Source organism: Ranitomeya imitator, chromosome 8 (genome assembly GCF_032444005.1).
Source record: "Ranitomeya imitator isolate aRanImi1 chromosome 8, aRanImi1.pri, whole genome shotgun sequence".
NCBI lineage: Eukaryota > Metazoa > Chordata > Amphibia > Anura > Dendrobatidae > Ranitomeya > Ranitomeya imitator.
Window position 1 is genome coordinate 102036399 of NC_091289.1, and position 144179 is coordinate 102180577.

General features: G+C 45.7%; 1 protein-coding gene and 1 long non-coding RNA gene across 4 annotated transcripts; both read left to right on the plus strand.

The window, feature by feature from the left end:
- Positions 1–27812: 27812 nt before the first annotated feature.
- On the plus strand, positions 27813–101652 carry PLPP6 (phospholipid phosphatase 6). 2 transcript variants are annotated; one of them, XM_069737223.1, is made up of 4 exons: positions 37413–37666; positions 47946–48018; positions 73312–73777; positions 100200–101652. In XM_069737223.1, the coding sequence occupies exons 3-4, from the start codon at positions 73336–73338 to the stop codon at positions 100559–100561; spliced, it is 804 nt and encodes a 267-aa protein (XP_069593324.1). In that variant the 5' UTR covers positions 37413–37666; positions 47946–48018; positions 73312–73335; the 3' UTR covers positions 100562–101652. The 2 variants fall into 2 exon arrangements, with proteins under 2 accessions (XP_069593323.1, XP_069593324.1); XM_069737222.1 differs by lacking the exons at positions 37413–37666; positions 47946–48018 and adding an exon at positions 27813–27894.
- Positions 101653–125674: 24022 nt separating this feature from the next.
- On the plus strand, positions 125675–135216 carry LOC138647887 (uncharacterized). 2 transcript variants are annotated; one of them, XR_011315062.1, is made up of 3 exons: positions 125675–125879; positions 126009–128685; positions 131867–135216. It is a non-coding gene; the product is annotated as an uncharacterized lncRNA (long non-coding RNA). The 2 variants fall into 2 exon arrangements; XR_011315063.1 differs by having other exon boundaries at positions 133783–135216.
- Positions 135217–144179: the final 8963 nt, after the last annotated feature.

Genomic DNA, 144179 nt, shown 5'->3' on the forward strand with positions numbered 1-144179 from the left:
ACATTCTGATATCATAACTAATATACACCTGACAGGAGCCCGTACATTCTGATATCATCACTAATATATACCTGACAGGGGCCCATACATTCTATATCTACAGTAATATATACCTGACAGGTGCCCGTACATTTTGATATCATCACTAATATATACCTGACAGGGGCCGATACATTCTGATATCACTAATATACACCTGACAGGGGCCCGTACATTCTGATATCATCACTAATATATACCTGACAGGAGCCCATACATTCTATATTATTATATACCTGACAGGTGCCTGTACATTCTGATATCATCACTAATATATACCTAACAGAGACCCATACATTCTGATATCATCACTAATATACACCTGACAGGAGCCCATACATTCTATTTTATTATATACCTGACAGGGGCCCGTACATTCTGATATCATCACTAATATACACCTGACAGAGACCCATACATTCTGATATCATCACTAATATATACCTGACAGGAGCCCATACATTCTATATTAATATATACCTGACAGGTGCCTGTACATTCTGATATCATCACTAATATATACCTAACAGAGACCCATACATTCTGATATCATCACTAATATATACCTGACAGGAGCCCATACATTCTATATTAATATATACCTGACCAGAGCCCGTACATTCTGATATCATCACTAATATACACCTGACAGGGGCCCATACATTCTGGTATCATCACTAATATATACCTGAGAGGTGCCCGTACATTCTGATATCATCACTAATATATATACCTGACAGGGGCCCATACATTCTGATATCATCACTAATACATAACTGACAGGGGCCCGTACATTCTGATATCATCACTAATATATATACCTGACAGGGGCCCATACATTCTGATATCATCACTAATATATACCTGACAGGTGCCCGTACATTCTGATATCATCACTAATATACACCTGACAGGGGCCCGTACATTCTGATATCATAACTAATATATACCTGACAGGGGCCCGTACATTCTGATATCATCACTAATATATACCTGACAGGAGCTCGTACATTCTGATATCATCACTAATATATACCTGACAGGAGCCCGTACATTCTGATATCATCACTAATATACACCTGACAGGAGACCGTACATTCTGATATTATCACTAATATATAACAACAGAACTAGGCAACATGTCAACAGGGAAATTAAAGCACTAAATAGCGCTGAAAGGCCCCACAACAAAAAAAGCAAACTAACTCCATATAGTCCATAGAAAAACAGGAGTAGAATCGGAGCGAAAGAATAATGCAAAATATAATTTATTAATTAACAGCAATAGTGCATAGATATATATCAAACAGTACAAAAGGATGATTAAAAAAATGGGAAAGTGAGTCACCCCCGGTGAACACCCTGCCACAGATAAATGTCACATAGACAGATAGTATACAGGCAATAGCTAAAATGTGTTAACCACGTCGCTCCTGTGGGTAACTAGTATACCCCCCACAGGATAAACTGCTAGCGACAAGGCAGCGCTTACCAAGTAGAATACAAATGTAGGCAGGCAGGGTGCACTGGGCCGGGAGCAGAGAGTTACCCACAGGAGCGACGTGGTTAACACATTTTAGCTATTGCCTGTATACTATCTGTCTATGTGACATTTATCTGTGGCAGGGTGTTCACCGGGGGTGACTCACTTTCCCATTTTTTTAATCATCCTTTTGTACTGTTTGATATATATCTATGCACTATTGCTGTTAATTAATAAATTATATTTTGCATTATTCTTTCGCTCCGATTCTACTCCTGTTTTTCTATCACTAATATATACCTGACCGGAGCCCGTACTGTTGTGAATTCTGTGGCCAAGCTCCCTCCTGTGGTCGAGAGTGGTACTGCGGCTTCTGAGTTTCCTTCCTCAGGTGATGAGGTTAAGTCGTTAGGTGCTGCTCTATTTAACTCCACCTGGTGCTTTGATCCTGGCCTCCAGTCAATGTTCTAGTATTGGTCTTGCTTCCTCCTGGATCGTTCCTGTGGCCTGTCTATCCTGCATAAGCTAAGTTTTGCTTGTGTTATTTTTGTTTGCTATTTTTTCTGTCCAGCTTGCTATATTGTTTTTTCTTGCTTGCTGGAAGCTCTGAGACGCAGAGGGAGCACCTCCGTACCGATAGTCGGTACGGAGGGTCTTTTTGCCCCTCTGCGTGGTTGTTTGTAGGTTTTTGTGTTGACCGCAAAGCTATCTTTCCTATCCTCGGTCTATTCAGTAAGTCGGGCCTCACGTTGCTAAATCTATTTCATCTCTGTGTTTGTATTTTCATCTTACTCACAATCATTATATGTGGGGGGCTGCCTTTTCCTTTGGGGAATTTCACTGAGGCAAGGTAGGCTTATTTTTCTATCTTCAGGGCTAGTTAGTTTCTCAGGCTGTGCCGAGTTGCATAGGGAGCGTTAGGCGCAATCCACGGCTACCTCTAGTGTGGTGTGTTAGGATTAGGGATTGCGGTCAGCAGAGTTCCCACGTCTCAGAGCTCGTCCTTGTTTTTGGTAATTGTCAGGTCACTTTGTGTGCTCTGAACTTCAATGTCCATTGTGGTTCTGAATTACCTGTTCATAACACCGTACATTCTGATATCATCACTAATATATACCTGACAGGGGCCCGTACATTCTGATATCATCACTAATATATACCTGACAGGAGCCCATACATTCTGATATCATCACTAATATATACCTGACAGGAGCCCATACATTCTGATATCATCACTAATATATACCTGACAGGAGCCCATACATTCTGATATCATCACTAATATACAGCTGACAGGGGCCCATACATTCTGATATCATCACTAATATATATACCTGACAGGGGCCCGTACATTCTGATATCATCACTAATATATACCTGACAGGGGCCCGTACATTCTGATATCATCACTAATATATACCTGACAGGAGCCCGTACATTCTGATATCATCACTAATATATACCTGACAGGGGCCCATACATTCTGATATCATCACTAATATATACCTGACAGGGGCCCGTACATTCTGATATCATCACTAATATATACCTGACAGGTGCCCGTACATTCTGATATTATCACTAATATATACCTGACAGGGGACCATACATTCTGATATCATCACTAATATACAGCTGACAGGGGCCCGTACATTCTGATATCATCACTAATATATATACCTGACAGGGGCCCGTACATTCTGATATCATCACTAATATATATACCTGACAGGGGCCCGTACATTCTGATATCATCACTAATATATATACCTGACAGGTGCCTGTACATTCTGATATCATCACTAATATACAGCTGACAGGGGCCCATACATTCTGATATCATCACTAATATATATACCTGACAGGGGCCCGTACATTCTGATATCATCACTAATATATACCTGACAGGGGCCCGTACATTCTGATATCATCACTAATATATACCTGACAGGAGCCCGTACATTCTGATATCATCACTAATATATACCTGACAGGTGCCCGTACATTCTGATATCATCACTAATATATACCTGACAGGGGCCCATACATTCTGATATCATCACTAATATATACCTGACAGGAGCCCTGTTGTGAATTCTGTGGCTGAATTCACTCCTGTGATCACAAGTGGTACTGCAGCTTCTGAGCTCCTCCTTCAGGTGTTCTGGTGAGCTCGTTAACTGCTTCATTACTTAACTCCGCCTGATGCTGCTATCCTTGCTCCTTGTCAATGTTTCAGTGTTGGATCTGAGCTTCTCCTGATTGTTCCTGTGACCTGCTGCTCTGTATAGCTAAGTGCTTTTTGCTTTTTTGTTGCTTTTTTTCTGTCCAGCTTGTCTTTTGTTTTGCTGGAAGCTCTGAGACGCAAAGGGTGTACCGCCGTGCCGTTAGTTCGGCACGGTGGTTTTTTTTTGCCCCCTTTGCGTGGTTTTGCTTTAGGGTTTTTTGTAGACTGCAAAGTTCGCTTTACTGTCCTCGCTCTGTCCTAGAATATCGGGCCCCACTTTGCTGAATCTATTTCATCCCTACGTTTTGTCTTTTCATCTTACTCACAGTCATTATATGTGGGGGGCTGCCTTTTCCTTTGGGGAATTTCTCTGGGGCAAGTCAGGCCTATTTTTCTATCTTCAGGCTAGCTAGTTTCTTAGGCTGTGCCGAGTTGCCTAGGTAGTTGTTAGGCGCAATCCACAGCCGCTTTTAGTTGTGTTTAGGATAGGATCAGGTGTGCAGTCTACAGAGTTTCCACGTCTCAGAGCTCGTTCTTGTATTTTTGGGTATTTGTCAGATCACTGTGTGCGCTCTGATCGCTAAGCACACTGTGTTTCTGGATTGCCTTCATAACACCTGTCATTAGCAAACATAACAGAGCCCATACATTCTGATATCATCACTAATATATACCTGACAGGGGCCCGTACATTCTGATATCATCACTAATATATACCTGACAGGTGTCCGTACATTCTGATATTATCACTAATATATAGCTGACCGGAGCCCGTACATTCTGATATCATCACTAATATATACCTGACAGGGGCCCGTACATTCTGATATCATCACTAATATATACCTGACAGGAGCCCATACATTCTGATATCATCACTAATATATACCTGACAGGAGCCCATACATTCTGATATCATCACTAATATACACCTGACAGGTGCCCGTACATTCTGATATCATCACTAATATACACCTGACAGGAGCCCATACATTCTGATATCATCACTAATATATACCTGACAGGGGCCCATACATTCTGATATCATCACTAATATACACCTGACAGGAGCCCATACATTCTGATATCATCACTAATATATACCTGACAGGAGCCCATACATTCTGATATCATCACTAATATATACCTGACAGGTGCCTGTACATTCTGATATCATCACTAATATACACCTGACAGGGTCCCATACATTCTGATATCATCACAAATATATACCTGACCGGAGCCCATACATTCTGATATCATCACTAATATATACCTGACAGGGGCCCATACATTCTGATATCATCACTAATATATACACCTGACCGGAGCCCGTACATTCTGATATCATCACTAATATATACCTGAGAGGGGCCCATACATTCTGATATCATCACTAATATACACCTGACCGGAGCCCGTACATTCTGATATTATCACTAATATATACCTGACCGGAGCCCATACATTCTGATATCATCACTAATATATACCTGACAGGGGCCCATACATTCTGATATCATCACTAATATACACCTGACAGGAGCCCATACATTCTGATATCATCACTAATATACACCTGACAGGAGCCCATACATTCTGATATCATCACTAATATATACCTGACAGAGGCCAATACATTCTGATATCATCACTAATATATATCTGACCGAAGCCCATACATTCTGATATCATCACTAATATACACCTGACAGGGGCCCGTACATTCTGATATCATCACTAATATATACCTGACAGGTGCCCGTACATTCTGATATCATCAGTAATATATACCTGACAGGGGCCCATACATTCTGATATCACTAATAAATACCTGACAGGAGCCCGTACATTCTGATATCACTAATAAATACCTGACAGGAGCCTGTACATTCTGATATCATCACTGATATATACCTGACCGGAGCCCATGCATTCTGATATCATCACTAATATATACCTGACAGGGGCCCATACATTCTATATCTACAGTAATATATACCTGACAGGAGCCCATACATTCTGATATCATCACTAATATATACCTGACAGGGGCCCATACATTCTATATCTACAGTAATATATACCTGACAGGAGCCCGTACATTCTGATATCATCACTAATATATACCTGACAGGGGCCCATACATTCTATATCTACAGTAATATATACCTGACAGGAGCCTGTACATTCTGATATCATCACTAATATATACCTGACAGGGGCCCGTACATTCTGATATCACTAATAAATACCTGCCCGGAGCCCGTACATTCTGATATCATCACTAATATATACCTGACAGGAGCCCATACATTCTGATATCATCACTAATATATACCTGACAGGAGCCCATACATTCTGATATCATCACTAATATATACCTGACAGGATCCCATACATTCTGATATCATCACTAATATATACCTGACAGGTGCCCGTACATTCTGATATCATCACTAATATACACCTGACAGGAGCCCATACATTCTGATATCATCACTAATATACACCTGACAGGAGCCCATACATTCTGATATCATCACTAATATATACCTGACAGGGGCCCATACATTCTGATATCATCACTAATATATACCTGACAGGGGCCCATACATTCTGATATCATCACTAATATATACCTGACAGGAGCCCATACATTCTGATATCATCACTAATATATACCTGACAGGGGTCCATACATTCTATATCTACAGTAATATATACCTGACAGGAGCCCGTACATTCTGATATCATCACTAATATATACCTGACAGGGGCCCATACATTCTATATCTTCAGTAATATATACCTGACAGGAGCCTGTACATTCTGATATCATCACTAATATATACCTGACAGGGGCCCGTACATTCTGATATCACTAATAAATACCTGCCCGGAGCCCGTACATTCTGATATCATCACTAATATATACCTGACAGGTGCCCATACTGTTATGAACTGGTGATTCAGAACCACAACAGACCTGGTGGTTAAGAGCACACAAAGTGACCTGATAGTTACTAATAACATAGGACGAGCTCTGAGACGTGGGAACTCTGCTGACCGCAATCCCTAATCCTATCACACCACACTAGAGGTAGCCATGGAGCGCTCCTGACCAGACCTAGGCGCCTCGGGCACAGCCTGAGAAACTAGCTAGCCCTGAAGATAGACAAATAAGCCTACCTTGCCTCAGAGAAATTCCCCAAAGGAAAAGGCAGCCCCCCACATATAATGACTGTGAGTAAAGATGTGTTAGGTGTCGAGTTCCCGCTTCTGCACAAGGGGAATCTCGAGCCATCTCCGCTGCGGTCTCCCATTCTTATCCAGCCGCAGTGGAGTCTGCTCAGCAGAGACGTCTGTCCCAGCGTCTTGCTCAGTCTCACTCTGTACAAAGAGTTACTGCTGCTTTTCCTGCTTCTGCCATTGAAGTCATTGTTGGGCAGCAGCAAGCAGATGCTTTTGGGGCTAAGTCCTGCTTTTCTCTTTCTGAGCATGCCCAGGGCAAGATCTCCCATTGGAGATCGAGGGTCACATGCTCAGGTACTGCAGCACATCCCATTGGTCCTCCAGGAAGGTCCTGAAAGGGCAAAACTTTGGTAGCAGCTTCCCATTGGTCCTTTATTGGAAGGTCCTGAACGTGCTGCAACTATATAAGCTGCGCATGACCGCACGGCCATGCGCTAGTGTACATTTGTAAATATGTGTGTGTGTTGTGAGTGAAAGTCGCTCTTTAAATAACCCTCCCTATTGGATGACTGTTCGCGGAAGGTGTATGTTTGCAATCTAGCGCCCGACTTAGCCATCAGCACGTAAACACACAATACAGCGTCTTATTGCTGTGACCGCCAGTGCGGCGCCTTGTGCTTTCACAGCGCTTTCCTGACCCAAGCCTGGGTGGTTAGTGGCGTTCGCCAGTGTGGCACTGCATGCACTCTCGTGCTTCTATTGCTGTCACTCTGACACCTCAGTAGCGGTGTCGAGCGCATGATGTCTATGTACTCAAATCCTGTGTCTTGTGATTGAGTTCTGAGACTCGTTGCTTGCGCTCTTGGTGCGGTACCACGGCCCTGTGACGTAACAGGGTTCGCTTCCTTCACACAGGGTGAGGTTAGCCCATGTGTGTATTCACTTTGTACCGCCATATAGTCCGTCATTACTTGGCAGCAGGTTCCATCTCTGCACGGTGGACCCCGGGCTGCGAACGCACCATACTCTATCTGTCTTATTATTTGGTGCGTTCCGCTAGCCCTAACAAGATGAAAATACAAACACAGAGATGAAATAGATTTTAGCAAAGTGAGGCCCGACTTACTGAATAGACCGAGGATAGGAAAGATAGCTTTGCGGTCAGCACAAAAACCTACAAACAACCACACAGAGGGCGCAAAAAGACCCTCCGCACCGACTAACGGTACGGAGGTGCTTCCTCTGCGTCCCAGAGCTTCCAGCAAGCAAGACAAACCAATATAGCAAACTGGACAGAAAAAATAGCAAACAAAAGTAACACAAGCAGAACTTAGCTTATGCAGGGCAGACAAGCCACAAGAACGATCCAGGAGAGAGCAAGACCAATACTGGAACATTGACTGGAGGCCAGGAACAAAGAACTAGGTGGAGTTAAATAGAGCAGCACCTAACGACTTAACCTCGTCACCTGAGGAAGGAAATTCAGAAGCCGCAGCCCCACTCACATCCACCAAAGGAAGCTCATGGACAGAACCAGCCGAAGTACCACTCATGACCACAGGAGGGAGCTTGACCACAGAATTCACAACAGTACCCCCCCCTTGAGGAGGGGTCACCGAACCCTCACCAGAGCCCCCAGGCCGACCAGGATGAGCCAAATGAAAGGCACGAACCAGATCGGCAGCATGAACATCAGAGGCAAAGACCCAGGAATTATCTTCCTGACCATAACCCTTCCACTTAACCAGGTACTGGAGTTTCCGTCTCGAAATACGAGAATTTAAAATCTTCTCCACTATATACTTCAACTCCCCCTCAACCAAGACCGGAGCAGGAGGATCAACGGATGGAACCACAGGTGCCACGTATCTCCGCAACAATGACCTATGGAATACATTATGGATGGAAAAAGAAGCTGGAAGGGTCAAACGAAAAGACACAGGATTAAGAACCTCAGAAATCCTATACGGACCAATGAAACAAGGCTTAAACTTAGGAGAGGAAACTTTCATAGGAATATAACGAGACGACAACCAAACCAAATCCCCAACACGAAGTCGGGGACCCACACAGCGCCTGCGGTTAGCGAAACGTTGAGCCTTCTCCTGGGACAATGTCAAATTGTCCACTACATGAGTCCAAATCTGCTGCAACCTATCCACCACAGTATCCACACCAGGACAGTCCGAAAACTCAACCTGCCCTGAAGAGAAACGAGGGTGGAAACCAGAATTGCAGAAAAACGGCGAAACCAAAGTAGCCGAGCTGGCCCGATTATTAAGGGCGAACTCAGCCAAAGGCAAAAAGGACACCCAATCATCCTGATCAGCAGAAACAAAACATCTCAGATATGTTTCCAAGGTCTGATTGGTTCGTTCAGTTTGGCCATTTGTCTGAGGATGGAAAGCCGAGGAAAAAGACAAATCAATGCCCATCCTAGCACAAAAGGCTCGCCAAAACCTCGAAACAAACTGGGAACCTCTGTCAGAAACGATGTTCTCCGGAATGCCATGTAAACGAACCACATGCTGGAAAAACAATGGCACCAAATCAGAGGAGGAGGGCAATTTAGACACGGGTACCAAATGGACCATCTTAGAGAAGCGATCACAAACCACCCAAATGACCGACATCTTTTGAGAGATGGGGAGATCCGAAATAAAATCCATAGAGATATGTGTCCAGGGCCTCTTCGGGACCGGCAAGGGCAAAAGCAACCCACTGGCACGAGAACAGCAGGGCTTCGCCCGAGCACAAATCCCACAGGACTGCACAAATGAACGCACATCCCGCGACAGAGACGGCCACCAAAAGGATCTAGCCACCAAATCTCTGGTACCAAAGATTCCAGGATGACCAGCCAACACCGAACAATGAACCTCAGAAATAACTCTACTCGTCCATTTATCAGAGACAAACAGTTTCTCCGTTGGGCAACGGTCCGCTCTATTAGCCTGAAATTTTTGCAGCACCCGCCGCAAATCAGGGGAGATGGCAGAAAAAATTACCCCCTCTTTGAGAATACCCGCCGGCTCAGGCAAACCCGGAGAGTCGGGCACAAAACTCCTAGACAGGGCATCCACCTTCACATTTTTAGAGCCCGGAAGGTACGAAACCACAAAGTCAAAACGGGAGAAAAACAGCGACCAACGAGCCTGTCTAGGATTCAACCGTTTGGCAGACTCGAGATAAGTCAAGTTCTTGTGATCAATCAAGACCACCACGCGATGCTTAGCTCCTTCAAGCCAATAACGCCACTCCTTGAATGCCCACTTCATGGCCAGCAACTCTCGATTGCCAACATCATAATTACGCTCAGCAGGCGAAAACTTCCTGGAAAAGAAGGCACATGGTTTCATCACCGAGCCATCAGAACTTCTTTGCGACAAAACAGCCCCTGCTCCAATTTCAGAAGCATCCACCTCGACCTGGAACGGGAGCGAAACATCTGGCTGGCACAACACAGGGGCAGAAGAAAAACGACGCTTCAACTCCTGAAAAGCTTCCACAGCAGCAGAAGACCAATTGACCACATCAGCACCCTTCTTGGTTAAATCAGTCAATGGTTTAGCAATACTAGAAAAATTATTGATGAAGCGACGATAAAAATTAGCAAAGCCCAGGAACTTTTGCAGACTCTTCAGAGATGTCGGCTGAGTCCAATCATAAATGGCCTGAACTTTAACAGGGTCCATCTCGATAGTAGAAGGGGAAAAAATGAAACCCAAAAATGAAACCTTCTGTCTCCAAAGAGACACTTTGACCCCTTCACAAACAAAGAATTCGCACGCAGGACCTGGAACACCATTCTAACCTGCTTAACGTGTGACTCCCAATCATCCGAGAAGACCAAAATATCATCCAAGTATATAATCAGGAATTTATCCAGGTACTCTCGGAAGATGTCATGCATAAAGGACTGAAATACTGATGGAGCATTGGAAAGCCCGAATGGCATAACCAGGTACTCAAAATGGCCCTCGGGCGTATTAAATGCTGTTTTCCATTCATCGCCCTGTTTAATACGCACAAGATTATACGCACCACGAAGATCTATCTTGGTGAACCAACTAGCCCCCTTAATCCGAGCAAACAAATCAGACAGCAGCGGCAAGGGGTACTGAAATTTGACTGTGATTTTATTTAGAAGGCGGTAATCAATACAAGGTTTCAACGAACCATCCTTCTTGGCCACAAAAAAAAACCCTGCCCCCAATGGCGACGACGACGGCCGAATATGACCCTTCTCCAAGGATTCCTTTACGTAACTCCGCATAGCGGCGTGCTCAGGTACAGACAAATTAAACAGTCGACCTTTAGGAAACTTACTACCAGGAATCAAATCGATAGCACAATCACAATCCCTATGCGGAGGTAGGGCATTGGACTTGGGCTCATCAAATACATCCCGGTAATCTGACAAGAACTCTGGGACCTCAGAAGGGGTGGATGATGAAATAGACAGAAATGGAACATCACCATGTACCCCCTGACAACCCCAGCTGGACACAGACATAGATTTCCAATTCAATACTGGGTTATGGACTTGTAGCCATGGCAACCCCAACACGACCACATCATGCAGATTCTGCAACACCAAAAAGCGAATATCCTCCTGATGCGCAGGAGCCATGCACATGGTCAGTTGGGTCCAATACTGAGGCTTATTCTTGGCCAAAGGCGTAGCATCAATTCCTCTCAATGGAATAGGATGCTGCAAGGGCTCCAAGAAAAACCCACAGAGCCTAGCAAACTCCAAGTCCATCAAATTCAGGGCAGCGCCTGAATCCACAAATGCCACTGTTGTGAATTCTGTGGTCAAGCTCCCTCCTGTGGTCATGAGTGGTACTCCGCTGGTTCTGTCCATGAGCTTCCTTTGGTCGATGTGAGTGGGGCTGCGGCTTCTGAGTTTCCTTCCTCAGGTGACGAGGTTAAGTCGTTAGGTGCTGCTCTATTTAACTCCACCTAGTTCTTTATTCCTGGTCTCCAGTACTGTTATGAACTGGTGATTCAGAACCACAACAGACCTGGTGGTTAAGAGCACACAAAGTGACCTGATAGTTACTAATAACATAGGACGAGCTCTGAGACAAGGGAACTCTGCTGACCGCAATCCCTAATCCTATCACACCACACTAGAGGTAGCCGTGGAGCGCTCCTGACCAGACCTAGGCGCCTCGGGCACAGCCTGAGAAACTAGCTAGCCCTGAAGATAGAAAAATAAGCCTACCTTGCCTCAGGGAAATTCCACAAAGGAAAAGGCAGCCCCCCACATATAATGACTGTGAGTAAAGATGAAAATACAAACACAGAGATGAAATAGATTTTAGCAAAGTGAGGCCCGACTTACTGAATAGACCGAGGATAGGAAAGATAGCTTTGCGGTCAGCACAAAAACCTACAAACAACCACACAGAGGGCGCAAAAAGACCCTCCGCACCGACTAACGGTACGGAGGTGCTTCCTCTGCGTCCCAGAGCTTCCAGCAAGCAAGACAAACCAATATAGCAAACTGGACAGAAAAAATAGCAAACAAAAGTAACACAAGCAGAACTTAGCTTATGCAGGGCAGACAAGCCACAAGAACGATCCAGGAGAGAGCAAGACCAATACTGGAACATTGACTGGAGGCCAGGAACAAAGAACTAGGTGGAGTTAAATAGAGCAGCACCTAACGACTTAACCTCGTCACCTGAGGAAGGAAATTCAGAAGCCGCAGCCCCACTCACATCCACCAAAGGAAGCTCATGGACAGAACCAGCCGAAGTACCACTCATGACCACAGGAGGGAGCTTGACCACAGAATTCACAACAGTACCCCCCCCTTGAGGAGGGGTCACCGAACCCTCACCAGAGCCCCCAGGCCGACCAGGATGAGCCAAATGAAAGGCACGAACCAGATCGGCAGCATGAACATCAGAGGCAAAGACCCAGGAATTATCTTCCTGACCATAACCCTTCCACTTAACCAGGTACTGGAGTTTCCGTCTCGAAATACGAGAATTTAAAATCTTCTCCACTATATACTTCAACTCCCCCTCAACCAAGACCGGAGCAGGAGGATCAACGGATGGAACCACAGGTGCCACGTATCTCCGCAACAATGACCTATGGAATACATTATGGATGGAAAAAGAAGCTGGAAGGGTCAAACGAAAAGACACAGGATTAAGAACCTCAGAAATCCTATACGGACCAATGAAACAAGGCTTAAACTTAGGAGAGGAAACTTTCATAGGAATATAACGAGACGACAACCAAACCAAATCCCCAACACGAAGTCGGGGACCCACACAGCGCCTGCGGTTAGCGAAACGTTGAGCCTTCTCCTGGGACAATGTCAAATTGTCCACTACATGAGTCCAAATCTGCTGCAACCTATCCACCACAGTATCCACACCAGGACAGTCCGAAAACTCAACCTGCCCTGAAGAGAAACGAGGGTGGAAACCAGAATTGCAGAAAAACGGCGAAACCAAAGTAGCCGAGCTGGCCCGATTATTAAGGGCGAACTCAGCCAAAGGCAAAAAGGACACCCAATCATCCTGATCAGCAGAAACAAAACATCTCAGATATGTTTCCAAGGTCTGATTGGTTCGTTCAGTTTGGCCATTTGTCTGAGGATGGAAAGCCGAGGAAAAAGACAAATCAATGCCCATCCTAGCACAAAAGGCTCGCCAAAACCTCGAAACAAACTGGGAACCTCTGTCAGAAACGATGTTCTCCGGAATGCCATGTAAACGAACCACATGCTGGAAAAACAATGGCACCAAATCAGAGGAGGAGGGCAATTTAGACACGGGTACCAAATGGACCATCTTAGAGAAGCGATCACAAACCACCCAAATGACCGACATCTTTTGAGAGATGGGGAGATCCGAAATAAAATCCATAGAGATATGTGTCCAGGGCCTCTTCGGGACCGGCAAGGGCAAAAGCAACCCACTGGCACGAGAACAGCAGGGCTTCGCCCGAGCACAAATCCCACAGGACTGCACAAATGAACGCACATCCCGCGACAGAGACGGCCACCAAAAGGATCTAGCCACCAAATCTCTGGTACCAAAGATTCCAGGATGACCAGCCAACACCGAACAATGAACCTCAGAAATAACTCTACTCGTCCATTTATCAGAGACAAACAGTTTCTCCGTTGGGCAACGGTCCGCTCTATTAGCCTGAAATTTTTGCAGCACCCGCCGCAAATCAGGGGAGATGGCAGAAAAAATTACCCCCTCTTTGAGAATACCCGCCGGCTCAGGCAAACCCGGAGAGTCGGGCACAAAACTCCTAGACAGGGCATCCACCTTCACATTTTTAGAGCCCGGAAGGTACGAAACCACAAAGTCAAAACGGGAGAAAAACAGCGACCAACGAGCCTGTCTAGGATTCAACCGTTTGGCAGACTCGAGATAAGTCAAGTTCTTGTGATCAATCAAGACCACCACGCGATGCTTAGCTCCTTCAAGCCAATAACGCCACTCCTTGAATGCCCACTTCATGGCCAGCAACTCTCGATTGCCAACATCATAATTACGCTCAGCAGGCGAAAACTTCCTGGAAAAGAAGGCACATGGTTTCATCACCGAGCCATCAGAACTTCTTTGCGACAAAACAGCCCCTGCTCCAATTTCAGAAGCATCCACCTCGACCTGGAACGGGAGCGAAACATCTGGCTGGCACAACACAGGGGCAGAAGAAAAACGACGCTTCAACTCCTGAAAAGCTTCCACAGCAGCAGAAGACCAATTGACCACATCAGCACCCTTCTTGGTTAAATCAGTCAATGGTTTAGCAATACTAGAAAAATTATTGATGAAGCGACGATAAAAATTAGCAAAGCCCAGGAACTTTTGCAGACTCTTCAGAGATGTCGGCTGAGTCCAATCATAAATGGCCTGAACTTTAACAGGGTCCATCTCGATAGTAGAAGGGGAAAAAATGAAACCCAAAAATGAAACCTTCTGTCTCCAAAGAGACACTTTGACCCCTTCACAAACAAAGAATTCGCACGCAGGACCTGGAACACCATTCTAACCTGCTTAACGTGTGACTCCCAATCATCCGAGAAGACCAAAATATCATCCAAGTATATAATCAGGAATTTATCCAGGTACTCTCGGAAGATGTCATGCATAAAGGACTGAAATACTGATGGAGCATTGGAAAGCCCGAATGGCATAACCAGGTACTCAAAATGGCCCTCGGGCGTATTAAATGCTGTTTTCCATTCATCGCCCTGTTTAATACGCACAAGATTATACGCACCACGAAGATCTATCTTGGTGAACCAACTAGCCCCCTTAATCCGAGCAAACAAATCAGACAGCAGCGGCAAGGGGTACTGAAATTTGACTGTGATTTTATTTAGAAGGCGGTAATCAATACAAGGTTTCAACGAACCATCCTTCTTGGCCACAAAAAAAAACCCTGCCCCCAATGGCGACGACGACGGCCGAATATGACCCTTCTCCAAGGATTCCTTTACGTAACTCCGCATAGCGGCGTGCTCAGGTACAGACAAATTAAACAGTCGACCTTTAGGAAACTTACTACCAGGAATCAAATCGATAGCACAATCACAATCCCTATGCGGAGGTAGGGCATTGGACTTGGGCTCATCAAATACATCCCGGTAATCTGACAAGAACTCTGGGACCTCAGAAGGGGTGGATGATGAAATAGACAGAAATGGAACATCACCATGTACCCCCTGACAACCCCAGCTGGACACAGACATAGATTTCCAATTCAATACTGGGTTATGGACTTGTAGCCATGGCAACCCCAACACGACCACATCATGCAGATTCTGCAACACCAAAAAGCGAATATCCTCCTGATGCGCAGGAGCCATGCACATGGTCAGTTGGGTCCAATACTGAGGCTTATTCTTGGCCAAAGGCGTAGCATCAATTCCTCTCAATGGAATAGGATGCTGCAAGGGCTCCAAGAAAAACCCACAGAGCCTAGCAAACTCCAAGTCCATCAAATTCAGGGCAGCGCCTGAATCCACAAATGCCACTGTTGTGAATTCTGTGGTCAAGCTCCCTCCTGTGGTCATGAGTGGTACTCCGCTGGTTCTGTCCATGAGCTTCCTTTGGTCGATGTGAGTGGGGCTGCGGCTTCTGAGTTTCCTTCCTCAGGTGACGAGGTTAAGTCGTTAGGTGCTGCTCTATTTAACTCCACCTAGTTCTTTATTCCTGGTCTCCAGTACTGTTATGAACTGGTGATTCAGAACCACAACAGACCTGGTGGTTAAGAGCACACAAAGTGACCTGATAGTTACTAATAACATAGGACGAGCTCTGAGACAAGGGAACTCTGCTGACCGCAATCCCTAATCCTATCACACCACACTAGAGGTAGCCGTGGAGCGCTCCTGACCAGACCTAGGCGCCTCGGGCACAGCCTGAGAAACTAGCTAGCCCTGAAGATAGAAAAATAAGCCTACCTTGCCTCAGGGAAATTCCACAAAGGAAAAGGCAGCCCCCCACATATAATGACTGTGAGTAAAGATGAAAATACAAACACAGAGATGAAATAGATTTTAGCAAAGTGAGGCCCGACTTACTGAATAGACCGAGGATAGGAAAGATAGCTTTGCGGTCAGCACAAAAACCTACAAAAAACCACGCAGAGGGCGCAAAAAGACCCTCCGCACCGACTAACGGTACGGAGGTGCTTCCTCTGCGTCCCAGAGCTTCCAGCAAGCAAGACAAACCAATATAGCAAGCTGGACAGAAAAAATAGCAAACAAAAGTAACACAAGCAGAACTTAGCTTATGCAGGGCAGACAGGCCACAAGAACGATCCAGGAGAGAGCAAGACCAATACTGGAACATTGACTGGAGGCTAGGAACAAAGAACTAGGTGGAGTTAAATAGAGCAGCACCTAACGACTTAACCTCGTCACCTGAGGAAGGAAACTCAGAAGCCGCAGCCCCACTCACATCCACCAAAGGAAGCTCATGGACAGAACCAGCCGAAGTACCACTCATGACCACAGGAGGGAGCTTGACCACAGAATTCACAACACCATACATTCTGATATCATCACTAATATATACCTGACAGGGGCCCGTACATTCTGATATCATCACTAATATATACATGACAGGAGCCCATACATTCTGATATCATCACTAATATATATACCTGACAGGGGCCCATACATTCTGATATCATCACTAATATATACCTGACAGGGGCCCATACATTCTGATATCATCACTAATATACACCTGACAGGAGCCCGTACATTCTGATAACATCACTAATATATACCTGACAGGAGCCCATACATTCTGATATCATCACTAATATATACCTGACAGGAGCCCATACATTCTGATATCAGCACTAATATACACCTGACAGGTGCCCATACATTCTGATATCATCACTAATATATACCTGACAGGAGCCCATACATTCTGATATCATCACTAATATATACCTGACAGGGGCCCGTACATTCTGATATCATCACTAATATATACCTGGCAGGTGCCTGTACATTCTGATATCATCACTAATATATACCTGACAGGGGCCCGTACATTCTGATATCATCACTAATATATACCTGACAGGAGCCCGTACATTCTGATATCATCACTAATATATACCTGACAGGAGCCCATACATTCTGATATCAGCACTAATATATACCTGACAGGAGCCCATACATTCTGATATCATCACTAATATATACCTGACAGGGGCCCGTACATTCTGATATCATCACTAATATATACCTGACAGGTGCCTGTACATTCTGATATCATCACTAATATATACCTGACAGGGGCCCATACATTCTGATATCATCACTAATATATACCTGACAGGAGCCCGTACAGTATCTACAATATTATATACCTGACAGGAGCCCGTACAGTCTATATCTACAATACTATATACCTGACAGGAGCCCGTACAGTCTATATCTACAATATTATATACCTGACAGGAGCCCGTACAGTCTATATCTACAATACTATATACCTGACAGGAGCCCTTACAGTCTGTATCTACAATATTATATACCTGACAGGAACCCGTACAGTCTGTATCTACAATAATATATACCTGACAGGAGCCCGTACAGTCTGTATCTACAATAATATATACCTGACAGGAGCTCGTACAGTCTATATCTACAATACTATATACCTGACAGGAGCCCGTACAGTCTATATCTACAATAATATATACCTGACAGGAACCCGTACAGTCTGTATCTACAATAATATATACCTGACAGGAGCCCGTACAGTCTGTATCTACAATAATATATACCTGACAGGAGCCCGTACAGTCTGTATCTACAATATTATATACCTGACAGGAGCCCGTACAGTCTGTATCTACAATAATATATACCTGACAGGAGCCCGTACAGTCTGTATCTACAATACTATATACCTGACAGGAGCCCGTACAGTCTATATCTACAATACTATACACCTGACAGGAGCCCGTACAGTCTATATCTACAATAATATATACCTGACAGGAGCCCGAACAGTCTATATCTACCATACTATATACCTGACAGGAGCCCGTACAGTCTATATCTACAATAATCTATACCTGACAGGAGCCCATACAGTCTATATCTACAATAATCTATACCTGACAGGAGCCCGTACAGTCTATATCTACAATAATATATACCTGACAGGAGCCCGTACAGTCTACATCTACAATACTATAGACCTGACAGGAGCCCGTACAGTCTATACCTACAATATTATATACCTGACAGGAGCCCGTACAGTCTATATCTACCATACTATATACCTGACAGGAGCCCGTACAGTCTAGCGTCTTCACCAGTGAGCTGACTAGACTGTATGGGCTGCAGTCAGGACCTGGAAGGAGTCCATACAGTCTAGTGTCTTCAGTAGTGAGCTGGCTACATTGTATGGGCTGCAGTCAGGACCTGGAAGGAGCCCATACAGTTTAGCATCTTCAGTAGTGAGCCGGCTACACTGTATGGGTGCAGTCAGGACCAGGAAGGAGCTCATACACTCTAGCATCTTCAGTAGTGAGCCGGCTACATTGTATGGGCTGCAGTCAGGACCTGGAAGGAGCCCATACAGTCTAGTGTCTTCAGTACTGAGCCGGCTACATTGTATGGGCTGCAGTCAGGACCTGGAAGGAGCCCATACAGTCTAGTGTCTTCAGTAGTGAGACGGCTACATTGTATGGGTGCAGTCAGGACCAGGAAGGAGCCCATACAGTCTAGTGTCTTCAGTACTGAGCCAGCTACATTGTATGGGCTGCAGTCAGGACCAGGAAGGAGCCCATACAGTCTTCAGTACTGAGCCGGCTACATTGTATGGGTGCAGTCAGGACCAGGAAGGAGCCCATACAGTCTAGAATCTTCAGTACTGAGCCTGCTACACTGTATGGGTGCAGTCAGGACCAAGAAGGAGGCCATACACTCTAGCATCTTCAGTACTGAGCTGGCTACATTGTTTGGGCTGCAGTCAGGACCAGGAAGGAGCCCATACAGTCTAGCATCTTCAGTACTGAGCTGGCTACATTGTATGGGCTGCAGTCAGGACCAGGAAGGAGCCCATACAGTCTAGTGTCTTCAGTAGTGAGCCGGCTACATTGTATGGGTGCAGTCAGGACCTGGAAGGAGCCCATACAGTCTAGTGTATTCAGTAGTGAGCCGGCTACACTGTATGGGCTGCAGTCAGGACCAGGAAGGAGCCCATACAGTTTAGCATCTTCAGTAGTGAGCCGGCTACACTGTATGGGTGCAGTCAGGACCAGGAAGGAGCCCATACAGTCTAGTGTCTTCAGTAGTGAGCCGGCTACACTGTATGGGCTGCAGTCAGGACCAGGAAGGAGCCCATACAGTCTAGCATCTTCAGTACTGAGCCGGCTACATTGTATGGGCTGCAGTCAGGACCTGGAAACAGCCCATACAGTCTACGGTCTTCAGTAGTGAGCCGGCTACACTGTATGGGTGCAGTCAGGACCTGGAAGGAGCCCATACAGTTTAGCATCTTCAGTAGTGAGCCGGCTACACTGTATGGGTGCAGTCAGGACCAGGAAGGAGCCCATACACTCTAGCATCTTCAGTAGTGAGTCGTCTACACTGTATGGGCTGCAGTCAGAACCAGGAAGGAGCCCATACACTCTAGCATCTTCAGTAGTGAGCCGGCTACATTGTATGGGTGCAGTCAGGACCAGGAAGGAGCCCATACAGTCTAGTGTCTTCAGTAGTGAGCCGGCTACACTGTATGGGCTGCAGTCAGGACCAGGAAGGAGCCCATACAGTTTAGCATCTTCAGTAGTGAGCCGGCTACACTGTATGGGTGCAGTCAGGACCAGGAAGGAGCCCATACAGTTTAGCATCTTCAGTAGTGAGCCGGCTACACTGTATGGGTGCAGTCAGGACCAGGAAGGAGCCCATACACTCTAGCATCTTCAGTAGTGAGCCGGCTACACTGTATGGGCTGCAGTCAGAACCAGGAAGGAGCCCATACAGTTTAGCATCTTCAGTAGTGAGCCGGCTACACTGTATGGGCTGCAGTCAGAACCAGGAAGGAGCCCATACAGTTTACCATCTTCAGTAGTGAGCCGGCTACACTGTATGGGCTGCAGTCAGGACCTGGAAGGAGCCCATACAGTCTAGTGTCTTCAGTAGTGAGCCGGCTACACTGTATGGGCTGCAGTCAGGACCAGGAAGGAGCCCATACAGTTTAGCATCTTCAGTAGTGAGCCGGCTACACTGTATGGGCTGCAGTCAGAACCAGGAAGGAGCCCATACAGTTTAGCATCTTCAGTAGTGAGCCGGCTACACTGTATGGGCTGCAGTCAGAACCAGGAAGGAGCCCATACATTCTAGCATCTTCAGTAGTGAGCCGGCTACACTGTATGGGCTGCAGTCAGAACCAGGAAGGAGCCCATACAGTCTAGTGTCTTCAGTAGTGAGCAGGCTACATTTTATGGGCTGCAGTCAGGACCTGGAAGGAGCCCATACAGTCTAGTGTCTTCAGTAGTGAGCAGGCTACACTGTATGGGTTGCAGTCAGGACCAGGAAGGAGCCCATACAGTTTAGCATCTTCAGTAGTGAGCCGGCTACACTGTATGGGCTGCAGTCAGAACCAGGAAGGAGCCCATACAGTTTAGCATCTTCAGTAGTGAGCCGGCTACATTGTATGGGCTGCAGTCAGGACCTGGAAGGAGCCCATACAGTCTAGTGTCTTCAGTAGTGAGCCGGCTACATTGTATGGGCTGCAGTCAGAACCAGGAAGGAGCCCATACAGTTTAGCATCTTCAGTAGTGAGCCGGCTACATTGTATTGGCTGCAGTCAGGACCTGGAAGGAGCCCATACAGTTTAGCATCTTCAGTAGTGAGCCGGCTACATTGTATGGGCTGCAGTCAGAACCAGGAAGGAGCCCATACAGTTTAGCATCTTCAGTAGTGAGCCGGCTACATTGTATGGGCTGCAGTCAGGACCTGGAAGGAGCCCATACACTCTAGCATCTTCAGTAGTGAGCCGGCTACACTGTATGGGCTGCAGTCAGAACCAGGAAGGAGCCCATACAGTTTAGCATCTTCAGTAGTGAGCCGGCTACATTGTATGGGCTGCAGTCAGGACCTGGAAGGAGCCCATACAGTCTAGAATCTTCAGTACTGAGCTGGCTACATTGTATGGGCTGCAGTCAGGACCTGGAAGGAGCCCATACAGTCTAGTGTCTTCAGTAGTGAGCCGGCTACATTGTATGGGTGCAGTCAGGACCAGGAAGGAGCCCATACAGTCTAGCATCTTCAGTAGTGAGCCGGCTACATTGTATGGGCTGCAGTCAGAACCAGGAAGGAGCCCATACAGTTTAGCATCTTCAGTAGTGAGCCGGCTACATTGTATGGGCTGCAGTCAGGACCTGGAAGGAGCCCATACAGTCTAGAATCTTCAGTACTGAGCTGGCTACATTGTATGGGCTGCAGTCAGGACCTGGAAGGAGCCCATACAGTCTAGTGTCTTCAGTAGTGAGCCGGCTACATTGTATGGGTGCAGTCAGGACCAGGAAGGAGCCCATACAGTCTAGCATCTTCAGTAGTGAGCCGGCTACATTGTATGGGCTGCAGTCAGAACCAGGAAGGAGCCCATACAGTCTAGCATCTTCAGTAGTGAGCCGGCTACATTGTATGGGTGCAGTCAGGACCTGGAAGGAGCCCATACAGTCTAGTGTCTTCAGTAGTGAGCCGGCTACATTGTATGGGTGCAGTCAGGACCAGGAAGGAGCCCATACAGTCTAGTGTCTTCAGTAGTGAGCCGGCTACACTGTATGGGTGCAGTCAGGACCAGGAAGGAGCCCATACAGTCTACCATCTTCAGTACTGAGCTGGCTACATTGTATGGGTGCAGTCAGGACCAGGAAGGAGCCCATACACTCTACCATCTTCAGTACTGAGCTGGCTACATTGTATGGGTGCAGTCAGGACCAGGAAGGAGCCCATACAGTCTAGCATCTTCAGTACTGAGCCGGCTACATTGTATGGGTGCAGTCAGGACCAGGAAGGAGCCCATACAGTCTAGCATCTTCAGTAGTGAGCCGGCTACATTGTATGGGCTGCAGTCAGGACCAGGAAGGAGCCCATACAGTCTAGTGTCTTCAGTAGTGAGCCGGCTACATTGTATGGGTGCAGTCAGGACCAGGAAGGAGCCCATACAGTTTAGCATCTTCAGTAGTGAGCCCGCTACATTGTATGGGTGCAGTCAGGACCAGGAAGGAGCCCATACAGTCTAGCATCTTCAGTAGTGAGCCGGCTACATTGTATGGGCTGCAGTCAGGACCAGGAAGGAGCCCATACAGTCTAGTGTCTTCAGTAGTGAGCCGGCTACATTGTATGGGTGCAGTCAGAACCAGGAAGGAGCCATACAGTTTAGTGTCTTCAGTAGTGAGCCGGCTAGACTGTATGGGTGCAGTCAGGACCAGGAAGGAGCCCATACAGTCTAGCATCTTCAGTAGTGAACCGGCTACATTGTATGGGTGCAGTCAGGACCAGGAAGGAGCCCATACAGTCTTCAGTAGTGAGCCGGCTACATTGTATGGGTGCAGTCAGGACCAGGAAGGAGCCCATACAGTTTAGCATCTTCAGTAGTGAGCCGGCTACATTGTATGGGCTGCAGTCAGGACCAGGAAGGAGCCCATACAGTCTAGTGTCTTCAGTAGTGAGCCGGCTACATTGTATGGGTGCACTCAGGACCAGGAAGGAGCCCATACAGTCTAGCATCTTCAGTACTGAGCCGGCTACACTGTATGGGCTGCAGTCAGAACCAGGAAGGAGCCCATACAGTCTAGTGTCTTCAGTAGTGAGCCGGCTACATTGTATGGGTGCAGTCAGGACCAGGAAGGAGCCCATACAGTCTAGCATCTTCAATAGTGAGCCGGCTACACTGTATGGGCTGCAGTCAGAACCAGGAAGGAGCCCATACAGTCTAGAATCTTCAGTACTGAGCCGGCTACACTGTATGGGCTGCAGTCAGGACCAGGAAGGAGCCCATACACTCTAGCATCTTCAGTAGTGAGCCGGCTACACTGTATGGGCTGCAGTCAGAACCAGGAAGGAGCCCATACAGTCTACCATCTTCAGTAGTGAGCCGGCTACATTGTATGGGCTGCAGTCAGAACCAGGAAGGAGCCCATACAGTCTAGTGTCTTCAGTAGTGAGCCGGCTACATTGTATGGGTGCAGTCAGGACCTGGAAGGAGCCCATACAGTCTACCATCTTCAGTAGTGAGCCTGCTACATTGTATGGGTGCAGTCAGGACCTGGAAGGAGCCCATACAGTCTACCATCTTCAGTAGTGAGCCGGCTACACTGTATGGCTGCAGTCAGGACCAGGAAGGAGCCCATACAGTCTAGTGTCTTCAGTAGTGAGCCGGCTACACTGTATGGCTGCAGTCAGAACCAGGAAGGAGCCCATACAGTCTACCATCTTCAGTACTGAGCCGGCTACATTGTATGGGTGCAGTCATGACCTGGAAGGAGCCCATACAGTCTACCATCTTCAGTACTGAGCCGGCTACATTGTATGGGTGCAGTCATGACCTGGAAGGAGCCCATACAGTCTACCATCTTCAGTACTGAGCCGGCTACACTGTATGGGCTGCAGTCAGGACCAGGAAGGAGCCCATACAGTCTAGTGTCTTCAGTAGTGAGCTGGCTACATTGTATGGGCTGCAGTCAGAACCAGGAAGGAGCCCATACAGTCTACCATCTTCAGTAGTGAGCCGGCTACACTGTATGGCTGCAGTCAGGACCAGGAAGGAGCCCATACAGTCTAGTGTCTTCAGTAGTGAGCCGGCTACACTGTATGGCTGCAGTCAGAACCAGGAAGGAGCCCATACAGTCTAGTGTCTTCAGTAGTGAGCCGGGTACATTGTATGGCTGCAGTCAGAACCAGGAAGGAGCCCATACAGTTTAGCATCTTCAGTACTGAGCCGGCTACATTGTATGGGCTGCAGTCAGAACCAGGAAGGAGCCCATACAGTCTACCATCTTCAGTAGTGAGCCGGCTACACTGTATGGCTGCAGTCAGAACCAGGAAGGAGCCCATACAGTCTAGTGTCTTCAGTACTGAGCCGGCTACACTGTATGGGTGCAGTCAGGACCAGGAAGGAGCCCATACAGTCTACCAGCTTCAGTAGTGAGCCGGCTACACTGTATAGGTGCAGTCAGGACCAGGAAGGAGCCCATACAGTCTACCATCTTCAGTAGTGAGCCGGCTACACTGTATGGGTGCAGTCAGAACCAGGAAGGAGCCCATACAGTTTAGCATCTTCAGTACTGAGCCGGCTACATTGTATGGGCTGCAGTCAGAACCAGGAAGGAGCCCATACAGTCTAGCATCTTCAGTACTGAGCCAGCTACATTGTATGGGCTGCAGTCAGAACCAGGAAGGAGCCCATACAGTCTACCATCTTCAGTAGTGAGCCGGCTACACTGTATGGCTGCAGTCAGAACCAGGAAGGAGCCCATACAGTCTACCATCTTCAGTAGTGAGCTGGCTACATTGTATGGGCTGCAGTCAGGACCAGGAAGGAGCCCATACAGTCTACCATCTTCAGTAGTGAGCTGGCTACACTGTATGGCTGCAGTCAGGACCAGGAAGGAGCCCATACAGTCTAGCATCTTCAGTAGTGAGCTGGCTACATTGTATGGGCTGCAGTCAGGACCATGAAGGAGCCCATACAGTCTACCATCTTCAGTACTGAGCCGGCTACACTGTATGGGTGCAGTCAGGACCAGGAAGGCGCCCATACTCTCTAGCATTTTCAGTAGTGAGCCGGCTACACTGTATGGGCTGCAGTCAGAACCAGGAAGGAGCCCATACAGTCTACCATCTTCAGTAGTGAGCCGGCTACATTGTATGGCTGCAGTCAGGACCAGGAAGGAGCCCATACAGTCTACCATCTTCAGTAGTGAGCCGGCTACATTGTATGGGTGCAGTCAGAACCAGGAAGGAGCCCATACAGTCTACCATCTTCAGTAGTGAGCCGGCTACATTGTATGGGCTGCAGTCAGAACCAGGAAGGAGCCCATACAGTCTACCATCTTCAGTAGTGAGCCGGCTACACTGTATGGGTGCAGTCAGGACCTGGAAGGAGCCCATACAGTCTACCATCTTCAGTACTGAGCCGGCTACATTGTATGGGCTGCAGTCAGAACCAGGAAGGAGCCCATACAGTCTACCATCTTCAGTAGTGAGTCGTCTACATTGTATGGGCTGCAGTCAGGACCTGGAAGGAGCCCATACAGTCTAGTGTCTTCAGTAGTGAGCCTGCTACATTGTATGGGCTGCAGTCAGGACCAGGAAGGAGCCCATACAGTCTAGTGTCTTCAGTAGTGAGCCGGCTACACTGTATGGGCTGCAGTCAGAACCAGGAAGGAGCCCATACAGTCTACCATCTTCAGTAGTGAGTCGTCTACATTGTATGGGCTGCAGTCAGGACCTGGAAGGAGCCCATACAGTCTAGTGTCTTCAGTAGTGAGCCTGCTACATTGTATGGGCTGCAGTCAGGACCAGGAAGGAGCCCATACAGTCTAGTGTCTTCAGTAGTGAGCCGGCTACACTGTATGGGCTGCAGTCAGAACCAGGAAGGAGCCCATACAGTCTACCATCTTCAGTAGTGAGCCGGCTACATTGTATGGGTGCAGTCAGAACCAGGAAGGAGCCCATACAGTCTACCATCTTCAGTAGTGAGCCGGCTACATTGTATGGGCTGCAGTCAGAACCAGGAAGGAGCCCATACAGTCTACCATCTTCAGTAGTGAGCCGGCTACACTGTATGGGTGCAGTCAGGACCTGGAAGGAGCCCATACAGTCTACCATCTTCAGTACTGAGCCGGCTACATTGTATGGGCTGCAGTCAGAACCAGGAAGGAGCCCATACAGTCTACCATCTTCAGTAGTGAGTCGTCTACATTGTATGGGCTGCAGTCAGGACCTGGAAGGAGCCCATACAGTCTAGCTTCTTCAGTAGTGAGCCTGCTACATTGTATGGGCTGCAGTCAGGACCTGGAAGGAGCCCATACAGTCTAGTGTCTTCAGTAGTGAGCCTGCTACATTGTATGGGCTGCAGTCAGGACCTGGAAGGAGCCCATACAGTCTACCATCTTCAGTAGTGAGCCGGCTACATTGTATGGGCTGCAGTCAGAACCAGGAAGGAGCCCATACAGTCTACCATCTTCAGTACTGAGCCGGCTACATTGTATGGGCTGCAGTCAGAACCAGGAAGGAGCCCATACAGTTTAGCATCTTCAGTAGTGAGCCGGCTACACTGTATGGGCTGCAGTCAGAACCAGGAAGGAGCCCATACAGTCTAGCTTCTTCAGTAGTGAGCCGGCTACACTGTATGGGTGCAGTCAGGACCTGGAAGGAGCCCATACAGTCTACCATCTTCAGTAGTGAGCCGGCTACATTGTATGGGCTGCAGTCAGAACCAGGAAGGAGCCCATACAGTCTAGCTTCTTCAGTAGTGAGCCGGCTACATTGTATGGGCTGCAGTCAGAACCTGGAAGGAGCCCATACAGTCTAGCTTCTTCAGTAGTGAGCCGGCTACACTGTATGGCTGCAGTCAGAACCAGGAAGGAGCCCATACAGTCTAGCTTCTTCAGTAGTGAGCCGGCTACATTGTATGGCTGCAGTCAGGACCAGGAAGGAGCCCGTACAGTCTAGCATCTTCAGTAGTGAGCCGGCTACACTGTATGGGCTGCAGTCAGAACCAGGAAGGAGCCCATACAGTCTAGCTTCTTCAGTAGTGAGCCGGCTACACTGTATGGGCTGCAGTCAGAACCAGGAAGGAGCCCATACAGTCTAGCTTCTTCAGTAGTGAGCCGGCTACATTGTATGGGCTGCAGTCAGAACCAGGAAGGAGCCCATACAGTCTACCATCTTCAGTAGTGAGCCTGCTACACTGTATGGGCTGCAGTCAGAACCAGGAAGGAGCCCATACACTCTAGCATCTTCAGTACTGAGCCGGCTACATTGTATGGGCTGCAGTCAGGACCAGGAAGGAGCCCATACAGTTTAGCATCTTCAGTAGTGAGCCGGCTACATTGTATGGGCTGCAGTCAGGACCAGGAAGGAGCCCATACAGTCTAGAATCTTCAGTACTGAGCTGGCTACATTGTATGCCTGCAGTCAGGACCAGGAAGGAGCCCATACAGTCTAGCTTCTTCAGTAGTGAGCCGGCTACACTGTATGCCTGCAGTCAGGACCAGGAAGGAGCCCATACACTCTAGGCATAACCCAGAAAATCACCATCACCTACTCCACTGGCCGGAAGTGACGACATGCGCTGGAGACGTGGCGTAGGTGACGTCAGACGTGTTTACCAGACGTGCATGCAGATGAGTTGGTTGCCGGAAGCCGTGTGTGGACTGCGGCACAGGTGCTGGTGCGTCCCCAGAGGTCAGTGTGGTCCCCTCCGCGGCCCCGGCAGCTTGTCCTCATGTGCGACGTGTTTATGAGCTGAGCCGCCATTGTGCTCTTAGCTGTATGTGAGGCGCCGTCCGTACTCTTCGGTACTGTGCGGTCACTCACCTGAGTGCGCCGGCGCCTATAGGACAGGTATCACTTTTACAGGGTGATAGCTGCTGGGACCTCCCTGCAGAGACCCATCACTGGCGCTGAGATTCTGAGTGTCCTGTGTTTGTCCACAGCTCAAAGGCGCATAAGAGAGGTGTCCACTAAGGGTCTGTGCCCACGATCTGGAGCTGCTGCTGGTTTGATACTGTGTACTTACTCCGCATCCAACCCGCAGTGTCACAGCATAGTGGATGGGATATCTAGAAAAACAATGCTCACTCTGCATCCACAGACGCCCGCTGCTCACACACGGAGACGGACATGCGGCTGGTCTTTCCAGACTGCAGCATGTCGTAGAGAAATTTCACCTGTAGACTATATTGGACTCAGTGAATCTGCACGGTCCAATGAATACGTGCGGATTTACTATAGACAACAGCACTTTGGACTCACCGAACATACACTGCATCCAATGCGCTACTAGTTCCAGATTGTGGGCACCCGGCCTTATAGTATGGGTGAGCTGTCCTCCATATAAGAAGTGGAGGGGTGTCTGGCATATAGTATGAGGGAGCTGTCCTCTATATAAGAAGTGGAGTGATGTCTGGCATATAGTATGAGGGAGCTGTCCTCTATATAAGACGTGGAGGGATGTCTGGCATATAGTATGGGTGAGCTGTCCTCCATATAAGACGTGGAGGGATGTCCGGCATATAGTATGGGTGAGCTGTCCTCCATATAAGAAGTGGAGGGGTGTCTGGCATATAGTATGGTTGAGCTGTCCTCTATATAAGAAGTGGAGTGATGTCTGGCATATAGTATGAGGGAGCTGTCCTCTATATAAGACGTGGAGGGATGTCTGGCATATAGTATGGGTGAGCTGTCCTCCATATAAGACGTGGAGGGGTGTCTGGCATATAGTATGAGGGAGCTGTCCTCTATATAAGACGTGGAGGGATGTCTGGCATATAGTATGAGGGAGCTGTCCTCTATATAAGACGTGGAGGGATGTCTGGCATATAGTATGGGTGAGCTGTCCTCCATATAAGACGTGGAGGGATGTCTGGCATATAGTATGAGGGAGCTGTCCTCTATATAAGACGTGGAGGGATGTCTGGCATATAGTATGGTTGAGCTGTCCTCCATATAAGACGTGGAGGGATGTCTGGCATATAGTATGAGGGAGCTGTCCTCTATATAAGAAGTGGAGTGATGTCTGGCATATAGTATGAGGGAGCTGTCCTCTATATAAGACGTGGAGGGATGTCTGGCATATAGTATGGGTGAGCTGTCCTCCATATAAGACGTGGAGGGGTGTCTGGCATATAGTATGAGGGAGCTGTCCTCTATATAAGACGTGGAGGGATGTCTGGCATATAGTATGAGGGAGCTGTCCTCTATATAAGACGTGGAGGGATGTCTGGCATATAGTATGGGTGAGCTGTCCTCCATATAAGACGTGGAGGGATGTCTGGCATATAGTATGAGGGAGCTGTCCTCTATATAAGACGTGGAGGGATGTCTGGCATATAGTATGGTTGAGCTGTCCTCCATATAAGACGTGGAGGGATGTCTGGCATATAGTATGAGGGAGCTGTCCTCTATATAAGACGTGGAAGGATGTCTGGCATATAGTATGGGTGAGCTGTCCTCCATATAAGAAGTGGAGGGATGTCTGGCATATAGTATGGGTGAGCTGTCCTCCATATAAGAAGTGGAGGGGTGTCTGGCATATAGTATGAGGGAGCTGTCCTCTATATAAGACGTGGAGGGATGTCTGGCATATAGTATGGGTGAGCTGTCCTCCATATAAGAAGTGGAGGGATGTCTGGCATATAGTATGAGGGAGCTGTCCTCTATATAAGACGTGGAGGGATGTCTGGCATATAGTATGGGTGAGCTGTCCTCCATATAAGAAGTGGAGGGATGTCTGGCATATAGTATGGGTGAGCTGTCCTCCATATAAGAAGTGGAGGGATGTCTGGCATATAGTATGAGGGAGCTGTCCTCTATATAAGACGTGGAGGGATGTCTGGCATATAGTATGGGTGAGCTGTCCTCCATATAAGACGTGGAGGGATGTCTGGCATATAGTATGAGGGAGCTGTCCTCTATATAAGACGTGGAGGGATGTCTGGCATATAGTATGGTTGAGCTGTCCTCCATATAAGACGTGGAGGGATGTCTGGCATATAGTATGAGGGAGCTGTCCTCTATATAAGACGTGGAGGGATGTCTGGCATATAGTATGGGTGAGCTGTCCTCCATATAAGAAGTGGAGGGATGTCTGGCATATAGTATGGGTGAGCTGTCCTCCATATAAGAAGTGGAGGGGTGTCTGGCATATAGTATGAGGGAGCTGTCCTCTATATAAGACGTGGAGGGATGTCTGGCATATAGTATGGGTGAGCTGTCCTCCATATAAGAAGTGGAGGGATGTCTGGCATATAGTATGAGGGAGCTGTCCTCTATATAAGACGTGGAGGGATGTCTGGCATATAGTATGGGTGAGCTGTCCTCCATATAAGAAGTGGAGGGATGTCTGGCATATAGTATGGGTGAGCTGTCCTCCATATAAGAAGTGGAGGGGTGTCTGGCATATAGTATGAGGGAGCTGTCCTCTATATAAGAAGTGGAGTGATGTCTGGCATATAGTATGGGTGAGCTGTCCTCCATATAAGACGTGGAGGGATGTCTGGCATATAGTATGGTTGAGCTGTCCTCCATATAAGAAGTGGAGTGATGTCTGGCATATAGTATGGGTGAGCTGTCCTCCATATAAGACGTGGAGGGATGTCTGGCATATAGTATGGGTGAGCTGTCCTCCATATAAGAAGTGGAGGGGTGTCTGGCATATAGTATGGGTGAGCTGTCCTCCATATAAGACGTGGAGGGATGTCTGGCATATAGTATGGGTGAGCTGTCCTCCATATAAGACGTGGAGGGATGTCTGGCATATAGTATGGTTGAGCTGTCCTCCATATAAGACGTGGAGGGATGTCAGGCATATAGTATGGGTGAGCTGTCCTTCCATATAAGACGTGGAGGGATGTCTGGCATATAGTATGGTTGAGCTGTCCTCCATATAAGACGTGGAGGGATGTCTGGCATATAGTATGAGGGAGCTGTCCTCTATATAAGAAGTGGAGTGATGTCTGGCATATAGTATGGGTGAGCTGTCCTCCATATAAGACGTGGAGGGATGTCTGGCATATAGTATGGTTGAGCTGTCCTCCATATAAGAAGTGGAGTGATGTCTGGCATATAGTATGAGGGAGCTGTCCTCTATATAAGAAGTGGAGTGATGTCTGGCATATAGTATGGGTGAGCTGTCCTCCATATAAGACGTGGAGGGATGTCTGGCATATAGTATGGTTGAGCTGTCCTCCATATAAGAAGTGGAGTGATGTCTGGCATATAGTATGGGTGAGCTGTCCTCCATATAAGACGTGGAGGGATGTCTGGCATATAGTATGGTTGAGCTGTCCTCCATATAAGACGTGGAGGGATGTCTGGCATATAGTATGGGTGAGCTGTCCTCCATATAAGACGTGGAGGGATGTCTGGCATATAGTATGGGTGAGCTGTCCTCCATATAAGACGTGAAGTGATGTCCGGCATATAGTATGGGTGAGCTGTCCTCCATATAACCTGTGGAGGGATGTCTGGCATATAGTATGGGTGAGCTGTCCTCTATATAACCTGTGGAGGGATGTCTGGCATATAGTATGGGTGAGCTGTCCTCCATATAAGACGTGGAGGGATGTCCGGCATATAGTATGGGTGAGCTCTCCTCCATATAAGACGTTGAGGGGTGAGCTGTCCTTCCTATAAGACGTGGAGGGATGTCCGGCATATAGTATGAGGGAGCTGTCCTCCATATAAGACGTGGAGGGATGTCCGGCATATAGTATGAGGGAGCTGTCCTCCATATAAGACGTTGAGGAGTGTCTGGCATATAGCATGGGTGAGCTGTCCTTCCTATAAGACGTTGAGGGGTGTCTGCCATATAGTATGGGTGAGCTGTCCTCCATATAAGACATGGAGGGATGTCCGGCATATAGTATGGGTGAGCTGTCCTCCATATAAGACGTGGAGGGGTGTCTGGCATATAGTATGGGTGAGCTGTCCTCCATATAAGACGTGGAGGGATGTCCGGCATATAGTATGGGTGAGCTGTCCTCCATATAAGACGTGGAGGGATGTCCGGCATATAGTATGGGTGAGCTGTCCTCCATATAAGACGTGGAGGGATGTCCGGCATATAGTATGAGGGAGCTGTCCTCCATATAAGACGTTGAGGGGTGTCTGGCATATAGCATGGATGAGCTGTCCTTCCTATAAGACGTGGAGGGATGTCCGGCATATAGTATGAGGGAGCTGTCCTCCATATAAGACGTGGAGGGATGTCTGGCATATAGTATGGTTGAGCTGTCCTCCATATAAGACGTGGAGGGATGTCTGGCATATAATATGGGAGAGCTGTCCTCCATATAAGACGTGGAGGGATGTCTGGCATATAGTATGGGTGAGCTGTCCTCCATATAAGACGTGGAGGGATGTCTGGCATATAGTATGGGTGAGCTGTCCTCCATATAAGACGTGGAGGGATGTCTGGAATATAGTATGGGTGAGCTGTCCTCCATTTAAGACGTTGAGGGGTGTCTGGCATATAGCATGGATGAGCTGTCCTTCCTATAAGACGTGGAGGGATGTCCGGCATATAGTATGAGGGAGCTGTCCTCCATATAAGACGTGGAGGGATGTCTGGCATATAGTATGGGTGAGCTGTCCTCCATATAAGACGTGGAGGGATGTCTGGCATATAGTATGGGTGAGCTGTCCTCCATATAAGACGTGGAGGGATCTCAGGCATATAGTATGGGTGAGCTGTCCTCCATATAAGACGTGGAGGGATCTCAGGCATATAGTATGGGTGAGCTGTCCTCCATATAAGACGTGGAGGGATCTCAGGCATATAGTATGGGTGAGCTGTCCTCCATATAAGACGTGGAGGGATCTCAGGCATATAGTATGGGTGAGCTGTCCTCCATATAAGACGTGGAGGGATGTCCGGCATATAGTATGAGGGAGCTGTCCTCTATATAAGACGTGGAGGGATGTCTGGCATATAGTATGGGTGAGCTGTCCTCCATATAAGACGTGGAGGGATGTCTGGCATATAGTATGGTTGAGCTGTCCTCCATATAAGAGGTGGAGGGATCTCAGGCATATAGTATGGGTGAGCTGTCCTTCCATATAAGACGTGGAAGGATGTCCGGCATATAGTATGGGTGAGCTGTCCTCCATATAAGACGTGGAGGGATGTCTGGCATATAGTATGGGTGAGCTGTCCTCCATATAAGACGTGGAGGGATGTCTGGAATATAGTATGGGTGAGCTGTCCTCCATATAAGACGTTGAGGGGTGTCTGGCATATAGCATGGATCAGCTGTCCTTCCTATAAGACGTGGAGGGATGTCCGGCATATAGTATGAGGGAGCTGTCCTCCATATAAGACGTGGAGGGATGTCTGGCATATAGTATGGGTGAGCTGTCCTCCATATAAGACGTGGAGGGATGTCTGGCATATAGTATGGGTGAGCTGTCCTCCATATAAGACGTGGAGGGATCTCAGGCATATAGTATGGGTGAGCTGTCCTCCATATAAGACGTGGAGGGATCTCAGGCATATAGTATGGGTGAGCTGTCCTCCATATAAGACGTGGAGGGATGTCTGGCATATAGTATGGGTGAGCTGTCCTCCATATAAGACGTGGAGGGATGTCTGGCATATAGTATGGGTGAGCTGTCCTCCATATAAGACGTGGAGGGATCTCAGGCATATAGTATGGGTGAGCTGTCCTCCATATAAGACGTGGAGGGATCTCAGGCATATAGTATGGGTGAGCTGTCCTCCATATAAGACGTGGAGGGATCTCAGGCATATAGTATGGGTGAGCTGTCCTCCATATAAGACGTGGAGGGATCTCAGGCATATAGTATGGGTGAGCTGTCCTCCATATAAGACGTGGAGGGATGTCCGGCATATAGTATGAGGGAGCTGTCCTCTATATAAGACGTGGAGGGATGTCTGGCATATAGTATGGGTGAGCTGTCCTCCATATAAGACGTGGAGGGATGTCCGGCATATAGTATGAGGGAGCTGTCCTCTATATAAGACGTGGAGGGATGTCTGGCATATAGTATGGGTGAGCTGTCCTTCCATATAAGACGTGGAAGGATGTCCGGCATATAGTATGGGTGAGCTGTCCTCCATATAAGACGTGGAGGGATGTCTGGCATATAGTATGGGTGAGCTGTCCTCCATATAAGACGTGGAGGGATGTCTGGAATATAGTATGGGTGAGCTGTCCTCCATATAAGACGTTGAGGGGTGTCTGGCATATAGCATGGATCAGCTGTCCTTCCTATAAGACGTGGAGGGATGTCCGGCATATAGTATGAGGGAGCTGTCCTCCATATAAGACGTGGAGGGATGTCTGGCATATAGTATGGGTGAGCTGTCCTCCATATAAGACGTGGAGGGATGTCTGGCATATAGTATGGGTGAGCTGTCCTCCATATAAGACGTGGAGGGATCTCAGGCATATAGTATGGGTGAGCTGTCCTCCATATAAGACGTGGAGGGATCTCAGGCATATAGTATGGGTGAGCTGTCCTCCATATAAGACGTGGAGGGATCTCAGGCATATAGTATGGGTGAGCTGTCCTCCATATAAGACGTGGAGGGATCTCAGGCATATAGTATGGGTGAGCTGTCCTCCATATAAGACGTGGAGGGATGTCCGGCATATAGTATGAGGGAGCTGTCCTCTATATAAGACGTGGAGGGATGTCTGGCATATAGTATGGGTGAGCTGTCCTCCATATAAGACGTGGAGGGATGTCTGGCATATAGTATGGTTGAGCTGTCCTTCCTATAAGACGTGGAGGGATCTCAGGCATATAGTATGGGTGAGCTGTCCTTCCATATAAGACGTGGAAGGATGTCCGGCATATAGTATGGGTGAGCTGTCCTCCATATAAGACGTGGAGGGATCTCAGGCATATAGTATGGGTGAGCTGTCCTTCCATATAAGACGTGGAAGGATGTCCGGCATATAGTATGGGTGAGCTGTCCTTCCATATAAGACGTGGAGGGATGTCCGGCATATAGTATGTGTCAGGGAAATATCAATTATTTCCTATTATTCTAGGTACACATACAGAACTTTCTGCTGCTCCTACCCACCATTAACCCCTTAGTGACCGAGCCAATTTTTGCAATTCTGACCACTGTCACTTTATGAGGTTATAACTCTGGAACGCTTCAATGGATCCAGCTGATTCTGAGATTGTTTTTTCGTGACATATTGTACTTCATGATAGTGGTAACATTTCTTCGATATTACTTGCGATTATTTATGAAAAAAATGGAAATATGGCAAATTTTTAAAATTTTGCAATTTTCAAACTTTGTATTTTTATGCCCTTAAATCAGAGAGATATGTCACCAAAAATGGTTAATAAATAACATTTCCCACATGTCTACTTTACATCAGCACAATTTTGGAACCAAAATTTTTTTTTGTTAGGGAGTTATAAGGGTTAAAAGTTGACCAGCAATTTCTCATTTTTACAACACCATTTTTTTTTTAGGGACCACATCACATTTGAAGTCATTTTGAGGGGTCTATATGATAGAAAATAACGAAGTGTGACACCATTCTAAAAACTACACCCCTCAAGGTTCTCAAAACCACATTCAAGAAGTTTATTAACCCTTTACGTGCTTCACAGGAACTGAAACAATGTGGAAGGAAAAAATGAACATTTAACTTTTTTTTGCAAACATCTTAATTCAGAACCATTTTTTTTATTTTCACATGTGTAAAAACAGAAATGTAACCATAAATTTTGTTATTCAATTTCTCCTGAATACGCCAATACCCCATATGTGAGGGTAAACCACTGTTTGGGCGCACCGCATAGCTTGGAAGTGAAGGAGCGCCGTTTTACTTTTTCAATGTAGAATTGTCTGGAATTGAGATCGGACGCCATGTTGCGTTTGCAGAGCCCCTGGTGTGCCTAAACAGTGGAAACCCCCCACAAGTGACACCATTTTGGAAACTAGACCCCTTAAGGAACTTATCTAGATGTGTGGTGAGCACTTTGAACCCCCATGTGCTTCACAGAAGTTTATAACGTAGAGCCGTGAAAATAAAAAATCGCATTTTTTCTACAAAAATGATCTTTTTGCCCCCAAATTTTTATTTTCACAAGGGTAACAGGAGAAATTAGATCACAAAAGTTGTTGTGCAATTTCTCCTGAGTACGTTGATACCCAATATGTGGGGGTAAACCACTGTTTGGGCGCACCGCAGAGCTTGGAAGAGAAGGAGTGCCGTTTTACTTTTTCAATGTAAAATTGGCTGGAATTGAGATTTGACGCCATGTCGCGTTTGGAGAGCCCCTGATGTGCCTAAACAGTGGAAACCCCCCACAAGTGACACAATTTTGGAAACTAGACCCCTTAAGGAACTTATCTAGATGTGTGGTGAGCACTTTGAACCCCCATGTGCTTCACAGACGTTCATAACGTAGAGCCGTGAAAATAAAAAAATCGCATTTTTATTCGGTCGTCCATGACAGCACTACAGAGAGAGGGGATCCGCCCTTCAGGAACAGGAAACCTACAGATACATAAGGGCGGCACCTCTCCCCACGCATCAGTTGGTTTCCTGTTCCTGGAGGACAGGATTCCCTACAGATTTTCTTCAGTTTCTCCTATCAAGCACCCAGGCCGGCTGTCCGACCCAGGTAGCGAGGGGGTCTCCTACCTCGGGCAGTGCGGGTCCCTGGAAGCGCCACGGTGGGCCCGGGTAGGGCTCCACGTCAGTGGGCGGTGCAGAGGCGAGCAGCATCCAGAGGAGGCTGTCTTTGGGGTCAGAAGGTGAGTATGTCCCCCCCCCTCCCTTCCCCCCCGGGGTCCATTCGCTCCCGTGCCCTGACTCCCTACCTCGGGTCCCATCTGGGCGGCGCAGGCTCCGGGATCGCCCTCCGCAGTCCTTTGCGATCGGGGCGGATTCGGGTGCCGGCTTCCGCCGCGATCGCCGCACTGCTGGGGCCACGTGGGCGTCGGTATGGCGGCGTGCGGCTGGAGGATCCGGCGACACCGTCCCCGGCTTCCAAGAGCGTCGCTCACCGCTCTAGCCGTTTCCGGAAGTGATGCGGCGAGGGGGCGGAGCCAGGACCGGAAGTCGGACGCCGGCCGGCTTCAGCTGGAAGCGCCGCGTCCTGCTTGTGATGGGAGCGGAGGGGGGGGGAGCGCTCAGGGGCGGGGGAGGATGGAGCAGGGTCAGGTGCAGGGGCAAGAGTAATTACTGACCATACACACCTGCACATGTTCCGGCGGGGGAAGGCTATATATAGCTAATTAAGATTGCTGCAGAGCTGCTTATGGCCATCTGCAGCTATGGAGGTGCCAGAAGCTGCCGTTGGTCTGCTGGAGCAGGAGCAGGACAGATCCTCGGAGACCCTTGCAAACCCCCAGCAGAAGACCCGCGGACGCAGTAATCAGGCCAGTCGCAGATCAAAACAGAAGGATCTGGACCGACCCCCCAGTGATCCGGTACCTACCGCTACTGCCTGGGTAAGAGATCTTCGTGAATGTACCCTGATGCAGTCTTTTCCTATGTTTATTTCCGTAGGGGAAAAAAAGCGCTGGTAAATCAAAAAACAAGGAGTGCGCACTATGCGCTTGCCCTTTGCCAGACGCCTACCCTAAAAGACTTTGTCAGTCGTGTGTGCGGCAGACGGTAGGAAATAGTTGAATAGGATACTATATAGCGGTAGCACCGGATAAGTGACATAGCCTTTTCTCCGCTCCCATAGGTGGCGGAGGAGTCTCCCGATTTCACTTCAAATCTTAGGGAGATTATCAGGAAGGAGGTGAAGGACTCCCTGAAATCCCTATCCCGGGCAGAGCCTTCCAAGAGAAGAAGGGAGCCTAGCGCCTCAAATTCAGATTCGTCCGCTGGCCCAAGTAGGGAGATTGATTCAGACGCCTCTGTCTCCTCAGCGTCCTCTTCGGAAGAAGAGTTTAATCGTTTCTGTTTCCCGTTGGACCAAATGGACAAACTAATTAAATCAGTTTGATCCACCATGGGGGTGGCGGACGAAAGGCCAGAGCGTTCAACACAGGACCTAATGTTTGGCGGTCTAGACCCTAAAAAACGAAGGTCTTTTCCGCTTAATGACAAGGTGCAGAACCTCATCAAACGAGAATGGAAGAAGCCGGAGAAAAAAGGCTCTTTTCCACCGGCCTTTAAACGAAGATACCCCTTTGACTACCCCATGGTGAACACCTGGGATAAGGCGCCAAAATTAGACGCGGCAGTGTCTAAGGCATCTAAGAAATCATCTATCCCCTTTGATGACATGGCTTCCCTAAAAGATCCTCTAGATAAAAAGGCTGACTCGTTCCTGAAAGGGACCTGGGAAATGTCGGCTGGTGCCTTGAGACCTGCTGTGGCTGCGACATGCGCAGCTAGATCGATGATGGTCTGGCTGGATCAGCTAGGGTCTAAATTAGAAGGTGTTTCCAGAGATTCCATGTTGAAATTCCTGCCAACAATCCAAAATGCTGCTGCCTTTCTCGCAGACGCTTCTGCGGATTCGGCAAGAATGGCGGCTAGAGCGGCAGGATTATCAAACGCAGCACACAGGGCCCTATGGCTGAAATGTTGGCCGGGTGACCTTCAATCCAGATCCCGTCTGTGCTCTATCCCATGCGAAGGGGAATACCTGTTTGGGCCAGTCCTAGATGAGCTACTAGAGAAAGCCGGAGATGAAAAGAAGAAGTTTCCTAATCTTCCAACTACTTCTTACAGGCGCCCCTTCGCAGGGAAAAGATTCTTTCGGATGAGACCGGCCAGAGATCAGAGCAGATGGGACGAAAAAAAGAAGAGGTACTGGATTCATGTTTGGTGGAGGACGTCAGGAGCCACCCCGTGAAATCAAAAAACCACCCCAATGACTAGTCGCCCCGGTGGGAGGTAGACTATCTGCCTTCTACCCGGCCTGGTCCAAGATCTCCAGTAGTGATTGGATTTTGGGGTTGATAGCTACGGGTCTGTGGCTAGAATTCTCCTCTATCCCTCAGAACTTCTTCAGAATCACCCCTCTCAGATCCTCTCCAGCAGAACAGGCGGCCCTGGAAGTGGAAGTTCACGATCTGCTCAATAAAAATGTCCTATCTGAGGTTCCGGAAGGAGAACAGGGTAGTGGATACTACTCTCCTCTATTCCTGATAAGTAAACCAGACGGCTCCTTCAGAACAATCATTAACCTTAGAGCACTGAATAATTTTCTGACCGTTCAACCATTTAAAATGGAAACTATAAACACCGCAATAAAGCTGCTGTTTAAAAACTGCTTTATGGTAGTATTGGATTTGAAGGACGCCTATTACCATATCCCTATTTATGCACGTCACCAACGATACCTGAGGGTGGCGGTACGGTTGGATGGGGTAGTAAAACACTTCCAGTATAGGGCCCTTCCCTTTGGGATTTCGGTCGCCCCTCGGGTATTTACCAAAGTAATGGCGGAAGTAATGGCACACCTGCATGAATCCAACATTCTGATAATCACCTACCTGGACGATCTCCTTATCGTAGGTAAAACGGCGGATCACTGTCTGGAGCAGTTACATAAGGTGATGTCTGCTCTAGAGCGTCTGGGGTGGATGCTAAACGTTAAAAAATCACGGTTACAGCCCATGACGGTGCAGCGATTTTTAGGCCTGACCCTGGATTCCCAGGTTCAGGAATGCCGTTTGCCTCAAGAAAAAATTAATCGCCTGCACCTTCAGGTTCTGAGTGCCTCAAAGAACCCCATCATGTCCCTACGAAGAGCCATGTCTCTGTTAGGCTCTCTCTCGTCCTGTATTCCAGCGGTCCGATGGGCTCAGTATCATATGAGGATACTTCAGGGCGAGGTGCTGTTGCATCAAAAAAGGTTGGGGGGGTGTCTAGAAAGTCTGCTGACCCTATCCCAAGACGCTATTGTATCCCTCGGTTGGTGGTTGGACCAAGAGAATCTGTCCACAGGGGTCCCCTGGGAATATAATATAACTCGCGTTGTCACCTCGGACGCTAGCCCTTCTGGGTGGGGGGCTCACATGGGGGATACATTGGTCCAGGGGCTGTGGGATTGTAATCAGATGGAGATGTCTTCCAATCTAAAGGAGTTAACGGCTGTGGAGCTGGCGGTTAAAACACTCCTTGTCTGTCTACAGGGCCACCACGTGCGGGTATTCTCGGACAATCGAGTCACCGTGGCATACATAAATCACCAAGGCGGGACTCGTTCCAGATCCCTGATGTGTGTAGCAGATTGTCTGTTTCATCTAGCAGAGCAACATCTTTTCTCGTTGACGGCTCTACACATAAAAGGGGCAGAAAACACTACAGCGGATTTCTTAAGTCGCAACACATTAAGGCAGGGAGAGTGGTCCCTGAACGGCACCATCTTCGGCCTTATCGTGGAAAGGTGGGGACAACCAGAGGTAGACCTGTTTGCCACAAAAGGAAACAGGAAAGTGGCACAATTCTGCTCTCTGAACCCCAGAGAAAATCCCCTGGCAGTAGACGCCCTCCTCATAGACTGGAACTTCAGGCTAGCCTACGCCTTTCCTCCCCTGTGTCTACTTCCTCTGGTGGTGAGGAAAATCAGGAAGGACACAGCCACAGTAATATTAATTGTCCCCTTCTGTCCCAGAAGGACGTGGTTTCCATGCCTGAGGGCTATGTCGATGTCCGATCCATGGGTATTGCCAGACATTCCGGATCTCCTATCCCAGGGCCCAGTCTACCATCCTCGAGCGGTTGGCCTTCATCTGACGGCGTGGATTTTGAGCGGGTGCTACTAAAAGATAGGGGGTTCTCGCCGGCCCTCATTAACACGCTGCTGAAAAGCAGGAAAATGATAACCACAAAAATCTATGTCAGAATCTGGAAGAGATTTCTTCAGAACTCGGGGGCAACAGCTGGACAGTCAATACCGATTGTCCAGATCTTGGAATTCTTACAAAGGGGGTTAGATATGGGGTTATCCCCAAATACTCTTAAAGTGCAGGTATCAGCCTTAGGGGCCCTCTTTGGCTGCAACATTGCTGAGAATCACTGGGTCAGCAGATTCATCAGGGCAACAAAACGGTCTAGGCCAATTGTGAAGAATAGAGTCATGCCTTAGGACCTGAACCTAGTCCTCTCAGCCATGACAGAGGCCCCATTTGAGCCAATTACTTCAGCCTCTATTAAAAATCTATCCCTTAAAGTAGCCTTCCTGGTAGCCCTAACATCGGCACGTAGGATAGGTGACATACAAGCATTATCCAGGGTTCCCCCTTACATGCAGCTTAGGGATGATAGAGTGATACTATCCCCTGATCCAGCATATCTCCCTAAAGTAGTGTCCAGATTCCACAGAACACAGGAAATAGTTCTTCCATCTTTCTTCCCCAATCCTACTAACGATAAGGAAAGGAAGTTACACACTTTAGATGTAAGAAGATGTATCCTGGAGTATCTAGCGGTAACTGATCCCTGGAAGTTAGATAATTCCCTATTCGTGTCCTATCAGGGTAGTAGGAAAGGGCATAGAGCATCGAAGTCTACTCTAGCTAGATGGATCAGGGAGGCTATCTCGCTGGCTTATATCTCAAAGGGCAAGCCGGCGCCTGAAGGTCTTAAAGCGCATTCCACTAGAGCTATGGCGGCTTCGTGGGCGGAAAGATTGGAGGTGTCGATCGACCAGGTTTGTAAGGCTGCTACTTGGTCTTCTCCAAACACTTTCTATAACCATTATAGATTGAACCTGGGTGCCTCCTCTGACCTCTCTTTTGGTGTAAGGGTGCTGCAAGCTGTAGTCCCTCCCTAGTTAGTTACTCTCTGTAATTCTCTCTGTAGTGCTGTCATGGACGACCGAATAAAGTCTTAGTTACTCACCGGTTAACGGTGTTTTTCGGAGTCCATGACAGCACCTGTACATACCCTCCCGTCTTCTTAAGTTCTGGGTGTACACCTCTTCCTTTATTTATGTATAATTCACGGGTAGTGAATAGTTAATATTGTATTATTGTTTATTGTGTATGCTATTAACCTTGGTGGTCCTCTTGTGCTCTGTAAACCAACTGATGCGTGGGGAGAGGTGCCGCCCTGTTATGGCTGGCAATCAGGCAACACAGCGTGCAGTAATCAGCGCACATACAGAGATCTGGCAATAACCCAAAACAATAGGACGAGCTCTGAGACGTGGAATCTCTGTAGACTGCAGTACCTGATCTATCCTCACACAACTGGAAGCAGCAGTGGATTGCGCCTATCCACTACCTATGCAACTCGGCACTGCCTGAGGAGCTGACTAGCCTGAAGATAGAAATACAAGCCTGACTTACCTCAGAGAAATACCCCAAAGGAATAGGCAGCCCCCACATATAATGACTGTTAGCAAGATGAAAAGACAAACGTAGGAATGAAATAGATTCAGCAAAGTGAGGCCCGATATTCTAGACAGAGCGAGGATAGCAAAGAGAACTATGCAGTCTACAAAAAACCCTAAAACGAAAACCACGCAAAGGGGCAAAAAGACCCACCGTGCCGAACTAACAGCACGGCGGTGCACCCCTTTGCTTCTCAGAGCTTCCAGCAAAAGATAATAACAAGCTGGACAGAAAAAACAGAAAACAAACTAGAAGCACTTATCTAGCAGAGCAGCAGGCCCAAGGAAAGATGCAGTAGCTCAGATCCAACACTGGAACATTGACAAGGAGCAAGGAAGACAGACTCAGGTGGAGCTAAATAGCAAGGCAGCCAACGAGCTCACCAAAACACCTGAGGGAGGAAGCCCAGAGACTGCAATACCACTTGTGACCACAGAAGTGAACTCAGCCACAGAATTCACAACAGTACCCCCCCCTTGAGGAGGGGTCACCGAACCCTCACCAGAACCCCCAGGCCGACCAGGATGAGCCACATGAAAGGCACGAACAAGATCTGGGGCATGGACATCAGAGGCAAAAACCCAGGAATTATCTTCCTGAGCATAACCCTTCCATTTGACCAGATACTGGAGTTTCCGTCTAGAGACACGAGAATCCAAAATCTTCTCCACAATATACTCCAATTCCCCCTCCACCAAAACAGGGGCAGGAGGCTCCACAGATGGAACCATAGGTGCCACGTATCTCCTCAACAACGACCTATGGAATACATTATGTATGGAAAAGGAGTCTGGGAGGGTCAGACGAAAAGACACCGGATTGAGAATCTCAGAAATCCTATACGGACCAATAAAACGAGGTTTAAATTTAGGAGAGGAAACCTTCATAGGTATATGACGAGAAGATAACCAAACCAGATCCCCAACACGAAGTCGGGGTCCCACACGGCGTCTGCGATTAGCGAAAAGCTGAGCCTTCTCCTGGGACAAGGTCAAATTGTCCACTACCTGAGTCCAGATCTGCTGCAACCTGTCCACCACATTATCCACACCAGGACAGTCCGAAGACTCAACCTGTCCTGAAGAGAAACGAGGATGGAACCCAGAATTGCAGAAAAATGGAGAGACCAAGGTAGCCGAGCTGGCCCGATTATTAAGGGCGAACTCAGCCAACGGCAAAAATGACACCCAATCATCCTGGTCAGCGGAAACAAAACATCTCAGATATGTTTCCAAGGTCTGATTGGTTCGTTCGGTCTGGCCATTAGTCTGAGGATGGAAGGCCGAGGAAAAAGATAGGTCAATGCCCATCCTACCACAAAAGGCTCGCCAGAACCTCGAGACAAACTGGGAACCTCTGTCAGAAACAATATTCTCAGGAATGCCATGTAAACGAACCACATGCTGGAAGAACAAAGGCACCAAATCAGAGGAGGAAGGCAATTTAACCAAGGGCACCAGATGGACCATTTTAGAAAAGCGATCACAGACCACCCAAATGACAGACATCTTTTGAGAAACGGGAAGGTCAGAAATGAAATCCATCGAAATATGTGTCCAAGGCCTCTTCGGGACCGGCAAGGGCAAAAGCAACCCACTGGCACGTGAACAGCAGGGCTTAGCCCTAGCACAAATTCCACAGGACTGCACAAAAGCACGCACATCCCGTGACAGAGATGGCCACCAGAAGGATCTAGCAACCAACTCCCTGGTACCAAAGATTCCTGGATGACCGGCCAGCACCGAACAATGAAGTTCAGAGATAACTTTACTAGTCCACCTATCAGGGACGAACAGTTTCTCGGCCGGACAACGATCAGGTTTATTAGCCTGAAATTTCTGCAACACTCTCCGCAAATCAGGGGAGATGGCAGACACAATGACTCCTTCCTTGAGGATACTCGCCGGCTCAGATAACCCCGGAGAGTCGGGCACAAAACTCCTAGACAGAGCATCCGCCTTCACATTTTTAGAGCCCGGAAGGTATGAAATCACAAAATCAAAACGAGCAAAAAACAACGACCAACGGGCCTGTCTAGGATTCAAGCGCTTGGCAGACTCAAGATAAGTAAGGTTCTTATGATCAGTCAAAACCACCACGCGATGCTTAGCACCCTCAAGCCAATGACGCCACTCCTCGAATGCCCACTTCATGGCCAGCAACTCTCGGTTGCCCACATCATAATTACGCTCAGCAGCAGAAAATTTCCTGGAAAAGAAAGCACATGGTTTGAACACTGAGCAACCAGAACCTCTCTGTGACAAAACCGCCCCTGCACCAATCTCAGAAGCATCAACCTCGACCTGGAACGGAAGAGAAACATCAGGTTGACACAACACAGGGGCACAGCAAAAACGACGCTTCAACTCCTGAAAAGCTTCCACGGCAGCAGAAGACCAATTAACCAAATCAGCACCCTTCTTGGTCAAATCGGTCAATGGTCTGGCAATGCTAGAAAAATTACAGATGAAGCGACGATAAAAATTAGCAAAGCCCAGGAATTTCTGCAAACTTTTTAGAGATGTCGGCTGAGTCCAATCCTGGATGGCCTGAACCTTAACCGGATCCATCTCAATAGTAGAAGGGGAAAAGATGAACCCCAAAAATGAAACTTTCTGCACACCGAAGAGACACTTTGATCCCTTCACGAACAAGGAATTAGCACGCAGTACCTGGAAAACCATTCTGACTTGCTTCACATGAGACTCCCAATCATCTGAGAAGATCAAAATGTCATCCAAGTAAACAATCAAGAATTTATCCAGATACTCACGGAAAATGTCATGCATAAAAGACTGAAAAACAGATGGAGCATTGGCAAGTCCGAACGGCATCACCAGATACTCAAAATGACCCTCGGGCGTATTAAATGCCGTTTTCCATTCATCTCCCTGCCTGATTCTCACCAGATTATACGCACCACGAAGATCAATCTTAGTAAACCAACTAGCCCCCTTAATCCGAGCAAACAAGTCAGAAATCAATGGCAAGGGATACTGAAACTTAACAGTGATCTTATTAAGAAGGCGGTAATCAATACACGGTCTTAGCGAACCATCCTTCTTGGCTACAAAAAAGAACCCTGCTCCCAATGGTGACGACGATGGGCGAATATGTCCCTTCTCCAGGGACTCCTTCACATAACTGCGCATAGCGGTGTGTTCAGGTACGGACAAATTAAATAAACGACCCTTAGGGAATTTACTACCAGGAATCAAATCGATAGCACAATCACAATTCCTATGCGGAGGTAGGGCATCAGACTTGGACTCTTCAAATACATCCTGAAAGTCCGACAAGAACTCTGGGATGTCAGAAGGAATGGATGACGAAATAGACAAAAATGGAACATCACCATGTACTCCCTGACAACCCCAGCTGGTTACCGACATAGAGTTCCAATCCAATACTGGATTATGGGTTTGTAGCCATGGCAACCCCAACACGACCACATCATGCAAATTATGCAGTACCAAAAAGCGAATAACTTCCTGATGTGCAGGAGCCATGCACATGGTCAGCTGGGCCCAGTACTGAGGCTTATTCTTGGCCAGAGGTGTAGCATCAATTCCTCTCAACGGAATAGGACACCGCAAAGGCTCCAAGAAAAATCCACAACGTTTAGCATAATCCAAATCCATCAGATTCAGGGCAGCGCCTGAATCCACAAACGCCATGACAGAATATGATGACAAAGAGCACATTAAGGTAATGGACAAAAGGAATTTGGACTGTACAGTACCAATAACGGCAGAGCTATCGAACCGCCTAGTGCGTTTAGGACAATTAGAAATAGCATGAGTAGAATCACCACAATAGAAACACAGTCTGTTCAGACGTCTGTGTTCGTGCCGTTCTACTTTAGTCATAGTCCTGTCGCACTGCATAGGCTCAGGTTTACTCTCAGACAATACCGCCAGATGGTGCACAGATTTACGCTCGCGCAAGCGACGACCGATCTGAATGGCCAAGGACATAGACTCATTCAAACCAGCAGGCATAGGAAATCCCACCATTACATCCTTAAGAGCTTCAGAGAGACCCTTTCTGAACAAAGCCGCTAGTGCAGATTCATTCCACAGAGTGAGTACTGACCATTTTCTAAATTTCTGACAATATACTTCTACATCATCCTGACCCTGGCATAAAGCCAGCAGATTTTTCTCAGCTTGATCCACTGAATTAGGCTCATCGTAAAGCAATCCCAGCGCCTGGAAAAACGCATCAACATTACTCAATGCAGAATCTCCTGGTGCAAGAGAAAACGCCCAGTCCTGTGGGTCGCCGCGCAAAAAAGAAATAATAATCAAAACCTGTTGAATAGGATTACCAGAAGAATGAGGTTTCAAGGCCAAAAATAGCTTACAATTATTTCTGAAGCTCAGGAACTTAGTTCTGTCACCAAAAAACAAATCAGGAATCGGAATTCTTGGTTCTAGCATCGATTTCTGATCAATAGTATCTTGAATCTTTTGTACATTTACAACGAGATTATCCATTGAGGAGCACAGAGCCTGAATATCCATGTCCACAGCTGTGTCCTGAAGCACTCTAATGTCTAGGGGAAAAAAAAGACTGAAGACAGAGCTAAGAAAAAAAAATGATGTCAGGATTTCTTTTTTCCCTCTATTGGAAATCATTGAATGGCTCCTTGTACTGTTATGGCTGGCAATCAGGCAACACAGCGTGCAGTAATCAGCGCACATACAGAGATCTGGCAATAACCCAAAACAATAGGACGAGCTCTGAGACGTGGAATCTCTGTAGACTGCAGTACCTGATCTATCCTCACACAACTGGAAGCAGCAGTGGATTGCGCCTATCCACTACCTATGCAACTCGGCACTGCCTGAGGAGCTGACTAGCCTGAAGATAGAAATACAAGCCTGACTTACCTCAGAGAAATACCCCAAAGGAATAGGCAGCCCCCACATATAATGACTGTTAGCAAGATGAAAAGACAAACGTAGGAATGAAATAGATTCAGCAAAGTGAGGCCCGATATTCTAGACAGAGCGAGGATAGCAAAGAGAACTATGCAGTCTACAAAAAACCCTAAAACGAAAACCACGCAAAGGGGCAAAAAGACCCACCGTGCCGAACTAACAGCACGGCGGTGCACCCCTTTGCTTCTCAGAGCTTCCAGCAAAAGATAATAACAAGCTGGACAGAAAAAACAGAAAACAAACTAGAAGCACTTATCTAGCAGAGCAGCAGGCCCAAGGAAAGATGCAGTAGCTCAGATCCAACACTGGAACATTGACAAGGAGCAAGGAAGACAGACTCAGGTGGAGCTAAATAGCAAGGCAGCCAACGAGCTCACCAAAACACCTGAGGGAGGAAGCCCAGAGACTGCAATACCACTTGTGACCACAGAAGTGAACTCAGCCACAGAATTCACAACACCGCCCTTATGTATCTGTAGGTTTCCTGTTCCTGAAGGGCGGATCCCCTCTCTCTGTAGTGCTGTCATGGACTCCGAAAAACACCGTTAACCGGTGAGTAACTAAGACTTTTCTACAAAAATGATCTTTTTGCCCCCAAATTTTTATTTTCACAAGGGTAACAGGAGAAATTAGACCACAAAAGTTGTTGTGCAATTTCTCCTGAGTACGTCGATACCCAATATGTGGGGGTAAACCACTGTTTGGGCGCACCGCAGAGCTTGGAAGAGAAGGAGTGCCGTTTTACTTTTTCAATGTAGAATTGTCTGGAATTGAGATCGGACGCCATGTCGCGTTTGGAGAGCCCCTGATGTGCCTAAACAGTAGAAATCCCCCATAAGTGACCCCATTTTGGAAACTAGACCCCCATGGAACTTATCTAGATGTGTGGTGAGAACTTTGAATGCCCAAGTGCTTCACAGAAGTTTAGAATGCAGAGTCGTGAAAATAAAAAAGATTTTTTTTTTTTCACAAAAAAGATTTTGTAGCCCCCAAGTTTTTATTTTCACAAGGGTAACAAGAGAAATTGGACCCCAAAAGTTGTTGTCCAATTTGTCCTGAGTATGCTGGTACCCCATATGTGGGGGTAAACCACTGTTTGGGCGCACGGCAGAGCTCGGAAGGAAGGAGCGCCGTTTTGGAATGCAGACTTTGATAGAATGGTCTGCGGGCGTTATGTTGCGTTTGCAGAGCCCCTGATGTACCTAACCAGTAGAAACCCTCCACAAGTGACCCCATTTTGGAAACTAGACCCCCCAAGGAACGTATCTAGATGTGTGGTGAGAACTTTGAATGCCCAAGTGCTTCACAGAAGTTTAGAATGCAGAGTCGTGAAAATAAAAAATATTTTTTTTTCCACAAAAAAGATATTGTAGCCCCCAAGTTTTTATTTTCACAAGGGTAACAGGAGAAATTGGACCACTAAAGTTGTTGTTCAATTTATCCCGAGTACACTGATGTGCCATATGTGGGGGTAAACCACTGTTTGGGCGCACGGCAGAGCTCAGAAGGGAGGGAGCACCATTTGACTTTTTGAGCGCAAAATTGTCTGTCGTGTTTGGAGACCCCCTGATGTACCTAAACAGTGGAAACCCCCCAATTCTAGCTTCAACCCTAACCCCAACACACCCCTAACCCTAATCCCAACCTGATCCATAATCCTAATCACTAACCCTAACGATAATCACAACCCTTACCCCAAAACAACCCTAATGTCAACCCTAACCATAACCCTAATCAAAACCCTAAATCCAACACACTCCTAATCTCAACCCTAACCTCAAACCTAACCCTAATTCCAATACACCCCCAATCACAACCCTAACCTTAACCCTAATCCCAACCCTAACCCTAATCCCAAGCGTAACCCTAATGCCAACCCTAACCCTAATACCAACCCTAATCCAAACCCTAACCCTAATCCCAACTCTAACCCTAACCTTAGCCCCAACCCTAGCCCTAACTTTAGCCCCAATCCTAACCCTAAGGCTACTTTCACACTTGCGTCGTTTGGCATCCATCGCAATCCGTCATTTTGGACAAGAAATGGATCCTGCAAATGTGCCCGCAGGATGCGTTTTTTGCCCGTAGACTTGTATTGCCGACGGATCGTGACGGATGGCCACACGTCGCGTCCGTCGTGCACTGGATCAGTGTTTTGGCGGACCGTCAGCACAAAAAAGTTCAATATAACGTTTTTTTGTACGTCGCATCCGCCATTTCTGACCGCACATGCGTGGTCGTAACTCCGCCCCCTCCTCCCCAGGACATAGATTGGGCAGCGGATGCGTTGAAAAACTACATCCGCTGCCCACGTTGTGCACAATTTTCACAACATGCATCGGTATGTCGGGCCGATGCATTGCGACGGCCCCGTACCGACGTAAGTGTGAAAGAAGCCTAACCCTAAATTTAGCCCCAACCCTAACCCTAAATTTAGCCCTAACCCTAAACTTAGCCCCAACCCTAACCCTAAATTTAGCCCTAACCCTAGCCCCAGCCCTAGCCCCAGCCCTAACCCTAGCCCTAACCCTAGCCCTAACCCTAGCCCTAACCCTAATTTTAGCCCCAACTTCTCTTCTCCTGCCGGCCGGCAGATGGAGACAAATGGCGGGTGCACTGCGCATGCGCCCGCCATTTGCTTTTGCCCAGAAGATGCCGGCGGCCAGGAGGAGCAGCAGGAGGATCCAGGGACACCGGTGAGTATGATAGGGTCCCCGAATCCCCCTATTTCTCTGTCCTCTGATGTGTGATCACTTCAGAGGACAGAGAATTACACTTTGCTTTTTTTTTTTGCGGTCGCCGGTAAACAGTTAATTACCAGCGATCGCAAAACAGGGGTCGGTAAAATCGACCCCGATCATGCTCTTTGGGGTCTCGGCTACCCCCGGCAGCCGAGACCCCAAAGATTCTCCCGGGGCCGGCCGGCGGGTGCACTGCTCTTGCGCCCGCCATTTTGAAGATGGCGGCGCCCACCGGGAGCCACGATGAGCACCGGGGGAGATAGGTGAGTATCGGGGGGCTATCTGGGACCCCCTTTCTCTGTCCTCTGATGTGTGACCACATCAGAGGACAGAGAAAGGGGGTCCCAGATAGCCCCCCAATACTCACCTATCTGGGACCCCCTTTCTCTGTCCTCTGATGTTCGATCACATCGGAGGACAGAGAAATTAAAAAGAGATTGCGTTTTTGTTTTTTTTGCGATTGCCTGTAAACGGTTAATTACCGGCGATCGCAAATGCGGGGTCGGTACAAAACCCCCCGAATCATGTTCTCTGGGGTCTCGGCTACCCCCGGCAGCCGAGACCCCGGAGAAAATCCGACTCTGGGGGGCGCTAATCACTTGTTCCACAGCGCCGTTAATTAACGGCGCTGTGGTTTAAGTACCCTTAGCGGCCGCCGTTAAAAGGCGTATCGGCGGTCGCTAAGGGGTTAAGTTTGTGTATTGTAACACTGAGCTCCAAGAGCAGCCTACACTGCTGCATTCCCCCTTAAGGTACCTTCACACTGAGCAACTTTAGAACGATAACGATAGTGATCCATGACGTTGCAGCGTCCTGGATAGCGGTATCGTTGTGTTTGACACGCAGCACAATCAGGATCCTGCTGTGACATCGCTGGTCGGAGCTAGAAGTCAAGAACTTTATTTCGTCGCTGGATCACCCGCTGACATCGCTGAATCAGCGTGTGTGACGCCGATCCAGCGATGTGTTGACTTGTAAACAGGGTAAACATCGGGTTACTAAGCGCAGGGCCGCGCTTAGTAACCCGATATTTACCCTGGTTACCATTGTAAATGTAAAAAAACAAACCACTACATACTTACATTCTGGTGTCTGTCGCGTCCCCCGGCGTCAGCTTCCCTGCACTGTGTCAGCGCCGGCCGTAAAGCAGAGCACAGCGGTGACGTCACCGCTCTGCTTTACGGCCGGCGCTTACTCAGTGCAGGGAAGCTGACGCCGGGGGACGCGACAGACACCGGAATGTAAGTATGTACTGTTTTTTTTTTTTTTTTTTTTTTACAATAGTAACCAGGGTAAACATCGGGTTACTAAGCGCGGCCCTGCGCTTAGTAACCCGATGTTTACCCTGGTTACCCGGGGACTTCGGCATCGTTGGTCGCTGGAGAGCTGTTTGTGTGACAGCTCTCCAGCGACCACACAACGACTAAACAGCGACACTGCAGCGATCGGCTCGTTGTTTATATCGCTGCAGCGTCGCTTAATGTGACGGTACCTTTAGTCTCCCTCTTTGAAATTCTGTCCGCTTCCCTTTTCCTTCAGCCAAATGGTCACTTTTGTTGCATGCCAGCTTTGGCAGAGCTTAAAGGGAAGGTGCCATCCAAAAAAATTTTTTTACAGCAATTGAAAAAAATGTAAATAATTAACTTTTACATTTTCTTAACCCCTTCCCGACCTGTGACACAGAGTATGCGTCATGAAAGTCGGTGCCAATCCGACCTGTGACGCATATGCTGTGTCACAGAAAGATCGCGTCCCTGCAGATCGGGTGAAAGGGTTAACTCCCATTTCACCCGATCTGCAGGGACAGGGGGAGTGGTAGTTTAGCCCAGGGGGGGTGGCTTCACCCCCTCGTGGCTACGATCGCTCTGATTGGCTGTTGAAAGTGAAACTGCCAATCAGAGCGATTTGTAATATTTCACCTAAAAAAATGGTGAAATATTACAATCCAGCCATGGCCGATGCTGCAATATCATCGGCCATGGCTGGAAATACTAATGTGCCCCCACCCCACCCCTCCGATCGCCCCCCCAGCCCCCCGATCTGTGGCCCGCTCCCCTCCGTCCTGTGCTCCGCTCCCCCGTCCTCCTGTCCGCTCCCCCCGTGCTCCAATCACACCCCCCGTGCTCCAATCAAACCCCCCCGCACTCCGATCCCCCCCCGTGCTCCGATCCACCCCCCCTGCTCCGATCCACCCCCCCTGCACACCGATCCACCCCCCCTGCACACCGATCCACCCGCCCGCACACCGATCACTCTCCCCCATGCTCCGATCCCTCCCCCCCCGTGCTCCGACGCCCCCCCGTGCCCTGATCTCCCCCCCCTGTGCCCTGATCTCCCCCCCTTATACTTACCGATCCTGGCGGGGTCCGTCCGTCTTCTTCCCCGAGCGCCGCAATGTTCCAAAATGGCGGGCGCATGCGCAGTGCGCCCGCCGAATCTGCCGGCCGGCAGATTCGTTCCAATGTGAATTTTGATCACTGTGATATAATCTATCACAGTGGTCAAAATAAAAAAACAGTAAATGACCCCCCCCATTTGTCCCCCATAGATAGGGACAATAATAAAATAAAGAATTTTTTTTTTTTTCCACTAAGGTTGGAGTTAGAGTTAGAGTTAGGGTTAGGGTTAGGGTTAGGGGTAGGGGTAGGGTTAGGGTTAGGGGTAGGGGTAGGGGTAGGGGTAGGGTTAGGGTTTCGATATGTGCACACGTATTCTGGTCCTCTGCGGATTTTTCCGCAGCGGATTTGATAAATCCGCAGTGCTAAACCGCTGCGGATTTATGGCAGATTTACCGCGGTTTTTCTGCGCATTTCACTGCGGTTTTACAACTGCGATTTTCTATTGGAGCAGTTGTAAAACCGCTGTGGAATCCGCAGAAAGAAGTGACATGCTGCGGAATGTAAACCGCTGCGTTTCCGTGCAGTTTTTCCGCAGCATGTGTACAGCGATTTTTGTTTCCCATAGGTTTACATTGAAATGTAAACTCATGGGAAACTGCTGCGGATCCGCAGCGTTTTCCGCAGCGTGTGCACATACCTTTAGAATTAGGCTATGTGCACACGGTGCGGATTTGGCTGCGGATCCGCAGCGGATTGGCCGCTGCGGATATCCGCAGCAGTGTTCCATCAGGTTTACAGTACCATGTAAACCTATGGAAAACCAAATCCGCTGTGCCCATGGTGCGGAAAATACCGCACGAAAACGCTGCGTTGTATTTTCCGCAGCATATCAATTCTTTGTGCGGATTCCGCAGCGTTTTACACCTATTCCTCAATAGGAATCCGCAGGTGAAATCCGCAGTAAATCCGCAGGTAAAACGCAGTGCCTTTTACCCGCGGATTTTTCAAAAATGGTGCGGAAAAATCTCACACGAATCCGCAACGTGGGTACATAGCCTTAGGGTTAGGGTTGGGTTGGAATTAGGGTTGTGGTTAGGGTTAGGGGTGTGTTGGGGTTAGGGTTGTGGTTAGGGTTACGGCTACAGTTGGGATAAGGGTTAGGGGTGTGTTGGCGTTAGAATTGAGGGGTTTCCACTGTTTAGGCACATCAGGGGGTCTCCAAACGCAACATGGCGCCACCATTGATTCCAGCCAATCTTTTATTCAAAAAGTCAAATGGTGCTCCTTCCCTTCCGAGCCCCGACGTGTGCCCAAACAGTGGTTTACCCCCACATATGGGGTATCAGTGTACTCAGGACAAACTGGGCAACAATTACTGGGGTCCAATTTCTCCTGTTACCCTTGAGAAAATAAAAAATTGCTTGCTAAAACATCATTTTTGAGGAAAGAAAAATGATTTTATATTTTCACGGCTCTGCGTTGTAAACGTCTGTGAAGCACTTGGGGGTTCAAAGTGCTCACCACATATCTAGATAAGTTCCTTGGGGGGTCTAGTTTCCAAAATGGGGTCACTTGTGGGGGGTTTCTACTGTTTAGGCACACCAGGGGCTCTGCAAACGCAACGTGACGCCCGCAGACCATTCCATCAAAGTCTGCATTTCAAAACGTCACTACTTGACTTCCGAGCCCCGACATGTGCCCAAACAGTGGTTTACCCCCACACATGGGGTATCAGCGTACTCAGGACAAACTGGGCAACAATTACTGGGGTCCAATTTCTCCTGTTACCCTTGAGAAAATAAAAAATTGCTTGCTAAAACATCATTTTTGAGGAAAGAAAAATGATTTTTTATTTTCACGGCTCTGCGTTGTAAACGTCTGTGAAGCACTTGGGGGTTCAAAGTGCTCACCACATATCTAGATAAGTTCCTTGGGGGGTCTAGTTTCCAAAATGGGGTCACTTGTGGGGGGTTTCTACTGTTTAGGCACACCAGGGGCTCTGCAAACGCAACGTGACGCCCGCAGACCATTCCATCAAAGTCTGCATTTCAAAACGTCACTACTTGACTTCCGAGCCCCGACATGTGCCCAAACAGTGGTTTACCCCCACATATGGGGTATCAGCGTACTCAGGAGAAACTGGACAACAACTTTTGGGGTCCAATTTCTCCTGTAACCCTTGGGAAAATAAAAAATTCTGGGCTAAAAAATTATTTTTGAGGAAAGAAAACGTATTTATTATTTTCACTGCTCTGTGTTATAAACTTCTGTGAAGCACTTGGGGGTTCAAAGTGCTCACCTCACATCTAGATAAGTTCCTTTCGGGGTCTAGTTTCCAAAATGGGGTCACTTGTGGGGGGTTTCTACTGTTTAGGCACACCAGGGGCTCTGCAAACGCAACGTGACGCCCGCAGACCATTCCATCAAAGTCTGCATTTCAAAACGTCACTACTTGACTTCCGAGCCCCGACATGTGCCCAAACAGTGGTTTACCCCCACATATGGGGTATCAGCGTACTCAGGAGAAACTGGACAACAACTTTTGGGGTCCAATTTCTCCTGTAACCCTTGGGAAAATAAAAAATTCTGGGCTAAAAAATTATTTTAGAGAAAATAAAATTTTTATTTTATTTTCATGGCTCTGCGTTATAAACTTCTGTGAAGCACTTGGAAGTTCAAAGTCCTCACCACACATCTAGATTAGTTCCTTTGGGGATCTAGTTTCCAAAATGGGGTAATTTGTGGGGGATCTCCAATGTTTAGGCACACAGGGGCTCTCCAAACGTGACATGGTGTCCGCTAATGATTGGAGCTAATTTTCCATTTAAAAAGCCAATTGGCGCGCCTTCCCTTCCGAGCCCTGCCGTGCGCCCAAACAGTGGTTTACCCCCACATATGGGGTATCAGCGTACTCAGGACAAACTGGACAACAACATTTGCGGTCCAATTTCTCCTATTACCCTTGGCAAAATAGGAAATTCCAGGCTAAAAATCATTTTTGAGGAAAGAAAAATTATTTTTTATTTTCATGGCTCTGCATTATAAACTTCTGTGAAGCACCTGGGGGTTTAAAGTGCTCAATATGCATCTAGATAAGTTCCTTGGGGGGTCTAGTTTCCAAAATGGGGTCACTTGTGGGGGAGCTCCAATGCATAGGCACACAGGGGCTCTCCAAACGCGACATGGTGTCCGCTAACAATTGGAGCTAATTTTCCATTCAAAAAGTCAAATGGCGCGCCTTCCCTTCCGAGCCCTGCCGTGTGCCCAAACAGTGGTTTACCCCCACATATGAGGTATCGGCGTACTCGGGAGAAATTGCCCAACAAATTTTAGGATTCATTTTATCCTATTGCCCATGTGAAAATGAAAAACTGAGGCGAAAATAATTTTTTTGTGAAAAAAAAAGTACTTTTTCATTTTTACAGATCAATTTGTGAAGCACCTGAGGGTTTAAAGTGCTCAATATGCATCTAGATAAGTTCCTTGGGGGGTCTAGTTTCCAAAATGGGGTCATTTGTGGGGGAGCTCCAATGTTTAGGCACACGGGGGCTCTCCAAACACGACATGGTGTCCGCTAACGATGGAGATAATTTTTCATTCAAAAAGTCAAATGGCGCTCCTTCCCTTCCGAACCTTACCATGTGCCCAAACAGTGGTTTACCCCCACATGTGAGGTATCGGTGTACTCATGAGAAATTGCCCAACAAATTTTAGGATCCATTTTATCCTGTTGCCCATGTGAAAATGAAAAAAATTGAGGCTAAAAGAATTTTTTTGTGAAAAAAAAGTACTTTTTCATTTTTACGGATCAATTTGTGAAGCCCCCGGGGGTTCAAAGTTCTCACTATGCATCTAGATAAGTTCCTTGGGGCGTCTAGTTTCCAAAATGGGGTCACGTGTGGGGGAGCTCCAATTTTTAGGCACACGGGGGCTCTCCAAACGTGACATGGTGTCCGCTAAAGAGTGGAGCCAATTTTTCATTCAAAAAGTCAAATGGCGCTCCTTCCCTTCCAAGCCCTGCCGTGCGCCCAAACAGTGGTTTACCCCCACATATGAGGTATCAGCGTACTCAGGACAAATTGGACAACAACTTTCGTGGTTCAGTTTCTCCTTGTACCATTGGGAAAATAAAAAAAATGTTGCTAAAAGATAATTTTTGTGACTAAAAAGTTAAATGTTCATTTTTTCCTTCCATGTTGCTTCTGCTGCTGTGAAGCACCTGAAGGGTTAAAAAACTTCTTGAATGTGGTTTTGAGCACCTTGAGGGGTGCATTTTTTAGAATGGTGTCACTTTTGGGTATTTTCAGCCATATAGACCCCTCAAACTGACTTCAAATGTGAGGTGGTCCCTAAAAAAAATGGTTTTGTAAATTTCGTTGTAAAAATGAGAAATCGCTGGTCAAATTTTAACTCTTATAACTTCCTAGCAAAAAAAAATTTTGTTTCCAAAATTGTGCTGGTGTAAAGTAGACATGTGGGAAATGTTATTTATTAACTATTTTGTGTCACATAACTCTCTGGTTTAACAGAATAAAAATTCAAAATGTGAAAATTGCGAAATTTTCAAAATTTTCGCCAAATTTCCGTTTTTATCACAAATAAACGCAGAATTTATTGACCTAAATTTACCACTAACATGAAGCCCAATATGTCACGAAAAAACAATCTCAGAACCGCTAGGATCCGTTGAAGCGTTCCTGAGTTATTACCTCATAAAGGGACACTGGTCAGAATTGCAAAAAACGGCCAGGTCATTAAGGTCAAAATAGGCTGGGTCATGAAGGGGTTAAAAAATATTATCATTTGTTTATAATTTAGTATAATATGAAAAATAATTTGAAAAAGTTTGGCTTCTCCACTTTTAAACAGTAGGGGGAGCGGCTACTGAAAAACCTAGTTTACAACTAGCTCACATTACTGCACTGCAGTAATTATGGGCGGAGTCTGCTGATGTGTGTGATATCACCCCACTCCTCCCCTTCTGGGTGTTTGCTAAGGCTACTTTCACACTTGCGTCATTTGGCATCCATCGCAATCTGTCGTTTTGGGAAAAAAACGGATCCTGCAAATGCGTTTTTTTCCCATAAACTTGTATTGCCGACAGATGACCACACGTTCCATACGTCGTGCACTGGATGCGTCGTGTTTCGGCGGACCGTCGTCACAGAAAAAGTTCAATGCAACAGTTTTTTGTACGTCGCATCCGCCATTTCCTACCGCGCATGCACGGCCTGAACTCCGCCCTCTCCACCCCAGACTTTACAATGGGCAGCGGATGCGTTGAAAAACTGCATCCACTGCCCACATCGTGCCAAATTTTCACAACATGCGTCGCTACGTCGCGCCGATGCATTGCGGCGGCCCCGTACCGACGCTAGTGTGAAAGAAGCGTAAGGGATAAGAGAGGATGATATTCAGGAACCCAATGAGCAGCCATTTTGTTGGTGATTGCAAAGTTAGGCTGCCGTCACACTATCAGTATTTGGTCAGTATTTTACATCAGTATTTGTAAGCTAAAACCAGGAGTGGGTGATAAATGCAGAAGTGGTGCATATGTTTCTATTATACTTTTCCTCTATTTGTTCCACTCCTGGTTTTGGCTTACAAATACTGATGTAAAATACTGACCAAATACTGCTAGTGTGACGGCAGCCTAATACTGACAAGTAGACAGTCACCGAGGATGGCAGGCAGCAAGGATTCTGGGAGATAGATGGTGGAGGGAGCAGGGTGACAGCAGCACAGAGTATTTCAGGATAGCAGTGTACTGGTCTATGGGGGGCACCCTGTTCGGTGCTCGGAGCAGCCAGGGATTGTACATGGATGCTGTCTTTTATACACATGGATGGACCGTCTGCTCCACAGAAATCCAGTAAACATATCTGCGGATTTGGTCTGTTATGATCCAGACTATGCATGCAAAGACCCCATTCCCCTCCTCAGATCCTGTCCTGCGATGTGTGAAAGCGAAGTGACAGGCGCAGTCTGGGGTGACGCTGTGAAGCAGGCTGGGGGGAAATGTAGCCATATAGTAATGATAAAAATGAGACCCCTCTCTTCAGCTGCCTCACCAGCCCTCCCCTGACTGCACCTAACTGTAGGTCATGCTGCCCCCTCTATTACCCCAGACCCGTGTGCAGCTGCTCAACCAGAACCACCCTAGAATGGGTCCTCTTTATGAAGATAATACTGCCATACAGATCACACATAATACTGTCCTATAGTTCTCACATACCATCATATAGATCGCAAATAAAGACGCCATAGTGTTCTCGCATAATACCGTCATATAGATCACACAATACCGCCATACAGATCACACATAATACTGTCCAATAGATCTCACATACCATCATATAGATCGCAAATAACGACGCCATAGTGTTCTCACATAATACCGACATATAGATCACACAATACCGCCATAGTGTTCTCACATAATGCCGCCATACAGATCACATAATACCGTCAAATAGATCACACAATATACAGTCAAAGGCTATATTCACACTTAGCAGTTTTTACCGCGGAACCGCCGCGATTTTGATGCTGCGGGTCCGCAGCAGTTTCCATAGCGTTTACAGTAACATGTAAACCCTATGGAAACCGCAAACCGCTGTGCACATGCTGCGGGAAAAACCGCGCGGGAACGCAGTGGTTTACAACCCGCAGCATGTCACTTCTTTGTGCAGAATCGCTGCGATTCTGCACCCATAGGAATACATTGAACCGCTTACTTCCCGCATGGGGCTGTGCCCACGTTGCGGGAAGTAAGCGGATAATGTGCGGGTGGTACCCGGGGTGGAGGAGAGGAGACTCTCCTCCAGGCCCTGGGAACCATATTTGGGGTTAAAAAATAAAAAATCTGGTTATACTCACCCTCTGATGTCCGGAGCTCCTGGGCGCTGCACGCGGCCGTCCGGTCAGAGTTGCTGTGCGACCAGGACCTGCGGTGACTTCGCGGTCACATGACCGTGACGTCACGAAGGGTCCTTCTCCCACAGCATCTTAGGAACCGGACCGCCGGGTGCAGCGCCCAGGAGATCCGGACATCAGAGGGTGAGTATAACCAATTTTTATTATTTTTAACATTACTATTGATGCTGCATATTGCTGCATATGCAGCATCAATAGTATAGGCGGAAACCCGCAGCGGAAAACGCGGAACAAACCGCGATAAATCTGCAGGGAGAACCGCAGTTGTTTTGCCCTGCAGATTTATCAAATCCGCTGCGGGAGAACCCGCAGGGACCCGACGCAAGGTGTGAACATAGCCAAATAGTTCTCACATACTACCACCATATGGATCACATATAATGCCGCCATAGTGTAATCACATGCCACCATATACTTCTCACATACCGCCATATAGATCACACACAATACCACCATATAATTCTCACATAATACTGCCACATAGATCACACAAAATTCCACAATATAGTTCTCATATAATACCATCGTATAGCTTTTACATCATTCCACAACACTGATCAAACAATACCACCATACAGATCACATATAATACCGTCATATAGATCACACATGCCATAATACAGCATGACCCCCGCAGCTCCTGTTATCGCACGCACTGAGCTGTGTGTGCAATGGGGAAAGACATGCAGGGGGGAGAGGAGTGCATAGGAGAGGATTAGATACACGGCTCAACAGACAGTATCACACAGTATAGGATTAGATATGCGGCTCAGCACAGTATCACAGTATAGGATTAGATACACGGCTCAGCAGTCAGTATCACATAGGAGAGGATTAGATACACGGCTCAGTATACAGTATCACATAGATACATGGCTCAGCAGACAGTATCACACAGGAGGATTAGATACACGGGTCAGCCGTCAGTATCACATAGGAGAGGATTATATACACGGGTCAGCATTCAGTATCACACAGTACAGGATTACACGGCTCAGCACTGTATAGAATTAGATACATGGTCTGATGTCCTGATGGGGAGCTGCAGTGAGAGGCAGGGTCGGAGCAGCACAGAGATTCTCCCCCTCCCCCCTCTGTCACCTTTCTGCAGCTCCTGATAAGAGGACATCAGACCGCAGCACTCCTTCACTTTCTCTAGCGATTCTAGAGATTACAGCCAGCTCACCCACAGCACAGAAGAGGACAGGGAATGGCCGCTGCTGACAGTGTGAAGGGGGGGACAGATGGAGCTGCCCCTCCAACAGCACAGCTCTCACGTGGAGCTCACAGATACTCCAGAAAGATGGCGCCAATCTCCTGCCTCTGCTGTGATGTGGACGGCTCAGGAGGCATGGCCAGGTCAGACGCCGACCGCAGCCTCCTATACCCAGGGCTGCCGTATTTACAAGAGTGTAAGTGTCGTGCTGGGACTCTTACACTCCTGCAAAGCAAAATGGCAGCGTGGAGTGGCTGAAAAAATAATTAACCCCTTTCTGACATATGACGTACTATCCCGTTGAGGTGGGGTGGGCCCGTATGACCACTGACGGGATAGTACGTCATACGCGATCGGCCGCGCTCTCGGGGGGAGCGCGGCCGGGTGTCAGCTGCCTATCGCAGCTGACATCTGACACAATATGCCAGGAGCGGTCACGGACCGCTCCCGGCACATTAACCCCCGGCACACCGTGATCAATCATGATCGCGGTGTGTCGGCGGTATAGGGAAGCATCGCGCAGGCTGAGCGACTTTTACTTTTTTAGGGTCGAGTCGGGTTTCGCAAAACCTGACTATCTCAAAAGTCGAGTGAAATCGGCCGATTATGGCGAAAAGTCGGGGATCGACCGAAACCCAATGCAAAGTCAATGGGAAATCTATTTTTTTTTTTTCCCTCTCCCTCTCTCCCCCTCTATTCCCTCCGTCCCTGAACAGAAAAGCTGGTGTTACACATTGCAAATCGCTACAGCGCACAAGCGAGAAGATGGCGATAAGCATCCACGCCCCTAAGACCTATGTCATCACTCTGCCCACGCTACTTCATTGGCTGAAAAAATGGCGCCAAACGTGTCATACGAAACGCGACTTCGGCGCGAAGATCGCCGACCGCATGGCCGATCCCACACTAGGGTCGGGTTTCATGAAACCCGACTTTGCCAAACGTCGGCGACTTTTGAATTTGTCCGATCCGTTTCGCTCAAGACTATCTCTTACGTCTCCTCCCTGCAGCAGGCCCGGATCCAAAATTGCCGCGGCATCCGGGTCCTGCAGGGAGGGAGGTGGCTTACCAAGTGCCTGCTCAGAGCAGGCGCTTGGTAAGCCTGCAGTGCTGCAAGTCAGATCGCTGATCTGACAGAGTGCTGTGCAAACTGTCAGATCAGCGATCTGTGATGTCCCCCCTGGGACAAAGTAAAAAAAGTAAAAAAAAATTACACATGTGTAAAAAAAATAAAAATAAATAATAATTCCTAAATAAAGAAAAAAAAATATTATTCCCATAAATACATTTCTTTATCTAAATAATAAAAAAAAAAACAATAAAAGTACACATATTTAGTATCGCCGCATCCGCAACGACCCAACCTATAAAACTATCCCACTAGTTAACCCCTTCAGTAAACACCGTAAGAAAAAGAGGCAAAAAACAACGCTTTATTATCCTACCGCCGAACAAAAAGTGGAATAACGCGCGATCAAAAAGACAGATATAAATAACCATGGTACCGCTGACAACGTCATCTTGTCTCGCAAAAAACGAGCCGCCATACAGCATCAGCAAAAAAATAAAAAAGTTATAGTCCTGAGAATAAAGGGATGCCAAAATAATTTTTTCTATAAAATAGTTTTTATCGTATAAAAGCGCCAAAACACAAAAAAATGATATAAATGAGGTATCGCTGTAATCGTACTGACCCGAAGAATAAAACTGCTTTATCAATTTTACCAAACGCGGAACGGTATAAACGCCTTCCCCAAAAGAAATTCATGAATAGCTGTTTTTTGGTCATTCTGCCTCACAAAAATCGGAATAAAAAGCGATCAAAAAATGTCACGTGCCCGAAAATGTTGCCAATAAAAACGTCAACTCGTCCCGCAAAAAACAAGACCTCACATGACTCTGTGGACGAAAATATGGAAAAATTACAGCTCTCAAAATGTGGTAACGCAAAAAATATTTTTTGCAATAAAAAGCGTCTTTCAGTGTGTGATGGCTGCCAATCATAAAAATCCGCTAAATAACACGCTATAAAAGTAAATCAAACCCCCCTTCATCACCCCCTTAGTTAGGGAAAAATTAAAAAATTAAAAAATGTATTTATTTCCATTTTCCCATTAGGTTTAGGGCTAGGTTTAGGGCTAGGGTTGGGGCTAGGGTTAAGGCTACAGTTAGGGTTGGGGCTAAAGTTAGGGTTAGGGCTAAAGTTAGGGTTTGGATTACATTTACGGTTGGGATTAGGGCTAGGGGTGTGTTTGGATTAGGGTTTCAGTTATAATTGGGGGGTTTCCACTGTTTAGGCACATCAGGGGCTCTCCAAACGCGACATGGCGTCCGATCTCAATTCCAGCCAATTCTGCGTTGAAAAAGTAAAAGTGCTCCTTCCCTTCCGAGCTCTCCCATGTGCCCAAACAGGGGTTCACCCCAACATATGGGGTATCAGCGTACTCAGGACAAATTGGACAACAACATTTAGGGTCCAATTTCTCCGGTTACCCTTGGAAAAATACAAAACGGGGGGCTAAAAAATAATTTTTGTGGAAAAAATTTTTTTTTTTATTTGCACGGCTCTGCGTTATAAACTGTAGTGAAACACTTTGGGGTTCAAAGCTCTCACAACACATCTAGATGAGTTCCTTAGGGGGTCTACTTTCCAAAATGGTGTCACTTGTGGGGGGTTTCTATTGTTTAGGTACATTAGGGGCTCTGCAAACGCAATGTGACGCCTGCAGACCATTCCATCTAAGTCTGCATTCCAAATGGCGCTCCTTCCCTTCTGAGCCCTCCCATGCGCCCAAACAGTGGTTTACCCTCACATATGGGGTATCGGCGTACTCAGGACAAATTGTACAACAACTTTTGGGGTCCAATTTCTTCTCTTACCCTTGGGAAAAAAAAAAATTGGGGGCGAAAATATAATTTTTGTGAAAAAATATGATTTTTTTATTTTTACGGTTCTGCGTTATAAACTTCTGTGAAGCACTTGGTGGGTCAAAGTGTTAACCACACCTCTAATTAAGTTCCTTAGGGGGTCTACTTTCCAAAATGTTGTCACTTGTAGGGGTTTTCAATGTTTAGGCACATCAGGGGCTCTCCAAACGCAACATGGCGTCCCATCTCAATTCCTGTCAATTTTGCATTGAAAAGTCAAACGGCGCTCCTTCCCTTCCGAGCTCTCCCATGCGCCCAAACAGTGGTTTACCCCCACATATGGGGTATCGGCGTACTCAGGACAAATTGTACAACAACTTTTGGGGTCCATTTTCTCCTGTTACCCTTGGTAAAATAAAACAAATTGGAGCTGAAGTAAATTTTTTGTGAAAAAAAAGTTAAATGTTCATTTTTATTTAAACATTCCAAAAATTCCTGTGAAACACCTGAAGGGTTAATAAACTTCTTGAATGTGGTTTTGAGCACCTTGAGGGGTGCAGTTTTTAGAATGGTGTCACACTTGGGTATTTTCTATCATATAGACCCCTCAAAATAACTTCAAATGAGATGTGGTCCCTAAAAGAAAAAATTGTTTTGTAAAAATGAGAAATTGCTGGTCAACTTTTAACCCTTTTTACTCCCTACCAAAAAAAAAATTGGGGTTCCAAAATTGTGCTGATGTAAATTAGACATGTGGGAAATGTTACTTATTAAGTATTTTGTGTGACATATATCTCTGTAATTTTATTGCATAAAAATTCAAAGATGGAAAATTGCGAAATTTTCTAAATTTTCGCCAAATTTCCTTTTTTTCAGAAATAAACGCAGGTAATATCAAAGAAATGTTACCACTGTCATGAAGTACAATATGTCATGAGAAAACAGTTTCAGAATCACTGGGATCCGTTGAAGCGTTCCAGAGTTATAACCTCATAAAGGGACTGGTCAGAATTGTAAAAATTGGCCTGGTCATTAACCCCTTCACGACATGCGCCATACTAGTACTGCGCATGCCGTGAATCCCCCTTTGATGTGGGCTCCGACGGTGAGCCCACATCAAAGTCGCGACATATCAGCTGTTTTGTACAGCTGACATGTGCGCGCAATAGCGGCGGGTGAAATCGCTATTCACCCGCCGCTATTAACCTGTTAAATGCCACTGTCAAACACAGACAGCGGCATTTAACTACCGCATCCGGCCGGGCGGGCGGATATGACGTCATCGCCGACCCCCGTCACATGATCGGGGGTCGGCGATGCATCAGGAAGGTAACCATAGAGGTCCTTGAGACCTCTATGGTTACTGATGCAGGTCTGCTGTGAGCGCCCCCCTGTGGTCGGCGCTCACAGCACACCTGCATTTCTGCTACATAGCAGCGATCTGATGATCGCTGCTATGTAGCAGAGCCGATCAGGCTGTGCCAGCTTCTAGCCTCCCATGGAGGCTATTGAAGCATGGCACAAGTAAAAAAAAAATGTTTTTAAAAATATGAAAAAAATATAAAAAATATAAAAGTTTAAATCACCCCCCTTTCGCCCCATCCTAAATAAAACCATAAAAAAAAAAGCGAGAAAAAAATCCGAAACGCCAGAATTACGTTTTTTTGGTTGCCGCGACATTGCATTAAAATGCAATAACGGGCGATCAAAAAAACGTATCTGTGCAAAAATGGTATCATTAAAAACATCAGCTCGGCACGCAAAAAACAAGCCCTCACCTGACCCCAGATCACGAAAAATGGAGACGCTACGGGTATCGGAAAATGGCCCTTTTTTTTTTTTTTTTTAGCATAGTTTGGAATTTTTTTTCACCACTTAGATAAAAAATAACCTAGTCATGTTAGGTGTCTATGAACTCGTAATGACCTAGAGTATCATAATGGCAGGTTAGTTTTAGCATTTAGTGAACCTAGCAAAAAAGCCAAACAAAAAACAAGTGTGGGATTGCACTTTTTTTGCAATTTCACCGCACTTGGAATTTTTTTCCCGTTTTCTAGTAAAAGACATGGTAAAACCAATGGTGTCGTTCAAAAGTACAACTTGTCCCGCAAAAAATAAGCCCTCACATGACCATATTGACGGAAAAATAAAAAAGTTATGGCTCAGGGAAGGAGGGAAGTGAAAAACGAAAACGCAAAAATGAAAAAGGGCCGCAACTTGAAGGGGTTAACCGTGCAAACAACCCTTGGGGTTAAAGGGGGTTAATAATAAAAAAAGATATTAAAGTTAAAAAAAAAAAAAATTGTATTAAAAATAATTGTTTATATAAACAATAATTTTTAAAACAAAAAAAAATTGCGGCACCTTCCCTTTAAGGAGGTTTATTTTTTCCCTCCAAAACTTCCTGTGTCCATCAGGCATAATATTTCAGGTCGAATTCCATAACACACAATAATCGTAGAGACAGGAAAAATAGATTTCCAAGATCAAGGTGATTGGGGCTACGCATGGCAACGTTTTGTGGCCTTTAGGGCCTTCAGAAATCTGGGAACTGAGTTTCTGCCCCCGAGTAACACGCAGATATGCCATGTTTCGTTTCAAATGAATGGTAAATGCGCAGGGGAAAGTCTAATGCCCCTATCGTCACTCTGTGAGCTTTTCAGCTAAAGATATAGAACGTAGAAGTGTTTTAATATTCTTCCAAAATAGGTGTACCCCCTTGAACATGGCCCACCATTTAGGTTGGCGAGGTAGAAGTTTCTAGTTTTGTGGCCAAAGCATAAACCCGAAATGTACGTTTTGGGAGGTGTCAGATGCCGGAGAGTCTGCTAGACAACACTGTGCTGCTGATTCATTTCTTGAGAAGTCTGTCCTCCCCTTTATCGACACGTCATACCAGTGACTAAGATAGGATAAGTTTCATATTTTAATCCCTTTTATTTCTAACTGTCTGTACATATTGTATTTTTTCTCCCTTTTGTAATAGATCTTGTATTTTTGTAAATACTGTCGATATATGTTCTTGAGCAAACTTATAAATTTACTAGTTTCGTTCTTTTGCTCTATGATCGGAAAGTCACGTACTCTGCGCAATATCCCGCTACCTTGGGTTGTTTCCTGACCCGATATAGGCTTTGGTATCAAACGAGAGACTGGTGGCAGCGTGGCGTCCTGGTGTATTGGGAACCCTGGCAGTAACGGATCGAAGGTTCGTGTGTATTCCCGGCCTGGGACTGGTGATACACATACCGCCCTCGCTGCAGAGTGCCCGATGGCCAGTACGTGACAAGGTAGCCTTTCCGGCGACTGCTTGTCCTAAGTGCAGTTCCCTGACTGACCTTAGGGTAAGGGGGTGCCAAAGGGCTCCAAGTACCTAACTGGAACTGAGATAAAAGTTGGGTTTACCCTGATAAATTGGTGGCAGAGCATTGAGATCATAGAGCATTAGTGAGCTGGTTTTAGCAATCATTCCTCTCACAAAAAAAAATTTGCACGGTTCTTGCGAGGACCCTGCGCAAAAAGTTTTGAAGATCGAACTCGGTGTTTATTAGATCTGATACAATACTGTATGTGTAGCAGTTAACCCCCTACCCCTCTTCATTTTTCTGTCCTCTCTTTTATTTGGCAATTATGCCTATGCTTGGAGAGGCCTGGTATAATTGGCAGTCCAAGGACACTCTTATTGCCCTTTGCACAACGAAACAGATCGACTCCAGGGGCAAAACCAGGCACCAAATGATTGCGCCACTGATGCAATGTGCCGCGGAGCCAGTCCGTCACCGGAGCCCTGGTGGCCCAGAAGCCAACCCAAGTGCAGATGGTGGTGCTGCGGAGGTTCAACTGGTGAATGCCAGCCCTACTCGCAACCAGGGTAGGGTGAACCCCCACTTGCGGGTGGCCTTGAAACAATTCCACGCAGTCGATCGTGAGGGACGTCTGAAGCTGATCCTGCAATTCCAAGAGCGGAAAGCTGCCGATTGACAGGCCGAGGCCGAGCTGGAAGAGCTGCAGGCCCACACCCAGCGAAAAGCTGAACGAGAGGCTCAAGCTTGGAGTGACCATGTTCTGGAGATGTGCCCTATCTGGGGTAGCACCATCTACCCCACAGAGCTGTGAGTCCAATAATGCAACAGTCTTTAAACCCCGGCCAGAGCGCTTTCCAATGATGGAAAAGGATGGGGACTTGGACATATTTCTGCGGGGATCTGAGAGATCGTGCATACAGTACTAGCTGCCGGAGGACCAATGGGCCTGATATTTGACTCCAAGGCTCAGAGGAAAATCTCTGGAGGCGTTTGCTTCTCTCCCTCGAGACCAAGATAGAGACAGAGGCCATCAAGCAGGCCCCGATTAAAAAAAAAAAAAAAAAAAAAAAAAGTACCAACTGACTCCTGAGGTTTACCGTAAAAAGTTCTGGAACCTCCAATGTGGACCACACAACAGCTACAGCGATGTGCATGGACTCAGAACCCACTTTGAGCAGTGGGTCCAAGGACTGTCAGTGACCACCTTTGGGCAGCTGCAGGACCTAATGGTGAAAGACCATTTCCTACACCTTTGTCCGGCTGAGGTGCGACAGTTCATGATGGACCGGGAGCCAAAAGATACGGCTAAAGCAGCGCACATCGCTGTCACCTACAAGGCCAAACGTAAACCGGAGGTGCGGAAGCCGGTCACCGTCAGCTGGAAAGGGGGTAAGCCATCGACGACCATCCCTGCAAGTCAACCCTCCGGAGGCCCTGTTCCCTTTGTCAGCGCCAGGCCAACAGCAGATCCCCGCAAGTGTTATTTCTGTAGTCGGACTGGACACCTCAGCGCCACTTGTCCAGAGAAGCAGAGGAAGAGCCCCATTCCAATGCCTCAGGGCCTAATGCCGTAGTTCATTTTGTGGGTGGGGCTTTTGGGAGGGCCTGTGAAAACTTGCAGAGTGTCCCCGTAGGGGACACTGTCACTAACGGCCTCAAGGACACTGGGGCCTAGCGAACCCTCATCCGACCTGAACTGATGACCCCTGAAGAGATTATCCGGGGGAAAACACTGACGGTCACCGAGATTAGGGGCGTCTGCTGTCCCTTGCCGATGGCCGGGAGCTGGGTGAAGGAAGTGGGGGGTGTCCGAAAACGTGCCCACAAACGTGTTGTTGGGAACTGATTTGGGGAGGATGTTTGCGTATAATGTCCCTGACACCCCTCACCGATCTGATACTTATGGTAATGTTATTGCTAAGAATGCGAATGTTAATGCTTTACCTGATCAGGATGTATCTAGATGTACAGGATTACTCAGCCATGTTTCGCTGTGGGGTGATACTGCTGAGGACCCCCTAACAGGAGCAAGCGTCAGTGCTAAGGGGAATGGGGAGAGGCACGGGAACCATGAAGAAGGTGATGCCGTGCGACTGATCAGTGCCACAAAAGAAGGTGACCTGGCCGATGGTAACTGCCCCATATATAGCACCTCTCCTGAGGTAATGGGGGAGGTAGCACCCATACCTGAGCAGGCTGATGGGACTGTGGTATTCCCCAGGGAGATGGTCTATATAGCAGCTGTCACCCGAAGTCAGAGTGCCCAGAATGCAGGTAGCGCCCTGCCTTCTGGACCCTCCTCAGTCAGAGGGATGACTGAACCAGCGAGGGACCCAGATCAGGTCCCAGAGGGTTCTCATGAGGACGAGTCCTTAATGTCGCTTTTGGCTGCCTCCAGCCAGGAGTTCCAGGCCGCTCTGCACTCAGATGCTAGCCTGGAGGCCTTGAGAAACCTTGCTGAGAAGCCCACCTCTGAGACTGATAAGGAGAGGGTATTCTGGGAACAAGGGAGGTTGTACCGGGAGACCGTTCCCTGTCAACCCCAACAGGAGTGGTTGAGGGAGAGACAGCTGGTCGTACCCTACCAATTTAGGGGTGAGTTGTTACGGATTGCCCATGAGTTTCCACTCACTGGACACTTGGGGGTCAGCAAAACTAAGTCCCGGCTGTCTCAACACTTCTATTAGCCCAAAATGGGGACAGATGTAACAAACTACTGGCGTTCCTGTTTCCTGTCTAACCTGTTAGAGTGGAAAAGTTATGGCCTGCACCCAAAGCTCCCCTGATCATAACCAGCACATCTGGAAAGCTTTCATCCTTACTGTGGTAGACCATGCTACCCGGTATCTGGAGGTAGTGGCTCTGTCCTCAACTAGTCCGGATAAGGTGGCGGATGCACTTTTGGCCATCTTTTCCCGAGTAGGATTTCCCAGGGAGATGCTTACCGACCAGGGGACTCGATTCATGTCTCGCCTAATGGAGGCTCTCTGTAATAAAATGCAGGTGCGGCATCTGGTATCGAGCGTGTATAATCCTCAAACCAATGGTTTGTGTGAGCAATTCAACAGGACCCTCAAACAGATGCTAAAACTGCTGAATGAGTCCCAGGGATGCGACTGGGAACGTTACTTCCCACACTGCTATTTGCTTACTGAGAGGTTCCGCAGGCCTCGACGGGGTTCTCCCCCTTTGATCTCCTGTATGGCAGGTGAATCCAGGGACCCATTTGGTTGGTAAGGGAATCCTAGGAAGAATAGTCAAGCCCTTCAGAAGTGTCCATCGTGGAGTATGTGGAAGATAGCCGTAGGCACTACTATAAATTGTGGTGCACAAGTAGGTGCCCAAACCGTACTTAGGTTGTAGATAAACTTGGCACACACGTGGTCAAATGAAAGTGAGATTTAATTGAAAGAGAGTACATACAATATTGACGTTTCGGTCTCAGGTTAGACCTTCATCAATGTACCTCTCTGAGAGAGGTACATTGATGAAGGTCTAACCTGAGACCGAAACGTCAATATTGTATGTACTCTCTTTCAATTAAATCTCACTTTCATTTGACCACGTGTGTGCCAAGTTTATCTACTCCATCGTGGAGTATGTCATGCAGTTTTGTGACAAGATGCAGACCTTGACGCAGTTGGTGAAAGACAGCATGCCCCAGGCGGACCAGAAGCGCTGGTATGACCAGAATGCCCGGAAGCGGACCTACCAGGTGGGCCAGAAAGTGTGAGTGCTGGTCCCCATGCCAAAGGATAAGCTTCAGACGGCTTGGGAAGGCCTGTACATCAGAGGTGTCAAACTGCATTCCCCGAGGGCCGCAAACAGGTCATGTTTTCAGGATTTCCTTGTATTGCACAGGTGATAATTTAATCACCTGCACAGAATGATTCCAGCACCTTGTGCAACGCTAAGGAAATCCTGAAAACATGACCTGTTTGCGGCCCTCGAGGACTGCAGTTTGACACCTCTGCTGTACATCATACACCAACAGCTCAACCCAGTCACCTACGTGGTCACTCTTGACCAGACTCTTCTTCCACGTCAATATAATGAAGGCTTATCAGGAACATGGAGCCTGCATCCTTCCGGTCTGCAACCTGCCTGAGGATGAGGAGGAAGACCCCCTCATGGACATGCTAGCCCAAGCGATGGCCGGTGGGTCCATAGAGGACGTGGAGGTAAGCTCCTTGCTATCCGCATACCAGTGGCTGCAGCTCCGAGCAACACTAGAATCCTTCCAGGCTGTTTATACCAACATGCCTGGAAGGACTGAGAGAGTGGTACATGAAGTGGACACCGGGAATCATACCCCAATCCGGCGGACATCCTATCAGATCTCGGACGAGGTGCAGCACCTCATGCGTCAGGAGATCGAAGAGATGTTACAGTTGGGGGTGATTAAGTGGTCCAAGTGCACGTGGGCCTCGCCTGTAGTCCTAGTTCCAAAGAAGGATTGGACCACCCGGTTCTGTGTTGACTACAGGAGGCTCAACGCCATAACGGTCTCCAATGCGCACCCAATGCCACACATCGAGGAGCTGCTTGAGCGGTTAGCCGGTGTGCGCTATGCATTATGGATGTGAGTCTGAGATATTGTCAGATTCCCCTGAGCCCCGAGGCACAGAAGAAGTTCACCTTTATCACCCACTTTGGACTGTCACATTTCAGCGGATGGTCAACCATTTGCTCCAGGGAATGGAGAGGTACCCGGTGGCGTACCTGGATGACATTGCCATCTTCATTCTCACCTGGGAGGATCACCTTGAACATCTGCAGCAGGTGCTCGGGCGCATCCACCAAGCAGGCCGCCTGACCATCAAGCTGTGGAAGTGCCAGATGGGCATGAGCGAAGTCCACTACCTGGGGCATTGGGTAGGGTTGGTATCATGAGGCCAGAGACTGGGAAAGTGGTCACTATCCCGTCCTGGCCCATCCCTAGGACCAAAAAGCAGTTGATGTCCTTGGGCACTGCAGGATACTCTAGTCACTTTGTACAGAACTATAGTAGCCTTGTGAAGCCCTTGACGGATCTCGCCAATAAAAACCTACCCCATACAGTTGATTGGACAAATGACTGTGAGGGGACCTTTCGGGCTTTGAAGACAGCCCTGAGCAGCTCTCCTGTGCTAAGGGAAGTTGACAGCAGTCAGCCGTTCTTAGTACAGACAGACCCCAGCGAGTTTGGCCTTGGTGCTGTGCTTAGCCAGGTCGACTCGGAGAAACAAGTGCACCCCGTGTTGTACCTAAGCTGGAAGCTCCTGCCGAGGGAAGTGGCCTATTCCACCATAGAGAACGAGTGCCTGGCCATGGTTTGGGCCCTGCAATGCTTGCAGCCCTACTTGTACAGGCGCAACTTCTCCATTATGACCAACCAATTTCAAGCCACTGAGTTGGCCGAACACCATGTCCGGCACCAACGGAAGGTTGCAACGCTGGAGCCTTGCCCTCCAACAGTCCAACTTTACCATTCAATACAAATGGGGTAATTAACGTGCAATCCACCCTTGGGGCTTAAGGGGTTAAACGGCACATCTCTATTCAATGCGTTGCTGGCGAGACCTGTTTAAAGAGGACCTGTCACCTGCTCATAAGCCGGCAGTTTGTGGTCTTATTTTATTCACATGACTGCCCCGAGTATTTGCCTTTTGCTTTTTTTTTTCCACTGTAAGTTTGTCATATGTTTTCAGCATTGTGGGACTTTTTATTTACTAATCATTCTTATATTCTTTCTCACAGAGTAATTATGCAGATCAGTCTAAAAACATGCCCCAGAGTCCTAGGAGCCATGCCTCCTTGGTACATACCATAAAGAGTAGTACTAATTAAAAAGGCCCAATCTTTGGAACTATGTGGGGGATTAACAAAAAAAAATGGTATCCTCAGCAATGTAGTGGGATTAATATAAGTGCACATGGTGACATGCACTGGTCACTAATGAGCATGTACATAAAGTGCATCTCAGATTCATCTCCACTAAAAGCAGAGATCCTTAGATCAGGAACAGAACAGACATTTATAGGACATTTTATAACTTTCCCAAATCATCCTGCTCTGAACTACTGAACCCAATTTATTATATATTGTGGGAGTCAGTCAATTTTATACCGACTCCGACGCCACAGACATTCCTATAACCTTTCACATTATTATTCAAGAAAGGCATCAAGGTCCTTATTGAACTTGTTTTATCGTCATTCACAACTTTCTGTGACCGTTCCGTAGTCTATCTGCTTTTACAGTCTAGAATCCATTTTTATGATGACGGTTAAACATTCTGTCCTAGATATAGGTAGGTCATAAAGGACATATGCACCTGCGCAACCCTCGATTACTGGAGATCAAGTGTTTTAATTTTGCCTGGTGCTGAGAGATCAAGTATAATGAATCCATTTGCATTGTTACAGTGCCTATAAATCTGTTATTTATTCTTTGCACAGGTCAACAGCAGCACAAACAGAAGAATGCCAAGTCCAAGAATCAGTAGAGCCGCCAGCTCTGGTAATCCTAATGCCAATGGAAGGTTTGAGTTTATGTCCTTGATGACCAACAAAACTAATGTTATAGACCAAATGGCAGTGAGGCTCCGGACATCAGACAGTCCAGTTCACCGCAAAGACTCTAATTCCTCTTCCACTCAACAACTGCTTCCAGAAGAAGACTGCATGAAATTAAACCCATCTTTTCTTGGAATTGCACTAAAGTCATTATTGGCTGTAGACTTGTGGTTGTCCAAAAAGATAGGAGTTTGTGCAAGGGACGGATCCTCATGGGGCAGTGCTCGTCCTATGATGAAGTTGGTGGAGATTTCTGGCCATGGCATACCTTGGATTGCTGGTACAGTCTATTGCCTGTACAGAAGTGACAGCTCAGCTGGGCGGGAGGTCATACTGAATCTGCTGTTTGGTAAAAGATGTTTGTTAATACTTCTGTAGGTTTCTGTTGTGTTTGACTGGTGGAATAGCAAAGATTGGTTAATCATCCTACACAGGAAAGTGGTGAAACCTTAAAGTGAACCTGTCAGTAGGATTTTGCTCAGTAACTACACACAGTGTCAGGTCGGCGCCGTTATACTGATAACAATGATATCTTGGTTGATGAAACCCCTTTTGTTACATAGTTACATAGTTATTAAGGTTGAAGGAAGACTATATGTCCATCTAGTTCAACCCATAGCCTAACCTAACATGCCCTAACATGTTGATCCAGAGGAAGGCAAAAAAACCCCATGTGGCAAAGAGTAAGCTCCACATTGGGGAAAAAAATTCCTTCCCGACTCCACATACGGCAATCAGACTAGTTCCCTGGATCAACGCCCTATCAAGGAATCTAGTGTATATACCCTGTAACATTATACTTTTCCAGAAAGGTATCCAGTCCCCTCTTAAATTTAAGTAATGAATCATTCATTACAACATCATACGGCAGAGAGTTCCATAGTCTCACTGCTCTTACAGTAAAGAATCCGCGTCTGTTATTATGCTTAAACCATTTTTCCTCCAACCGCAGAGGATGCCCCCTTGTCCCTGTTTCAGGTCTATGATTAAAAAGATCATCAGAAAGGTCTTTGTACTGTCCCCTCATATATTTATACATTAAAATAAGATCACCCCTTAGTCTTCGCTTTTCCAAACTAAATAGCCCCAAGTGTAATAACCTATCTTGGTATTGCAGACCCCCCAGTCCTCTAATAACCTTGGTCGCTCTTCTCTGCACCCGCTCCAGTTCAGCTATGTCTTTCTTAAACACCGGAGACCAGAACTGTGCACAGTATTCTAAGTGTGGTCGAACTAGTGACTTGTATAGAGGTAAAATTATGTTCTCCTCATGAGCATCTATGCCTCTTTTAATGCATCCCATTATTTTATTTGCCTTTGCAGCCGCTGCCTGACACTGGCCACTGAATTTAAGTTTGTCATCCACCCATACACCCAGGTCTTGTTCATTGACGGTTTTGCCCAGAGTTTTAGAATTAAGCACATAATTATACATCTTATTACTTCTACCCAAGTGCATGACCTTACATTTATCCCCATTAAAGCTCATTTGCCATTTATCAGCCCAAGCTTCTAGTTTACATAAATCATCCTGTAATATAAAATTGTCCTCCTCTGTATTGATTACCCTGCAGAGTTTAGTGTCATCTGCAAATATTGAAATTCTACTCTGAATGCCCCCTACAAGGTCATTAATAAATATGTTAAAAAGTAGAGGGCCCAATACTGACCCCTGTGGTACCCCACTGCTAACCGCTACCCAGTCCGAGTGTGCTCCATTAATAACCACCCTTTGTTTCCTATCCCTGAGCCAGCTCTCAACCCACTTGCACATATTTTCCCCTATCCCCATTATTCTCATTTTATGTATCAACCTTTTGTGTGGCACCGTATCAAAAGCTTTTGAAAAGTCCATATACACTACATCCACTGGGTTCCCTTGGTCCAATCCGGAACTTACCTCTTCATAGAAACTGATCAAATTAGTCTGACATGAACGGTCCCTAGTAAACCCGTGCTGATACTGGGTCATGAGGTTATTCCTCTTCAGATGCTCCAGTATAGCATCCCTTAGAATTCCCTCCAGGATTTTACCCACAGTAGAGGTTAAGCTTACTGGCCTATAATTTCCGAGTTCAGTTTTTGTTCCCTTTTTGAATATTGGCACCACATTTGCTATACGCCAGTCCTGCGGCACAGACCCTGTTATTATGGAGTCTTTAAAGATTAAAAATAATGGTCTATCAATGACTGTACTTAATTCCTGCAGTACTCGAGGGTGTATCCCATCCGGGCCCGGAGATTTGTCAATTTTAGTGATTTTTAGACGCTGTAGTTGTTTAATCTTTATTTACAGTTTTCAGTTAATGAAACTTGGGGCGTGCTATTACCCAAGGTATTATTTTAATCAGTATAACAGTGCCGACCTGACACTGTCTGTAGGTTAAGGTACCTTCACACATAACGATATCGTTAACGATATTGTTGCTTTTTGTGACGTAGCAACGATATCGTTAAGGAAATCGTTGTGTGACAGCGACCAACGATCAGGCCCCTGCTGGGAGATCGTTGGTCGCTGAGGAAAGTCCAGAACTTTATTTTGTCGCTGGACTTCCTGCTGACATCGCTGGATCGGCGTGTGTGACACCGATCCAGCGATGTCTTCACTGGTAACCAGGGTAAACATCGGGTTACTAAGCGCAGGGCCGCGCTTAGTAACCTGATGTTTACCCTGGTTACCAGCGTAAAAGTAAAAAAACAAACACTACATACTTACCTACCGCTGTCTGTCCCCGGCGCTCAGCTTCTCTGCACTCCTCCTGCACTGGCTTTGAGCGTCGGTCAGCCGGAAAGCACAGCGGTGACGTCACCGCTCTGCTTTCCGGCCGCTGTGCTCACAGCCAGTGCAGGAGGAGTGCAGAGAAGCAGAGCGCCGGGGACAGACAGCGGTAGGTAAGTATGTAGTGTTTGTTTTTTTACTTTTACGCTGGTAACCAGGGTAAACATCGGGTTACTAAGCGCGGCCCTGCGCTTAGTAACCCGATGTTTACCCTGGTTACCCGGGGACCTCGGGATCGTTGGTCGCTGGAGAGCTGTCTGTGTGACAGCTCTCCAGCGACCAAACAGCGACGCTGCAGCGATCGACATCGTTGTCTGTATCGCTGCAGCGTCGCTGAGTGTGAAGGTACCTTTACTCTGCACAATCCTGCTGACAGGTTCCCTTTAAAAAGAATCTTCCCATGCGGGAAGTAAGCAGATTATGTGCGGTTGGTACCCAGGGTGGAGGAGAGGAGACTCTCCTCCACGGACTGGGCACCATATAATTAGTAAAAAAAAAAAAGAATTAAAATAAAAAATAGTCATATAATTACCCTCTGATGGCCCCGGAGTCTTCCCGCCTCTCAGCGGTGCACGCTGCCGCTTCTGTTCCTATAGATGGTCTGTGTGAAGGACCTGCGATGATGTCGCGGTCCTGTGATTGGTCGCGCGACCGCTCACAGGACCGCGACGTCATCGAAGGTCCTGCACACACACACACCATCTATAGGAATGGACGCCGCTGAGGAGATCGGCTGTCTGCGGGTGAGTATAACCATTTTTTTTATTATTTTTAAACATTCTATCTTTTACTATATAGGCAGCATCTATAGTAAAAAGTTGGTCACACTTGTCAAACACTATGTTTGACAAGTGTGACCAACCTGTCAGTCAGTTTTCTAAGCGATGCTACAGATCGCTTGGAAAACTTTAGCATTCTGCAAAGCTAATTACGCTTGAAAAATGCTAAGAAAAAGCGAAAAAAACGCAAAAAAAAAATAAATGCGGATTTCTTGCAGAAAATTTACGGTTTTCTTCAGGAAATTTCTGCTAGAAATCCTGACGTGTGCACATACCCTCACATTATTACTATTGACATTCAGGTAACAGAATGGTTAAAATAGTTTTACCTGTATGGCTCATAGCTGTGGTCTAATTGTTGAGAGATTGAACTTTAATCTTTTATGTAAATTGTCTCTTCAAAGAGGTAGAGGACTAGAACGCTAGCGCCACCTATAGGAAGTAGCGATCCTAAAAGTCAATATCTACTCTAATGAGCCTTGTCACATGACTTAGGATTAAAGCCCAAATCAAAATCTTGATTTGGAGACACTGTGTTTCGGAGTAGTGCCCCTCGTCAGAGCAAAGTGTCAAATCTGGTTTGGCTGAGTGAGAGGCATTCTAGTCCTCTTCCTCCCTTTTTTTTTTTTTTTTTTTTTTTTATCAAGTACATTTTTATTCATTTTATAACAGTTAAATATACACAAAAAACATTCTCAACCAAAAGTGTTTATCCCCCTCCCCCATACCATGAACACCTCCCATCCCTAATATTTGTTATTCAGAGTACCACGTCATAGATATACGATCATACAAAACAGAATAAATCAGGCCGGTCAAGAACTGTCAAGTCGAAAGGCACACCCTCCGATTGGCATTTGTAAACGCAATGTGTAGTGATTCCATAGCAACTGATACACATCCAACAAGATCCTATCGAGCATGATTGGTGGTTACCTCCAAGCTAGGGACCCCATATTTTATCAAAATATTTACTTCTATCCCTTTTGAGATATACCCCTTTTTCCAATGATATAAGGGACTCCACTTGATTGATAAACTCTCTGCCTGTCGGGAGTTGCAGAAATCCAGTTTTTAGCAATCAGTTTTCTAGCCATGTATAGTAATCGAGCAATAGCAAGTTCCCAGTCTCAACATTATACAGTTCATCTACATATCCCAGTATGCAGGTGAGAGGATTACTAGTCACCATGCACCCATAGGCTGATTCTGTATGGCCCAAAACTGCTCCCCAATAGGAGTGCAGACGCGGGCATGACCTTAACATGTGCAACATTCCTGCTTCCTGTTGGGTGCACCTCAGACATCCAGAATCATTTCTAAGACCCATTTTAAACATAATTTCAGGTGATCTGTATACTCTATGAATTACATAGAGCTGTGAGAGTCTTTTGGGCTCACTAAAGGTACCATCACATTAAGCGACGCTGCAGCGATATAGACAACGATGCCGATCGCTGCAGCTTCGCTGTTTAGTCGTTGTGTGGTCGCTGGAGAGCTGTCACACAGACAGCTCTCCAGCGACCAACGATGCCGAAGTCCCCGGGTAACCAGGGTAAACATTGGGTTACTAAGTGCAGGGCCGCGCTTAGTAACCCGATGTTTACCCTGGTTACCACTGTAAATGTAAAAAAAACAAAAACACTACATACTTACATCTCGGTGTCTGTCGCGTCCCCCAGCGTCAGCTTCCCTGCACTGTGTAAGCGCCGGCCGTAAAGCAGAGCGGTGACGTCACCGCTCTGCTTTACGGCCGGCCGGCGCTGACACAGTGCAGGGAAGCTGATGCCGGGGGACGTAACAGACACCGGAATGTAAGTATGTAGTGTTTTTTTTTTTTACATTTACAGTGGTAACCAGGGTAAATATCGGGTTACTAAGCGCGACCCTGCGCTTAGTAACCCAATGTTTACCCTGGTTACCAGTGAACACATCGCTGGATCGGCGTCACACACGCCGATTCAGCGATGTCAGCGGGTGATCCAGCGGCGAAATAAAGTTCTGGACCTTCAGCAACGACCAGCGATGTCACAGCAGGATCCTGATCGCTGCTGCGTGTCAAACACAACGATATCGCTAGCCAGGACGCTGCAACGTCACGGATCACTATTGTTCTCGTTCTAAAGTTGCTCAGTGTGAAGGTACCTTAAGTGAAAGATTGAGTATGTATTCTAGCACCAAAGCCCACTCATCATCTGTGATAACAATCTCTGTCTCCCATTTCTGTCTAACCAGCAGAGGGAATTTCTTAACCCCTTAGCGACCGCCGATACGCCTTTTAACGGCGGCCGCTAAGGGTACTTAAACCACAGCGCCGTTAATTAACGGCGCTGTGGAAAAAGTGTATAGCGCCCCCCCACAGGCCGATTTTCTCCGGGGTCTCGGCTGCCGAGGGTAGCCGAGACCCCAGAGAACATGATTCGGGGGGTTTTTAACCCTCCCCGCATTTGCGATCGCCGGTAATTAACCGTTTACCGGCGATCGCAAAAAAAAAAAAAAAAAAAAAAAAAGCGATCTCTTTTTAATTTCTCTGTCCTCCGATGTGATCGCACATCGGAGGACAGAGAAAAGGGGTCCCAGGTGGCCCCCCAATACTCGCCTAACTCCCCCGATGCTCCTCGTGTCTCCCGGTGGGCGCCGCCATCTTCAAAATGGCGGGCGCATGCGCAGTGCGCCCGCCGGCCGGCACCGGGAGAATCTTTGGGGTCTCGGCTGCCTGGGGTAGCCGAGACCCCAAAGAGCATGATCGGGGTCGGTTTTAGCGACCCCTGTTTTGCGATCGCCGGTAATTAACTGTTTACCGGCGACCGCAAAAAAAAAAAAAAAAAAAAAAGTAAAGTGTAATTCTCTGTCCTCTGATGTGATCGCACATCAGAGGACAGAGAAATAGGGGGATTCGGGGACCCTAGCATACTCACCTAGGTCCCTGGATCCTCTTGCTGCTCCTCCTGGCCGCCGGCAGAAGAACATGGCGGACGCATGCCCAGTGCGCCCGCCATCTGTCTCCATCTGCCGGCCGGCAGGAGAACAGCGGTTAGGGCTAAAATTAGGGTTAGGGGTAGGGTTAGGGGTAGGGGTAGGGTTAGGGTTAGGTTAGGGGTAGGGTTAGGGGTAGGGTTAGGGTAGGGGTAGGGTTAGGGCTAGGGTTAGGTTAGGGGTAGGGTTACGGCTAGGGTTAGGTTAGGGGTAGGGTTAGGTTAGGGGTAGGGTTACGGCTAGGGTTAGGTTAGGGGTAGGGTTAGGTTAGGGGTAGGGTTAGGTTAGGGGTAGGGTTAGGGTTGGGGCTAAATTTAGGGTTAGGGTTGGGGCTAAATTTAGGGTTAGGCTTCTTTCACACTTACGTCGGTACGGGGCCGTCGCAATGCGTCGGCCCGACATACCGACGCACGTTGTGAAAATTGTGCACAACGTGGGCAGCAGCTGTAGTTTTTCAACGCATCCGCTGCCCAATCTATGTCCTGGGGAGGAGGGGGCGGAGTTACGGCCACGCATGCGCGGTCAGAAATGGCGGATGCGACGTACAAAAAAACGTTTCATTGAACGTTTTTTTTTGTGCCGACGCTCCGCCAAAACACAACTGATCCAGTGCACGACGGACGCGACGTGTGGCCATCTGTCACGATCCGTCGGCAATACTATGGGCAAAAAACGCATCCTGCGGGCACATTTGCAGGATCCGTTTCTTGTCCAAAACGACGGATTGCGTCGGAATGCCAAACAACGCAAGTGTGAAAGTAGCCTTAGGGCTAGGGTTAGGGTTGGGGCTAAAGTTAGGGTTAGAGCTGGGATTAGGTTTAGGGTTTGGATTAGGGTTGGTATTAGGGTTAGGGTTGGCATTAGGGTTACGCTTGGGATTAGGGTTAGGTTTGGGATTAGGGTTAAGGTTAGGGTTGTGATTAGGGGTGTATTGGGATTAGGGTTAGGTTTGAGGTTAGGGTTGAGATTAGGATTAGGGGTGTGTTGGATTTAGGGTTTTGATTAGGGTTATGGTTAGGGCTGACATTAGGGTTGTTTTGGGGTAAGGGTTGTGATTATGGTTAGGGTTAGTGATTAGGATTATGGATCAGGTTGGGATTAGGGTTAGGGGTTGGAGCTAGAATTGGGGGGTTTCCACTGTTTAGGTACATCAGGGGGTCTCCAAACACGACAGCCAATTTTGCGCTCAAAAAGTCAAATGGTGCTCCCTCCCTTCTGAGCTCTGCCGTGCGCCCAAACAGTGGGTTACCCCCACATATGGGGCATCAGCGTACTCGGGATAAATTGGACAACAACTTCTGGGGTCCAATTTCTCTTGTTACCCTTGTGAAAATAAAAACTTGGGGGCTACAAAATCTTTTTTGTGAAAAAAAAAAATATTTTTTATTTTCACGACTCTGCATTCTAAACTTCTGTGAAGCACTTGGGCATTCAAAGTTCTCACCACACATCTAGATAAGTTCCTTGGGGGGTCTAGTTTCCAAAATGGGGTCACTTGTGGGGGGTTACTACAGTTTAGGTATATCAGGGGCTCTGCAATCGCAACATAATGCCCACAGACCATTCTATCAAAGTCTGCATTCCAAAAAGGCGCTCCTTCCCTTCCGAGCTCTGCCGTGCGCCCAAACAGTGGTTTACCCCCACATATGGCACATCAGCGTACTCGGGATAAATTGGACAACAACTATTGCAGTCCAATTTCTCCTGTTACCCTTGTGAAAATAAAAACTTGGGGGCTACAAAATCTTTTTTGTGAAAAAAAAAAAATATTTTTTATTTTCACGACTCTGCATTCTAAACTTCTGTGAAGCACTTGGGCATTCAAAGTTCTCACCACACATCTAGATAAGTTCCTTGGGGGGTCTAGTTTCCAAAATGGGGTCACTTGTGGAGGGTTTCTACTGGTTAGGTACATCAGGGGCTCTGCAAATGCAACATAATACCCGCAGACCATTCTATCAAAGTCTGCATTCCAAAACGGCGCTCCTTCCTTCCGAGCTCTGCCGTGCGCCCAAACAGTGGTTTACCCCCACATATGGGGTACCAGCATACTCAAGACAAATTGGACAACAACTTTTGGGGTCCAATTTCTCTTGTTACCCTTGTAAAAATAAAAACTTGGGGGCTACAATATCTTTTTTGTGGAAAAAGAAAATATTTTTTATTTTCACGGCTCTGCATTATAAACTTCTGTGAAGCACTTGGGCATTCAAGGTTCTCACCACACATCTAGATAAGTTCCATGGGGGGTCTAGTTTCCAAAATGGGGTCACTTGTGGGGGATTTCTACTGTTTAGGCACATCAGGGGCTCTCCAAACGCGACATGGCGTCCAATCTCAATTCCAGCCAATTCTACATTGAAAAAGTAAAACGGCGCTCCTTCACTTCCAAGCTCTGCGGTGCGCCCAAACAGTGGTTTACCCCCACATATGGGGTATCGACGTATTCAGGAGAAATCGCACAACAACTTTTGTGGTCTAATTTCTCCTGTTACCCTTGTGAAAATAAGAATTTGTGGGCAAAAAGATCATTTTTGTGTAAACAAAAGCAATTTTTTTATTTTCACGGCTCTACGTTATAAACTTCTGTGAAGCACTTGGGGGTTCAAAGTGCTCGCCACACATCTAGATAAGTTCCTTAAGGGGTCTAGTTTCCAAAATGGTGTCACTTGTGGGGGGTTTCCACTGTTTAGGCACATCAGGGGCTCTCTAAACGTGACATGGCGTCCAATCTCAATTCCAGCCAATTCTGCATTGAAAAAGTCAAACGGCGCTCCTTCACTTCTAAGTTCTGCGGTGCGCCCTAACAGTGGTTTACCCCCACATATGGGGTATTGGCGTATTCAGGAGAAATTGCATAACAAAATTTATGGTTACATTTCTGTTTTTACACTTGTGAAAATAAAAAAAATGGTTCTGAATTAAGATGTTTGCAAAAAAAAGTTAAATGTTCATTTTTTCCTTCCACATTGTTTCAGTTCCTGTGAAGCACGTAAAGGGTTAATAAACTTCTTGAATGTGGTATTGAGAACCTTGAGGGGTGTAGTTTTTAGAATGGTGTCACACTTCATTATTTTCTATCATATAGACCCCTCAAAATGACTTCAAATGTGATGTGGTCCCTAAAAAAAAATGGTGTTGTAAAAATGAGAAATTGCTGGTCAACTTTTAACCCTTATAACTCCCTAATAAAAAAAAATTTTGTTTCCAAAATTGTGCTGATGTAAAGTAGACATGTGGGAAATGTTATTTATTAACTATTTTTCGTGACATATCTCTCTGATTTAAGGGCATAAAAATACAAAGTTTGAAAATTGCAAAATTTTACAAATTTTCGCCATATTTCCGTTTTTTTCATAAATAATCGCAAGTAATATCGAAGAAATGTTACCACTAACATGAAGTACAATATGTCACGAAAAAACAATCTCAGAATCAGCGGGATCCGTTGAAGCGTTCCAGAGTTATAACCTCATAAAGTGACAGTGGTCAGAATTGCAAAAATTGGCTCGGTCATTAAGTACCAAATTGGCTCTGTCACTAAGGGGTTAAGGAAGACAAAGAGATGGTCATTATAGACACTGGCTATTACCCCCTTTGTAGCTCCCTCTGAGCAAACAGTGTCTAATACCACATCTCTCTGAGTTTTAGGGTATGTGCACACGTCAGGATTTCTTGCAGAATTTTTCCTGACAAAAACCGGACATTTCTGCCAGAAATCCGCATGCGTTTTTTTTCCGCGGTTTTTGACGTGGTTTTTTGTGCGTTTTTTCCCAAATGCATTGAATTGCGGGAAAAACGCAGAAAATCTGCAAAAATAATGAACATGCTCATTTTTTTACCGCGATGCGTTTTTTTCGCGGAAAAAAACGCATCCATGTGCACAAAACATGCAGAATGCATTCTAAATGATAGAATGCATAATGAGTTTTTATAGCGTTTTTAGCGCGAAAAAACGTGAAAAAAAACCTGAACGTGTGCACATAACCTTAACATCTCTCACTTTACATTGGGCTTTATAGGTGGGTTTGAGTTGAAAGTATAGAAAGAAGCAGCTATCAGGTAGATCGAACTCTTTTTGCCGACACATCAAAGGATTTAAGCCCTTCATTGCCGACCACCTAGTGAATGTACTGTATACCCATATTCTTCCAGTTCCCGAACTCAGTTAGTTTGGCAAATTCTGAGTAAGTCATTACTCCAAAGAGATGTGTACATTGATAAGTGTTCGACCTTCTATTGTTTGTTTTAGATACAAAATGACCTGCTCAAAAAATACCAAGATAGGAGGACCATAAAGTAACCAAAGAAAATGTAGGGACAAACAAAATCCTCCAGAGCGGATTCTCATTGAAAATAATTTTATTAAAGTACATAATTTGAATTAAAACCATTAAAAATTGGAAATGCAACTGAACCACAAAAATTATGAGAAAAAGCGCAAACACTGTACATGATAATGACATAAAGTGCAACAATACAAATTATGAAGAATAGCGAATATCAAGTAATCCGACAAACCGTTTAAAGAGAGATAGAAAAATTTGACAATATAAATGGAGTAAAGGTGAGTATAATATCACCAATATTAGTCATAGAAATAATATGGCCGTTCAAGAATATGGTGTGAAGATTAGGTAAAGTGCATAGTGCAGACAATTTTCAATGAAATATACAGGTCCTTCTCAAAAAATTAGCATATAGTGTTAAATTTCATTATTTACCATAATGTAATGATTACAATTAAACTTTCATATATTATAGATTCATTATCCACCAACTGAAATTTGTCACGTCTTTTATTGTTTTAATACTGATGATTTTGGCATACAACTCCTGATAACCCAAAAAACCTGTCTCAATAAATTAGCATATTTCACCCATCCAATCAAATAAAAGTGTTTTTTAACAACAAACAAAAAAACCATCAAATAATAATGTTCAGTTATGCACTCAATACTTGGTCGGGAATCCTTTGGCAGAAATGACTGCTTCAATGCGGCGTGGCATGGAGGCAATCAGCCTGTGACACTGCTGAGATGTTATGGAGGCCCAGGATGCTTCAATAGCGGCCTTAAGCTCATCCAGAGTGTTGGGTCTTGCGTCTCTCAACTTTCTCTTCACAATATCCCACAGATTCTCTATGGGGTTCAGGTCAGGGGAGTTGGCAGGCCAATTGAGCACAGTAATACCATGGTCAGTAAACCATTTACCAGTGGTTTTGGCACTGTGAGCAGGTGCCAGGTCGTGCTGAAAAATGAAATCTTCATCTCCATAAAGCATTTCAGCCGATGGAAGCATGAAGTGCTCCAAAATCTCCTGATAGCTAGCTGCATTGACCCTGCCCTTGATGAAACACAGTGGACCAACACCAGCAGCTGACATGGCACCCCACACCATCACTGACTGTGGGTACTTGACACTGGACTTCAGGCATTTTGGCATTTCCTTCTCCCCAGTCTTCCTCCAGACTCTGGCACCTTGATTTCCGAATGACATGCAAAATTTGCTTTCATCAGAAAAAAGTACTTGGGTCCACTTAGCAACAGTCCAGTGCTGCTTCTCTGTAGCCCATTTCGGCACCTGTAGCCCATTTCCTGCACACGCCTGTGCACGGTGGCTCTGGATGTTTCCACACCAGACTCAGTCCACTGCTTCCTCAGGTTCCCCAAGGTCTGGAATCGGTCCTTCTCCACAATCTTCCTCAGGGTCCGGTCTCCTCTTCTCGTTGTACAGCGTTTTCTGCCACATTGTTTCCTTCCAACAGACTTACCATTGAGGTGCCTTGATACAGCACTCTGGGAACAGCCTATTTGTTGAGAAATTTCTTTCTGGGTCTTACCCTCTTGCTTGAGGGTGTCAATGATGGCCTTCTTGACATCTGTCAGGTCGCTAGTCTTACCCATGATGGGGGTTTTGAGTAATGAACCAGGCAGGGAGTTTATAAAAGCCTCAGGTATCTTTTGCATGTGTTTAGAGTTAATTAGTTGATTCAGAAGATTAGGGTAATAGGTCGTTTAGAGAACCTTTTCTTGATATGCTAATTTATTGAGACAGGTTTTTTGGGTTATCAGGAGTTGTATGCCAAAATCATCAGTATTAAAACAATAAAAGACCTGACAAATTTCAGTTGGTGGATAATGAATCTATAATATATGAAAGTTTAATTGTAATCATTACATTATGGTAAATAATGAAATTTAACACTATATGCTAATTTTTTGAGAAGGACCTGTATACAGAGGGATAAATCAATCCAGTATCTAATTGCATATCAAATCTGTCCGTTTTTCATCTGAAGGCTGAGAATATAAAGAAAAAATTCTTATTTTAATTATTGAAGCAGTGTAGTAGGATCAGTGAGATCCAAAGCCTTCAAAGGAAAAACAGAGCATAATGTGCACACCATGACCTGAAATATAGACCGCAGTAGCAGCAACTGAAAGTATCAAAGGTAATCAAGATACAACCTGTCTGAAGTCAGGTACCAGTGTACCCTGAAGGCTTTGGATCTCACTGATCCTACTACACTGCTTCAATAATTAAAATAAGAATTTTTTCTTTATATTCTCAGCCTTCAGATGAAAAACGGACAGATTTGATATGCAATTAGATACTGGATTGATTAATCCCTCTGTATATATTTCATTGAAAATTGTCTGCACTATGCACTTTACTTAATCTTCACACCATATTCTTCAACGGCCATATTATTTCTATGACTAGTATTGATATTATACTCACCTGTACTCCATTTATATTGTCACATTTTTCTATCTCTCTTTAACCCCTTGGGATTTTCCGTTTTTCCGTGTTTGTTTTTTGCTCCCCTTCTTCCTAAAGCCCTAACTTTTTTATTTTTCCATCAATATGGCCATGTGAGGGCTTATTTTTTGCGAAACAAGTTGTACTTTTGAACGACATCATTGGTTTTAGAATGTTGTGTTCTAGAAAACGGGAAAAAAATTCCAAGTGCGGTGAAATTGCAAAAAAAAAGTGCAATCCCACACTTTTTTTATTGGCTTTTTTACTAGGTTTGCTAAATGCTCTGCCAATGTGATTCTCCAGGTCATTACGAGTTCATAGACACCAAACATGTCTAGGTTCTCTTTTATCTAAGTGGTGAAAACAAAATTCCAAACTTCGCTAAAAAAATTAAAAATTGCGCCATGTTCCGATACCCGTAGCGTCTCCATTTTTCATGATCTGGGGTCGGGTGAGGGCTTATTTTTTTGCATACTGAGCCGGTGTTTTTAATGATAGCATTTTGGTGCAGATACGTGCTTTTGATCGCCCGTCATTGCATTTTAATGCAATGTTGTGGCGACCAAAAACATAATTCTGGCGTTTCGAATTTTTTTCTCGCTACGCCGTTTAGCGATCAGGTTAATCCTTTTTTTTATTGATAGATCGGGCGATTCTGAAAGCGGCGATACCAAATATGTGTAAGTTTGAATTTTTTTATTGATTTATTTTGAATGGGGCGAAAGGTGGGTGATTTAAACTTTTATATATATTTTTTTTTTTCACATTTGTTGTAACTTTTTTTTTTTTTTTTTACTTTTGCCATGCTTCAATAGCCTCCATGGGAGGCTAGAAGCTGGCACCACTCGATCGGCTAATCTACATAGCAGCGATCATCAGATCGCTGCTATGCAGCAGAAATGCAGGTGTGCTATGAGCGCCAACCACAGGGGGGCGCTCACAGCAGATCTGCATCAGTAACCATAGAGGTCTCAAGGACCTCTATGGTTACCATTCTGACGCATCGCTGACCCCCGATCATGTGACGGGGTTCGGCGATGCGCTCATTTTCGGCCGGAAGTGCCGGTTGAATGCTGCTGTCAGCGTTTGTCAGCAGCATTTAACTAGTTAATAGCGGCTTGTGAATCGCAACTTCACCTGCCGCTATTGCGGGCACATGTCAGCTGTTCAAAACAGCTGACATGTCCCGGCTTCGATGCGGGCTCACCGCCGGAGCCCTGCATCAAAGCGCAGTATCTGACCTCGGACGTACTATCCCGTCCGAGGTCAGAAAGAGGTTAAACTGTCTGTCGGATTATTACTTGATGTTCGCTATTCTGCATAATTTGTATTGTGCACTTTATGTACCATATCATTATCATGTACAGTTTTTGCGCTTTTTCTCATCATTTTTGTGGTTCAGTTGCATTTCCAATTTTTAATGGTTTTTAATTCAAATTATGTACTTTAATAAAATTATTTTCTATGAGAATCCACTCTGGAGGATTTTGTTTGTCCCTACATTTTCTTTTGTTTGATTTTAAGCCAAACCTTGGAAATTAACCCCTTCATGACCCAGCCTATCTTGACCTTAATGACCTGGCAGTTTTTTGCAATTCTGACCAGTGTCCCTTTATGAGGTAATAACTCTGGAACGCTTCAACGGATCCTAACGGTTCTGAGATTGTTTTTTCGTGACATATTGGGCTTCATGTTAGTGGTAAATTTAGGTCAATAATTTTTGCGTTTATTTTTGAAAAAAATTGAAATTTGGCTAAAATTTTGAAAATTTTGCAATTTTCAAATTTTGAATTTTTATTCTGTTAAACCAGAGAGTTATGTGACACAAAATAGTTAATAAATAACATTTCCCAGATGTCTACTTTACATCAGCACAATTTTGGAAACAAAATTTTTTTTTGCTAGGAAGTTATAAGGGTTAAAAATTTGACCAGCGATTTCTCATTTTTACAACGAAATTTACAAAACCATTTTTTTTAGGGACCACCTCACATTTGAAGTCAGTTTGAGGGGTCTCTATGGCTGAAAATACCTAAAAGTGACACCATTCTAAAAACTGCACCCCTCAAGGTACTCAAAACCACATTCAAGAAGTTTATTATTAACCCTTCAGGTGCTTCACAGCAGCAGAAGCATCATGGAAAGAAAAAATGAACATTTAACTTTTTAGTCACAAAAATGTTTCTCTAGTAACCCCCCCCACGACAGCACACCTGGAGGATGTTACCCCTTTCCTAATAGGGACAGGAAATGACCAAGAGGTTAAATAACCCCTCCCTCATCCTCCCCTCAGTGTTTTTTCCTGTCCCTACTAGGGATGAAGAGGTCATCCCAGGTGTACTGTGCCGGCAGCGGTCACCAGGGGGAAAAGAAATTTTAACGCTGGGCAGCTGGGGAGCAGACTTACCTCTCTTCACCGAGCGCTGCTCCCATCTCCTCCGGACTCGGGACATCCGCCACCAGTCCGCACCTGCAGGGCAAGGTCTGGGCGGCATTCTTCGGCTGGAGGCCTCTAAGAGCTCTCCAGCCCCTCTCCTCCTCCAGCGGTGTGCGCGCGATGAGGACTTCTGGTCTGAAGCCGGCGGCTGGATGTGACGTCAGATGCCAGCCGCCTTCGGTATTCAGGAAGATCCTTTTGCGTTCCACGCTGGAACGCATGATAGATAGCATGGATGTCAGCCCCTCCCCCCCCCCCCCACATCCGGACATTGGAGGAGGAGGTCCTCCCACCAGGAGGACAGGTGCTGTGTCCGGTCGCCTATTTAAGAGCCCCGGACAAGAAGACGTCTCAGGTAGGACCACTGTGTGGTGAAAATCATGGAGACGTCTGCCTCGCGCTCTGCTCTTGCAGATCCCAGCACCATCCCGGCCCCAGTAAAGGTACCATCACATTAAGCAACTTACCAACGAGAACGACAGCGATCCGTGACGTTGCAGCGTCCTGGATAGCGATCTCATTGTGTTTGACACGCAGCAGCGATCAGGATCCTGCTGTGACATCGCTGGTCGTAGCTGAAAGTCTGGAACTTTATTTGGTCGTCAGGTCGGCGTGATTCGTCATGTTTGACAGCAAAGGCAACGATGCCTGCAATGGTTTTCCATGGAGCGAACAACCAGCGAGAACGATAAGTACGTCACTGGATCGCTCCTGCATCGCTCAGCTGTTGCCGGTGTTTGACGTCTCCTAGCGACCCAAACAGCGACGCTGCAGCGATCGTCTCATTGTCTATATCGCTGCAGCGACGCGACGCATTGGCCCAACCATGGACATTATCACTGGCCTATGCTTTCCCTCCATTACCAATTCTACCAAAGGTCCTACAAAAGATAAGGACAGAAAGGGTCAGTGTAATCCTAGTGGCTCCATTTTGGCCCAAAAGAATTTGGTTTGGGTCCCTCATCAGCCTAAAAGTAGATGGACCGATGGCACTATCTCCGATCAAGAACCTTCTCTATCAGGGGCCAAAACTTCATCCAGATCCCGAGAGATTACACCTGAATGCCTGGCTTCTGAATTCTCAATTCTGAGGACCAGAGGGCTATCAAAGAAAGTCATTAGTACTCTACAGAAAAGCCGGAAGACAGTTACCAATTCCATTTATCAGAAAATATGGAAAACCTGTATCACATGGAGTGCTCCTGAACGGCCTAACCCAGACCGGCCGAACTTAGCCAGGATCCTGGATTTTTTACAAGATGGGCTAGAAAAAGGTCTCAGACCCAGCACCCTCAAGGTACAGGTGGCGGCACTGAGCTCGTATTTTGACCAGCCTTTAGCCGAACACAGATGGATAAGAAGATTTATGACTGCAGCATCCCGCACTCCAAGATCCATAAGTATAGTCCCATCTTGGGACCTCAATATAGTCCTGAAGAGACTTACACTTCCACCTTTTGAACCCTTGTCATCAATAGCAATGGATAGACTCGCCTGGAAAACCACCTTCCTGATAGCTATAACTACAGCCAGGAGAGTAGGTGAACTACAGGCCCTGTCAATGAACCCTACATGAGGATTCTGCAAGATAGACTTATTCTGCGATTGGATCCATCCTTTCTCCCAAAGGTCGTCTCTGACTTCCACATGTCGCAGGAGATAATTCTCCCTTCCTTTTATCAAGAACCAAAGAATGAGGAAGAAGAACAGTTCCATACTTTAGACGTTCGGAGAATGGTACTTTATTACCTTCAAGTTTCAGACAAAATTAGGAAGGATCGGAATTTGTTTATCCATCTTCACGGACAGAATATGGGGAAGAAGACTTCCAAATCTACAATTGCCAATTTGGTCAAGAGAGCAATCTTGGAGGCTTATCTGTTGTGAATTCTGTGGCAGAGCTCCCTCCTGTGGTCACAAGTGGTACTTCGGCTGATTCTCTCTGGGAGCTTCCGTTTGTGGAGGAAAGTGGTACTGCGGCTTCTGAGTTTCCTCCCTCAGGTGATCTGGTGAGGTCGTTAGGTGCTTCTCTACTTAACTCCACCTAATGCTTTGATCCATGCTTCCTGTCAATGTTCCAGTGTTGGACTTGTTTTTCCCTGGATCATTCCTGTGGCCTGCTGCTCTGCATAGCTAAGTTCTTCTTTGCTATTTGTTTGCTATTTTTTCTGTCCAGCTTGTCTAATTGTTTTGCTGGAAGCTCTGGGACGCAAAGGGTGTACCTCCGTGCCGTTAGTTCGGTACAGAGGGTCTTTTTGCCCCCTTTGCGTGGTTTTCTTTAGGGTTTTGTGTAGACCGCAAAGTTATCTTTCCTATCCTCGCTCTGTTAAGAAAGTCGGGCCTCACTTTGCTGAATCTATTTCATCCCTACGTTTGTCTTTTCATCTTAACTCACAGTCATTATATGTGGGGGGGCTGCCTTTTCCTTTGGGGTATTTCTCTGAGGCAAGGTAGGCTTATTTTCTATCTTCAGGCTAGTTAGTTTCTCAGGCTGTGCCGAGTTGCATAGGTAGAGTTAGGCGCAATCCACGGCTGCCTCTAGTGTTGTTTGGAGAGGATTAGGGATTGCGGTCTGCAGAGTTCCCACGTCACAGAGCTCGTTCTATGATTTTGGGTTATTGTCAGATCACTGTATGTGCTCTGACCGCTATGTCCATTGTGATACTGAATTGCCTATCACAACAGTACAGGAAGCCAAAAAGTGCTAATGATTCTCAATAGAGGGAAAAAAGAAGTTCTGAGACCATTTTTTTTTCTTTGCACTGTGTTTTGCCTTTTTTTTCCCCTAGACATTTGGGTGGTTCAGTGGAAACCCCTCAATTCTAACTTCAACCCTAACCCCATCACACCCCTAATCACAACCCTAACCCCAACACACCCGTAACCCTAATCCTAACCCTAATCCCAACCCTAATCCCAACCCTAACCACAACTTTAACCCCAACACACCCCTAACCCTATCCATAACCCTAACCACAAGCATAATCTTAACCCTATTTCCAACCCTAGCCCTAATTCCAACCCTAACTCTAATTCTAACCCTAAGGCTATGTGCCCACGTTGCGGATTCGTGTGAGATTTTTCCGCACGATTTTTGAAAAATCCGCAGGTAAAAGGCACTGCGTTTTACCAGCGGATTTCCAGTGTTTTTTGTGCGGATTTCACCTGTGGATTTCTATTGAGGAACAGGTGTAAAACGCTGCGGTATCCGCACACAATTGACATGCTGCGGAAAATACAACGCAGCGTTTCCGCACGGTATTTTCCGCACCATGGGCACAGCGGATTTGGTTTTCCATAGGTTTACATGGTACTGTAAACCTGATGGAAAACTGCTACGAATTCGCTGATAGGTTATATCACAGTGATCAAAATATACCTGGAATGAATCTGCCGACCGGCAGATTCGGCGGGCGCATTGCACATGCGTCCACCATTTTGGAAGATGGTGGCGCCCAGGGTGAAGACGGACAGACACCGGGAGGCCCGGTAAGTATAAGGGGGGGGTGGCATCGGAGCACGGGGGGAGCGGGCAGGAGGACGGGGGAGCGGACAGGACGGCGGAGGGGAGCGGAGTACCGGACGGAGGACCGGGGAGGCGATCGGTGGGGGGGTTTACACCAGTGTTTCCAGCCATGGCCGATGATATTGCAGCATCGGCCATGGCTGGATTGTAATATTTCACCAGTTTTTAGGTGAAATATTACAAATCGCTCTGATTCGCTGTTAAAAGTGAATCTGCCAATCAGAGCGATCGTAGCCACGGGGGGGTGAAGCCACCCCCCTTGGCTGAAGTACCACTCCCCCTGTCCCTGCAGATCGGGTGAAATTGGAGTTAACCCTTTCACCCGATCTGCAGGGATGCAAACTTTCCATGACGCCACATAGGCGTCTTAGGTCGGATTGGCACCGACTTTCATGACGCCTACGTGGCGTCAAAGGTCGGGAAGGGGTTAAGTCCAATGTAGGGTATACTGAGAGACCCCCAAACCTGCCAACTCTAAACTTTCCACAAGGGGCTCCTGTCCCACAGTATTTTGAATAATTTTACAGACCAAACTGCCCGTGTCACTTTCATAGAATCATAGAATGGTAGAGTTGGAAGGGACCTCTTGGATCATCTGGTCCAACCTTCTGCTGAAAGCAGGATTCAGTAAATCATCCCAGACAGATGTCTGTCCAGCCTCTGAAGACTTCCATTGAAGGAGAACTCACCACCTCTCGTGGCAGCCTGTTCTTCTCATTGGTCACCCTAACTGTCAAAAAGTTTTTTCTAATATCTAATCTGTGTCTCCTCCCATTCAGTTTCATCCTATTGCTTCTAGTCTTTCTTTGTGCAAATAAGAATAAATATGATCCTTCAACAATGTGACAGGACAGCCCTTGAGATATTTGTAGACAGCTATTAAGTCTCCTCTGTCTTCTTTTTTCAATCTAAACATTCCCAAATCCTGTAACTGTTCCTCATAGGACATGGTTTGAAGACCAGTCACCATTCTGGTTGATCTTCTCTGAACTTGCTCCAATTTGTTGATGTTTTTTTAAAATGTGGTGCCGAAAACTCGACACAGTATTCTAGATGAGGTCTGACCAAAGAGGAGTAGAGGGCAATAATGACTTAACGTGATCTAGACTGTATGCCTCTGTTAATACATCCCAGAATTGCATTTGCCTTTTTTTTGCTGCTGCATCACACTGTTGACTCATGTTCAATCTGTGATCTATTAGTATACCCAAGTGTTTTTCATATGTGCTGTTGCTTAGCTCTATTCCTCCCATTCTGTATATGCGTTTTTCATTTTTATTGCCCAGATGTAGTACTTTGCATTTTTCCCTATTAACCCCTTCCTGACATGCGCCGTACTAGTACTGCTTTGCGGGAACTGTGTTCCCGCAAACCGCGGTACTAGTACGGCACTGCTATTTCTGGTTACCGTGCTGCATCGCGCGGTGACCGGATGAGGATGGCTGCTGTTTCTGACAGCAGACCATCCTGGCACGTCACCACGAGGAGCTTATCCGTATCCCCCCCCCCCCCCGCGTCGGCGATCGCTGTGATTGGCTGGTGAGAGTTCACCAGCCAATCACAGCAAAGCTGACAATGAAGTTGTAAATAAAAAAGCATGTGACAGGCTGTGCTTGGTGCTGTGACGTAGCACCAATCACAGGCGTCACAGTAGGTGGGGTGATCGCCACGTCACCTAACCTCATTAACCCCTATGGCGCTGATTGGCTGAACAATAGCTTCTAGCCAATCAGCGCCAAAGGGGTTAATTTAAAATAGCGATCACCGCCCTGCACGCCATCTTTACCTCAGATTTGGCGTGCAGAGCAGTGGTCTAAGCCCCTCTGTCTCACCTGAGAAAAGATTCCATTGCTGGCCAGTGCGATCGTCAATGCGATCTCCTTGCCTTCCTGTGCTGATCTCCTGCGATCTGTGCTGTGCTGTGATCTGCCTGCTGTGTGACTCCTGTGATCACAGCAGCAGCACCTCCCCCACCCCTTTCCCATCCCTGTTCCAGTACCCCCCCTCCTCCTCCCTCTAATTGATTTTTTGCGCACTTTTTTGCGCTTCTTTCCTGTTCGCGGCGTCCCGCTCAGAGCATACGTGCTCTTCCTGTGTCTGCAGCGCTTTGATCATTATCGCTACTGATCAGAGACTGCGCCACAGGACTTTTTTTAGCTAGTTAGTGTAACGGACTTCGCAGTCTAAGCGAAGTCCGATTTTATTTATTTTTTTAGAAAAAATAATAATCTTAGTTAGTACAGTGTAGTTTCAGACACAGCAAAGTACCGTAGTCAGCGTCCCTGTTTGACGTCCCCTTTCCCTTACCCACTCCCTGTTCCAGTGCCCCCCTCTCTCTCCTCCCTGCAGTTGAATTTTTAGGCCACTTTTTTGGGTTTTTTTTTCTGTGCGCGTCGTCCCGCGCAGAGCATTTATGACTTTCTGTGTCCGCAGCAGTTTGATCAGTATCGCTGCTGATCAGAGACTGCGCCACGGGAATTTTTCTTTTTTAGCTAGTGTAGCGGACTTCGCAGTCTAAGCGACGTCCAAGTTTTTTTTTTTAGAAAAAAATAGTAGTTAGTACAGCATAGTTTTAGACATAGCAAGGTAGCGTAGCCGGCGTCACATCGTTAGTGACAACCGATCTTCTTTTAGAGAAAAAAAAATTGTACAGCGTAGTTTTAGTGTTAGTACAGCCGGCGTCACAGCGTTAGTGACGACCGATCTTGTTTTAGAAAAAAAAAGTAGAGTAGTTTTATAGGTAGGGAGGTAGCTTTTATTTTTTTTCTTGTATCAAAAGTGCATTAGGGGAGCGTACGTCATATTGTTGGTGACGTCCGTTTTTCTTTTGTAAAAAAGAATGTGTCCAATAAATTTATAGGGAGGGCATTAGTGTAGTGAACGTCTGTTTATTTTTTATACAAACTTTTTTTTTTAAATCTGATTTTTCTTTACATTTTCTCTTCTACATTTTACCTCTCTACTTCATTTTTCTCTGTTTTGTTATAATAAAGAGTACCCTATACACAAGCCCCACACATTACACGTGTAAAAGCAACACTTACATACACATCCCCGGGGTTTGGGAAGAAAAATAAAAATGTTCCATTCGTCAACAAGGCCCTATTCATCAGAGGAGGCTTACGCCATCCTTGCGTCCGACACGGATTCAGCCAGTGAGGAAGATCCCACATTCCTCTATTCCTCCTCCTCCTCATCTAGTGAGGAAGGACCCCCAACAAGGCGTCCTAGGACCCAGGCTACTCCTGCAGCACTTCGATACCGTATGGATTGCACCCTCCGAAAATTTTCAGCCCGTCATTCCGGATTTCAGCAGCAGCTCAGGATCCAGTTTGACACCACTGGCATCACTGAAATTGACTTCTTCAAATTCTTTTTCAGTGAGGAAATAATAAATCTTATGGTGGCCCAGACGAACCTGTATGCCCAGCAATTTTTCACCCAAAATCCCATGTCATCATACGCCAGATGGACCCCCGTAAATGCAACAGAGATGATGACATTTTGTGGAATTGTGCTGCATGTGGGCATGATAAAAAAAAACAGAGATTCGTCAGTACTGGAGTACTGATATTCTCTACAGTACACCGGTATTCCGCATGGCCATGACAAGGACACGATTTGAAGGGATCCAACGATTTTTGCATTACAGTGATAATGCGCAGTGTCCTCCTCGACACGATCCTAACTTTGATCGTCTATATAAAATTCGGCCTGTGGTTGAACACTTCAGCAGAAAATTTGCTGAGGTGTACACACCCCAGAGGGACATCGCTATCGATGAATCTCTCGTTCATTTCAAAGGGAGGCTAAAATTCCGACAATACCTGCCCAGTAAGAGGTCCAGGTACGTAATAAAGCTGTACAAACTGTGCGAGAGTACCTCAGGGTACACCCACAGATTTAGGGTCTACGAGGGTAAGGACACCCAGATTAACCCCCCTGAATGCCCCCCCATCCTAGAGGTGATTGGGAAAATTGTGTGGGAATTGCTGCACCCACTGCTGGATAAGGGTTATCACCTCTACATTGATAACTTTTACACCAGCATCCCACTTTTTAAGGCCCTCTCTGCCAGAGGTACAGCTGCATGTGGCACCGTGCGGAAAAATCAGCGAGGCCTCCCTATGCCGCTAATTGGGCAAATGCTGAGAAAAGGGGAAAGCAGAGCCCAATGCAGCGACAACATGCTGGTGGTCAAGTATAAGGACAAAAGGGATGCGTCCTTATCCTGACCACCATACACCGTGACAACAGCTTCCAACCATACAGTGCCATGCGAACAGCCAAAGTATGGTACAAAAAATTGGCCGTGAACATTGTACAGATGGCACTGTCCAATGCTTTTGGGCTGTCCCGATCTGCAGGCAATAAGGGGACCTTCCTTCAGTTTCAGGAGGAAGTCATCAAAGCCCTAATGTTTGGCACTCGGGGAGGTGAGGGCCCCAGTACTTCTGAATCTGATAGTGCCCGTATTGTTCCAAGTCAACATTTCCCAGGACAGGTTCCCCAAGCAGCGAGGACAGGCTGATCACAAAAACGGTGCAGAGTATGCTCCAAGAAAGGAATCCAAATGGACACAACTTACGATTGTGAAACCTGGCCTTTGCATTAAGGATTGTTTCAAAGCGTATACACATCTATAATCTGATGTACCAAGCACATCTTACACATACCGCCACATTATAAATTCATACACTAAAACTAAAAGCATTATAGTTATTACTATAAAACTATGCCTCTAGATAAATTCCTTCAGAGGTGTAGTTTCCAAAATGGGGTCAATTGTGGAGGATTTCCACTGTTAAGGCACATCAGGGGCTCTGCAAATGCAACATGATGTCCGCAGACCATTCCATCAAAGTCTGCAAATCCAAAACGTCACTCCTTCCATTCTGAGCCCTGCCGTGCGCACAAACAGTGGTTTTCCCCCACATATGGGGTATCGGCGTATTCAGGAGAAAATGTGCAACAACTTTAGTGGTCTATTTTCTCCTGTGACCTTTGTGAAAATAAAAAAAATTGGGGCTAAAATATCATTTTTGTGGAAAAAAATGTTATTTTTTTATTTTTTTTTATTTTCATCACTCAGTTATAATTTTCTGTGAGGCACTTGGAGGTTTACGGTGCTCACCACATATCTAAATAAATTTCTTGGGAGGTCTAGTTTCCAAAATGGGGTCACTTTTGGGAGTTCTCAACTGTTTAGGCACATCAGGGGCTCTGCAAATGCAACATGATGCCTGCAGACCATTCCATCAAAGGCTGCAATCCAAAATGGCACTCCTTCCATTCTGAGCCCTGCCGTGCTCACAAACAGTGGTTTTCCCCCACATATGGGGTATCGGCGTATTCAGGAGAAATTGCTCAACAATGGACCATTTTCTCAGTTTACACTTGTGAAAATTAAAAAATCGTTGCTAAAAGATCATTTTCGTGGCAAAAATGTGATTTTTTTTTTTTTTTTTTTTTTTTTCCCCCCACGGCTCGATGTTATAAACTTCTGTGCAGCACCTGGGGGTTGGAAGTGCTCACCACACAGCTACATAAGTTCGTTAAAGGGTCTAGTTTCCAAAATGGGGTCACTTGTGTGGGGTTTTCCAATGTTTAGGCACACCAGGGGTCTCTTCAAACGTGACATGGCATCCACTCTCAATTCCAGCCAATTTTGTGTTCAAAAGGTGCTCCTTCCCTTCCGAGCCCTGCTGTGCGCCCAAACAGTGGTTTTCCCCCACATATGTGGTATCGGCGTATTCAGGAGAAATTGCTCACCAACTTTAGTGGATCATTTTCTCCTTTTACCCTTGTGAAAATAAACAAATTGTTGCCGAATGATCATTTTTGTGACTAAAAAGATAAATGTTCATTTTTTCCTTCCACATTGCTTCAGCTCCTGTGAAGCACCCAAAGGGTTAATAAACTTCTTGAATGTGGTTTTAAGTACCTTGAGGGGTTCAGTTTTTGGAATGGTGTCACTTTTGGGTATTTTCTGTTATATACCCCTCAAAGTAACTTCAAGTGTGAGGTGGTCCCTAAAAAAAAAATAGTTTCCTAAATTTAATTGAAAAAATGAAAAATCGCAGGTCATCTTTTAAGCCTTATAACTTCCTGACCCAAAAATATTTTGGTTCAAAAATTGTGCTAATGTATAGTACACATGTGGGAAATGTTATTTATGAGCTAATTTTCACCGACCTGACACTGTCTGTAGGTTACTGTGACAGGTCCCCTTTAAAGGGAACCTGTCACCCCCACTCCCCCCAGAGCCACCTTGTGCAGCACTATTGCTGCATTCTGACAAGGTGGCTCTTTAAGTTCTTGTTCCTGCCACTGCTGAAATAATCGTTTTTGAAGGTTGTCCCTCATACCTTGAAATTGCCACAAGTCTTTCCCCGCTAATCCAGGTGCCTCACAGCCATCACTCATTGCCTCCTCCTCTTCCTTTGTTAGCGTTCCTGACACCTGCGCTGTTATATATATATTTTTTTTTTGGCATTCGCAGTTGCGCTGCCCTTCGAACTTACAGCGCAGGCATCGGGAAGCTAACGAAGGAAGAGGAGGCGGCGCCCGGCGCGCAGAGGCCATTAATGACGGCTGTGAGGCGTCTGGATTAAGGGGGAAAGACCTGCCTCCGGGACGATTTCAAGGTCTGAGGGACAAATTTCAAAAAGGATTATTTCATCAGTGCCCCAGGAATAAGAACTAAAAGAGCCACCTTGTCAGAATGCAGCATTATAGACGTTTTTTCCAGACGCCGGAATCGAGTGTACGCCGGATCCGGCATCAAACTGGAAGGAACACTGGGCCATCCGGCGCAATCCGGCGATAATACAAGTCAATGGGGGAAAAACCGGTTCCGGTTTTTATTTTTTCCGGTTTTTCTCCCGAGAGCCGGATTTAGCCTGAAACAAAAAACCTGAAGTGTGAAAGCAGCCTTAAGGTGCAGTCTCACAGTGGCACTTTGGTCGCTACGACGGCACGATCCGTGATGCTCCAGCATCGCTCCAATATCGCTCCAGCGTCGTAGACTGTGGTCACACTTCGCAATGCACGATGCTGGAGCGATAATTTCATAACGTGTTTGCGATGTAGAAGCTGTTGGTTACTATGCGCACATCGTATACAATATCGTGCACACCTTTGTTGCACGATGCGATCATGCCGCCACAGCGGGACACTTGACGACGAAAGAAAGTTTCAAACGAAAGTTTCAATCGACGTACGATTCTCAGCGGGGTCCCTGATGCAGTAGCGTCAGACACAGCGAGATCGTCGTAGCGATCAAAATGCCACTGTGTGACGGTACCCTTAGTGCTGCACAAGGTGGCTCTTTTAGTTACAAACGCCTGGGGGGCAACAGGTTCCTTTTAAAGAGAAGTCGTTACCTTACTTTTTTAACCTTCTGTTATCTAAAGTGAAGAACAGTAGTAAGGAACAGCTCTATAACTTAAACCTTTATGAAGGCTCAACTTTTTCTAATGTGCTTACCGGTATTCTTTTTCTTGGCAGCACTACTGTTGGATCTCATTCTTGTGGGAATCGTGAAAGGAATAGTGAAGCGTCGTAGACCTATCCAGAACCGCATGGACATGTTTGCTACATTCTCTGTGGACAAGTACTCCTTTCCATCAGGCCATGCTACACGAGCTGCCATGGTTTCTCGTTTTATGCTTAACCACCTGGTATTAGCTGTGCCGGTCAGGATGCTTGTAATGCTGTGGGCTATTGTCATTTGTTTATCCAGAGTTATGCTGGGTAGACACAATGTGTCAGATGTGGTGTTTGGCTTTTTCATGGGGCACATGCAGTATAATTTGGTTGAATACTTCTGGCTGTCACCAAATACAATGCCTGACCTGTTCAAAATATGAAGTGTTGACAGAAAGTGGTAATTTTGGAGGAATCATGTTAGACTTGTTATCATTTAAAATGGATATGATTAGATTGCCCACCTCATCTTGAAGCTTTTTAAACATGGACCTCCAACTATATCTTTGAGGGGTCAGCTACATGCGGAACCAAGGCAAAAAATGACACTATAGGAACCTCTTAGTAGACAGCACTGGCTGTAAAATCATTGCACTCGAAATCCAACATTCCGTCTTCTGCAGTGTTGGCCCTAGAACTGTGGACGTCACAATGGTGAAAAGGGGAATCCTGAGGCTTTGTTCTGTTTCTTCAGATGTTATATCTGGGAATGTTATATACGGTGAAAATTGTTTGGAAACGTTGGTATATGTATTTTTGTATACATACGTTTTCAGCCTGAACACTAGAACTAGAGGCCTTTGGCTTTACAGATGGTTCTTTGGTATACTACTACGGTACTTCAGTGAGTACACAATTTATTTTATTTCCCCCCTCATATAAAGTGAGGCTCCTACTGTTCTTACAGTAAGGCTTAGGCTTGATTCACACTTTCATATTTTGGTCAGTATCTTGTGTCAGTATTTGTAAGCCATAAAGTAGTTGTCGGTCCAGTATGCAGAAGAGTTGTAAATCTTTCCACTTTTTTTTTTTTGGTGCATTCCTGGTTTCCACATGCAAATACTGATGCAAAACTGCAATCCAAATACTGCCATATGAACGTGGCTTCAGGCAAATTAAAGGTCTCCGAGGATCGTTTCTTTATAGGGCATGTTGTTGAGTAAATGGACTCTCTTAAGCAGGACTTTTCATCAAGTTTAGCTTTTTAAACTGGCCACATGATGGAATAGTGGCTGCACATTTGAATAATATGCAGCTTATGTTATTTAGTTTCTCATCTCCGTTGTGGAGATACTAGTATAAATTTGAATCAATTTGAGTTTTCTCGCTATAAAAACGCGAAAAAAAGGCATACATTATGCATCCCATCATTTAGAATGCATTCCGCAATTTTTGTGCACATGTGTTTTTTTTCCGCGAAAAAAACGCATCGCGGTAAAAAACACAGCATTTTCATTAATTTTGCGATTTTTTTTTTTTTGCGGATTTTCCACTATATTATTGTATTGGGAACCTCCGGAAAAATCCGCAAAAAAAACACATGCAGATTTCTTGCAGAAAATGTCCTGTTTTGCTCAGGAAATTTCTGCAAGACATCTTGAACATGTGCACATAGCCTAAGAGTGTGTTGGCAGATATTTTCTCTAGAGACTGTACTTTTTGCATAATGTTGACCAATCATAAGCAGGAAGTGACACACAAGGGTGGTAAACAAGACACCCCTAGAGAAGCCTAGATATGGCTTTTTCTTGTTAAGGTACCTTCACACTAAACGATATCGCTAGCGATCCGTGACGTTGCAGCGTCCTGGCTAGCGATATCGTTCAGTGTGACAGGCAGCAGCGATCAGGCCCCTGCTGTGATGTCGCTGGTCGGGGCTAGAAGGCCAGAACTTTATTTCGTCGCTGGACGTCCCGCTGACATCGCTGAATCGGCGTGTGTGACACCGATTCAGCGATGTCTTCGCTGGTAACCAGGGTAAACATCGGGTTACTAAGCGCAGGACCGCGCTTAGTAACCCGATGTTTACCCTGGTTACCAGCGTAAAAGTTAAAAAAACAAACCCTTCATACTTACCTACCGCTGTCTGTCCCCGGCGCTGTGCTTTCCTGCACTCACTGTGAGCACAGCGGCCGGAAAGCAGAGCGGTGACGTCACCGCTCTGCTTTCCGGCTGCCCGGCGCTCACAGCCAGTACAGAGAAGCACAGCGCCGGGGACAGACAGCGGAAGGTAAATATGAAGTGTTTGTTTTTTTAACTTTTACGCTGGTAACCAGGGTAAACATCGGGTTACTAAGCGCAGCCCTGCGCTTAGTAACCCGATGTTTACCCTGGTTACCGGCATCGTTGGTCGCTGGAGAGCTGTCTGTGTGACAGCTCTCCAGCGACCAAACAGCGACGCTGCAGCGATCCGGATCGTTGTCTGGATCGCTGCAGCGTCGTTTAGTGTGAAGGTACCTTTAGACATGTAATGACACATGGGACTTCTCTCCTCTGATCTCACTGCTGATGTCTACTTTCAAGAGTAGAAAAGATATGTGTCATTACAAACACCTCTTTCCATTTTCATCTCTCAGCAGTCAGTGTGGGAGTGAGTGGCCTTTCCTGAAATGAAAACTGGAAGAGGTGTTTGTAATGGCACATAAGCTCTGCTGTACTCTTTGCCAAAGCTGACACAGATTAATGATGAGGAGAGCCTTGCCATTACATGACTCACACAGGGAAAGCTGAAGTTGAACTTTTTTTAGGTGCTTGGTCTTTTTTCCTTTCATGTCACTCCATGTTAATGATTGGACAATCAGATCCAGGGGAAAAGTTAATGCCCCCAAGGGATAAGTATCTTCTAATGGCCACTTGGGCATAGCAACAGGCTCCATGATGTGGCCAGTTTTGCATGCTCAGACTGGTGAAAGTTCCTCTTTAAGAAGTTTTCTAAAGGGGAGATCAAACTATTGTGTAGTTGAAAACTGATGGGACCATTTTAAAGGACACTGCTTCCGTTACACCAGCATAACTTGAACCTTGCCATGCTTTTGCCAATCAGCCTAATGTGCACGAGATGTTGTTATAGGTGAGTGATGTATTGTTTATTTTTATTTTTTTCTCCCTAATAAACCAATGGCTAACTTTTAAATAAGAACTGGGAAGTCTTCGTTGGGCTACTTTCTCACTGCTGTATTTTTGTCACTATTTTGCATCACTTTTTGCAAGTTAAAACCAGGATAGGAACTTACCAAAAGGAGTGATTAGTATTTTCTTTTGTCCAGGTTCCCCTTCTCAAATAATTATGCAAAACACTGATGTTGTCTTGTGGGCGCAATCTGTATTCCTAGCTGGGCAGGCAGACTGATATGCTGAAACACTTTCATTTGGAACATACATACACTAATGTTTTGTTACAGTAAGAATCATTGGTAACGATTCAGTATTACTGTAGTTTTCAAAATTCTTTGTTGCTGCTAAACGCCACCTACAAGCATGTGTGTTATATTTAAATTTATTTTTCTTTAAAGAGTTAGATTTCTTGTTTAAATGAAAAGCCGACTACTACCTTTCACCATTTGTTTTCATTTTGAACTGGTCATAGAATGTAATGGTGGCTGCAGAGCTAAATTAAACTTGCTCTCTCTACAGAGCAGTAACAAGTTGCATGAGCATGGCAGACATAAGTGTGATTACTGACACACTGGGCAGGCAGTGTGGGCGAAGGGCATTATAGCAGAGGCGGAGAACTGATGGGGATTGTAATGTGAACCAGGGAAACTCAGCCATGCTTCCACTCCCCCCACACTGCCTCATGCTGTTGGTTGGAGCAGGAGATCTCTGCTGTCGATCATATACCTCACACTGAGAAACCTTATCTATGGTATGGTGGGGGGCTTGTTCTTCCCCTTGATTGGGGGAAAAGTACACGCCCACAGTAAAAATAATCTGGTAACATCCAGTTGGATTTAATGAAAATTAACTGATTAGGTGCCAAATATCTTGATTGCTAAGGCTGGTTTCACATTTTCGGTTGTGTCTGCAGCGTTTGTGCGCAATTTTCGCATGCGTCGTGTGTTCCTATCTTTAACATTAGAGACGCAGGTGTCTGCGATTGGTTGCGTTTTGCCACGTTTGGCGACGCATGCGTTGTTTAGTCGTCTGCGGCTTGGCGCGGTAAACGCTACATGTAGTAATTTTAGAGGCGTCAATTTGCCGCCTAGAAACGTATGCGGTTGTTAGCGCAAGGAATGCGGCAAAAAAACCCGCATTACTGTCTATGGGAACGCATGCGTACACATGTTTGCATACGCATGCGTTTGATGCGCTTGCGTACTTCGGACTGCGCATGTCCAGGAACTGATTTAGACATGCCCATTAAAGACACACCCTCCTGGAAATATCAAATGCATGCGCATAAAAAGCGCGAACACATGTAAAAACGCATGCAAACGCTGCCTTTTTTTTTTACCATAATGTGTAAGCCGATGCGGATAAAAAACGCTGCATTATCAGACGTTTGCATGCGTTTGCGGTTGCGGACGATACGCTGCGGACTTAACCGCAAATGTGAAACTAGCCTAATATCTCTGCAACTAAGGTGAAATTTAAGAAAGGAAACGTTTTATTTCGCTCTGCAGCCACTATTACATCCTGTGTCCAGTTCAACATATGAAAAAATTGGTGAACAGTCCATTTTGAGTGAAACTTTAGTCAAAAATGTACCTTCTTTGTAGCCTACCAAGCAGTTTGTGGCAATGTTGCTTGGTTATGGTCAGTCCAGTCTTTAGCTGTGACCTAGTAGATAATCAAGTTTTACTCCAGGGAAGAGCTTGCTTTCTTGCTCTTTCTCTGTGTAGTACATGTTCAGAAGTTGCAACGTTACTAAAAACACTTACAGCAACATGGATCCTATTATAAAGCAGGGCTGTGTGACTGAATTCAGCACGAAGGCTTAATAGTTGCTTGAAAATGCAGCATTAGTTTGTGTCCCACTTTTCTGAGTACTCCTCGCCTCTCTCCATAGAATATTATAGGAGCTGTAGCATGACACCCTAAGTGTGTTAGCAGTCAATTTTGGTTTGACCAAGATAGATTTGAGCTGTTTTTCAGGGTGGATGATAAATTCAAGATGTAGTGGAGAGGGGAAAAAGTGACTTGTAAGGGGAGGAAAGAATAGGATTGTCTGATGAGATATATTACAAATCTGCTCATACTCACTTATACTCTTGTCAGCAGGTTTCACACCCTATATACCTATATAATATGTGTGCATGTAGCTTTCAGAGACAAGTTCAGCAATATCTTTACATGGCCAGTCTGCTTGTCCAGTTAGCATTTGAATTGGTATGCAAATGAGGCTGAAGAACTGTCTTTATTCCCTGCATATCATTGACTCCTTCTGCTTTACTGACACTCTGTTGCCTGAAATCATACAGCATAGAGGATGTCAGTCAAGCAGGAGTAGACAAAGCATAGAGCTGGAGTGACAGAGGCTTCACATCTACACACAGTTCTTCAAACTCATTTACATATCAATTAAAATGTTAGTAAATCACCTAGATGTTCACACACTGACTGTTCTCCAGCTGTGCTCCATATCTTCACTCCATGACATACAGTGCACTGTTTCCTACAACGCCACACATCAGCATCACTATTGACATAGTCGCCCATCTCATACATGCCAGAGAACAACAAATCAATAGACAACCCTGGCACATCAACCTTTTTAAAAACTTTTGGCAAGTGTCCAGGGTTGCAGACGAAAACACAGTTGCACACAAGCAGCTTTCACATTCAAGTCTGCTAAACAGGACAACTTCACAACTCTCATATCTTTATCCCATTACCCCAAACAATTATTTAACACTTTTAATTCCCTCACGCTCCCACCATTGCCCCCTTCATTCTACTTAATTTCTGCAGACGACATTGCCACACATTTCAAGAACAAGATCGACCAAATCAGGCAAGTGTTTACTGCTCAACCACCACAACCGCTCCATATAGCAGACTAATACCCATCCCCCCATAACTTTCCTTCCAATCACCACTAAAAGAAAGCTTACTCGTTTTTTCTTCAAATCACACCTCACAACTTGTGCGCTTGACCCCTAATCTCACCGCAATGCTTATCCCAACTCTAACACATTTCTTTAACCTATCATTAACCTTTAGTGTCTCCCCTTCTTTAAAACATGCAACAATCACACCTACCCTGAAGAAGCCATCCATCACCCCTATCTCCACATCCAGCTATCGTCCAATATCGCTGATCCCATTTGCCTCCAAATGTCTTGAGCACATCCACATCGAACTTTCCTCCCATCTTTCATCCAACTCACTCTGACAACCTTCAATCTGGCTTCCATCCCTACTACTGCACTAACCTAAATTATTAGAGACTTACCGCCAAAGTGAACAGACAATTCTCTTTACTCCTTCTAGTCTTGTTCTCTGCCTTTGACACAGTAGACCACTCTCTCCTTCTACAGTACTTTACTTTTCTTTGGCATCAAAGACCTTGTCCTCTCCTGGATCTCCTCATACCTTACTAACCGCACATTTAAGGACTCCCATTCCCAAAGAACCTCTTCATTCCGCCCTCCCTATTGCTGTCCCTCAAGGCTCTGTCTTTGGACCCCTTCTCTTTGCTTAGTCTAGGTTAACTCAAAGTCCCATGGCTTCTAGTACTACCTGTAAGCTGGTGACACTTAGATGTACCTTATAACAGTGTACCTGTATGAGGAAGGTGTTTTATTGAGGGATGCTATAGTATGTGAAAAGAGCTGAAGGTACACTTTTAGGTTATGTGCACACATTCAGGAAAGTTAGCAGAATTTTCCTGTGCAAATCCGGACTACTTTCGCCGGAAATCCGCTCGCGTTTTTTTTGCCCTTTTTTTTGCGCGTTTTTTGGCAGATTTTGTCAGAGGTTCCCAATGCAATAATACAGTGGCAAATCCGTGAAAAGTCCACAACATTAACGAACATGTGTTTTTTTTCTGCGATGCGTTTTTTCGTGGTAAAAAAAACACGTGCACAAAAATTGCGGACTGCATTAAAATTGATGGGATGCTTAATGTAAGCATTTTTTAAGCAGAAATTTTTAAAAGTAGCTGACTTGAGATTTTCTGACTTTAAGATGGGTATTTACATAATATGTACATAGGATGTCATAACATGTTAGTATTATAGTACAGTATGGCAAGTTGCAGGGCAACTATTTATATGTTACAATTCAGTAAGTTTTTTTTATGTATGCTCGGTTTACATGTCTACTCATATTGCTCAAACCACCTTATATATTGTGATACTGAGAAAGCCAGACCACACTGAGGAACTGGAGATTATGGTGTTCTTTGGTTGCTCCTGATTTTTACCTACATGTCATGTGAACCAGCTATGAAGTTGGATGTGTTCTGTACTGCTGCCAACAACTCCTCATTTGCACCCTTGTTCTAATTCATTGTTGAGGTCTGCCTTTTTATCCTAAGTGTCACAGGTGCTACCCCACCAGTCACTGCCATATTGTGAATCATTATGTAGTGCATATGTAGTATGTTGTATATTATTTTCTGCACTTTGAATTTTGTGGTTGTTAACCATTTGGTGTCTTACATTATGAAAGTCATCATGTAAAATGTGTGTTTTTTGTACATTAAAGGGATATTCAAGTTATTCTACCACACAATAGGTGACAGCTGCTAGATCAGTTGTGGTCTGACCACTGAAAACCACATTAGTTGCCAGAAAGAGGACTTCTATCTCCTGTTTGAATGGAGGTATGGTTGTGCATGTGCCCTGCCACTCCATTTTAAGATTTTAAGGAGGTCTAGTCTAGTGGATCGGAGAAAAAATAAATATCCCCCCCATATTGTTCATGTATTTAGTGTGGAGAATATATCTGCAAAACTATGTAGCTCTATGCGCAGTATAAAGTTGGCCGGCACGCACTCGGTGCTTGGACCACACGGCACACAATGGAGCCTCCCGTCGGCCTTGTGTGCATATATCATCTGACTCTGTTCGAGACGACAGATCTCATCACAGAAAAAAAGAGCATCTCTGCCGAAATGTTATGAGCATCAGGAAGGATCATTCTACAGTCCCGGAATAGCTGATTGGAAGTAAACGTGTCTCTGCGTAATAAGTACAAAAAAACTTGAATGCGTTTTTCTCAAAACTGCTTTTGTTCAAATCGGTGGTTACAATATCTCCAGAACTAATTGGTCAATTGAGTCGGGCTTGTGCACACATTTTCAGTATTTAACTGCCTATCCTGTACCAGAAGCAGATCGCAAAAAAAATTTTGTTGTTGCAAAAATAGCATAAAAATCGGTCTAGTGTGATTGCAGCTATGATTTATTCTGAAACGTTTCGAAGTAAACCTACATTAAGGGTGCGCTCACACTAAACACACAAAAAAACCTATCTAGTTCTCATCCAGAGAAGTGGTGTGATTTTTTTTTTTTCTCTCTTCTCATCCATGTGCTGTCCTTATGCAATCTGTTTTTTTTTTTTACTCTGCAGCTATTAATCATGTACATTCACAGGTTCCTATGCTAAGTGACTGTAATTTATCTGTAAAAATCCGATACGCTTTTTTTTCTCCTCACACCTCAGATTTCGGAATGAAATTGCAGCATGCTGCAATTTTTTTTTTCTCTTGCCAAATGTAGCTGAGAAAAAATATGTAAATCTGCACTGCCTGCTTCATTGAATAGGGTTGCTCCAAGTGCAATACCTTTTTTCGGTCATTGCACTCGTCTGTTTTATACGCCAATGGGAGCGAACCCTAAGATACAGCCAGGAATAAATCAAGTCTGAAAAGCAGGTCCCCAGCGGCTTCTCTGCTCCTCGCTCCCCTTAACTGACCAATCTCTCCCAATACACCTGTGTAGGGAGAGCGCTGTTGCTCAAATGGCTTGGGAAAGAAGTGCCAGGAGCCTGCCTCTTTGACTAGTCACCTGATACCTTTTGGCCAGCTTTTAAAAGTATTCATCAGTTTGCTCTGAAAAGCCACAGCTTTCTTGAGTAAAACAATTCTGGCAGCAATAAGAGAATCAGTCTTAAATTCATGTTGTCCTCGATTTATGCCGCCCATGGTTTGGGCAGCATGCATCAGCTGGAGATCTCCTTTTTAATTTCCATGGGACTGCTAGTGAAATCCTAGAGCTGTATTTGGCTTTATCAAGCAGTTTCATCAAGCTTGGATAGAGTGGGTTATAGACGTCCTCTGTTCTTCCAGTGATGGGGCTCTCTAGACCCCCACTATCTAATAGTTATCACTAGAGTTGAGCGAGTATGTTCGGGTTCCCTCTTATTCGGCAAGCTATAGCGCTTACCGAATAAGCTGCAGAGGGAACCCGGCTTCTAACAAACAGGCTCGCCATGCATGTTCTGTGACAGTGACACAGTCGTGACACATGCAGCTGCGGCGCTGATCAGCCAGCGCGATCTGGGAAGCTGGGTTCCCTCTGCAGCTTATTCTGTAAGTGCTATAGCTTGCCGAATAAGAGGGAACATGAACATATTTGCTCAACTCTAGTTATCACCTATCGTGTGGCTATGTGATAGTTTGTTACCTTTGGGATACCCCCTTAAAGGGAACCTGTCACCCCCAAAAGGTGAGCTAAGCCCACCGGCATCAGGGGCTTATCTACAGCATTCTGTAATGCTGTAGATAAGCCCCTATGTAACCTGAAAGAGGAGAAAAAGAGGTTAGATTATACTCACCCAGGGGTGGTCCCGCTGCGGTCCGGTCCGATAGGCTTCGCGGTCCGGGGCCTCCCATCTTCTTACGATCACGTCCTCTTGTATTCACGCTGTGGCTCTGGCGCAGGCGTACTTTGTGTGCCCTGTTGAGGTTGGAGCTAAGTACTGCAGTGCGCAGGCGCCAGGAAAGGTCAGAGAGGCCCCGGCGCCTGCGCACTGCAGTACTTTGCTCTGTCCTCAACAGGGCAGACAAAGTACGCCTGCGCCAGAGCCGAAGCCGCAGCAAGAAGACAAGAAGAGGACATCATCATAAGAAGATGGGAGGCCCGCACCGGACAGCAACACCCACCGCAGTGGGACCGCCCCTGGGTGAGTATAATCTAACCTTTTTTTCCCTCATCTTTCAGGATACATTGAGGCTTATCTACAGCATTCCAGAATGCTGTAGATAAGCCCCTGATGCCGGTGGGCTTAGCTCACCTTCGATTTTGGGGGTGACAGGTTCCCATTAAATTTATTTTTCATACAGTTAGTTGAGAGGTGCTCTTCTGAAATCTTTGTCTAATTATCTATGGGTTCTGTAAAGTCTATGCATTTTTTAATAAAAACATTATCTTGCTGATTATAGAGATGACAAAAAGTACCAATCTGCTAGTTGATGAAAATAGCCATGTTGATGCCACTACATTTTATCATTTCTGATCAATGAAAATTTGTTCTTTAGGGTTGGAAAATATTTTTTGTCAGTTGGTAGTTATTATTGCAAAGGTTGTTTTTTTTTTTTTTTTTTTTTGTGCTTTGCTGGTATAATGCCAATATATTCCGCAATGCTATACATACATTATTATCACTGTCCCCATTGGGGCTCACAAATTCCACATCAGTATGTCTTTGGAGTATGGGAGGAAACCCACAGAAATACTGGGAGAACATACAAGCTCCTTGCAGATGTCCTTGGTGGGATTTGTACCCAGGACCCCAGCACTGCAAAGTAATAGTGCTAACCACTGAGCCACTGTGGTTGTGTAGCTAAGACACTGTGCTACAAATTAATATTTGTATTAATGGCACATTTATGTGCCTTAACTGATTAGTGATCGCAGTAATGATTGGTTGGATTGAGTAGACAGATTTTAGACCAGATTTGACCTTCTCAATGTAAGGCGCTATAGAATTTATAAAGATCTTAGATGACCTTCCCAGAGTTCCTTTCTCCAAAATTCCTTTATCCATTTGTCTCATTTTAGAAAAGACAAGATCATATTTTGCAGAGTACCTTTAAAGGGATTATTCAACACTAATCTATAATCTATCCACTGGATGTAAGAGAAATGTATGTATGTTAGTTAGGGGTCTCACCGATCACAAGAACTAGCAACTCTAACCCCTATACGTGAAGAGCTTTGAATAGACTGGTAGCTGCACCCAGGAGCGATCACTCCATTCTCTGTCTGTGGGACTGATGGAGGTGGCAGTCTCGGTTGCATAGTAGTGCACATGCATAAACATTGCCCCAAGGAAACCTGTCTGGAATAGGGGCTCAGGACCCCATTGTAGTGGTTGGTGGGATCATGCATTTATTACCTAACCTGTGCAGTATTAAGAGTTTGGCATGTCATTGCTTCCACCCAGTAAGCAAAGATTGACAGGACCAGAGGCGAGTACGGTTTGCTTTTTTAAAGTTGCTGTTTTTTTTTTTACTCCATTTTTTAAATCAGATTTTTAAATGTTAATTTCATTTGAAATCCTGTTTTAAGTCTCGTTATGGTCTTTCGATAATGACAATAAATGGAATATGGTTTGTCAACTCCAATTTATTTGTGTTGCAGTATGTATTTCTACCTTTAAACCATTGAGCTGAATATCTCCTTATTGTCGTCACTGTATCTGCCTATTATGTGCTGTTGCTTACTGTTCATATGAATCAAATTCAGGGGAAATATTTGATGTACTAGTGAAGTTTACATTTTGATATCATACTTTTGAGTCTTTTATGTATAATATCTAGATTGTTAATATTCTGTTCAGCCAGATCTCTGTGCATGGTATTACATGACCACTATGTATCCATACTTGACAAGGTTGTCTTCCTGTATGTCCAGCCTGAAATCTAACTTATACTGCTATGTATTTATCAACCCTTTCCACATTAACCTTGTTTTCTGGAAGTGTTTTTTTCAGAATCGTTTGAACATTCTTTCTATATTTTCCTGACAAATAGGTTTCACTATTGTTATTTTAAGTAATGTTTAGTTGTAATTTTATTTTGTAATAAAGGTATGATTGGTGGAAAATTGTTTTTCTTTTATTCTTGTATCTTTGATAACTTTAGAGATTGTTTCATAACAGACGTTGATTGAAAGCATATCTTAGCATTATGCGATGCACTTTCCTAGCACAAATGTCCTTTTTTTTCCATCAATTCAGTGGGCTCATGCCTCCAAAAATCAGACAACTGAAGCCATAACATAGCAGAAGGCAAACAAGTTGTTTAATTAGAAATATTCCTTGAAGACTTGTATTCACAAATACGGGCTACTCACTGGGCACCGCGACTTTGATGATGTACACAGTGTGAGTAAAGAATCTCTGAGCAAGTGCGCGGGTAAGTATTGCTGTGAATATTTTCAGCAACTGCAAGCCAAAAGGAAAACTCCTTTAATCGTTTACTGATGGAGCCAGTAACTTTAAAGAGTTAGTCCAAAACCTAAAAGTAAATATCAATTAATAAATCTTTAAAAATTTGGTAAAATTCCCTACTTTTCACTCTGTACTGCAACTTAAGGTCCTGTGTATACTACCCACCTCCTATTATGAATCTTTTGAGAATCCCAGTGCATGATGGGATACTCAAACGAATCGTCATCTGGTGGTTGAAACTGCTGTCACTCCCCTTTCAGCCCTGAAAAGAAGAATCACTGGGGGGCTGGGACATCCCATCATTCTTCTTGCTTTGTTTGCCTCAGAAGTCACTCAGGGGCTGGTCTCTGCTGTATAACTGCAGTGGTCTCCTTTGTGCAGTATCTCCCCCTGTGCAATGAGCGCAGGTTGAGACTGGACACTGCACTCAACACACGGGAAGACTGTGCACAATGGGAGACACTGCACAAGGGAGACAAAGCAGGGACCGGCCCCTGATTAGAGTGTCACTAATGACTCATCGATTCCGGGTGGCAAGGGAAGTGTCAGGATGTCTAAAAACCCCTCATCCCCCCTACCCAGATGACTCTTTGTTTCAGGGTGAAAAGGGGAGTGACAGCAGTTTCTGCCAGCAGATGACGATTTGTTTGAATGTCCCATCACGCACTGGGGAAGCTAAAACGAGTCATCATAAGAAGTGGGTAATTTAAACGGAACCCTGAATTGCTGTACAGAGTGAATGGTATGGAATTTATCCATGACTTGAATTACAAAATTAATTAGATTTTAAAGATGTATTAATTGAAAACTGACCCAATATTAGAAGCTTCACTGCTTAAGAAATTAATCTAGGGGTGTAGTACACAGGTGCATCATAGAATGTTATAACATTGGGACATTTTTTTTATTTGCTGCAATTTTGTCACTTGCACAAGGGTTAATTTCTCCAGAATGTGGTGATTTCCTATGTCATTGGAAACCACTGTTAAGGTACCGTCACACATAACGATATCGTTAATGATATCGTTGCTTTTTGTGACGTAGCAACGATATCGTTAACTAAATCGTTGTGTGTGACAGCGACCAACGATCAGGCCCCTGCTGGGAGATCGTTGGTCGCTGGGGAAAGTCCAGCACTTTATTTTGTCGCTGGATCTCCCGCTGACATCGCTGGATCGGCGTGTGTGACACCGATCCAGCGATGTCTTCACTGGTAACCAGGGTAAATATCGGGTTACTAAGCGCAGGGCCGCGCTTAGTAACCCGATGTTTACCCTGGTTACCGTTGTAAATGTGAAAAAAAACCACTACATACTTACATTCCCGGTGTCTGGTCATGTCCCCCGCCGTCAGCTTCCCGCACTGACTGGTGAGCGCCGGCCAGCCGTAAAGCACAGCACAGCAGTGACGTCACCGCTGTACGGCCGGCGCTCAGTCAGTGCGGGAAGTTGAAGGCGAGGGACGTGACCAGACACCGGGAATGTAAGTATGTAACCGGCCCTGCGCTTAGTAACCCGATGTTTACCCTGGTTACCCGGGGACTTCGGGATCGTTGGTCGCTGGAGAGCTGTCTGTGTGACAGCTCTCCAGCGACGCTGCAGTGATCGACATCGTTGTCGGTATCGCTGCAGCGTCACTTAATGTGACGGTACCTTTAGGCCACACGTCGGGGCTGATAAGGCAGGAGTGCTATTTGGCTTTTGGAGCAAAGATTTTGCTAGAATAGTATGTGGGGAACATTTGCAGGGTCCCCTAAGGTGCCAAAACAGCAGAAGGGGTTTGGGGTTTGCATCAGTTCATATAAAGAACATGAAAAGCAAATTTCTCCTTCGCCTCATTGGGGGACACAGGACTATGGGTGTATGCTTCTGCCGCCAGGAGGCTGACACTAAGTAAACATAAAAAAAGCTTAGCTCCTCCTCCGTCGTATACACCCTGACACTGGCTACCAGAGAATCCAGTTCTTGCTTAGTGTCTGAAGGAGGCACACCTCTGGGTCCCGGATCTTTTGGACCCATTTGTTTCATTGCTACACTATACGGATTGAAGGGGCGACGGACCCTTTTGAGGGTCCGATCTCCTCAAAACCAGCAACGGGCAAGCACGTGCGAGTATTCTCCACGTATCCTTTCCCGCGACGTGGGATCGCTCACCGGACTTGGCTCTGACCACCCTGAGGTATTTTAGACCCTAGGCTGTACAGGTGCCCTTTGATGTCTGTGTGACCCACCCTTATTTTCTACACCTCTGCTCTGCTGCGGTGATAGATGGGGTGGTGGATGGTCCCTCTCCTTATCCTGGTTCAGGAAATGGAGTTAGGGTTCCTGCACCGTCATTCGCTCTGCTCTCCCCTCCGCTGTCTCTTACTTTAAACGCTGGAAACTGGGAAGGGCAGGAAAAGGGGGGCTCCTGACAGGCGCAGTTTACCTTGAGGCTCAGGGCGTTTCTGCGCCGATCTAACGCTGTGTAATAGCGACGCCGCAATCTCCAGAGCTCCGTCGGCGCTGCAGTTTCGGCGCCTTCACAGAGGCTTCAGACTCCTGCCTGGCTTCCACTGGTGCACTTCCGGGTCGATCAGGCCCGGCTTCCGCCCTGCAAACGGCGCGGTGAGGCTCCGGCGCGTCTACTTCCGGTCCGCCCTCCTTTCCTCGCCCTGGGAAAATTGAGGCCCCGGCTTCAGGCCTACTACAGGCCACATCGCATCATGGCAGTTCCGCCTTCTGAGGACAGCTGGGCATAAAGGTACACCAGCTCCGCATCGTGTGCTTGGTTTCACACTGTAATCGTGGGGACACAGGGACTGGGGTAAGTGCTTCTCCCTCCAGCCTGACGGCAGAAGCATTATTTTTTCCCAGTCTAAGGCCCTGGGTATAGCGTTTACGGATCACTATGTCTAGAAGGGTCAAATCTCACACGGTCCTATATACCATTTGTGTAGCTTGTCGTGCTGCATTCCCACATGCCCAGAGCAATTGTCTCTGCGAGGCCTGTGACTCTGAACGTGCCCATGAGCCCCCCCTGTGAGCTCCCCAGCAATCTCTCCGGCTCCTGCCCCTCAAGCAGAGGCTGGGGCAGTTCTGCCAGAATGGGTCATGTCCTTGTCGCAATCAATGGCGTCCCTAACTGAAGCAATCAAGTCCCTTCAGACCCCAGTGGTCAGGGCCAGCAGCCCATCTGTCTCTGAGAAGGCCTCAGGGTCTCCGGAGCTTTCGGCCTGCAGGGGCCACGCTCGAACTAGACAGACGCGTGGAAGGCGAATTTGGACAGCGTTGCCTGGACCGTCAGGTGCTTCGGCATCCTGGAGCTCCTTATCACGCTCTCCTTCCCCAGCAGAGAGCAGAGAAGTTGAGACAGACTGAGTCAGAAGAGTCCCTTAACTTTGAGACTCCTGGGCTTCAGGAGTCTGTTGATAGCCTGATTGAGGCTGTCAATCAGTCCCTGGGGTTAGAAGACAAACTCGCCTTACCCTCAGATCACAAAGTCTCATTTCAGCGGGCCAAACGGCCCCACAGGGTTTTTTCCTCTCACCCCGAGTTTGAGGACCTGATTCGGCGTAATCGGGAGCACCCGGACAAGCGTTTTTCGGGGCAAAAAGCCTTGAAGGCTAGGTATCCCTTTTGCTACTGAGTTATGTAGCAAATGGGCAGAAAATCCCTCAGTAGATCCTCCGGTGTCCCGTTTAGCCTCTAACACTTTGCTATCTCTTCCTAATGGCTCGTCTATTAAGGATCCTACGGATCGTCTTATAGAGAGCTTGACTCGTTCCGTTTTTGAGGCTTCAAGTTCAGCACTTTTTCCCTCTTTTGCGGCAACTTGGGTTGCTAAGGCTATGATGTCTTGGTCAGAGTCTTTAACAAAGGCTCTTCAAGAAAGGGATTTGCCAGCAGAGCTGGCAGAAATGTCATCTCAGATAGCGCTTGCTGGTAGCTATCTGATCAATGCATCATTAGATGCTGCAGACTGTGCCTCATCTGCAGCGGCTAACGCAATTGTCATTAGAAGGGCACTCTGGTTAAGAACATGGCAGGCTGATTCTACTTCTAAAAAGTCTCTTACAACCCTTCCGTACCAGGGGGGTCGCTTATTCGGAGAGAAGCTGGATCAGCTTATTTCTGACTTCACACGAGGGAGGAGCAAGTTTCTTCTCAGCAAAGGATTAGACAGCCTTTTCATCGCCAATTCCAGGCCCGCTTCAGATCTTTTCGTAATGTCAGATGGGCTCCAGCATCGGGCTCTGGACCGAGACAATCAAGTCTCCTATACGGCCAACCAGGGGGGAAGAATGCGTTCCCAGTCAACTGGATCCAGAGGATCTAGGACTCAAAGGTTTTCGGCCAAGTGACTGGAAGCCTCCTCGGAGTGCCTCCAACAGAGTAGGCGGACGTCTACTTTTGTTTCACCAGGTCTGGCTTCAAATAATCCACAACTGGTGGGTGGGAGAGCTCGTATCTTCAGGTTACAAGATAGAGGTGGTCTGTCAGCCTCCTCCCCGGCTCTTCCCATCCCGTCTTCCCAGGTCCGAGTCCCACTGACAAGACCTGTACAATTCCATAGAGTCCCTTCGTCTAAGCGGGGTCATTTCTCCTGTTCCAAGAGAAGAAAGGTTTCAAGGGTTTTATTCCAATCTTTTTGTAGTACCCAAAAAGGACGGAACAGTAAGACCCATTCTGGATCTGAAACGCTTAAACAGGTTTGTCCGCGTTCGTCACTTTCGGATGGAATCTCTCCGGTCAGTTATTGCATCAATGGGAAAGGGAGAGTTCTTGGCTTCAATAGACATTCAGTATGCCTACCTACACATTCCCATTTTTCCTCCTCATCAAAGATTTCTCCGGTTCGCCCTAAACAACCTACACTTCCAGTTCACGGCTTTACCCTTCGGGCTGGCCTCCGCCCCCAGGGTGTTCCCGAAGGTCATGTCAACTGTGGTGTCCATTCTGCACTCTCGAGGCATAGTAGTCTTGCCATATCTAGACGATCTTTTGATCAAAGGACCGACCTTTCAAGCTTGCAAGGAAAATGTCAGCATTGCTCTAGACACCCTTTCTCATCTGGGTTGGCTAGTAAATTTAAGGAAGTCATCCCTAGAACCATCTTGGAGGATTTCATTTCTAGGCATGATTTTCGACACCTCTTAAGCCCTGTCAATCCTTCCCCAGGATAAGGTCGTAGCCCTTCAGCAGGAAGTGAGGAATCTTCAGCAACCGTACCCTCATACGATCCAGTCCTGAATGAGGGTGTTAGGAAGGATGGTTGCAGCTATAGAAGCAGTACCATTTGCACAGCTTCACCTTCGACCTCTCCAACACGCAATCTTAGCAGTATGGAACAGGAATCCACTCTCCCTCAACCGCAGATTTCTGTTGTCTCCCCAGGTCAGGCAGGCTCTGTCATGGTGGTTAAACAGCTCGTCCCTACTGGGGGGGAAACCCTTTCTCCCAACCAATTGGCTAGTGGTTACAACAGATGCCAGTCGCCTGGGTTGGGGAGCAGTGTTTTTTCACCACACAGCTCAGGGGCGTTTGTCTCCTCAGGAATCGGATCTCCCCATCAATCTTAGAGATTCGGGCAGTTCGACTAGCTTTGCATTATTTCCACCATCTTCTGGCGGGTCGCCCTTTCTGAATTCAACCGGACAACGCCACAGCTGTGGCCTACATAAATCATCAGGGGGGCACCCACAGCTAGGCAGCCATGCAGGAGGTAAAACATATACTGTTTTGGGCCGAGAGGAATCACTCGGTGATTTCAGCAGTCTACATTCCGGGCGAAGAGAACTGAGCGGCAGATTTCCTCAGCCGTCAGGTCTGGCATCCGGGGAATGGTCTCTCCAGAGGTTTTTCAGCAAATATGCCATCTATGGGGGATTCCAGATGTGGATCTAATGGCGTCCAAGTGGAATGCCAAGGTACCCAGATTTGGCTCCCGGTACGGAGATCCACAGGCGATTGCCGTGGATGCGCTAGTACTTACTTGGAACCAGTTTCATCTCTCTTATCTGTTCCCTCCTCTGGCGCTGCTCCCGAGGGTCATCAAGAAGATCAAGTCAGAAGGAGCGCCTGCTATTCTGATCGCCCCGGATTGGCCGCGGCGAACCTGGTATGCGGACCTAGTACAGCTTCTCGCCGTAGTTCCGTGGCGGCTCCCCGATCGTCCAGATCTTTTATCACAAGGGCCGATTTACCACTAGAATTCAGGGGTCCTATGTTTGACAGCCTGGTCGTTGAATCTTGGGTTTCAACTCGGGCAGGGTTCTCCCAGGAGGTAGCAGATACCATGATCAGTGCACGTAAACCCGTTTCGGCCAGAATTTATCATCACACTTAGAAAGTCTTTCTTAGTGTAGAGGGCACGGGCTGCCTCCTTTGCGTTTTTCCATCCCTAATATTCTAGCCTTTCTCCAAGCAGGACTGGATTCAGGGCTTGCTCCAAGTACTCTTAAAAGGCAGATTTCAGCCTTATCGGTCCTTTTTCAGCGTAGGATTGCTAGTAACCATCAGGTCAGGACTTTTTTTTTCAGGGAGTCGCTTATAAGGTCCCTCCTTATAAGACTCCTTTGGAAGCTTGGGACCTTAATTTGGTCTTAAGGGCATTGCAGGAGGCTCCCTTTGAGCCTCTTCAAGATATTTTCTTGACTTTCCTTTCTTGGAAAGTCGTATTTTTAGTGGCCATAACTTCCACAAGGTGGGTATCAGAGCTGGCAGCCCTCTCGTCGTACTCCCTTTCTACGTTTTCATCAGGATAAGGTAGTACTCAGACCAGTACCTTCCTTCTTGCCGAAGGTTGTTTCCTCATTCCACATTAATGAGGATATAGTTCTTCCTTCTTTTTGCCCGGCGCCTACGCACCATGTAGAAAAAGCTCTCCATACGTTGGACCTAGTGAGAGCGCTGAGGAGATACATTTCCCGAACGGCTCCTTTCCGTCAGACGGATGCTCTGTTTGTCCTCCCAGAGGGTCACAGGAAGGGATGCGCAGCCTCAAAATCTACCCCGGCCATGTGGATTCGTGTGGCCATTCAGGAGGCCTATTGCACCAAGGGCATGATAGTTCCGGCTGGAATCAACGCTCACTCCACTAGAGCAGCGGGGGCTTCCTGGGCGATTTGGCATCAGGCCTCAGCAGAACAGGTTTGCAAAGCTGCAACCTGGTCTAGTTTGCATACCTTTGCCAAGCATTATAACGTTCACTCCCAGATCTCTGCAGATGCAAGTCTGGGTAGAAGGATTCTTCAAGCGGCAGTGACGCACTTATAGACAACAGTATCTGGATAAATTACTACCGGTGAGTTAATTTCTCACCCAGGGACTGCTTTAGGACATCCCACAGTCCTGTGTCCCCCAGTGAGGCGAAGGAGAAATAGGGATTTTTGTGTTACCGTAAAATCCTTTTCTCCGAGACGCTCATTAGGGGACACAGCTCCCTCCCTGGTGGCTACTGTCTTTTTGTATCTGATATTATCAGAGTGAGGTTTTTTTCTAGACATAAGTTTTCTGTATTTAAGCTGATATTATTTTTACTTCTCCTACTGCTTTTGCACCAAACTGGATTCTCTGGTAGCCGGTGTCAGGGTGTATACGACGGAGGAGGAGCTAAGCTTTTTTTATGTTCTTAGTGTCAGCCTCCTGGTGGCAGAAGCATACACCCACAGTGCTGTGTCCCCCAATGAGCGTCTTGGAGAAAAGGATTTTACGGTGAGTAACACAAAAATCCCTATATTCACAGTTTGTAGGCGTTTTATTGTGAAGCAAACAACAAATAGGTGCATAACTATTCACCCCCATAAATTCAGTACTTTGTAGAGCTTCCATTTGTGGCAAATACATCTCTGAGCTTTCCACATCTTGACAGTGGGAGTTTTGCCCTTTCCTCAAGGTAAAACTGCTCCAGCGCCTTTAAGTTTGTTGTTCACTAGTTAACCATCTATCTTCAAGTCTAACCACAGATTCTCAATTGGGTTAAGGTCTGGGCTTTGTCTAGAGCACTTCAAAACATTACGCATGATGCTGCCACCACCATGTTTCACTGTGGGGATGGTGTTCTCGTAGTAATGAGCTGTGTTGGTTTGGCGCCATATATAGCGTTTATCTTGGTGGCAAAAAATGTTCAATTTTGGTCTCATTGGACCACAGCACCTTCCTCCATACATTTAGGGAGTCTCCCACATGTCTTGGCAAACTCTCAATGAGTCTTACAATTTTTGTGTGTGCGTAAAGACTTTTTTCTGTCCAATCTTCCATAATGGCCATCTCTATGGAATGTACGGCTTTTTCTGGTCATAGAGACCGATACTCCAGTCTCTGCTTTAGAACTCTGCAGCTCATTCATGGTTGGCTTTTGAACTCTGTGCTGCCTCTCCTAGAAGCTTTCCACAACCTCATGGTGGTGGCTGTCCCTTGGTAATCGGGCCCCAGCCGCCACTATTTCTCCCAGTGTGCCGTCCCCGCCTTACACAAGCATGTGTCTCATAACATCAGCCATGCCCTGACCAACGCTGTTATTTGGAAGGTCCGCTTAACCACACACATGTGGACAAGTGCTTGTGGCCAGGAATGCTACATTTCCCTGACGACACAATGGGTGAGCATTTTTGAACCAGTCAGACCCTGGGACAGAACATGTCCTATCGACACAGAGGATTGCAGGCCCTGGTTCAATCAGGGTTTCCCCCACCTTCTACAGCAGTTCCTGCACCTCCTCACCTTCCATCTCCAAAACGTCAACATCAGTTGCAAGCTAAAAGCACTGCCTCGGCCAAGCGACAACAGGCTCTGCTGAAGCTGATCTGCTTAGATGACAAGCCATGCACCACTTCAAGTTGTTGAAAGGTCTAACAGACCAGAATGATTTTTGGCTCTTGCCCCAGAACCTACAACCAGGCAGGGTTGTGTGTGACAATGGTCGTAACCTGGGAACAAACAAAAAGAGCAAAGGGATATGTAGACATTAGTGATCTTCTCACATGATTTTTATGGGCACTCATTTTTCCTCCATCCTTACCTTCCATTATTTCTGGGATTAACTCTTTAAATGAAGGTCTTAGTACCTGGATAGATTATCATCTACAACCCTTAACATACAGAATCCCTGGCTTTCTCAAAGACAGCTCCTCTGTAAGTAATAATTTTAATTCTCTTACATGGTCTGATGTTGATAGTTTTGTTTCCTGCAACATTGTAAATCTTTATTCAAATGTTCCTCATGAGCTTGCTCTTATTGTGGTCACTTTTCATCTTCATCATTATAGCTCCTACAGTACGGAACTCAAGGAATTTATTATCAGAGGCATTTCATATGTATTAAAACATATTTTTATTTTTTTATTTTTGTTTAATTCCCCGCTTTATTTCCAGATTAGAGGAGCACCCATGGGCTCTCCTCCCCTTCTGTCGCCATCCTGAGATTATTTTTTGGGATCTTATTTTACGAGGAGACATTAGACATAATTGAATCCACAGCTATATTTTTCACAAAACCATTAGTGGTAATACTACTCTAAGAGCAGATAGTTGCCACCCTACCCACACTGTCAAGTCAATCACATAAGGGGAATTTATAAGGGCAAAAAAAATCTGCTCAGAAAATGATACGTTCAGTCGAGAATTCACTAAAAGCAAACATAAATTTATGATAGAGGATACAGCAGGAAAATTATCGATAACATTTCTAATATTTCCAGACATGAAAAAAGCAATATATAATAACAATTTGAACGCATCAATTGATCCTACCAAATATCTGGGAACATAGCATAAGCAGGAATTAAAACATAACTTTTAATGTGTATATATATAAAAAGAAAACAAAGTACAAAACATAGTGTCACCTAAAGAGGAATATAAAAAGGGTACTACATAATGTGACCTGTCAGGTACTACATCATAACTGGATTAGTACTCCTAAGGGTTTAAAGGTACTGTCACACTGAACGATATTGCTAGCAATCCGTGACGTTGCAGTGTCCTGGCTAGCGATATCGTTCAGTTTGACAGGCAGCAGCGATCAGGATCCCGCTGTGATGTCATTGATCGCTGCAGAAAGTCCAGCACTTTATTTCGTCGCTGGACTCCCTGCAGACATCGCTGAATTGGCGTGTGTGACGCCGATTCAGCGATGTCTTCACTGGTAACCAGGGTAAACATCGGGTTACGAAGCGCAGGGCCGCGCTTAGTAACCCGATGTTTACCCTGGTTTCCAGCGTAAAAGTAAAAAAAAAACAAACACTACATACTTACCTTCTGCTGTCTGTCCTCGGCGCTGTGCTTCTCTGCACTGGCTGTGAGCGTCGGCCAGCCGGAAAGCACAGCGGTGACGTCACCGCTCTGCTTTCCGGCCGCTGTGCTCAGTCAGTGCAGGAAAGCACAGCGCCGAGGACAGACAGCGGAAGGTAAGTATATAGTGGTTTTTTTTTTTTAACTTTTACGCTGGTAACCAGGGTAAACATCGGGTTACTAAGTGCGGCCCTGCGCTTGGTAACCTGATGTTTACCCTGGTTACCGGCGTCGCTGGAGAGCTGTCTGTGACAGCTCTCCAGCGACCAAACAGCGACACTGCAGCGATCGACATCGTTGTCGGTATCGCTGCAGTGTCGCTTAGTGTGACGGTACCTTAATAAAACAACACTCGCAATGGCCCAGTATGTTTATTAATCAACCCAAGGTACCTCATTTAATAAAGGTAACACACACATGCAAAAGCACTAGTTGAGTGCCAAAACAAATAAATGGATAACCTTGGTTGCATAAATATCAGCAGGTATCACAAAAAAGGAGCAGGGGTCAGATGGTGTGAAACATGAACAAATATATAAAATGGAACAGTCTCACTAATTGCCAAGGACCAGTAAAGTGGAGCCAAAACTTGCTGGAATGAAGGGATCCATCATGCCACAGCGTCGGGAGACAATACCCTGTCAATCCCTATAGGGGCTATCAATAAAGCTGAATCCCCAAGCTCTTGCCCTTACAAGGGCAGTCCACATCTACCCCTAAAATATAACGTGCCCTGCACTCTCCCTATATCTGTGTCCCAACGCGTTTCAAGCTGGATCATCTTTTTTCTCTCTTCGAATTGGGTATTTTTACTACTTTAGTTAGCTCTGTCACGGGCCTCTATCCATAGGAATGGCCAAAGAAAACAAAATAAAATAGAACTTGTGAATCTTACCATATAGTAAAACAGCCACTGCCTTTTTCTATGACAGCTTTCAATATATGAATATAGTGGGGACTCTAATCTAGAGTTGTACCCCATTTATGATATATGTTGAATGGTCTCTGTTATCTGGAACCTAACTTTTATGTCACTTAGTTGGTCCTCAAGGAAATGTATGTCTTTACTATTCTACGTGTGTCGTCCCTGACCTTTTAGGAATTTTTGTGCGAACATCCTTCAATTGGATTTATATATTTTTACGCTACTGGGTACTGTGTATTTGATCATATAATTGCGTGCCAGTGTGTTATTATATGAACTGCGTATCCTCGGTCATCAAGGGCCACATGTATATCACACTGGGACACAATGTGGCTAATAAGGCATTGGTGCTATCTATATACAGGGCTGTCTACCTGGCGCTGGTTATACTCTACACGGCTACGAGACTGGCGCACCTAATATGCCACTGCTTCCGGTGTTTAACCACGGTCATCATGTCTTGTAAATGGTGGGCGTAATATGGTATTGTTGCCAACAGCGTATAGGGCTTTATCCCTTGCGCTTCTACACTTTATACGGCTACGATATTGGCGCACACAAAATGGCACCGATATTTCCGGTGCCTAACACATGCTGGACTCCTTGAATATGGCGGGCGGAAGTGATGCATCTAACATGGCGTCAACACTTCCAGTGGCGTGCGCTTCAGAATTTTGAGTATCATGGTTGCCCGGCAACACACCTGTCACTTTGCGTGGCGGATCTACATCCGGCGACACCCTATGGCGGATTACAGGTATGGCGTCACAGTGGGGGGATGGCCTCATGATTTTGGGCATTTTATAAATAGGAGGCCATTTATGGGACGACACTGAGGACTTACCCTAAGCTGCAGACACAGCTAACCTTACTAGTTTTTGGGTGCCTAGCCTCTGCGGGACCCATACTATACGGACTCTGTTCCTGGAAATGTGCCCACTGGCACCTATGCATTTTGGAAAAACTCCCCTGATGATTCTCCTATAATGGAGTTGAAACGTGTTGGGAGAAGATATATTTTGGGTTTACATGTTGGATGGTGGGTGTCCATAGTAAGGCTCACTCGGGGCCTGTCCTTGTCAGGACAGGAGTTCTACAAGGGTGTTACAGGGAAGATAGAGGAAACATCCCCACCCCCACCCTATGCCCTTGACTTTGTGACCGCCACCCTCAACTATTTGAGTTTGAGAGGCAATTTACTATTACGTCTGTCCAGATTGGTAAGACTGATCCAATTTTTTTTATCTTGAGCACTGGTTCACCTGAACACGTTTTCTTTGGTCTATGTTTGTGTTTTGGTTGGGATCCAATATTTTAACTTGTCTATATTAAAGGTTAAGTTTTATATAGTGGGATATCCTCCATAGCTATTTTTGTATTGTCCCATTCTGTATGGAGCAATATATGAGACTCAGTTTACTGTATGGGGCCGATCATATACTGTATGGAGCATTATATGAGGCCCATTATATATGGAGCAATGGATGGGGTCCATCATATTCTGTATGGAGAATTATATGTGGTTCACTATACTGTATGGAGCATTATATGGGGTCAATTCTGTATGGAGCAATATATGCGGCTCATTCTGTATGGAGCACTCTGTGGTGCCCATTATACTGTATGGAGCATTATATGAGACTCATTATTCTGTATGGAGCATAAGATTGGGCTCATTCTGTTCGGAGCAATATATTGGGCTCATTATTCTGTATAGAGGACTATGTGGTGCCAATTATACTGTATGGAACACTATATGGGGCCATTATACTGTATGGGGCAATATATGGGGCTCATTATTCTGTTTGGAGCATTATATGGGGCTCATTATTCTGTATAGAGGACTATACTGTCCGGTTTCTGAGCTAATGTAGAATGTACAATAGATATCACTCATGTAATGTAAGAAGTGAGTAAAATCTTTGGCATTGTACAATACCTATATTTCTCTGCTGAATCCGTGCATTATGAATTGTGGTATGTGTTAAAGGGACCCACCGGGACTCTTTCGCCCAGGGCCCATGAAAACCTGGAGCTGCCCTGATCGCTTCAACAACGACCTTTGTCAAGAGAGCCGGGTTCCTAGTGGTTCTGGAGCAAGGATCTGCAAATACAAGTATCACCGCATCCTTGCATTTTTGAGACCGGTCCTTGCCCAGAGAACGTAAGTATTTTTTGTGCTGTAATGGATTGTGTTGGATTGCCTAATCTGTATTTTTCTATTCCACAGGAGTTGGCGCTTTACTATTGTAAATGTTTGGTAGTAATATGTTTTTTTCTTCTTTTTTCGCAGCACATCGAGCAGCACTCTTGACCCTGGTTCTGGAGCGGTCCTTCATCAAACAGCCACGGACCCGTCCCAGCCATCCAGCAGCACTGCAGCAAGTGGACCTGCCACACAGATTGGAGACCAGAAAGCTGGTCCATCAGGTGTTCCCTTGTCCCAGTCCTCTGCCTCTTTTTGGGGGGGCTCTTCCGGGCAGCATCAGAGGGCCTCGGACAGGTCACTCATGCCCGAGATTTTGCACTTGAGCTCGGTCTTTCATGATGAACTCAAGGCGATGGGTGACCGACTGGAAAGTGCAATAAACAATATGAATACACGTATCCAGGAGGTCACCAAAAGCCTTGACTAAGTGAAAGCCGAACTCCAGATGCCAGCACATCATTTTTTTAATCAAATTGAACAGGGCATGTCGGAACACCTTATTCCTGATCTCCAGCTTAGTGTCATGCAGGCCTGCAATGCTGCTTACGTGCAGGCTATAATAAACATAATCCTCTAAGGAGTGTACCAAAAAGAGGATAAGAAGTGAATGAGCAATTATATTCAGTTTAAAATTAATATTTATTAATACAATTATTAAAAAAGTTTTTTTACAATAAAAAAGAGACACAAAATGGGACCTTCAAATGATAAGGGGAGAGAAGAGCCAGCAAAAAAGTAGTTAAATTATTGATGTATGTAGAAACTGTATGAATAAATTCCCCTCCAGTACGGTGAACATAAACAATACACTAGATCCACAGACCTTAGGATTACAAATGAGGGTTTAAAGTGCACGGAGAAAAAGTGTTGTTGCTAGGTTATTATTTTAACTATTAGACTATATTGTCCCATAAATAGTGCAAAATAACCAAGATATTAGCAGACATAACAAAAGCCAATGTAATACAAAATGGGATATTCCAGTACCCGGACCAGCTGGTGCTTATAAGTAAAGCTACTCAAAACTGACAAGGGAATCCCTATTTACCGTGGCATAGGCTGCTATAAGTCATATGAATAAGGGTATCGTGCCGGTAATGTTACCTGCTCAGCACCGTAGAGGAGATGAAGGCTAGTGCCAAGGGATCATACACGTGTGTAGAGACAGCTGGCTGCGCTCTCCCGACGAGCGCCGTTTCGCAAGATGCTTCTTCCGGGGGCGGGTACAGGTATGTGAGAAAGCGGGTGTTTTATATGTGAAGAGTGTGTGCTGATAGGATGAGAGGTCTGGGCAGGATGAGACCGTCGGAGCCTATACGAGCACATGAGTCGGGAAACGCCCCCTATAGCTAAGGGGACCTCCGGAATCGCGCTCTGTGGCACGCAGTGGAACGCACTGCGGTCACATTAGTGAGCGCTTCCGGAGGTCATTGGGAGCTGTAATTCCCGGCGCATGTGCATCAGGATACCGACGGAACTCACTGGGAGGGTGGGGATGCCATGGAAGGATCCAATCAGGGTGAGCGCTAAGTAAACACGCCCACCAACGCCCCAAGAGGGCGTCTAGGGCCGTATCATTGGGATTGCCGGTACGTAATGATGGAACTATTAGAGGATAAAGGAGAGGGATCAAGGACCTGAAAAAGGGGAGAAAAAACATAAGGGGTGAAGATAACGATAGGAGAAAACGGGAGCTGTGGACCCCGCGCATGCGCATAAGAATACCAGAACGGGCTCTCAGGAAAAAAGGTAGGGGCAAACAAGCGATGCAGTGAGGGGGAGGGCCCCGATGACATGAGCACACCCCAGAGGCTTAAAAAGCACATGAAAAGTGTCATGGTGACAAGTGCCGGAGGAATGAAGTGTGTAAAAAAATGACGGGAGCTAATTGTTAGCAGGGGAAGGTAGAGAGGTCTGAGGAGAGGAAATGTGAGTGATGGTAACGGGTACTTGAAAAATAAAGAATGGGGGACTAAGGCTACTTTCACACTAGCGTCGGAATCTCCCTGTCGCAATGCGTCGGGCAGAGATTCCGACACTAGTGTTTGACGCACTGCACAACGGGTGCAGCGGATGCATTTCTCCGGCGCATCCGCTGCCCCATTGGGAGGTGGGGGCGGAGTTCTGGCCGCGCATGCGCGGTCGGAAAAAGCGGTCCTTCAGGAGCAAAAAACGTTACATGTAACGTTTTTTGCTCCCGGCGGTCCGCCACAACACGGCGCAACCGTCGCACGACGGTTGCGACGTGTGGCAAAGCGTCGCAATGCGTCGCTAATGTTAATCTATGGGGCAAAAACGCATCCTGCAAACAACTTTGCAGGATGCGTTTTTTGCCATAAACAACGCATTGCAACGTCTGGCAAAAAACGCCAGTGTGAAAGTAGCCTAAGTGAAGGATATACGGTGCATGCAAATGCATGCACATCTATATAAGAGACATAGTAGGTGTTCGTGAGTATACACCACTAGATTAAAGGTGAAATGGGGAATTTGTAGGCAATCATATTAGACAGCCAAGGCGTAATAAACTATAAAAAAACATCAATTAGTAATTGATAAAGTGCAAAAAGTGTTATTAAGGTAAATATTTTTTGTTCTTTTTTTCTTTTTCTTTCTTCTCCTTTCTTTTTTCCGGTAGAAGGATCCATTCCTGAGGGGGATCTGTACACAAACATCCCGTGAATGGTATATCGAATGGAGCAGCCATGACATCTATGGAACCAATCCCAGGAGTATCAAGCACAGTCAAAAGCAGCACATGGTATGTAAGGGGACCTTGAATTGATAAAGGGTTAAAAGTTAGCATAAATTTAGGAGGTAATTGGGAAGGGAGATAAAAAGGGAGGTAAAAAATGACAACAATTGTATACATATAAATTACTAAAAACACGTAAAAAACCTGTTGCTAGACTACAGTTACATATAAGATATTACAAGAAGGAATTAAAGCCAAAGCTTTCGTTTAGGCCATGAGGAGTGATTGTACCTAGTCGGTATATCCACTTGCTTTCCAACTGAGCAAGGGATCTACCCAGATCTCCACCCTGTATACCGAGTTTAATTTGATCAATGGCTTTAAAGACTAGGCCCTTGGGGTTGGAGTTATGGTGGATTTTAAAGTGACGTTGTAAGGTTTTTAGGAGGGAGGTATCATCAATATTCTTGGCCTTCTCAATGTCACGAACATGTTCACGAATGCGTATTTTGAATTCCCGAGATGTTAGCCCAATATAAATTAAATCACAGGGACAGGTGGCGTGATATATTATTCCCTGAGAGGAGCAGGTAAGATGTTCTCTAATTTCAAAAGTTCTTGACCCGTCAGAATTTACAAAAGAAAATGACTTCTTGGTATTCAGACAGGCTTTACAAATACCACATGGAAAAAAGCCTGGAATATCCCATTTTGTATTACATTGGCTTTTGATATGTCTGCTAATATCTTGGTTATTTTGCACTATTTATGGGAAAATATAGTCTAATAGTTAAAATAATAACCTAGCAACATCTAGATCTAGTGTACTGTTTATGTTCACCGTATTGGAGGGGAATTTATTCATACAGGTTCTACATACATCAATAATTTAACTACTTTTTTGCTGGATCTTCTCTCCCCTTATCATTTGGAGGTCCCATTTTGTGTCTCTTTTTTTTATTGTAAAAAAACTTTTTTAATAATTGTATTAATAAATATTAATTTTAAACTGAATATAATTGCTCATTCACTTCTTATCCTCTTTTTGGTACACTCCTTAGAGGATTATGTTTATTATATGCTTCTTGAAGTGACTTTTATCCATTAACAAACTAGGACTATGATAATAAATTACGTGCAGGCTATGCAGCAGAGTCGGTATTTTCAGCAGACAGTGGCGGCATATCCACCTGTACCAACACTGTCACGCTTGACCTCAATGCCGAGCTTTGCTGCATACCACTGCACGGCTACCTCCATTCCAAGCACTGCCGGACACCACTACAGCACCACCACCCTGCCGAGTGCTGTTGGGCAGCCCACCGCCACCACCATGACAACTGCTGCTCCTGCTTGGATCTCCTCCACCATGCAGCAGCAGGACCCAGGCATGGCCTTCCACACCACCACCACCACACCGCCACCACGATGCAGCAGGAGCCTGGCATGGCCTTCTGCTCCACCACCACTACGATGCAGCAGGACCCAGGCATGGCCTTCCCACCACCATGCAGCAGCAGGACCCTGGCATGGCCTTCCGCTCCACCACCACCTCGATGCAGCAGGACCCAGGATTCGCCTTCCCCACCACCATGCAGCAGCAGGACTCTGGCATGGCCTTCCGCTCCACCACCACCTCGATGCAGCAGGACCCAGGCTTGGCCTTCCCCACCACCATGCAGCAGCAGGACTCTGGCATGGCTGTCCGCTCTACGAGCACAATGCAGCAGCCATGCCCTGACAGGCCTCACAGCTACGCACCCCCCATTTCCGTCACTCTACCCCAAGCAGGCACAGTTAAAAATGTTTTTGGTTGAAAAATAAATAATGTTTTTTGCCCCCAATAATGTTTGGTTATTTGCGTATTTAGCCGCCGGCAACACACACCGTGCGCCTAATAAAACCCTGCGCCGCACACTATATTTTTTTGCCAACTCATAGCTCCAGTAGTTAAGACTGCAGCTTTGTGTGTTTGGTATAGAGCTATGAGGTGGCAAAAAATAAATAGAACTTGTATTTTCTCTATAATCTCTTCAGTCTGATTAATCTGTGTCGCAGACTGAAGAGAAAATGGCGGTAATACAAAGCAGAACTATACACAACAGGTCATGTGTCATAAATAGTGAGTTCATGATGCACAAAACTCTGCGTCTTGAACTCATTATTTATGACACCTGACCTGGTGAGCAGAGAACTGCCTTGTATAACCTCCATTTTTTCTTCAGGGTACGTAATCTGTTTTACACAAACCGAAGAGAGGATGGAGGTCATACAAGGCATATCTATACTCACCTGGACAAGTGTCAGAAATAGTGAATTCGTGAGGCTGTTATTTGTGCATCATGAATTCATTACACTGGTCTACAAAAAAAAAATTTCTGCCATGGACTTTAAGAACAGTTTTAGACTAATTTGAGGGTGCTGAATTCATATCTGATCTTATAATTTCTCTATCGCATCCCGTTTTTGCACTATAGGCACAGTATATAGCCCATTTTCATGAATTCCATGTTAAATATAAGTAGTGTATGAAAAGTGCCAGTTTATACGGTTCACTAAGGTAAATTTAGTTTTCATTTAGTCTCCTAATACATGTGAGAATATCTTTTTCTTTGAACATGCATAACTCCCATTTGTTATGATAACACTCTTGTTTTCTGTGCTACTGGGACAGTAGAGCTACAGCAGAGCATTGGGTGAAAACTGAATGGCCTCAGCGACAAAGTTTGGCATCTAGCGATAAGAATGTCATCCATGATCCTCTAGTGCAGGGGTCCCCAACTCCAGGCCTCGAGGGCCGCCAACAGTGCAGGTTTTCAGGATTTCTTTAGTATTGCATCGGTGGTAATGTGATCATCTGCACAGGTGATGATTCCAACCCCTGTGCAATACTAAGGAAATCCTGAAAACCTGCACTGTTGGCGGCCCTCGAGGCCTGGAGTTGGGGACCACTGCTCTAGTGGATAGGAAGGACATGTTCAACTTTTCCTGGTCTTAGTGAAGAGAAGAAAAAGGCTGGAATATTTGATGGAACACTTATGAGAGACCCAAATTTTATCACATCAATGAATGAGACAGAAGAAAGAGCTTGGAATGCATTTTGTAATGTGGTGCAGAATTTTCTAGGGAATAAGAAAGCAGACAACTATGAAGAGATTGTGGAAGAGCTACTAATGAGTCTGAAATCCTGGATGTAGAATGAGTATCAAGATTCACTATTTACACAGCCATTTGGACTTTTTTCCAGAGAACCTTGGGGATGTGAGCAAGGAACAAGGGGAGCGTTTTCATCAGGACATTAAAACAATGGAAGAACAGTATCAAGGCCAGTGGGACTCACAACTGATGGCTGACTATTGCTGTAGCTTGATGGGAGACAACCCAGAAGCTGTACATCACAGGTCAACCAAGAAAAGAAAGTTCAAATAACTGCCATTTGTCATTCATCTGTGTGCCATATATATGTGTTTTTATATTTTGTAGTTTAATTCTGTAAGTATATTTGATTTGCTGTACATAGGCTTTGTAATCTTTTGTTATTCCTTGATTTAAAAATATACAAAATGTAGTACCAAAAATCATGTGTTTTTATCATGAAACATAGTAATTTTCATCAAAAATTGAAAATATCTCGAAATCCTGATGTGATAGCCAAAAACAGAGTTCATATTCGTATTCGATTATTGTATTTGCCAATAGATACTGCAGAACAGAATCAGGATGTAATGAGGTCAACTACCTTACCACTAACAACATAAGTGTTTTTTAGAGGAAATACATAGGAGACTCGGTCAAGATATCAAAACACGAATTTTATTAACAAAAAATATTAACATTTAAAACATAACTGGTACAGACCCAAACCCAACTGGACATTTTACACAATATTGTCTTGCCATGCCACATGTCCAATATCAAAATCAAAATAGGCAGCAAATTGGTCCCGCATGTGGCAACTTCAACAGTTGACCGCAGCGGGTGATGCTGGTAATCTGGCAATGGGTTTGCAACTGGTTCATCCAGTTCAATGTTGGGTCGCTCCTTAGCCATTATGTAATTGTGGAGAACTACACAGGCTTTGACCACCTCATCGACTGTCTCCATTTTTAGATTAATGGCTGTCGCAAGAATGCGCCATTTTGAGACTAGAATCCCAAAGGTCCACTCTACTGTTCTTCGGGCCCTGGTCAGTCTGTAGTTATAAATCCTTTTAGTGTGGTTTAAGTCCTGACTGGAATATGGCTTCAGTAGGTTTACACACATCAGAAAGGCCTCTTCCCCAACCGTAACAAATGGCATCGGTGGGCCTTGAGTGTTGGGGAGAGGTCGTGGCAGTGGAAAATAAAAATTTTTGCCATACGCACGTCGGCCCATATTTCAATCCACATATCCTCCGTGGGTAGGGGTATAAACTCATCCCAGAGAACATTCCACAAAGCTCGGCAGGTGACCGCAACTATTCCAGACAGAGTGGAAATTCCAAGCCGGTACTGAAAGTGGAGTGATGATAAGCTCTCTCTGGTTGCCAGAAATCTGAAATAAAATTAAAAAATAAAATTGCAATTCCAATTAAGGTGGTGTTTAGCTAAAGACATAAAGGCAAATACAAATAATACATGGCAGACCAACAATAATGATTGGCATTTGTTTAAAATTATTACGTACCTTAATGTAACCAGGAGACGTTCCTCTGCTGGAATCGCTCTACGGAGCTGGGTGTCCTGTCTCCTGATGGCTCCTGTGACATGACCAAGCAATTCCCGGAAAGAGTCTTGAGACATCCTGGTATATTCAGGCACTTTCGGGTGTTCCACGGATCAGACCCTAGGGGTCTAAAAATAAGAGGTATTGATAAGATACATGGAGGGATCAGGGGTGGCAATATGGTTAAAACACTTGCACAATGCGAGTGCAAGTGGATTGTCACCCTGGATACCCTCGCCCCCAAGGGACTAAATAAACAGTTGAGTTTCGCTCCATTTTTGTGATTTACTTCTTTCCGCCCTGCTCTGCCCTTTTATTGACAGCTTCGTCGGATGTGTTTAGCATTAGACGTATTCTTATGGCTTTTTGTCTAGTCTTACTCTCTGATTTGAGCTATCCACCATTCTTTTTAATATTATGCATTAATTGTCTTGTTTGTTTTTTTTTTTGTTTTTTTAGTATTTGTCTATAACGTCCATGGCTTCAGATATACTATAGGCTGCAGTGGACCCCTTCTGCTCATCTATATGGAACTCATAAAGAAATAAGAAGTTTTGCTGACAGTTATCTGTCGATTGTGTGCATGTCTATATGTAATATTTGCTCTATTGCACTTATCACTGTTTGTATTCTGCATATGGTTATATCTATCCGAATATATTAATTACGGTTCTTATGTCAGAGTTGGAATGGACCGTCACTGTCCTTTTATTTATTGTTCACATATCGTCCACTATACTCACTGAGCACTCCACATATGGGGATATTTATGATTCTGTGGCGATATGATTGTTTTGGTCATCGCAAAGATGGCCGCCGCCATGGTCTTTTGGAAAATGGGTGCCGGAGGTGCGCAGGCCCGGTATCGTTTATCGCATATTACATAGGGTTCGGGTTGTTACTGTCCCCTTATGTATCTATTCAGATATTGTTCACATACCGTTCATTTTATTAACTTAGCGTTCCATATATGGGGCCATTTGGGATCCTGTGGCGATCTGACTGCTCCAGTCATCGCAAAGATGGCCGCTGCCATGGTCTTCTAGAAAACGGGCGCCGGTAGTGCGCATGCCCAGAGTCGTCCATTGTATCCGCCTCTCGGCGGGGCTATCAGCTACAGCTGGGTGTGTATACTATTGGTAGTTATACGGCGGAGCTCCGCCTTCACACACACCCAGCTGTGACGGCCTTGTCTGACGGCGTGCCCTGGACGCTACTGCGCATGTGCCGTGTTTACCGGCGCCACTTCCGGTTTTAACTATAAGCACAGTGAGATGTGCTATGTATATACCCTGTTGAAAAAGCTACGCGAAGCGCGCGTCCGGGGGGCCAAGCGAGGTGGGGGTACCTTCCCTGACTACCGATGGGTAAGCATGAGCTATATGCAATTGTGTGACTTTATATACGGGGTGGCCCGATGAGTGTGCTACTAGATACAATACTATTTATTCATATGGCCACGTATAGAACTGTGTACCATGGATTCGTGCTGTTACCATAGAGATGTATTATAGCACTCCCCCTCTAACTTGGCTACCGTTACATCTTCCTTTTATAGTCTCCTGCTATATGGTTGTGCTGACAGCACACATATTTTGTACTTTGTGTACTGATACATTAATGTGATTGTTATAAATTAATAAACATTTTGAAGATTTTTATATACAACTATGTTGAAGTGGACGTTTTTGCTCCGTGTTTTTGTGGTAGTAGCATTTTGGAGTGGTCCTGGAGGTTGGGCACCCGTGGGGTGCTTGGAGAGAGCTGGTATTACCCACTCACGATTAGAAAATATACTGGTGCTTCATGATTGTAGTAGTAAATATTCCGGGAATTTGTCCGGGTTGTCATTAAGCTCGCCATATAGCGTTTGATAGGCTCCACGGCTCTCCCGGAGTTTAATAATGGGGTGTCTCCAAAAACGTCTACGCCGTGTCCTTCTCTGTCGTTCTCTATTTGTTGCTCCCAAGCAAGCGCACAGGCAAGAAACGGCTTGATGCTTAAATCCAGGTTGAAATAAAAGCTCTCCATGCGAAGATCCATCATGACACAGGATACAGTAGCAAACTGTTAAGATTTCAGCAATCCAAGGGTCTATATACAGGTCCTTCTCAAAAAATTAGCATATAGTGTTAAATTTCATTATTTACCATAATGTAATGATTACAATTAAACTTTCATATATTATAGATTCATTATCCACCAACTGAAATTTGTCAGGTCTTTTATTGTTTTAATACTGATGATTTTGGCATACAACTCCTGATAACCCAAAAAACCTGTCTCAATAAATTAGCATATTTCACCCATCCAATCAAATAAAAGTGTTTTTTAATAACAAACAAAAAAAACCAACAAATAATAATGTTCAGTTATGCACTCAATACTTGGTCGGGAATCCTTTGGCAGAAATGACTGCTTCAATGCGGCGTGGCATGGAGGCAATCAGCCTGTGACACTGCTGAGATGTTATGGAGGCCCAGGATGCTTCAATAGCGGCCTTAAGCTCATCCAGAGTGTTGGGTCTTGCGTCTCTCAACTTTCTCTTCACAATATCCAACAGATTCTCTATGGGGTTCAGGTCAGGAGAGTTGGCAGGCCAATTGAGCACAGTAATACCATGGTCAGTAAACCATTTACCAGTGGGTTTGGCACTGTGAGCAGGTGCCAGGTCGTGCTGAAAAATGAAATCTTCATCTCCATAAAGCATTTCAGCCGATGGAAGCATGAAGTGCTCCAAAATCTCCTGATAGCTAGCTGCATTGACCCTGCCCTTGATGAAACACAGTGGACCAACACCAGCAGCTGACATGGCACCCCACACCATCACTGACTGTGGGTACTTGACACTGGACTTCAGGCATTTTGGCATTTCCTTCTCCCCAGTCTTCCTCCAGACTCTGGCACCTTGATTTCCGAATGACATGCAAAATTTGCTTTCATCAGAAAAAAGTACTTGGGACCACTTAGCAACAGTCCAGTGCTGCTTCTCTGTAGCCCAGGTCAGGCGCCTCTGCCGCTGTTTATGGTTCAAAAGTGGCTTTACCTGGGGAATGTGGCACCTGTAGCCCATTTCCTGCACACGCCTGTGCACGGTGGCTCTGGATGTTTCCACACCAGACTCAGTCCATTGCTTCCTCAGGTTCCCCAAGGTCTGGAATCGGTCCTTCTCCACAATCTTCCTCAGGGTCCGGTCTCCTCTTCTCGTTGTACAGCGTTTTCTGCCACATTGTTTCCTTCCAACAGACTTACCATTGAGGTGCCTTGATACAGCACTCTGGGAACAGCCTATTTGTTGAGAAATTTCTTTCTGGGTCTTACCCTCTTGCTTGAGGGTGTCAATGATGGCCTTCTTGACATCTGTCAGGTCGCTAGTCTTACCCATGATGGGGGTTTTGAGTAATGAACCAGGCAGGGAGTTTATAAAAGCCTCAGGTATCTTTTGCATGTGTTTAGAGTTAATTAGTTGATTCAGAAGATTAGGGTAATAGGTCGTTAAGAGAACCTTTTCTTGATATGCTAATTTTTTGAGACAGGTTTTTTGGGTTATCAGGAGTTGTATGCCAAAATCATCAGTATTAAAACAATAAAAGACCTGACAAATTTCAGTTGGTGGATAATGAATCTATAATATATGAAAGTTTAATTGTAATCATTACATTATGGTAAATAATGAAATTTAACACTATATGCTAATTTTTTGAGAAGGACCTGTATAGATATCCCATAATACACGCCCACTGTAGTCCCATTGGCGGTGAATGTTTATCTAGATTGTTTTGTTAAATTTTCCACCATGCGCACAAAAAACGCAAACGCATGCAAAAGCATGAAAAAGCGTGTAAACGCTGCGTTTTTAAACAGCATGCGTTACCTTATGCGTCTAAAAAAGCGCTGCACTTGTACGCGTTTGCATGTTGTTTTTCGGGCTTTTGAGGTTGCGGATTAAACGCTGCGGACTGTAACACAAATGTGAAACTAGCCTTATGTGATCACTATAAGGCATTCATGTACAATAATATCATCAAAGAGCCAGATAAAAGGAATATGTTTACTAGAAGACCATCTTACCTGTTGTAACCCGTATGGATCAGAGCTATGTGCAGCCCCATCGTATGTTTCGCCTGGGCTTCCTCAGGGGGCTGTAAGTTACTGTGTATTGAACCGTCCATATGAAGGAGCCTGAACAGTTGATCTCAATCACATACCACAGCTGTGCGTGTGCAAGAGAATGGATGTGATGTCCCATTCAGCTGCACTTCATTCATGGTGGTAATGCGCAGTAAAGATACAAGTCAGAGAAGACTCAGATTCTGGCTTTCGTAGTGGCATGGCAGGTTACGGGGAAATACCCAGTGACGTCACCTGCAAACTTCATAATCGAGTGCCATCGGCAGTACTCAAGACATTGTGATTATCAGGCACCTGTACACATCAAACTTTATTTTAAGAAATGGGCAATATAAGAAGGCTAGAAGAGAGAGGTAATTGTATTACTTGTGATAAGTGTGCATCAAACCTAAATTCAGGTTAAATATAAAGTCTAATACAGCAACACACCTGGACATATAAGTGCCCTAGACAATATCGACATAAATAAAGTGTGAAGCATAAAGTGACAGCTGCAGTATAAATCTATGTACACAACCGAATCATGTAATATATATAATAAGTTACCTCCTCTGATGGAAAAAGAGTATATAGGATCACAGATTATATATCAGGTAGCACCAATTGAGTGGCTATTGCCCATTTTAAAAAAATAAAGTTTGGTGTTCCACGGGCCTGATCATTACTCCCCTGCTTGTGATTTTCTGCAGCAATTAGCCTAATTAGGTGACTTGTGTTTTTAATTGTGCTTTACATACAGGTCCTTCTCAAAAAATTAGCATATAGTGTTAAATTTCATTATTTACCATAATGTAATGATTACAATTAAACTTTCATATATTATAGATTCATTATCCACCAACTGAAATTTGTCAGGTCTTTTATTGTTTTAATACTGATGATTTTGGCATACAACTCCTGATAACCCAAAAAACCTGTCTCAATAAATTAGCATATCAAGAAAAGGTTCTCTAAACGACCTATTTCCCTAATCTTCTGAATCAACTAATTAACTCTAAACACATGCAAAAGATACCTGAGGCTTTTATAAACTCCCTGCCTGGTTCATTACTCAAAACCCCCATCATGGGTAAGACTAGGGACCTGACAGATGTCAAGAAGGCCATCATTGACACCCTCAAGCAAGAGGGTAAAACCCAGAAAGAAATTTCTCAACAAATAGGCTGTTCCCAGAGTGCTGTATCAAGGCACCTCAATGGTAAGTCTGTTGGAAGGAAACAATGTGGCAGAAAACGCTGTACAACGAGAAGAGGAGACCGGACCCTGAGGAAGATTGTGGACAAGGACCGATTCCAGACCTTGGGGAACCTGAGGAAGCAGTGGACTGAGTCTGGTGTGGAAACATCCAGAGCCACCGTGCACAGGCGTGTGCAGGAAATGGGCTACAGGTGCCGCATTCCCCAGGTAAAGCCACTTTTGAGCTACAGAGAAGCAGCACTGGACTGTTGCTAAGTGGTCCCAAGTACTTTTTTCTGATGAAAGCAAATTTTGCATGTCATTCGGAAATCAAGGTGCCAGAGTCTGGAGGAAGACTGGGGAGAAGGAAATGCCAAAATGCCTGAAGTCCAGTGTCAAGTACCCACAGTCAGTGATGGTGTGGGGTGCCATGTCAGCTGCTGGTGTTGGTCCACTGTTTCATCAAGGGCAGGGTCAATGCAGCTAGCTATCAGGAGATTTTGGAGCACTTCATGCTTCCATCGGCTGAAATGCTTTATGGAGATGAAGATTTCATTTTTCAGCACGACCTGGCACCTGCTCACAGTGCCAAAACCACTGGTAAATGGTTTACTGACCATGGTATTACTGTGCTCAATTGGCCTGCCAACTCTCCTGACCTGAACCCCATAGAGAATCTGTGGGATATTGTCAAGAGAAAGTTGAGAGACGCAAGACCCAACACTCTGGATGAGCTTAAGGCCGCTATTGAAGCATCCTGGGCCTCCATAACATCTCAGCAGTGTCACAGGCTGATTGCCTCCATGCCACACCGCATTGAAGCAGTCATTTCTGCCAAAGGATTCCCGACCAAGTATTGAGTGCATAACTGAACATTATTATTTGTTGGTTTTTTTGTTTGTTATTAAAAGACACTTTTATTTGATTGGATGGGTGAAATATGCTAATTTATTGAGACAGGTTTTTTGGGTTATCAGGAGTTGTATGCCAAAATCATCAGTATTAAAACAATAAAAGACCTGACAAATTTCAGTTGGTGGATAATGAATCTATAATATATGAAAGTTTAATTGTAATCATTACATTATGGTAAATAATGAAATTTAACACTATATGCTAATTTTTTGAGAAGGACCTGTAGTTACATAGTTATTACATAGTTATTAAGGTTGAAGGAAGACTATATGTCCATCTAGTTCAACCCATAGCCTAACCTAACATGCCCTAACATGTTGATCCAGAGGAAGGCAAAAAAAACCCATGTGGCAAAGAGTAAGCTCCACATTGGGGAGAAAAATTCCTTCCCGACTCCACATACGGCAATCAGACTAGTTCCCTGGATCAACGCCCTATCAAGGAATCTAGTGTATATACCCTGTAACATTATACTTTTCCAGAAAGGTATCCAGTCCCCTCTTAAATTTAAGTAATGAATCACTCATTACAACATCATACGGCAGAGAGTTCCATAGTCTCACTGCTCTTACAGTAAAGAATCCGCGTCTGTTATTATGCTTAAACCTTTTTTCCTCCAACCGCAGAGGATGCCCCCTTGTCCCTGTTTCAGGTCTATGATTAAAAAGATCATCAGAAAGGTCTTTGTACTGTCCCCTCATATATTTATACATTAAAATAAGATCACCCCTTAGTCTTCGCTTTTCCAAACTAAATAGCCCCAAGTGTAATAACCTATCTTGGTATTGCAGACCCCCCAGTCCTCTAATAACCTTGGTCGCTCTTCTCTGCACCCGCTCCAGTTCAGCTATGTCTTTCTTAAACACCGGAGACCAGAACTGTGCACAGTATTCTAAGTGTGGTCGAACTAGTGACTTGTATAGAGGTAAAATTTAGTGCATTTTTATTTTTGTTTTCTTTGTTTTTCAGTTGAGGTTTTTTTTCACTGTTTGATATTTGATGATAAAACTGCTTATTTTTTAGAAATATCCTGGTACTTTGATGAAACTTTATTGATAAAGTTATGTGCAGATAAAACTTTTTATTGAGTTTCTGCTTTGGGAACACAATAAAAATGCATATGTGTTTTTATTATCTGCAAATATTCCATCATCTCTTTCAAGTGTATGGACGAAAAAACGCAAATAAAATGCAAATTTTTTGCAGTTTTCAAAATCGCACCACATGTCAGTTTCCGCAGAGTAAAAAAAAAATGAACAAGTCATAATTGGCATGAGATTTATACACGGTAAATCCTATACACTTTGCTGGAGCTGTAATCCGCTGCATTTTTATGATCATGAAATTATGCAGCAGTAAAAAAAACACTCATTATGGAAAATTAGACTTAAAGTAAGGGTACCGTCACACAGTGGCACTTTGGTCGCTAGGACGGCACGATCCGTGACGTTCCAGCGATATTCTTACGATCTCGCTGTGTCTGACACGCTACTGCGATCAGGGACCCCGCTGAGAATCGTACGTCGTAGCAGATCGTTTGAAACTTTATTTCGTCGCTGGATCTCCCGCTGACATCGCTGAATCGGCGTGTGTGACGCCGATTCAGTGATGTCTTCACTGGTAACCAGGGTAAACATCGGGTTACTAAGCGCAGGGCCGCGCTTAGTAACCCGATATTTACCCTAGTTACCAGTGCAAATGTAAAAAAAAAAAAAAACACTACATACTTACATTCCCGGTGTCTGGTCATGTCCCTCGCCTTCAGCTTCCCGCACTGACTGGTGAGCGCCGGCCAGCCGTAAAGTACAGCGGTGACGTCACCGCTCTGCTTTCCGGCTGTCCGGCGCTCACTGTCAGTGCAGAGAAGCACAGCGCCAAGGGACGCGACAGGAATGTAAGTATGTAGTTTTTTTTTTTTTTACGTTTACGCTGGTAACCAGGGTAAACATCGGGTTACTAAGCGCGTCCCTGCGCTTAGTAACCCGATGTTTACCCTGGTTATCGGGGACTTCGGGATCGTTGGTCGCTGGAGAGCGGTCTGTGTGACAGCTCTCCAGCGACCAAACAGCGACGCTGCAGCGATCGACATCATTTGTCGTATCGCTGCAGCGTCGTTTTAGTGTGACGGTACCCTAAGAACCAGCCATATTGGTAAGTGGCAGCTGTTTGTTAACCCCTTTAACCCTTTAACACCCATGGGTGGTTTGCACGTTAATGACCGGGCCAAATTTTACAATTCTGACCACTGTCCCTTTATGAGGTAATAACTCTGGAATGCTTCTATGGATCCCTGTGATTCTGACAGTGTTTTCTCGTGAGATATTTTACTTCATGTTAGTGGTAAAATTTATTTTATATGATTTGTGTTTATTTGTGAGAAAAATGGAAATTTGTCGAAAATTTGGAAAATGTTGCAATTTCCCAACTTTGAATTTTCATGCCCTTAAATCACAGAGATATGTCACACAAAATACTTAATAAGTAACAATTCCCACATATCTACTTTACATCAGCACAATTTTGGAACCCAAATTTTTTTTGTTAGAAAGTTCTGAGTTAAAATATTATCAGTGATTTCTCATTTTTACAACACCGTTTGTTTTTAGGGACCACATCACATTTGAAGTCACTTTGAGGGGTCTATAAGATAGAAAATACCCAAAAGTAACACCATTCTAAAAACTGCACCCCTCAAGGTGCTCAAAACCACATTCAAGAAGTTTATTAACCCTTCAGGTGCTTCACAGGAATTTTTGGAATGTTTAAAAAAATGAACATTTTACTTTTTTTCACAAAAAATGTAATTCAGATCTAATTTTTTTTATTTTACCAAGGGTAACTGGAGAAATTGGACCCCAAAAGTTATTGTCCAATTCATCCTGAGTATTCTGATACCCCATATGTGGGGGTAAACCACTATTTGGAAGCATTGGCAGAGCTCGGAAGGGACGTTTGACTTTTTCAAACTAAAATTGGCTGGAATTGAGATTGGACACCATGTCACTTATGGAGAGCCCCGAATGTGCCTAAACAGTGGAACCCACCACCAGTGACACCATTTTCAAAACTAGACCCCCGAAGAAACTTATTTAGATGTGTGGTGAGCACTTTGAATCGCCAAGTGCTTCACAGAAGTTTATAACGTAGAGCCGTAAAGATTAAAAATCATATTTTTTTCACAAAAATGATTTTTTACCTCTCAATATTTTATTTTCACAAGGGTAACAGGAGAAATTGTACCGCAAACGTTGTCCAATTTGTCCCGAGTACGCCAATACCCTATATGTGGGGGTAAATCACTGGGCGCACAGAAGAGCTCTGAAGGGAAGGAGCACCTTTTGACATTTTCAACGCAGAATTTGCTGGAATTGAGATTGGACACCATGTCCTAAATAGTGGAACCGCCCAATTCTAACCCTAATCCCAACCCTAACCCTAATCCAAACCCTAACCCTAACTTTAGCTACAACCCTAACTTTAGCCCCAACCCTAACTCTAATAGGAAAATGGATATAAATACATTTTTTTTATTTTATTTTTTTCCCTAACTAAGTGGGTGTCTGCAGTGTGATTCCTAGAAGTGTGTCCTAAAAGTGTGGATTACATTAAAATTAAAACCTGAAAGATGTATACAGACTGTGCCCTGCTACCTGCCACCATCGCACCCTAACAAGCATCTCTATTCTTCCAACAGGTATGTTCATCCACCCAGCTCTGCTGCTGTCTGTCTATGAAGTGCACATAGTACATCACCCAGCTTTGCACATTGACTTCCCTCTGCTCCTAGCTTTCACATGGTATGCCTTTCAGCTAACCCCAGCTTACCCTGTGATATTTATGACCTTGTTTACTCAGGCTTGATTGTACAGTTATATGAAAAAGTTTGGGCACCCCTATTAATCTTAAGCTTAATGTTTTATAAAAAAATTTTTTTTTGCAACAGCTATTTCAGTTTCATATATCCAATAACTGTTGGACACAGTAATGTTTCTGCCTTGAAATGAGGTTTATTGTACTAACAGAAAATGTGCAATCTGCATTCAAACAAAATTTGACAGGTGCATAAGTATGGGCACCCTTATCATTTTCTTGTTTTAAATGCTCCTACCTACTTTTTAGTGACTTACTAAAGCACTTTTTTGGGTTTTCTAACCTCATTGAGCTTTGAACTTCATAGTAGGTGTATGCAATCATGAGAAAAGCTACTTAAAGTGGCCACTTGCAAGTTATTCTCCTGTTTGAATCTCCTCTGAAGAGTGGCATCATGGGCTCCTCAAAACAACTGTCTAATGATCTGAAAACAGATTATTCAACATAGTTGTTCAGGGGAAGGATACAAAAAGCTGCATATGGTGTCACTGTGCATTGGTCAACTATACAACGCACTTTGCACAAGGAGAAGCTGTATGGGAGAGTGATGCGAAAGAAGCCGTTTCTGCAAGCACGCCACAAACAGAGTCAGCTGAGGTATGCAAAAGCACATTTGGAGAAGCCAATTTCTTTTCGGAAGAAGGTCCTGTGGACTGATGAAACCAAGATTGAGTTGTTTGGTCATACAAAAAGGCGTTATGCATGGCGGCCAAAAAACACAGCATTCCAAGAAAAACACTTGCTACCCACAGTAAAATTTGGTG

Coding starts and splice junctions, on each gene's coding strand:
- PLPP6 (XM_069737222.1), top strand. CDS start 73,336: ATGCCAAGTCCAAGAATCAGTAGAGCCGCCAGCTCTGGTAATCCTAAT. Junction 73,778..100,199: donor CATACTGAATCTGCTGTTTG/GTAAAAGATGTT, acceptor TTTTCTTGGCAG/CACTACTGTTGGATCTCATT.